At 39.8% G+C, this 143,650-nt stretch overlaps 7 protein-coding genes and 2 long non-coding RNA genes across 17 annotated transcripts; 8 read left to right on the top strand and 1 right to left on the bottom strand.

The window, feature by feature from the left end:
* Window positions 1–6,259: 6,259 nt before the first annotated feature.
* ndrg2 (NDRG family member 2) lies at window positions 6,260–22,814 on the top strand. The gene is made up of 16 exons (XM_027022861.2): window positions 6,260–6,500; window positions 15,203–15,297; window positions 16,143–16,184; window positions 16,281–16,386; window positions 16,533–16,653; window positions 16,896–16,958; window positions 17,136–17,196; window positions 17,612–17,698; window positions 17,956–18,012; window positions 18,174–18,277; window positions 18,395–18,433; window positions 18,581–18,632; window positions 18,738–18,785; window positions 19,786–19,821; window positions 19,968–20,019; window positions 20,200–22,814. Exons 2-16 carry the CDS (start codon window positions 15,223–15,225, stop codon window positions 20,358–20,360), a joined length of 1,104 nt encoding a protein of 367 aa, XP_026878662.2. The 5' UTR covers window positions 6,260–6,500; window positions 15,203–15,222; the 3' UTR covers window positions 20,361–22,814.
* A 9,195-nt stretch (window positions 22,815–32,009) lies between these two features.
* On the top strand, window positions 32,010–41,230 carry LOC113585403. Its single transcript, XM_035530054.1, has 20 exons — window positions 32,010–32,045; window positions 32,741–32,791; window positions 32,904–32,963; window positions 33,057–33,107; window positions 33,889–33,984; window positions 34,503–34,562; window positions 35,077–35,175; window positions 36,384–36,434; window positions 36,527–36,586; window positions 36,704–36,778; window positions 36,867–36,917; window positions 37,001–37,099; window positions 37,194–37,247; window positions 37,379–37,474; window positions 37,710–37,787; window positions 38,127–38,219; window positions 38,622–38,661; window positions 38,759–38,813; window positions 39,188–39,521; window positions 40,046–41,230. Exons 1-20 carry the CDS (start codon window positions 32,010–32,012, stop codon window positions 40,457–40,459), a joined length of 1,953 nt encoding a protein of 650 aa, XP_035385947.1. The 3' UTR covers window positions 40,460–41,230.
* A 276-nt stretch (window positions 41,231–41,506) lies between these two features.
* On the top strand, window positions 41,507–52,448 carry si:cabz01007802.1. 4 transcript variants are annotated; one of them, XM_027022849.2, is made up of 15 exons: window positions 41,507–41,566; window positions 42,694–42,750; window positions 43,872–43,913; window positions 44,033–44,104; window positions 44,575–44,613; window positions 44,740–44,811; window positions 46,772–46,831; window positions 47,018–47,062; window positions 47,456–47,503; window positions 47,765–47,812; window positions 48,738–48,809; window positions 48,952–48,991; window positions 49,074–49,125; window positions 49,244–49,658; window positions 50,099–52,448. In XM_027022849.2, the coding sequence occupies exons 1-15, from the start codon at window positions 41,546–41,548 to the stop codon at window positions 50,618–50,620; spliced, it is 1,605 nt and encodes a 534-aa protein (XP_026878650.2). In that variant the 5' UTR covers window positions 41,507–41,545; the 3' UTR covers window positions 50,621–52,448. The 4 variants fall into 4 exon arrangements, with proteins under 4 accessions (XP_026878650.2, XP_026878649.2, XP_026878648.2 ...); XM_027022848.2 differs by having other exon boundaries at window positions 47,765–47,842; window positions 48,741–48,809; XM_027022847.2 differs by having other exon boundaries at window positions 47,765–47,842.
* Window positions 52,449–54,630: 2,182 nt separating this feature from the next.
* On the top strand, window positions 54,631–55,540 carry LOC113585409. Its single transcript, XR_003411504.2, has 2 exons — window positions 54,631–54,724; window positions 55,094–55,540. It is a non-coding gene; the product is annotated as an uncharacterized LOC113585409 (long non-coding RNA).
* A 4,821-nt stretch (window positions 55,541–60,361) lies between these two features.
* On the top strand, window positions 60,362–86,844 carry arhgef40 (Rho guanine nucleotide exchange factor (GEF) 40). Of its 6 annotated transcripts, none has more exons than XM_027022872.2 (27): window positions 60,362–60,566; window positions 65,541–65,630; window positions 65,721–65,828; window positions 67,680–67,965; window positions 68,157–69,483; window positions 69,955–70,214; window positions 70,336–70,533; window positions 70,618–70,732; window positions 71,145–71,238; window positions 71,399–71,485; window positions 71,623–71,739; window positions 72,590–72,688; window positions 75,690–75,841; window positions 76,060–76,198; window positions 76,354–76,473; window positions 76,593–76,784; window positions 78,424–78,897; window positions 79,479–79,852; window positions 80,120–80,369; window positions 80,927–81,016; window positions 82,744–82,950; window positions 83,167–83,352; window positions 83,752–83,932; window positions 85,403–85,513; window positions 85,845–85,954; window positions 86,314–86,362; window positions 86,504–86,844. In XM_027022872.2, the coding sequence occupies exons 1-26, from the start codon at window positions 60,564–60,566 to the stop codon at window positions 86,338–86,340; spliced, it is 5,397 nt and encodes a 1,798-aa protein (XP_026878673.2). In that variant the 5' UTR covers window positions 60,362–60,563; the 3' UTR covers window positions 86,341–86,362; window positions 86,504–86,844. The 6 variants fall into 6 exon arrangements, with proteins under 6 accessions (XP_026878673.2, XP_026878670.2, XP_026878674.2 ...); XM_027022869.2 differs by having other exon boundaries at window positions 80,096–80,369; XM_027022873.2 differs by having other exon boundaries at window positions 71,617–71,739; window positions 78,523–78,897; window positions 80,096–80,369.
* Window positions 86,845–92,450: 5,606 nt separating this feature from the next.
* On the top strand, window positions 92,451–108,800 carry znf219 (zinc finger protein 219). Its single transcript, XM_027022876.2, has 5 exons — window positions 92,451–92,592; window positions 101,066–101,156; window positions 101,261–103,322; window positions 103,569–103,721; window positions 104,150–108,800. Exons 3-5 carry the CDS (start codon window positions 101,264–101,266, stop codon window positions 105,286–105,288), a joined length of 3,351 nt encoding a protein of 1,116 aa, XP_026878677.2. The 5' UTR covers window positions 92,451–92,592; window positions 101,066–101,156; window positions 101,261–101,263; the 3' UTR covers window positions 105,289–108,800.
* Window positions 108,801–109,996: 1,196 nt separating this feature from the next.
* Window positions 109,997–114,070, bottom strand: LOC113585395. The gene is made up of 3 exons (XR_003411503.2): window positions 113,915–114,070; window positions 110,237–110,319; window positions 109,997–110,094 (listed from the first exon to the last, which is right to left on the bottom strand). It is a non-coding gene; the product is annotated as an uncharacterized LOC113585395 (long non-coding RNA).
* On the top strand, window positions 112,559–124,172 carry LOC113585393 (Purkinje cell protein 4-like protein 1). Its single transcript, XM_027022846.1, has 4 exons — window positions 112,559–112,875; window positions 119,647–119,701; window positions 120,606–120,735; window positions 124,025–124,172. Exons 1-4 carry the CDS (start codon window positions 112,867–112,869, stop codon window positions 124,128–124,130), a joined length of 300 nt encoding a protein of 99 aa, XP_026878647.1. The 5' UTR covers window positions 112,559–112,866; the 3' UTR covers window positions 124,131–124,172.
* A 7,352-nt stretch (window positions 124,173–131,524) lies between these two features.
* LOC113585404 lies at window positions 131,525–143,523 on the top strand. Its single transcript, XM_027022860.2, has 15 exons — window positions 131,525–131,576; window positions 134,731–135,377; window positions 135,639–135,734; window positions 137,798–138,031; window positions 138,143–138,290; window positions 138,488–138,514; window positions 138,678–139,217; window positions 139,887–139,912; window positions 140,034–140,040; window positions 140,564–141,222; window positions 141,336–141,431; window positions 141,671–141,904; window positions 142,164–142,311; window positions 142,425–142,451; window positions 142,579–143,523. Exons 1-15 carry the CDS (start codon window positions 131,570–131,572, stop codon window positions 143,130–143,132), a joined length of 3,450 nt encoding a protein of 1,149 aa, XP_026878661.2. The 5' UTR covers window positions 131,525–131,569; the 3' UTR covers window positions 143,133–143,523.
* Window positions 143,524–143,650: the final 127 nt, after the last annotated feature.

The following is a 143,650-nucleotide window of genomic DNA, read 5'->3' as shown; positions in this document are numbered from 1 at the left end:
TAACCTAAGTAGTCTGTAAGGCAATTCCAATGCAAACCTAGTGTAAATTCCTGAGGAACTTGGCACTGTTGGGAGACCCACAATTCTGTACTGGTAGCTCTAGTCTCAGTAGGGAGGTGTTCTACTAGAGCTGGAATATTGCTGGGCCATTGTCTTATCTGAAAGCTTCCTAAGGCTAGCAGTTCACAAAGTCGGTCATTGTGGTTCATGGCTGACTCTATAGAGGTGAGACTTTGGAGGCAGTTGTCTACAAAAATGCTCATTCTATTGACTGCACAATGTCCTCATTGCCTTCCCTATGCTGTCTTACATGATACTGAAGTGCATAAGTAGCACAACAGGGATGACATTTGAACACAGTGGGATCCTCCTCCTTCTTCTCACTTCAGATGAAGTGCAGTAATGGCTTGTCTTGAGGAAGGAGGCAGATTTGGTGAAACATTGCTCTGATGTCCCCACTTATAGCAACAATATGTTCCCAAAACCTAAGAAGGGCACCTAATAACAAGGATCCCAATGCAGGATCAGTCAGGAGGTGAGTGGTGAGTCTTTGAGTCACAGTAGAGGTGTCGCGTACCTTTTAGCTCCATCTGTCTATACTTGTGTGTTTTGGTGCTCCAAAAGTGCTAGAGCTTTCTGGTCTAACTTTGAACGTATGACCTCTTTCCACATGACATCGGAGGCAGGAGGAGTGACTGTGGTAAAAAAGCACTGTTGATCTCCTATAGGCAGGTGAGTCAAGTTTACACCCGAGGGGTGTATAGATTGATAAAGGGCCTCCTGGTGGACCAGCTCTTATAGGCTTAGTAGTAAGGAACAAATGGGGGAAATCAGAGCCTATAAGTATTAAAGGGTGTACTCTATCTACAGATGAAAGAGGTAGGCCCTGTAGATGTTGATACTTTGCAGTCAGTGCCATAACTGTATAGCTATGCTCTGATTGGCTGGGTTCATTTGTAGTGAATACATGATGGATTCTGGACTTCTTGGCTGGATTGTGTGTGGAGGCTATGTTGAAGTAGACTGGTTTGCCTTGAAGCTCTATAACATCATGTCAGACTGTTCTTAATGCAAGGGTTTCCAGGTCTTTCTCCAGACCCAGACACTGAACAGCAGGTGAAAGGATCTGGGTTCATTCTGAACCATCATCCAGCACAGCATAAGCCTCCAGTGACCGATCACCACTATGCGGGTTAACATTGACCACCTTCAACATGACTCTCTGAGGGTGGTTGGTATGAACAAGGTAGATTGTCTCCAGAGAAGTATTCACCATAGGTAACATGAAATACAATCTCTATAAGGTCTGTTACTGTACCACAATCACTGATGAACTTACTTTTAATCAGATTGACGTATACAAAACAAGGATGGTTATGGAAATCCACAAAGCATGGCAACATATTCCCCCACCAGATAACATAGACGACCCGTGCTGGACACACTATTGTGTCACATTAGGAACAACTCAAAATGAAATACAATAGAGTAAACATTACTGTATAACTATATAGCGGAAGTGCTATATACCTTCTTACAATAATGTATTTACATGTGTCTGCAAAGAAATATGTTTGCAGAAAAAGGTATTTAAAAAAGGAATTTGCATTTGTCTGCAGAGGAAGATATTTAAAGTATGGTTTAAAAATCTTATTTTATTGTCTTTAAAATAATGTAACTGGCATATCCTATAGACTATAAGTCTACAACATTATTATGTGCCTGAAGGTAGGCATTTGCGTTTATGCATAGACATAATGAGCACATCATTAGAAATATTAACAAATCATTAAAAAATGTATGCATATTGGATTTATTTATTATGCACTTTAAAAAATGCATACATGGTTTGCCGTTAATTCAGTACCTCCCACTCCACATGTGGCCTGTACCCCATTTAAACTTCTGCTCAGTAGACATAGCATGAGCAGTTTATCAGTCTGATTACTGTCAAAATTAATCTAGAATTTGCGAAAATTTTAAGAGCTCAATGGAATATCACATACCCCGAGATAATTATTTTAATTTTTAATTTTTAGGCAGAGTATGAACACATTGGGCACAGAACCCAACAGACCAACTGATTCAGCATTTCAAGCATTCAAACAAATTGTATGATTGTATTATACACACACACACACACATGCATGCATGTCATATCTCAGCAAAACACAGACCGAACATTCATCCAGAATGTCTGAGATTGGTAAGATTATTTCCATTCCTGTGACACTGTTCAGCAGAAATGTTTGTGATTTTTTATAGAGATCAATTACATATTGCAGGCTTGTCACACCAGGGCAACAAGCTACTTCTGTGATGTTATCAATCAACATGACCCTTACCCTTATCTGGTATTGGGGCATAAATGAAATCCAGACAAGATACCATGGTTTTAGTTTTGTGTTCCTGGACCTTACAGAAGACTACAATTGCACTGTGAGTGTGACTCGCGAGCAGCCTGTGTTCCTCTTCTGAGATTTTCACAGGTGTGATATTGCCACACTGCTTCCTACTCAGTGTGTTACATCAGCAGTATGTTATATCTCCTACCAGATGAACAGAACACGGTACTTGTATTTTGGCAGTTTACCCATAGCCACATTCTAACCATAATGTTATACTCTGGTGCCCATGGTACATGCAGAAACATAAAACTGATGAAGTGTAGACCAGAACCATGCTATGGAATAACAAGGCCACTAGCATGCTCAGAAGTTGGTTCGGGGCTAAAGACGGGGATGTGTTTTTACCAGCACTGAAAAATAGACCTGGATATTTCCACCTGTACAGTTTTCTCCTATATTATCTTCTTCATGAACTTTGTCATTCCATCAAACTTTAGTTACAAGCCATGGGTCATCTAGACCAGGAAGCTGGTAAGGCACTTAACAGGTGAGAGTAGGCAAGCTCAACTAGAAAAACAAAATGGCAGAAGAAGTGGTTGACAAGAGATAATTTCATGCCAGCTTTGAGAGGTGGGACCCACATGACAATCATTCTGTTTTACTGGGTGCTAACAATTAATCTCCATCTCGTCTCACAAATGACATTCAGAACGTTTCTGGGCTTCATAAGCTTAAACATGACATTCTCAGAGAGTCTTCTGCTCATATGGAGTACATGCTGGTACGTATATTTCATCGGCTGTTGGATTATGTTTTTGTTCCTCAGGCATATTAAGAAATAACTATCATTTTAGTGCTGGAGTAAACGAAAATACCAAGCTTTCTAACAACTTCAGACATGTCTGCTGTTCAGATGCATCAAGACATATTTGTCTGCAGTGAGCTCAACTTCCAATTTGTTTTAAAAAGAAAGCAAGGTGCAAGGGCAGACCCTACTGGTCCACCCATATCAAATATTTCTGGCAGAATAGGCTACATTTTGAATGGCTTTAAATCTGACAACTGACTTTAAACATGCCATGTCTTTTTCCCCAATCTTTTTAATTTTTCAGTGTAATCAAACAAAAAATACATTTTTGACTGTTTTAAAAGTGGCCAAATTCAGGAATAAGCTTTCCCTGAGGTACCATGAAAACCCACAGCCTGATGTGAGGAAACCTCTCAAAAGCCAAAAATTACAAAGACAAAGGAGCTTTGTTTTGGAAGGAAGAAAACATCAGGTCTCCTCCCTTCTGGGGTTCTTCAGCCTGGTGGTGGCAGGTGGTAGAACAGGCCCAGCCCTTCAGAACCTTACACAATGAGACCACCAACTGCCTTTTAGCATTCTTCCTGTATGTGCACGTGCCTATATGAAAACCCACTAGCAACTACATTAGCAATGGAAGCCATTTTTAGTTTTAATGTCAGAAATTCTTAACAGTTGTTCACAAGAATCTTTATTTTCCTCTAATGCCACAAATAAAACAAAACAATACTCTCCAGAATAATTTAAGAATGCAAGCTAAACACCATTTCTGAAGCGTTGCTTTCTGGCATTCAGAAGGAAGACCAAGCTTACTGAACAAACCCTCACACACCCTGTTTATCCCTGCCTGCAACTACTTCTGTCTGAATGTCATGATGCTGTCTCATTGTCCACCAAGAGCATCCTGAGGAAATTATTCATTCAAACAACAATAGGCTCCAGTATACAGGATATTATATTCCACCTTGCTGTTTTTGTTATTTATATAGTTGCAATCTCATGTTCTTATGCTGATGTTTCTATTTCTATTGTATTATTTCTATTGTTCTTATGTTTTTAACAGTGTAAGGCAATGTCAATGAAAACTATCCATGTTCCATAAACAGTGTTTTTTTATGATACACTGGTACACCAATATTCAAAGTATATAGTGCTTTTGTAATGGTAGTGCTGTTAGTGTATTTGTTCTCACAAAACATGTAGTCCCATGGTGAAGGTTCTCGAGATAACTTTTGGACAACTGGACCTTGCTCTTTATTTACTTTTCTTTAATACCACTGCAACTATTTGTGTATGACCTTTTGGAATCAATAACCCTGGATCCTATACTTTTGCCTGTTAACAATCCTCTTATCAACATTAAACTAGTGGTTTGTTTTGTTTTGTTTTGTTTTTTAATTCTGAAGTCTAAAGATGGCTTGGGGTATACAGAATCCTGCAAGTTATTGAAGGTTGCAGCAAGATTCCTCAATCAGCAGGTCAGAATCGGAATCAGAATCTTTTATTCGCCAAGTGCTTAGAATTTCTCTTTGTGTAGGTATCAACATAGAAGTACAGTAAAATATATAGAAAAGATTAATCTTATATATAAAATTTATATATAATCTACTAGTAGATTGTATATAAACTATATATACACTACATGTTATCCATATATACATAACTATATATATGATATATATATACTATACATAAACTATATAAACATAAAAAGACAAGTATACAAACAACAGCAAGTAAAGTATGTGCTGTGTGGGAGAAGTACAGATGAGGCCAATTACTGGGGTGCTGAGGTACATATATACAGTATGTACAGATAAGAGAATTGAGCAGCAATATAAACATGAATGTAAACACAAACTAGATCTGGCACTAGTTTCACATGGTGTCCGTTACAGTTAAAAATGATTTGTCATTTTAACTTAAAAAGTAAGCACACATTGAACAATGAAGTTAACAGAGCAATAATGTGTTTTACATTCTGCTTACTTTCTTACTTAAACATTTAATAGTGTATTGGTGTTAATGTTTCCATTTGGGTAATTGTTCCAGAGTAGCACTTCAGAGAGTTTTTCCCCAGTTGTGTTTTCTTTATCAGTCCTGACAGAAAAAGATAAGAACATCCAAAATTGGGGGAGGGGGGGGGGGGGTCTGGGTAGAGGCCTCCATATGGTGATTTGAGATGAGACTTTCAATAATGATTAATGAAATGTCAGATGCTGTCAGAGGTTAGATTCTAGGAAACGCTAGGTGGTCCACCGTAGCTTAAAAATATTAATTAAAAGTTTGATGGGTCACCATGTAAAGTGAGATGAAATGTAAATATCAATTAATAACGATAATAAGAGACTTAAACCTTTACCTTTCTGAAGTAAAAAAGTAACTAAAAAAATATATTAATATGATAATATTGAGTTCATGTAGCTGTATTCCGAGTCAATTTCCGTATCTTAATAAAAATATTTTTATTAGTCGATGATGGGTTAAACCCCCAACAGGCAGTTTTCGACTTTGTGCTCTGCATTTGTTCTGTACGTGTTTGTCTTCCATTTATTTATTTACTTTTTTTGTTTCTTAATTTGTCTTCATGTTGTTTGATAAATGTGAGTATCATATTTCTAAAATCCTAACCAGCAAAATGGGTAAACTTATTCTGTGATTGAAAGCTCACTCTGATTGAAATCGAAACTCCTTAATCTCGAAAAGTTTTAATGATAAATGTTTTCAGAAGAGCCGAACCCTATACCTCAAACTATGTTAGCGGCTTTTGCCAAGAACCTCTCAAGCCTCCTTGTATCTGCCTCACAGCTGTAACCAGAACCTAGGAATGCGAACGCGTTTTGTTCCACTAGCTACGCTAACAACGGGCGCATACCATTAGCGAAAGAAAGGGGTGAACGTCTGTAAAACAAAAGTAATTTGTCACCGTGGTAAACCGTACAACGGATTATGTATATATATATCAGCTCTTAAACCTAAAAGTATGCTATTCGCAAATTTCGTAGTTCGAAATTATATGCTTACTTTATGTTGAATTATTATATCTCTTCAAATGCCCCCACTTCTGCGAAAAGTAACTTAATCCACCGCAATTGATTGACGGCTCCATATTTTTCTGTAGGATTTTTTTTTCTGTAGCTCTAGAAAGAACGAAACAAGGGGGAAATTTTGTGAGGATAAAACGGGAAGCGAAAACGTAGAAGGTTGGAGTACGTGAGATACTTTACGGTGCACAAAGAAAGGTGGAGATTGGAAAAATAACAATTAAGGCGAAGAAGTCAATAATTGTGTGATTTACGTATTTAAGCAACTTGTGTTCCCAAATAACACTTTCATTTTACGACAGGGTAAGTATTATATTTTACTCTCTGACACATATCGCCAGTGCTAAAAGCATGATCGCTTTTTATTCACAAGCCTGACTTGAGTGTCTTGAAAATCTGTGTCACGTCGGTTCATACAAATCGGTCAGGTTTAAATGGAAATATCCCATATCGTGCCCTCGTGAGAATTGCTGTTCTGTAGCTGGGATTTTGATTACTCTTAAGTGCTGTACTCTTGGTCGTTCACGTTAAATCTTTTATTACAACATGGAGTGCGATTCAAATCTCTAAACATTGTATAAACATAACAGCTAACCCTAGCTAACTTGAAGCTCCAGATAAGACTGGCTCACGTGGCCTTGCTAAAATGAAAGATAACTGAGATCAACATAAAAAACAAAGAATCAAACGATACCGAGAGCTGGCAATGGAGAGCTTTTGAATTAGTGCTGGCTTTAGCTATGTGCCATAGGCTGTGTGCTGTGCTATCTCCATATGCAGACTCACATGGGTAGACTGCTGTTAAGCTTCACTTATACGTTCTCTAGGCTACTATGCGTGATAGTCAACTGGTCTTTGTCTCAAGCCAAACCTTCAGAAACAAAAAGCCGTATTTATCCTAAGTATGTGGAAATGTGTGTCGTTTACAACAACAGCAACAAAAACAAAGCTGATGGAGGGCTGCTTTGACAGTTCTCTCGAAGCTCACTCGTTTCACGCACGAGGGTGAATTTTAAAATAGCGGTCGCTGTTGCTAAGTGGCGATGTGACCCATCAACAAATTATTAAGCCCGGTTGCGTCGAGGCACTTTTTTTTTTCCGTGCATCTGATACAGCCAGCCTGTACTTAATTGAGTACTCGTGTACGAGTAGGGTGAGTATACGTTCTAGGGGTGTGTATGTGTGTTGGGGACGGGGTTAGTCGTGCAAAGCTGAGGAGAATGTGTGTCAATGTCAAACAGAGGTGTGTCGCACTCGCGGTCTGCACGTTGTGTTCACGCAAAGCGGCTCAAAGCATACCCACGTTGAAAAGACTTGTCCGTTAAACGACAGAGGACAAGCCATAACAAGAACACATTTTCTAATATGCTCACCGTTAAAATGTGCTAAGGCGTGTTTTTTGTTTTTGTTTTTGTTTTTTTATTTTGTTTGTTTTGTTTTTGTTTTGTTTCGTGTCTCTTACACACTGGGTGAGGGAGAGACCGTAGCGCCTCTGGCTGTAACTGCAACATAGTGAGTCATTCAGCATTTCCAAATCCACTGCAGGACTATATGGTCCTCTTAAGGCTGTTTTAACTAAACAGACAGAAATGTGCTATTGACAACACTGCGCTGATATTCATGTTTGAGAATATCTTTAGCTTTCAGTTTAGCTCCAGCTGTGTGGATGGAGAACCTATATATTTTCAGTCTGTCGTTAGGATGCCTAGGTTAGCTGTTGCACAACAATTAGAAGTTGTTTAGGTGCTAAATTAAGACACACCATCGAAAAAACAGCCCTTGAACTCTATGCTACACCAGAATACAGTTCATATGATAGTATATCATGCGTTTGGGGACTCTAAAAGGTCTTCCCATAATCATTCCAATATACCACTTCACTAACCATTTACTGACTATGGACCCCACCTACAAAAATGATGCAGTATTTGCAGGGATAGAGCAGGGATGGTTTTAAAGAAAACAAAAACAAATTGGAGTAATACATTAATATTGCAATGCAGCGGAAGATTCAACACAAGCATCTGTTATAATAAACTTTATTTATCTATTATCTAAATGTATTCAACCAAACTGTTTCAAAATAAATATTGCAGATGCCCACTTCTTGACCTTTGGCTACTATTCAGCTCCTCTGCATTATGATTAGTAGGGGAAATAAAATGTACTGCAGGCTTAAAGTACATGTGCTGGAAGATCTGGGCAGTCACAGAGATTTTAGCGGTGGAACTTTTGTGGCCATTATAAAGCTATAAATACAGTTGCACTACAGAGCAGCTGTCTTCTTTGTTTGATTTCAGTGTAATTGAGCTGACTGTTATAATAGGGAGCAGTGTTAGAAATGTGTCATGAGAGAAAAAGTAACACCATTGATACTGTGGAATACATGAAAGCACAATAACCACAAAATAGCACATTAGTAATAGGTGAATGGTGAATGTAAAATGCATCTGCATCCAAGTGGAACAGTGTGTCTTATAAATCAGTATTATTTTTGTTTGATTAATGAACATATAAAGCTTTGTATTTGAATAGAATTAGAACAGTGCATTAGGAATTGGCCCAAAATGTGGATCATGTCACAGGGTTGCGTGTGACAGATATTGACAGTGCAGTTAAAATGAACAGTGACTTGGAATTTGGATACACATACTAGGCTGTACCAGGGGTCATGTTACAGCAGAGTAACAAGGTTGATGAATTGAATGTGAGTTTAACACAGTAACCTCAAGCAGCAAAATCTGGCTACAGCAAAGTCAGCGTGACAGAGGTGACTGTGCAGACTCCTCAGCTCAAGGTGTGATTGCTACGGCCCAGGCAGCACAGTACCCCCTCTGTTCCCATGCATCCTCCCAGCTGCTCCGCACTGTTATTTTTTACTTGCTCATGGGCTGCTTATTCCTTCAATTCACTCCTTCTCCCCTATGCGCCATCCCTCAGCTTGTGTATAGAGGCTGCACTGGGTCTTCTGCTGGTGCATGCAAGGGCCAAATGACCGGAGCGTGAGAACCAAGAAGATTTCTCATTTTATCCCACTGGCCCAGAGGTCAGGAAATGGGTTGCAGAGATCTGGGGAAGCTTCGGAAAACGAACATCAGCAGAGCAGACGATTGGTCATCCCTTAGCTGCCATCCATTGTTGATTGGCAGTGGTGGCATTTGCATATATGCAGTTATCACTGTCAGCTTCCTGTCAGTGATGTATCTCAGCTTCAAGGTTATGACCACTTGATGGGTGGGTGTGTGTGTGTGTGTGTGTGTGTGTGTGTGTGTGTGTGTGTGTGTGTGTGTGTGTCTGGAACCATGAATGTGTCTGGAGCTGAGCCACAGAGCAGAGGAGACAAAGAGTTACCTCTATTGTGCTGTCACTGTGCAAGCCAACCCAGATGTTTCATGTTGTGTTATACTCTTGTTCTCTCATTAAACAGCATATAGCGTGTGTAAAAGAGAATAAATGAGAGAGAGATTTTCCTCTTTTTTTCAGTTTAACACATTCTGCATTTGCATGGCCATCCAATGAGACACGCAGACATTTTATCACACGGATTGCACATCAGTAAGCGCTAGTGAAACAAACCGCTATTATTTATGGATGAACAGGAGAAGGATCTAAAAGGGGAATAAAGGGTTCTACTGCTGCTATCACTTGAGTCGTCTGAACTACTCTTTTAAAGTTGGTGTACACTGCTCCATTGCCTTGGGAAACATAGAAAAGATGGAATGAGGGAGGGAGGGAGTGGAGGATAAAAAACAGCAAAGAGTGTTTTGGCAACTCTCTTGGTCTCCATGGTGGCCAATGCTATGCTTTTCCTCACCTTTTTTTTTTGCCCATGACCAGCCTTTCTCTCAAAATATCAAAGGACAAGTAGGCAAACAAAGCAAAGAAGTCATGTTTTTACAACCATACACACACACACACACACACACACACACACACACACACACACACACACACACACACACACCTGTACACAAAGAGTACACAAAAAGTAGAATATGCAAAATCATATTTACAATTCCTCATGGTCAGTACTGTCAGTAAGCATAATTACATAGTTAATATATTTCCTTTACATAGCTGAATGACCATGTATTCTGTGTACACTGAGTGTGTGTGTGTGTGTGTGTGTGTGTGTGTGCACGTGCATGCGCGCAAGAGAGAGAGATTGTGAGGAGTCAGTTAGTACAGTCTTACCTTTGGGCAGGTGTCTGCTAACACCTGCCTATCCGACATGTGTATGCACATGCCTTTGCACATTTCTTAACCTAACTCTATGAACATGCGGATTTAAGCTATCAGTGTTCTGACCTTCATCATAGAGTGCTTGGCTTGCATTTCCTCCCTGAGCCTCTTTCTGTCTCGTTTTCTCTTTCTATCTCAAATATGCTATATCTCTCAGGACTGCACATACACATTCAGGTTGAACCTCCACGCACTAACAGTCCTCTGTTACATTCTACATGACATTTACTTTGCACTAAATCTATTGTCTCTCTCTTTCTTTCACAAACACACCCATCAGTATAGATAACTACATTACCTCAGCTCTACACCTCAGTATGTCTAAACTGCCAAAATATAGTTCTCTCTATATATGTATGTGTTTTATTTTATTTATTTTTTGCACCTATGGCCTATTAAACAGCTGTACCACATACTACGAAAGTGTTGTAGTGTGACACAACCAAGTGTCCCATAACACAAGGCCTAAAAATACTTTCATAACTACCCCTAAATATGGCTTGCCCTGTGTCCCATATTGCAAATGACACCACATACACCTTGTGCACATTCAATACCAGACATCAATACCACGAATCAGGTCCTCAAGTTGTAGCATAGCAAAAAAGGGGGCTTTCGAAATAGATGGAGGGAGAAACATTCCTTCCTGTGTTTGAAGGTCATCCCTATCATGGTGCAAGGGGTGGAGGGGATGACTGTGCTAGAGAAGCTCATAATTTTGTAATGATCTTTCAGAGCACAGCACACACAGTTCCTATACACATGGCTTGATCCTATATATCCTTTTTTACCCATGATTATATGCACTAATATCTCTGTCTTGCAACACTCTCTCTCTCTCATCTTTCTCCTCCAGTGCAAGACCACCTTCTCTGACAAATCACTGCTTGAGTTCACTTTGATTTCTTCATGGCTTTCCCTCCCTATCATGGTTTAAAACCATTAATATCCTTTCTTGCTACAGTCTCTCTGGGACCGAGGTTCCTACTTTTTCAGCTTAGTGAGGATGTCCACTAAACATAAGCCTTCAGCTTTGATCTCAGATCATTGACAATCAGTGCCAAGCGCTGAATGCAGCTTATGTCTGTTCTAGACTAAATGACGTTTTTAGCCATTTTCTGCAATCAGTAAATGGATAATCAGGTTAACTAAAATTTAATGAAGCCCCTGGGTTTCAGTTAGAGTTGGCATTGAATGGTCACATGGTTGAGCTGGTTGAGTCATTTTCTGCTCCAAAGGTGCGTGTGATGATCCAGGGGTTTGAGAAGATCACATGACTCATTGGAGACGGGAATACCCTGCAGTGGGGTGTGGAAGACTGACACCACTGGCAATGGCTCCTGTGAAAGTTATAACACTCCTCATAGTTGTTTGATAAAACTTTCTGAAATGTCAGCCTGTGACTGCTTAGTGAGTTAAGTGTGTAAATGCTTCATGATGTTCTTGAGTAGGGCCCTTAAACAAGATTGAATAATAATTACAAAAATATTGGTAGGAATTTAGTTAAAACAGCTTGGATCATAAAAAGATGGTAGGACCATGTTCCAAATATCCCATTTAGATCTCTCAAGGCCAGCTACCTACCATCAGTGTGTGTTCCTTCTGTTCTATTTGGTGAATATACCTAAAAGGTGCACTTTTATTTGCTGGCATAGCACTGGCCCTTTCTCTTCCTGGTTGTGGCTAAAAGACTCTGGCTTTCCTCTGTTGACAGTCCTGCCTAATTGTATGACCACCTCAAACCCAAGGGGGTGTACAGAGAAGAGAAGGGTGTCGGATTACTTTAGGGCTGGAGTGAAAAGGAGTGAGCGGTAAGGGGGTGTGAGGCGTTGGCAGGCCCACGAGGGGGAGTTGGGAGGAAGGAAGCATGCCAGCTGGATTGTTAATGGCAGACTGACTACTGCACAACCTTTTTTGTTGTTGTTTTTTTTTTTTTCTTACATGTTGTGTGAATATGTGTGCATGTGAGAGAGATGGCGATCAAGAGTGTCCGCGTGCTCTCCCTTCAGGGGGGGGTGTTACCACACAGCCCTCACCGCCGCATCTGCCCCAGAGGACGTCTGTCGATCCCCGTTATCCATTTCCTGTTATGACAAAGGGCACCGGCTACCGCCCAGCGTTGGGACATCCCTTGGCTATGTATCAGGCCCTCCGCCTCCCGGTCCCAGCATGTGTGCGTGCCTTCTGTGTGAACACCTACCACATGAGACCAGGGTCACATGATTCTTTATTTGTTTGCCTAGCTAGCTAGGTCATGCCATGATGCAAGTTGTCAGAGGATTAATAAGTACTTTTGTCCAGATGACAGAAGTCTGCCAATATGGTTACTTTTGTATTTATATATTTAGTAAAATTTTTACTTAGATATTTTGTGTTTTGAGTTGTTATCGAGTGGTGCTTTGATGTTGATTTTGACTTGTGTGCTGTGTTGACCATTTGTGTACCACTTGTGTAAGGCTCAAATAAGCCTTATTGTAAATATAAATATGTTTCTTTTGCAGTTGTGCATGTTGTAATTTAATTTTCCTTTTTACCAGCTTGGGACAAAATGCTGTATTCTTGAAAAATTCCATTTCAAAGGAATTGACGTAGGGTATGTGCTTTTTTGTGCAAGTGCATTTGCAGTTGGAATCTTCTGGATATTTTATTCCATGCATTCATCCGGTTGCATATGAATTCTTTCCCTCTTCTCCTCTCTCCTCCGGCCCTGTTCTGTCTCCCTCTCTCCCCCCCGCCCCCATGTGGAAGTTAGACTGAACACACTGAACATGGGCAGACTGAGGAAGAGAGGAAGAGACAGATCTGTGGCATTTTAGAGCTTAAGAGTAACAGTGCTGGCTTATGATTATCAATGAATGTTGATAATCATCACATGATCTGTGTTTTTTTGTGTGAAGTCGTCTGTGTTTCATGAGCCATCACTTAACTGCCCAGTCACACATCTGTATCTCTGATTGCCACATGAGCATGAGTAGCAGGAGTGTTCGCTCCTGTCAATAGCCCAGTCTGAACAATAGTTGTTTCCACTCCTGTGCACTATACAGCCATTCATGCAGCACCAGATGGTGTTTCATAATCAGCCTGTGCTCGTGCTAATGTGAGATGCTATTTTGCAGAGCCGCCTACTCTTTAATCACAGAATCCTACTGCAAAAATTCTCATCTTATAAGGATCTTGTAAAATAGAGTTAAGACCATGCTTGCCTGTGATTGTGAATATGATGATGATGATGATGATGACGTTTTCAGTTCAGTTTTATGAATATAGTGCTTTTAACAGTATTCGCCAATACATAGGTGACAGTAGCAAGGAAACGCTCCTTTGAGTGAAGAAAGAAAGTTTAGGAGGTCCAGGGAAAAGAAGTAGAATACCAAATGGAAACAAGTTACAACAGTGACTGAGCGTGAGGTCAGGCTGGTTTGATTAGTCCAGTATCATGTCTGAACAATTATAACTATTATTATAATTATCATTATTGTTTAGTGTTATTTTCGATGATTCAGGGGGTTAGGTGAACTTTAAACCTCTTCAGGCTAAACAAGTTTTCAACGCACTCCTGGGGTGTGTATTCAGGAAGAGTGAGTGATGCTGTAATTCTGATTCCTCAGGGTGAATCTGATACTACCTCATGCTTAATGTGTGTGAGCCTGTTGACTTCTTCATTGTTTAGCAGCAGCCTGGTTTTCTTGGGCCAAGATTTCACTGTAATGAGACAGGCCCTGTGTACATGACTTGTGTGTATGTGTCTTCAGTGCAATGTGTTGGCCACAGTGTACCTGGGCGCACACCTAATCATGACTCTTAGGAAATTTGGGCAGAATTATGGACACTGCATGTGGCTGACAGTAACTGCCCCTGCTACCAAAGAGACTCTGAATGCAACAGGATCTCATTACCATTCCTTTTTAAACTATGTGAAAATGTTGTTGGAGGAATCATTGTTCTACTGCTTCAGTAATGTTTTCACAGCTAAATTAGGAAGATCATATTGTCAGTGATTTTTGGAATATGTTCAAATGTACTGGCTGTTTCTATGAAGCTTCAGATCTAACTGCCAGGGTCTGTATTAATCAGTGTAATGTTGATAGATACACCAGCATTGTTTTCATTATTTAAATTTCTTTCCATAGAGTAATGAAAGGTACAGAGTGCAGAAGCAGGAAAAAGCAATGGAAAAGGGAAAAAAGAGACAGATATAGAGAGGAAGATGGAGAGATGCTGTGATGTCTAATTGCTCACATTTGCAAAGAGATGTAGAAAGACAGGCTCCCTGAGGCAACCCCCTGCCCTCCTGGGACGTTATACACACACAAATGCATGCGGGCACACACATGCAGGTACACACGTACATGTGCACATGCGTGCATGCACACACAGTTTACTAATGTCACACCAAGACTATTATGGTAAAGCATGCACCAGCATTAGAGATACTCTCACTGGGGTGCAGTTTAGGATGCACACACAGACATGTGCTCATGTTTAAAGTGTCATCTCTTAACTCTGCTTGCAAAGGTCAATAAAACTCCTTCCATTAGCTAATTATGCAGGGTTGTTATTTAAGTTAAATAATACCGCTGTTGCTGGGTTCTCATTTTTCTGTGTTCCTTTCTCTTTTCATGAAGCTAATTGTTTCTTTCTTAAATTTCTAATTAAAAATAATATTTAAAAAATGTGCAGGACTCTGAACAGGTTGAATGAGTGTGTGTGTGTGAGTGTGAAGTGAGAAAGGTTGTAATTTACCAATTTTTCCATTTCCTTAGGGCACCCGGAAAGATTAATCATGACGACAGAAATGCATGAGGTCTCTGTGACAGAAGACAAGCCTTTACTTACAAGTCAGCAGGACACCGCAAAGGTTACACACATACACACACACACACACACACACACACACACACACACACACACAGAGCAAGCAAAGTGCAGTAAGTTTGAACATGACATTGAAATATTGTGCTGACAGGAACATATTGCATTGATACAGACTCAAATATACACTGACTATGGGAGTGGCGGCCCAAAACAGTAAATTATTTCATTATTGAACAAAGTTTGAATGTGCCTAGGACGCTCTTCGCTGTACTTGTGCCACTCTGTCGACATATGCTACGGTAGAGAAATGTTCTCCCAAAGCAACCTAGAGTCTGTTCAAAACTAGCAGTGAATTAGCCATGCAGGTTAATGGGGTGCATGGTAAAGGTAACTGACTATAAGAGACAACATGGAAGCATTGCATTAGAATTATTGACTGTCGGTTTTGATATTTGTAAGGCATTTCAATTCCTCCTTCCTCCAAAGTAGGCCATATCATTATACATTTGTAAAACCTGTTTTTGGGGGTAATGAAACTAAGCTCAGGTTTTGTTATCCTAGGGACTTTTACATCACAGAAATAATTATTACATCACATTAAATAATCCTGTCAGTGCTTTTCTTCTCATTTTGTCTGCTACAGATTGGTATGATTAAGAGATTTCCACTTGCATGTATAGATTTATTTTCCATCCTCTGCTTCTAAGTCCTCATGGGGCCACCTGCTGGTGATGTTCAGAAATGCCAACTCTACTGCAACAATTGAGAACAAGTCGTGAAGGCATGTTAGAGAAGAGCAGTTTGGATGGTTTGGTTATAAATGGCTATAGATGTGTTACAGATGCCTGCTATGTATGACACATGTAATAAACATTGATCTGTGTTCAGGAGGCTGAGATTGCCGCCAGAATACTGCTGGACCAGGGGAAGGTAAGAGGCTGTTAGGATGGTGTAATTATGACAGGATCATATGCTTCCAGTGAACTCCATCCACATGGACTTCCCCCATGTGCCTCTGTTTTGTAGGAGCATGAAATCGAGACTCCACATGGCTTGCTCCATGTGACGCTACATGGCACAGGAATCACTCGTAGACCAGCCATACTGACCTTCCACGATGTAGGGACGGACAGTGAGTTACACGCATACACACACACATACACACACAAACAAACTGCTGAACCATGTTTTATGATTTTAAATGTATGTTCCCATCTCTCTGTCTCTCTGTCTCTCTCTCTCTTTCTCTCTCTCTGCATTTCTGTTTTTCTCTGTAAGGTAAGAGTTGCTTCACCACTTTTTTCAAGTTCCACGAGATGGAGGAAATTGTAAAGAACTTTACTGTGGTTCACATTGATGCACCAGGACAGGAGGAGGGTGCTGCCCCCTATCCTGCAGGGTACACTGTGTGTGTGTGTGTGTGTGTGTGTGTGTGTGTGTGTGTGTGTGTGTGTGTGTGTCTGTGTGTGTGTGTGTGTTCTGTAACCTGAATGTCTGTTTCCAGGTCAGTGTCCGCAGTTCAAACCAACCCTTTCAGTGTTAGTGGATATTCTAGCTCTAACCCTAGCATCAGAGGGTTGAGCGTAACAGACCTGAGGCCAGTGGACACTGGTGTCAACCCTCACATCCTTTTCTTCTTAGGTACCAGTATGCCTCTATGGATCAGCTTGCAGAGATGATCAAATCTGTTGTGCAGTACTTCAAGTGAGTCGATCACTTCAGTCACAACTGAAGAAATGTTTGAAAATGTTTAGTGTGCAGCTGATTGATTTTCTTATGAAGATTACAAGGAAAATGGTGTCATGCACTTGTCATGCAGTAGCTGGCTCAAATACCACACACGGTATATTGAACTACTGTTCTGTATTTCCTCTGGTGCAGTTTCCGCTCTGTGATTGGAGTTGGAGTTGGAGCAGGAGCCTATGTCATGGCGAAGTTCACGGTCAGCTTCCCTCTGTCTCTCTTTGTTGATCATTCCTTGTTATGAGAGTCTTCTGTACCCCTAATAAGGTCTAGCCGCTGATAACCAGCTGTTACACCAGTAAAAATCAGTCATGAATGGTGCTTGTACAGATGTAATTAGTAGTCATAGTGCTATAATTAGTGGTAGTTGATTACAAAACTTAAACTACTGTAGAATACAGCATATGTTATAAGCCTTATAGTGGGCATATCCATTTCTAGGAGACCACTATCGCACCATCTGCAAAGCTATTTGTTCATAGAACTGTTTTATCCAACTTTCTCACAGATGTGTCCTCAGTCCTAGGACAATCACTGCTTATTGCAGAGTTACAGTCTTCCGTTGTCGGAGATCATGCAAACCCTTTCTCTCTCTCTCTCTCTCTCTCCCTCAGATGGATAATCCACACACTGTTGAAGGGCTCGTCCTGATCAATATCGACCCGAATGCCCGAGGATGGATGGAGTGGGCTGCCCAAAAAGTAGAGTCTCACACTTTAAGCTGAAGAACCTGGGAGAATGTGTTTGTGACATAAAGCCATTATTGTGTAGTTATTGTACTTATAGCTTGACATTTTTTTTTTAAATTTGTGTGGTTGATTTTGGATGGTGGGGTAGACAGTGATTGTTTCAGCACACAGGTTCCCACATTTCTTGCATGGCCTCTCTTTAATTATTTTGGTCTCTCTTTAATTATTTTGGTCTCTCTTTAATTCTCTTGGTCTCTCTTTAATTCCAGATCAGCTTATTGGCATCTTGCCTTGCAGAGCAGCTTATTTGTCACCTCTTCAGTCAGGTGTGTGTGTGTTTGTGTCGTTACATTTAACAGTCTGTTAATCGAAAATGTTTGACATCATTATGGGGTGTGTGTGTGTGTGTGTGTGTGTGTGTGTGTGTGTGTGTGTGTGTGTGTGTGTGTGTGTGTGTATGTGTGTGTGCATGCGTGTGCACAAGCAGAAAGAAATCACAGGAAACACAGACCTTGTTCAGTCCCACAGAGAGAGAATCTCTAATGCCCCAAACCTTGTGAACATGGAACTATTCTGGAAGAGCTTCAACAGGTACACTCTCTCTCTCTCTTGCTCTCTCTCTCTCTCTCTCTCTCTCTCACACACACACACACACACAAACCATTAAAGTCAATCCAGGGCTTTAAACTTTTTGTTTTCCACTTTCAGTCGCAGAGATCTGAACATTGACCGCAACAACACACTCAAGTTAGTGTCCCAAAATGACTATAGCTTTTACTAACTCCTTTAATATCCAGTGTAAAGCACTAAAGTCTTTCTCATTCTCCTATTCTCTCATTCTCTTATTCTCTCATTCTTTCTCCCTCTCTCACGCCCACTTTCCCTCTGTGCCAGATGTCCTGTCATGCTGGTGGTCGGGGACCACGCTCCATATGAGGAAGCAGTGGTAAGTCCTCACACACCCCACAGTGCTGTTCCTCTGCGTGCTGTTCCTCTGCACGCTGTCCTTGGATTAAGAAAGTCAGAGGGTTTTTCTCTTTCTGTCCACCAGGTGGAGTGTAATTGCAAACTGGACCCCACTTCAACTTCATTCTTGAAGGTATTGCACTAGTAGTCAAACCTTTAATAATGTTCGGTATGGTTGCTCACAGAGTGAAAATGCAACACCAGCTATGAAGCAAGCAAAATGAGCAATGTGACATCAGAAGAAATTCAGTTTGTCTAACCTTATGGATGTCATGTATTTTGTAAAAATAAATAAATAAAATAAATAAATATATAATAAAGAAATTGTACTTTAAAACTGTAAACAATTCTGTTAGCAGAAATTAATTGAATATCTCTTAAATTCATTAATAAAACAAAAACAATTCTTGTTACAAGACCAATATTTGCATCTCTTAAGCAGTTTAACCATTTCCCTTCTTTTCTTTCTTTTTAAAATTCATTAATTTTTACAATTTGTTTCTTAATTTTTTATCATGACTATGTGTTTATTTTGTACAACATCTGTGCAGGTGCACTGAAATGTTTATTTAAATAGGCAAAAATGTTGATCCACAGCAGCATTAAATTAAATTTATTATATATAATTCAGAAGTCCAAAACCTGGCATATTGGCTAATAATAATATTATAGATCACATGGCTATCTTATGCAGCCCTATTGCAAACATAAAGGAAGCAAAGTTCATAGTTTGCAAGCCAGGAAATCAATACCATTTCAAAATATTTCCTTTATCATAATTCTTCATGAAAATACAAAGGCTTTGGAAATTTTGTGGCTTTATGTTAATGTTAAACGTCACTTAATGTTTCACTTAATGTTTGTTTTCTTATAACTATGTGTAACATTATGTCCAAAGTATGAGCTGTATATGCCAGTATGTTTGAGTATGTGTATACAGACAGGTGGGGAGTGTGTATGGAGTTCACTTTTCCGTCATTTTCAGAATATTCATACTTAGACTGGTTTGGTTTATTTGATAACCTTTTGACAGGATCACTATAGAGATGGATAGATAACCATAATTTACTATTATTCTTTGCATTCTTAGGAAAATATTCTCAAGTTTTTGTTTCTTGTGTCATTCTCTACAGATGGCCGACGCTGGTGGGATGCCACAACTTAACCAGGTAATTTTTTGTTTATTTACTCTTTAAAAAGTTATTTTCCAATTGGAGCTTCTTTCCCAAATGAATTGCTGATAAGCTGAATGCTAAGGTGTATGAAGGTCATGATTTTCTTACATTCTTCTGTATTCAAATCTGTCTCTCTACAGCCCAGCAAGCTAACTGAGGCGTTCAAATACTTCATCCAGGGAATGGGCTATAGTAAGGAACCCAAAGCTGCATCCCTCTTTTGATTCTCATTTATCCAACAGATCTGTCAGCCTACAGAAAGCACCGTCCATTAAAAAGATATAAGCCATAACTGTGTTAGTCTTCAGGCTCGTCGTTCTGTCCTGTACTTATCCGCGCTCTCTTCCTCTTTCTGTTTCCCGTCCTTCTCAGTGGCTTCATCCTGCATGACGCGTCTGTCACGCTCACGCACCACCTCCCTCTCCTCCTCATACTCCATCGATGGGTCCCGCTCCCGTTCCCGCACTCTCTCGCAGGGCTCGCAGGATAACCTTCCCCCGAGTCCCTCCAACACCATGGAGGTCTCCTGCTGAACAGAGGGAGCAAGGGAGAGAGAGAGAGAAAGAGAGAGCGAGAGAAAGAGAGCGAGAGAGAGAGAGAGAGAGAGAGAGAGAGAGCAGGAGAGAAGTGGATGGTTGAATGGATGAATGGATAGTTGGATGAAGGAAGAGGTGCTACGTTGGGAAAGTCATAACAATCAGTCATATCCATTCATCAAAGTACCATGTAAAGCAAAAGAGAGATAGAGACATAATGAGAAGAGAGAGAGACAGAAGAAAGGTAAAGCTGTAAAACTCCTCTTATCAACTTAATCTCATTCTCCTCTGTGATTTGTTTATCCCATATTTGGAGGGACGTGAGAAGAGCAGGGAAGTCCATGAGAAACGTGAGAACTGATTGCTGAAAAAATGTGGAAAGAGAAGGGGAGAACATCAATCTGCCAGACGTTGGAGCCCTTTAACCTCTGCAGCATGGGCGGGGCCTGTAAAGAGATCCAAATGTAGTGCTGACCAATAGTAACACTTCTAATATGAATATTAATTATAAATATATATTGATAACAATGACCATAATGAAATAAAAAATAGCAGCTCTCTTAATTATATGTTGAAAAATAGTGGAAAATAGATAATAGAATAGAAAAAAAAGGAAAACAATAGAGTAGAAATACTCTGTTTGTACATATAATGTGTGTCAACTTTTTAACACTACATTGTGTGCTTTTAATTTCTATTCTTCATATTTGTCATTTTATATTCAGTAGTTTTCTAATTCTGCTGCTGAAGTGAAGGCAAAGTATTATATTCTGAATTTATTGGTCACGACCATTACAACAGGTCTTGGCTAAATACTGGTGTCCTTCAATGGCAGCCAGCTCATGTCTTCCATTTGCCCGGTGAAGATAAAAAGTTTAGGGAGTTTAGGGTAAACACTGTAACTCTTAATAACCTTGGGTTTGCTTAGGTGTAGTATGGGATATTGGTTTGTTTGCCTGCTCCAAACTGCATGCGTGAATTATTTTGTCCTTGTCATGTTAAGCGTGCATTTTCTTTCTTTTTGATGTGTGAGCAAATGGATTATGGATGTTGAATAGTAGAAAGGCAAAAGATCAGAATGGCTAAAGTTTTAGGGTTTGCTTCTTGGGAAATCAGAGAGAAACTCCCCTGAAGCAGGCAGAGGTACTTTGTAGGGATGTTGCAATTCAATTGTCAGCCATTAGGGGTCACTGTTAGTAATTGGTTAAGAAGTGACTGGGTTTATTGTCTAGCAACCAGGCCCAACTGTTCCGTTCCAGTTTATCAGATAAAGTGCTTGAGGGCATAGTATTTGTAGGAAATTTTTAACCATGTTATGTGTAACCTGAGCAATTTATTATTTTTCTTCTCTCCATTGTTTGAGAATGCAGTCAGTTGTCGACACTGACCTTCTATTGCTAAGCTATTAGCCACATGTAGCAATAGTAGCCCCATGTAACAAAAATAAATGTTGTCGATTCTTAAACATCTGCCAGTAATTCCACTACTACCAGATATTTTAGCATTAATTCATAAATTTTGAATATTTTAATCTAGTTGAATTCATTAGGATATGCGCAAATATAACCTAATAATTGTTCAAGTCTTACATGGAGTGAAAGGATTTGGCATGTGTATATGTGTGTTATCTGTGTCTGTGCATGAGTTTAGACACAAGATTTACCCACAAAAGCAAGTTTAAGGTAGTTTTCAGGAGTCATACAAAAATCACTTCCATCAATCCTTTGCTGTCAAATCCTGATTTGGTGTTTAGCCAAGCCCTTCACTGCCAAACGTTTTATAGCTGCTTAAGGTTTTAATATGAAAGCCTCCGATTTACCCCACAATGTTAAGCAGCTACTAATATTAAATGCAATTTTATTACATATGGCCTTGAGCTGCAAAGGTACTGCCTAGTAAACTGATCAATTATAACCCATCATAATAATATAGCCTTGTCCTTAATGAGATAGCCAGAACACTAGCCAATAATAAAATTAGACCATCACTGTTTTTGACTTACAATATGTAAAACATGAATGTGTTTAAGAAGCCATTATAGTCAGCATAACACTGCCCTAAAATATAAGCTCATTATGTAAGTCATTGCTGAAATGACTTGATAGGGAATCCTTCCAAGAGTTTTGTATATGATGTATGCAGGCAGATTACAGCGTGTTTTGGGGGAGTGTGCCATAGTGCCCTTGTTCACATTAGTATTTAAGCTCAGAGCAGAGGAACAGTAGCTGTTGACATGCATGTGCAGGCACACAAGGCTTTTCACTCAGTCATTATTACAACGTCAGTGCCGACACTGGTAATAACTGAGTGCGCTTACAGTGGTTACAGACATGGAAATGACAGGATTACAGACATGGTAATAACAATGACTCCTCCCTGTTTTTCATTTCAAAACACAACAAAAAGGGAAAAGAGGTGGGAGTCTGATGTCTTTTAATTACCCCCCCCCCCCCCCCCCCCCCCCCAAAGGAACAAGGAAACAGATACATCAGAGCTGGGGGTGGAGCAGTGTAAATGTGAATGCTTCTCCATGTGAATTTTTTTTTACTCTTTAGTCATGCCCTTTTTTAATCTTACTTTTTTCTGCTGTGCTAGATTACTGTCTTGGTGTTCACATATCTATGTGATAGTTGTGTAACCTTTTTTAGTGGTATTTAAAAAGGGGGAATTAATATTATTAACAAAAAAATTTTTAAAAAGTATAACAATACAATCAAAATTACTTTTGTGGCTAATTCTGTGTAATACCATGAACAACTTAAAAAATATTAATAAAAGGGATGCAAGTCATATTTGTTTATTTGATTAATTGTTGCAAATATTAAACAAGCCAGATTTGATTTTGGGTATAGTTGGTACAAAACCTGTTTAGGGAAGTGGATGAACATCAAACCTGGTGCTCCAGTGTCCTTCCCTTCTATATTCTTATTTGTAGTCTTGGCCTGCTAGAGAATGAATGCTCATTGAAAAGTATCTTTTTACAGCCACCCCAGGAGCTCGCAAATGTGTAATGTTGAGCATATCACATGCTCTTTGTGGGCAGCAATGATGTTACTAAAGAGGTGGGCAATTTCACATCTGTCACTATGTGTATCCTGTACCATTATTTCTAAAGGCTTCCTGTACTCACAGATTTCACTGAGCTCGAGTCTGATACAGTCATTATTGAGAACAATCTATGACTAGACACTAGGGAACTTAGTAGGGATCAGTTAAATGATAGTACAGATTATAGCATTTATAATATCTGACTGACTAAGCAGCAGACTGTCTCAAACAGCAGATTTTGGTGATGGAACTCTTAACTACCCATATATGTGTAGATGGCTAAAACGGTTATTAGGCCTTGGTAATGTAATCGTCTGGAACAAATACCGATATACATTTATGGGTTAACAGAATTATCACGAGAGTGCTGTGTTCATCTAAAGGCAAGACAGAAATAACCAAATAAGTAAAGAAAACTTGACTTCTTGTTTTCCAGTGAGGTAAAAAAGCAATAATAGATATTCAAAAGCAGATTTATGTTATTTTCTTATAATTCTTTCTTCTTCTTTTCTTATTCTATGCATATGATGTAAGATGGTAACAGTAATAAAAAATATATTTGTTAACCATACGGAAGCTTAAAGGAAGGGTCAATTCATTAGATGTATCATAAGTTATAGTATTAATGAGAATTATACACTGAAAATATTCAGTCCTTTGACCTGAGAAGGCCAGCCCCTCTTATTTGTTATGAACTGGTCAGCTGTTGGGTTCAGCTACTACCAGTCTTTCCCTGACCTCAGGCAGGACCTCAAGCACCGGGACACCTCTGGTGCTTCTCCATCTACAAGAGCCAAAGCTGCACCTGCAACCACAGCCTCACCTGTTACTGGCTCAAGTACAGCATCAAGCAACCAGATGGTGGGAAGTGACATAAGCAAACCAGCAACTTCATGTGGCACCAGTCTGACCCCACTGAATGCTCAAACTACTATGGTATCAATAACCTCCAACTAAGTGATCTCAAGCAGTTTAGCATTGTCCGCAAGCAATAGGGCCATGGATATAGCAATTATTGCTAACACCAATGGTGCAGGAGACTGTAGTTCCAGATTTTCTGGCAGTGTGGCTACAGCTGAACTACACCAGTTATCTCTGAATGCATTTTAAAGTGTAAACAACTGCTCTATAAAAGGTATAAATGGTTTAGTGAGTGTGAATTCACTCCCAGTTAATTAGAGAGACCTTTTGAAACATAAACATATTTTGTAAATTTAATTTTAAATAGTAGAATTTGGCTTGTAACTCCATAAAAGTATATTGTAAGTATGATGTGTGTTTTTGATAATAAACATTAAATCATCTAAATGATATAAGCTAGTTTTGCAGAAGTAATTATTCTAGCTATCCTTGCTTGTTATGTGCGGACATGGTTCCTCTCTACACCAGAAGTCACAGGCAAGCTACATTTTAGTAATAAATATCAAACTTTGTACATGTATCAGTGAATTATGGTCAATCGCTTTGCATTATTTCCTCAAATTAGTGTGTGCACATGTCTATATGTTTATGCATTAATTAAGTTTTACAAGATTAGAATAGTTAATATGGGAAATACTAAGTTTAGAGCAAAACCTTAATATTTGCAAATGTCCAAAACATGGGAGAACATCAACCACAGATTGGCTCAAAAGAGAGAAGTGTAGGCATGTTTATGGGTCTAACACCTCCATATGTGAGGATGATCACACTGCAGGTGGATGTGGAACTACCTCAAGTGTGAGTTGTACTACTAAAATTCAGCATTCATGAACTTGATGGTTCCTGGCTGAATAACCCATCTCTTAGAACCTGAAGAGAGAATTAGTAAAGACTTCAATCCAATGAACAAGAAAGTTCCCTCCATGAGAGAACTGAGGCAGCCAGTGTAGTGTGTGAAGAGATCCACCCATCCTATAAATACTACAGCAGTACTGTCACGGTTGGCCCCTCCTAGCATCCCTGTCTCCCTTGTTTCCCTGTCTCATGTCATTGGTTCATTTTTTCCATTATTGTTCTAGTACTTGTTTTGATTGTATCACCTGTTCATTGTTAGTCCTCATTACCCTGTGTATTTAAACCCCATGTTTTTCCTCTTTAGTTGGTTTGTCTCTGTTAATTCATGCCTTGTTGGTGTAGACGCACTGCATAGTTGGTTGTGCTAGACTCTGTTTTCACATGTGACTGTCATTTTGGACATAGCCTTTTCCTTTCTCTGTTATTGTGTGCTTTTTGTCTCATTTGCTACGTATTCCTGGTCTCTCCATGTTGGCTCACTGATCCTGGACGTTCTGATGACTCTGATTATGGATTTGCCCTTAATAAAGCTCTCTCTTTTAAGCATATGCGTCTGCCATGTGATTGCTCCACATTACAAGTACAATAAAGAGGAACTGAGTGGCTCAGCTGAAATGGCTTCCAGAAGACTACTGACATCTTAGCAGTGTGTGATGAAACCAAGACTTCACCTGTATAGTGAACAAACCAAACAAGCTCCACCTAGTGCACTATCAGGCAGACATAGGCAGTGAAGTGCCTATCTGTTTAAGGCCCTCCTGGGCAAAAAGGCAGGCAGCAGAGGATGAGAGATGGCAGTGTGTGTAGTCAATTAGCCTCATGCAGGAACATTTTCTCTTAAATCACTCATATTTTTTTGCAAAGGTAGCACCATGTCAGATTCATCAAGCGTACTCTTGTAAGTGACCTCTGGGTAAACAGCTCGATTCAAAGAATAGGCATGTCCACAAGAACTATGAATTAAGATATCTAACATCACAATTATTCACATTTTATCTTACCCACAAAAATAATGACAATGAAAAAATGGTAGATTTAGCCCCATTATATGATTTGAAGTAGAACTGTATTTCCTGTTGCAAAGAAGTGTACTGTACAAGTGGTCCTTCTACACTCACTAATAAAATAAAGATCATTATTAGGTCATTGGGTAATTATGTATCTAGTCATTTTAAAAGCAATTACAACCTTGCACATGCAGTATTTTACCTCTTAAATAAAACACTCTTGTATTTTCACTTTTGTTTAGGTCTATGCCACAATATGTCAAAAATACCTGGCAGGTTTTGTTTTTTTAGGGTTTTTTTTTTTACCTTTATTGATGTAAACACTTCATTTGTGTCTGAAAACACCAGAAATTCATGCCAGCAAGTTTCCACTTTTATTAAATAAATAAACTTATTCTTTAACTTGGTAGTAAGCATCATTCTCTGGTAAATAATAGAAAACTATACTGTAAACTTTGAAAAACTCCCAGATATTTGTTCCTCAGCCTAAGAAATATCAAATGAATCATAACATATCCATGGTCAGACTACTCTATATAAAATGTTTTAACTTTTCCCATCATTATGAACTAAAGTCAAGGATTAATGCTTGAAATAGAAAGCTGGATCGAACCTAAAAAACAGTTAGCTTTAAAGCCTCTAATTTCAAGTGTTAAATAATAATAATTATTATTATAATTATATATATATATATATATCAAAACAATCTCTCACTGAATAGGTCTTGACCATGGACCAACTAATAAAGCACTGCAAAACCTGCCTGATCAGAACTGTGTGGGTATGTCAGCTTAGCAGTGGAATCTCCATGGTAACATAAGCATAATGACAAGTCACCAAATCCAGGTCTTGCTGACATTGTATTCCCCCCACCCTTCTTCATATTTGGGATTAAAGGTGATTGTTATTGCTTTGTAGTGTTCCCTTTTCCCTAAACATATATTTGTTAAAATGGTAGCAATGTTTCAGCAGAGCTGTGAAATGTTTAGGTGGTCTTTAGCAAACCTGGGTTAAAGAACAAGCTTGTGTTGATTACTAACATTTATAATTATAATTAATCTTTACTTGGTTACATGTATACGCAACCACATGATGCATGTCTCACACTTATATTCTGTAAGTATACGTGATGGAAAAAAAAAATCACAAATTGAATGAAAAATTGTGGTTAATTATATTTCTGGATTTTACATTTATATTTTATGTTAGTTTGTCCGAAGGGGTATGCTTCTAGTTCTTCTTCTTTAATCTGCTAGAAATTATTTTCAGGTGAATCTAATTTATAATTTGATTTAACAGATGGGTTTAGTGTAATTATACTCAATATGGTGTGGTGTAAAGCTAATAAAAACATATTTAATAACAGACAAGAAACAAAATACAGAAACTGTTTCTCTGAGAATTATACCATGGATTCGGCTTCAGAGTAATTCAGTTGTCTTTTTTTTTTTATCTCTGGGCCTTTAGGAAGTCCTTGGACTCATTACTTGATTGGGTGGTAGGCGTGCCCTCTCCATCTTCAGGGTTAAGCCCTGGACTGAATTGATCAGTTCAGTTCCAAATGTTGTGCAGCTTGTTTGGTTTGTTCATCTTGTTCTGGCTGATATAGATCTGACTATGATTCCAGTGGGTGTGTGTATGTATGTATGTACAAATAAAAACAACTTTACAAATGGGATGTAGATTTAAAGATGACAATTTACAACAAAATACTTGGAATAAGGAACTGAACTGTCCAAAAAGGAGGAGTTGCTCTCGTGCTGCAGGTGATTAATGTCTTCTTCACCATCTTCAAGAAGGATAGGTGTGTGCCATCAGGCGAAGAGCAAGAACTACAAGTCTGCTCTGCAAGCCCATAAGAGAGTGCTAAGCCTGGAATTTGTGGTGATGGACGCAAGCCTCTGCCAAACACTTTCAGTGGTTTTTTTAAAACTACATATCAACAGAAATAAAAGGTTTTCCATTCCCAAAGTACACTGCGTAAGTGGGGGGGTTCAGATAAAGTAAAATATTATATTTATATTGGTTTTGGAACATATGACAGGGATACAGATATTAAATGCATCTTTTTTCCTGCACTATTCACTGCGACCATCTGTACATAGTAAAGCTCTGGCAACTCAGAATAGTGATCTTTTGTATCGCTTTGCTAGTTACCCAACTCTAATCTATTCTAACCAATCCCTTTTGCTGGCTGAATGACGTCCTCAAGATACCTTCCCCTAGACAAATTCACTTGGGCAAACGTGAATCATAATTTTAAGAACATATCTAACTCACCTTCAGAGCATGGCTTTTAATTTACAACTACTTGTTTATTTTTAATCTACTTTTTGACATATTTGAACTCTCTGAAATCTTAAATATGTATAAATTTTAATTGCAGGCTCTTGTCAATTTTATTCATTTATTTGAATGTTTCAACTTGTGTAAAAGTAGGTTATTATAACTAGATCGCTAACGCATTCAAATCAGTAAAAGTAAGTAAACTCCAATACTGAAGTAAACATCTTTCATATAAACACAGCAAATGAAACATTTTAATATTTATGGTATGTAAAGCCAAATGACTCCTTGAATAATTATGTTGGTTAATAAAACTATGACTCAGCAAAATAGGCTGATTACTCGCAGATGACAAACCATTTATAAAAGCGTGAACTATATACACGCTAATAGCAACATACTCTTCATGAAACGTTAATTACATTGAGCCTTACACCTCAGTCAGGTTATACATTAAGCTAAATAATTGCTATTAAACCTGACTCAATTAGTGCACACGGTCTGGGCAGCGGCGTGAGAGAATTTCTTTGTGTCATGCTGACGCTTTATCGAAGCTGTGCAGGTAAGCTCAACTGGACAAACAAGTTCACATATTTTCATTCAAATAAGGTATACTAACGAGTTTGGTAAGTGGACTGTGTACGACTTGCACCTGATGTCGGATTATTTTCAAGACAGTGTACGCAGGGAAAACATGGTAAGCAAAATTCTAAAATTCGATTAAATTCTGCTCCACTTAAAACGCAACAGCACTAAACTACACAAACAGCGCATTGACCGTAGCTTCTTTGAAAAAGTTAACCGTGTGTGATACTGAAACAATATATAAGGTGTAGTGTAATAAAAATATTTTAGGAGGCGCATAAGGTGAATGTTGCCGGTCAAAATGAAGTTGCATGGGAGCGAATAAAGGTGAGTAAATGATGTCCCAAAACCAACAGAGCATCTTACAGTAATACCATTTTAGCATCACGTTGTGTCTAACTAAAAGATAGCTCTTGCTTATTTCACCCATCTTCCTCACATCGTCAGTGAATTAATTTTTTTATTATTATTGTTTATTTATTTATTTTTTTTAATCTTTAATGGGCGATTGTGAAATTTCATAACTTTTTGTTTTGCTCGTTTTCTAGGCCTACCTTAAATTTTAAGACCGTGTCCTTCTAAAGCTAACTTACAAATCCGGTCTTTATCTATAGCCCTTAGGGACATATTCAACAGGCACATGCCATTACCTATTTACTTGTGTAGTCATTGATTTTCTTGCGGACCTCAAAATCCAGCAACTCCTCAATGGCTGGCTCGTAATCTAAACAGATTAATAAATTCATTGTAACAGTTTCTAGAAAACACTGTTTTCCCTGCATTAGAGGAATGTTGATGTGAACTAGGAAGCAGATTTAATCTTGCGCATGGAAGTGTATCAGATCATAACTCTTGTGTTTTTTGTTCCTGGTTTTATTAGGAAGATAACTTTTCTGATTTTGTCTGGGGCCCAGAAACGTCTGGTAGCAAGTTTGCACAGGTATGCTTGTACTATTGGCATTCTACATGTAGGCATTGGCTTTTAATCTATAATCATAATTGGCTAAATACTACATCATTTTGCTTCTGTAAGCAGAATGGTGATCAGGACCCAGTTAACCCATTTCTGCTATCACCTCAGGTAAGGCTGCTTCACCTGTCATTTTTGCAGACTAGATTGGACAGCAGTGTTAATGGAATAATATGACTCCTTTTAGACATGTGTATGTGCCAACCTAAATGTTTTTTTTTTTCTGTGTATGATAATTTACAGAAAGAATTTTATATTTTGCAAAATTAACATTACTTAAATTTCTATTTGGTAGAATGGAGCTACAAGCAAACAATGGAATCCTTTCTACTCTTCCCCAGAGGTAACCATATTGTGCTTGTTTATTTTAGACAGTCAGTTTAAAATCACAGGTATTAAATAACACCCATAGTTGCTGATTGTCATAAATGAGGAATGAAGTCTGACTGTTACCATCAGGACAAAGTAAATGGACTCATTCACAGCGCAACAACTGTAAACCCTTTTTCCACTCAAAGCAAAATAAGCTATGAGGTTCTGATGATCTTTTGTATATTTAAGTGCAGAATTTGTTGGACAATTTCTATTTTTACTTGTAGGATTCCAAAACAAGCACTGTTGATGAAGAAAACAAGCTGCCGAGTGCAAAGTATTTAAGCGGTCAACAAAGTAATGGCTGCTTATGGGCTTCATCCGTTACTACACATGAGCCACTGAAAGCTGATTTTTCTCCTATTCTTGCAAAGAATGTTTGGGCTGTCTTTCCATCTTCTGTAAACCAGGAAGTAAAATCCCAGCAAATGACATCTCCCAATCACATGTCTGACATATTGCAAGTCACACCTACTTCTTCAGAACGCCTTCATACTACATCAACCAAACAGAACGCAGATGTTTTTCAACCTTACAATGCCAAAGAGGAAAGCAGCATCTCGCAGAGCATGGCAGCCATTGAGAACACGGAAAATACCGAATTATCCAATGAAAAGGATTATCTCTTGGAATATACACTGTCCAATCAAAAAAACAATTTCCAATCCACAGCACCTCATACCACAGTGTCTAGTTGGCAGCCTGATGTTTCTCAGGACACTTGTTTTGTCCCCCCTATCGTAACCACTGACTTATTTCAAACTCCAGATAGTTTCACAGACACTGCATCTGTGTCTAGTGACCTCTTTCAAAGCCCTTTGAGCAGTGTAGAAAATGGGATACTCCAAAGTACTCCATTATTTCAGACCCCAGCGACTATGCCAAGAGAGATTAAATCATTTGATCCATTGTCTGATGACTCTGCTGTGAAGACCCAAGAAAGCCACTTCAATGTCCATGCAACACCGGGAACTGGAACACTCCAAGAATCTCCTGCAGTTACACCACGTCCAAATACCTTAGCAGATGGAGGGCTGGTAAGAACACCTTTTATTGGATTCTCTACTGGTTTGGTAGACATTCACTTTCTATTGTACAGCTGAAGATTTTAAAATAATATTAACAAAGGATTACATATAAAGGATTACATATAAGACTCAATTTTTCAGATGTTCAGCAGACATGCACTGAAACCAGTTCCAAGGATTAAAGTTTATAAGAGTCCTAATCAGGTGAGTATAGGGTTTGGAGAAGCCTGGCTGTTTTTGTTTTTTGTTTTAAATTGTTTAATTGCAGTATGTTTATGCATTGTCAACTGCTTTTCCTTTTCTTTTTTAAGGCCATGTACCCTCACACACTATCCACAACTCCTATAGTCTCTCCTATAGTTGTACAGCTCCCTGAAACAGCCACACCAGCTCCTGTAGCATCCACACTGACTCCACCCACTCCTGTCCCACGTAGCAAAACCAATATTCAGATGGTTTGAAAATATTTATTTACATTTCTTTCTCTTTAAATAAAAAATAAATTTCTATTACTTATGGGCATATTTTTGTAAAATGTTTTGGTTCAAAGGGCCCCACACAAGCTGTGGAAAATATGCAAGTCTATGAGGACATTCTATTCATCGGTCAGGTATGTGAGTGTGTGTAAATTTGATTCTGGAGGCATATAGCTTTGTTGGCTGTCTCTTAACTGTGTGTGCTATACAGGAAATGTGTGTGGAGGACTGGCCAGAGGACAGCCCTGAGCTTTCTCCCGAATGGAAGCCTGTATGTAATGGGCTATATTTTTCCACTTTAGTACATGCACCTTCTTGTTAATCTGAGAAACCATTTCCAGTACTTTGTTCACTTCATTATTGGCTTGGGCTGGTCAAGAACCAAAATGGGTTCCTACCAGTACAACTGAGCACATATTAAAAGCCATTGTATTAAAAATCGTTATTTTTGTTTTCTTCTGTATACCATATTTTGTTTTTTTTTAATCAGGCTGGAAAACTTAAGCTGAGGAGAGAATCCTTGAGGGTAAATCACTAACATGACGACTTGTTTTTTTTTTTTTTTGACAAATTAGGGTGAACTGATGTTTACAGGTACTTTTGGCTTTGTTCATTTTTCATCATTTCTTGTGTCTTCATTATAGAAAGCAAAACACTGTTCACTTCATGTTTTCCTTAGATATCCACAGCAGAATCTGAGGGAGCCCTAACAAACTCTCTTGGAAGGAAAAGCAGTAAATTAGTATGCCTCTCAACTGTTTATCTGTATATCTTTTGTAGTAATATAGGTGGATTAATATATAATGCTGTGCCTTTCCTTCTCTTTTAGAAACTAGGCAAGAAATTGCGGTCATCTGTCCTGTCTAGAAGAGGATCAAAGGTAAAGGTATCAGTCAAATGTACTCATGTTCACCTAGATTTCATTTAAATGGAAAGTCGCACCATTTTATGATAGGGCATAAAAGCCATTATATGATGTTCCTGGATTTCAGAATAAACCTGGAGGTGACCTGAAACTTTCACAGACTGATGGGCTCAGCGAAGAACCTAGGGTACATGCACTGTTCCTGCTTATTTTTGTTGCATGTATTTCACCTTCTGTCTCTGACTCTTTTTGTGATTTTTCTGACCGTTTTATGGGATAGGGAGGAACTACCGACAGTATCTATGGAAGTCCTTTGTCTTGGGAAACAAAGGTAGAAATATTGACTTGCAGAATCAATAACTGACTAACACTTTAGATGGATTTTGGTTGTCTGATCATTCATTTTTGCTCATAGTTGCATGATAGCACAGTGGATGATGTTTTTTCATCTGATCAAGATGAACAGAGTACAGCAATGGACAAATCGAAGAAGGTTTTACTCACTAAAACCAATGCATTCTTTTTTTTCTTTTTTAAACAATTTGCATATGAATGTGTGGAATAATAATGTTCTTATTCTCAACAGAAGAAAAAAAACAAACTTTTAGTTCCTCATTTACATTACAGAATGTCGAAGGTAATTTTGTTAAATTGCCCATAAATACATCAAAAACACACTTTAACATTGGGAAAAGAGCCTTTGCATAATTCTGTCTCTTATTCAACCAGACAAAGATGCATGAAGGCTTTGAAAATGGAACGGGCCATCAAACTCCTGTGCAAATCTCCAAGGTTTGCACTGTTATCAATATGTAGTTCAGAAAGAAGCTGGACAATGGGTGTAAAATCCTTTACATTAAACTGTTTGGTAGCTGGGTTGGACTGCTTGATGACTACTACTACCAAGCATCATTAAGTGAAAGACTATAGCCAAGTGTCTGAATACAGGATGTTTGCATAATCAGTATTTGCAGTTTAAAAATGTGGCCTAAAAATGTACATTGGCTCAATATTGCTTAAGTTCTGACCTAGTTCACAGTTCTTTTGGTAAGAACATTTTTGGTCAGGGAAAAATGAATCTCTTGCATCATTGGTGGCTCTGTGTTCTGTAGGAAGATCTACTGGAGGAAAGAGGATCTGTGCTACAGAGTGGAGGCAATATGTGGAAGGGCAAGGAGAACTTGCAGGAGAGGAAAGATTGCAGACCAGTATGCTGCTTTTTTTTGTTTGTTTTGTTTTTGTTTTATTGCCATATATAATTGTTGTATCCTTTTGAATACTATGCAAGATTCTTGTTTAACAGAAGGAGCCACTGAAAATGAAACCCTCTGTGCCTCCCCAACTACCAAAGGTAGGTTAAGTTGTGTGCTAAATGTGGAAAAATATTATAAATGGAACTCCTTTCCATTGTTGTGGAAACAAAAAATCAGTTGTTCAAAATTGAGACAATGCCTAGAATTCATTTTTCATAGCTAATGTGTTTGCCACCTTTTACCACCCACTATCTTTCTCTCTGGTGAGCTTTCTAAACCCAGCCACCTCCTTGTCTATCATGTTCTCCATCACTCCTTCACTCTTAATCCAGGGATTAGTTCTTGGAGTTCTTTCTTCATATACTTTTTGCAATTAATGCTTTGCCCTGTCAAAAATCAGTATTGTTTTATTTAGTATTAGATGAATAAGCTACACCTTGGATGATTTCATGTAATGCTCATTGTTTCTGTAGGATACTTTTGAAGATGACCTGACGAAGACTAAAAAACTCCAGTTTTTAGATAAATCAAAGGTATGTTCCCATTAGACCCTTCAGTATTTAGGTTTTTGCATGTATATAGCGGTAATGGGCTTTTGTTAGTTTAATATTGCTTAACATGTTATCCATAGCATATCTCTGAATATATTTACAATATGGTTACTGGTTACTTTGCTTATTTACCACAATACCACTTTGCATGTCTATAGTTTGCTTTCAAAGAACTTACCAGAGTGCATTTTGTATTATTTTTCCTTCCCCCAGTGTTCTTTTCCTAATGAGGAAGAGGGTGTGACAGGGTTCACCCCCTCATGGGGGACTTGGCCCTTTTAACTCCCACTCTCCCAACCCCTGTTTGCACTTGTGTGGCATGTTGTCTGTTGCACTGTTGTTTTTATGTTGCACCATGGTCCTGGAGGAACATTTTGTCTCATTTTTGTTGTGTACTTGTATATAGCTGAAATGACAACCTCTTGAACTTGAACCATTCTTAAGTGTTAATTGGAAAACCAGTGTACTTGATTTTTGGTATGCTTTTACTGTGCAGGCAGTTTACCCGGATGAGATGTTCACTCAGAAAAGTGCTAAAAACTCCATGCTCTTGTACAATGGTGACAAACCAAAAGAAATGCAGGACTGTCGACCAGTAAGTCTGTCATTTAACCTGTCAATATGCTGTTTTCCTTTTTGTAACCTGTGATTTTTAAGAAGGAATTTTTGTGGTTTTACAGAAGAGACCAGTTAAACTGAAAGTTGCTCGTTTATCTTGGAAAGGATCAAAGGTAATGCCTCACTAGCTTTTGTTTCTGGTTGTGTGAACACTTGACCTCTTCTTTAGCTTCTTACCATATTTAAAAGCAATTACATTTTTCTATACTACCACCAAGGTCCCTTATTTGAAAATGGGGAGGCTTCCTGAACAATTTAGATATTCTACCAATCAGTCAATTAACTGATTTAAAACATTTCAAACTATGCCTTCTGTCAGATTTTCTGTGTTACACCAGGACAAAAATAAAAGTATGCTTAAGGCCTGCTGAATGGGGCTGCCATAAATCATTTAAATCTGATTGGGGGGGTAAAACATTTGACATTCAAAATGAAAAAGTGAATACTTTTTATATATATATATATAATATATATAATTTTTTTTAATCAATTTCGATCACAACTGTAGACGGTTTCAAACTCCCAGGAAGGAAGGTTGAACAGGGAGTTGGACATCTCTTATTGACTAGCTACACAACATATAATAGGATTTGGTGGGTTCAGTAACCAGAAGGGATGAAGCAGCGGCAGCTACTAAGACTTATGCATGACTATATAGGTCCTTGCTTATCTCCACATAATCTGTATAATCATATTGCTGAAAGTGGGTACCTTTCTCCCCCCCCTTATGAGTTATTTATATAATCTTTCACAAATGTGAATCATGTTGGACAGCTAATGCTATTTTTATTTTAAAAAAGATTTTTATTAATGTGTTAAACAGCTGATAGTGATGCTCTGAGGGTTGGGCTCATTGTGATGACTGACAGCATGGAAGTTAAATAATTTGACATATCACCAACACTGATTGATTAAATGACTTTTTAGGCTTGTATGTCTAATAAAACAAATTAAAAACCAATCTGACAGAATTATAGTTGTGAAATGGCTAGTATTTGTACAGAAGTCTGTATTTAGACTAGATTCCCACATGTGGATTGTGCATCTGCCTTGTTAAAATGGCATTTTCGTATCTAAACCAGAATGATCTTCAGGAAAGTATATTTAGGTACATCAGAATTACTGAAAAGTGTCTAGTGAAGTAGTGGATTTTTACAGCAACTGAATTTGTGTATGTCTTCGTAGGGCACAATGGTGAAAACCGATTCTGAAAAGAATTGGTCCTTGGACACCCTGGTACTTAATGAATTCTCAAATGTCATGTTTCCGGTTTTCTTTACAATATAGTGTATTTATTCTGGCATTTAGTAAGTTTCCGTTCCTCGTAGGGTTCTTCTCTTAATGAGGAAGAGGGAGCAGCAGAATACACCCCCTCATGGAAGTTAAAGGTGTGATTTTTGTTGTGCATGGTTCTCTTCCCCCCCCCCTCCCCCCCTTGCAAATTTTGTTTGGTAACTGATCTGAATGCCAATGCCCTAATTGCATGTTTTTGTTTTAATGCTCAGCACGAGGCGTTCTGTAATGACAACCTCACTTCTCTAGACAAAGGTGAACAAACAAAAGAAATGGACAGTCAATCTGTAAGTGTTATGGTATTAACTTCTCAATGTGATGTTTCCATCTTTTGAATCCACTCTTTAAGAAGGTAATTCTGCCTTAATTTTGCAGAAGAAACCTATTAAGATGAGAGTTCCTCGTTTGCCTCGTAAAGGATCAAAGGTAATATCTTGTGTATGTATACATGTTTGTGTGGGAAATCTGTCCAAGTGAGAATTGTTTCCTATAAAACCACTTGTCTTCAGAGCACACTGGATGAAGAATTCCAACAGAAAGGTGCAGATCTCTTTAAAGCCAGAGACCTGAAGACCTCTGAATTTAATATGTACAAGGACTATAGTGAGGTATTTAACCTAACTGTTTCTCCTCTGCTTTGATCAGATGTCCATATTATGTTCATGTACATGATTCCAAATCATGTATTCCATTTTCTTGCAGCTGAAGAAGCCACCTATCTTGAGAGTTCCTTTGCAAACATACAGTGATTCAAAGGTTGTATCTATATTTTATCGTTTTCATGCTTTCATGTGTATCTTATTTTGTTTATCTTTTTATGAAAGTTATTTTTGGACTGGAGATCTGACACACAATTCCATATGCTTGCTTTCTTTTGTGACATTTAGGGGCTTGAAGATGCAGGAACTCCAGCGAAAGGAGCGGAACTGTTTAAAGCAGGAAACTGTGATGACACTTGGACTTTGACAGAAGAGTACACTCTGGTGTTTGCATAACTCCATCTTCGATTTCCATCTTGATGCGTTGTCCATCTGTGTTTATCTGGACAAGTTAACAAAAATGTTTTGCACTTTGTGTTTAGGACACACAGCCACAGAAGTTAAAATCACAAAGGCCGAGTAGAGAGTCAAAGGTAATGGTGCTGTCTCCAGACTTTGTTTCAGTGCCAATAAGGCCAGTGTTCACTTTTTAATTCAATATATACAATTGTCCCTCAAGGCTAAAGACCAATACTTTCCTGAAGACCTTGATCCTACAGGTGCTACGTCCAGTGACTACCTTTCAGAGGCAGCTAAGGTATCCATGCACAATTTTAAAAGTGTAGATTAGTTTGAGAGCAGATGTAATTTGCAAGTGGTATTACAGCACAGTAATTGTTTACCAAGGAGGGGGGTTTCTTGAGTCATATGAGTTAGCCAAGTCAACAATGCGTTTTGGCTTACTGCTGTGCTTAAACCAGTTCCGCAAGCTCGGTACTGAGCCTATACCCACCTTGTGAGAAAAGCAGACACACTTTCCCTACTGATTTCTAACTGGGATCAAGAGGCAGTTTTGTGCTGCCCAATTTCACTGTGAATATGACGGAACAAAAACATTGCATTTTTTTTTTTCTTTCTTTGCCCCCCTCCCCCTCAGGCTGAGTGGAGGTCCTCCCAGATGGATGTGAGGCGATCAAGAGACCCAGAGGATGAGCAGCAGTTGGAGGCAGTGGAAGAAGAGGAGGAAGGAGTCAGTCTTTTCCCACCATTTGAAAACCATAATGGTTACATACTGATTATACAACACACAGGCAGCCTGCATAAACCCTAAAGGCAGAACAATTCTATCTTATTGAAACAATTAAACTTCAGTGAAGATACAGAATTAGTCAGGTGCAAGAGATGTTTGGAATTTAGAAGTCAACTTTTCTTTAATGATTTAACTCAAAACACCAAAATACTTATTGACCTGGTCAGAAGTATGGTCCCTAGAATTGTAAAAGCCTTTTTTTTTAAGGACAAATTATTTTTAATAGCCTGGCAATGTCATGTGATGCCATGCCAAGCTATTGCTGGTCTTTTATAAAGTTCTGATGTATGCAGTATATCCATGTCCAGTATGTGGTGTTATTTACTGGGCTCATATTTGCAGGACACTGACAGTCTGATGGAGTGGTGGAACACAGTAGAATGTGAGTACTCAGATCTTTCATCCATAGACCCTTCCAATAATGCATACAGGCAGGGGGAAAAAAAATTTCACAATTTATTTATTTTTTTTACTCCCAGTGTGGGATGAGGTACCATCAGATGAGGAGATCAGCCTTAAAGAGGATGAAACTAAGTAGGTGGTGGTTTGATTTTTGAAATTCAGGTTGTTGGTGTGTTTGTTTTTTTAAATCAGGCACGAGCAAAAACGGTGGCAATCTGCAGGCAAGATTACCCTATTGTCACAGTGGTAGATTACATTTTTAATCTGGATTTGCCACACGTACATTGAGCTGGGTGGTGTCGATTTCTCTAGTATGGTGCTTGTAGTCATTTTGGATGCCAAAACACCGTATGCCTTTACTAAAATGGTGCATTGTTCATATTTTTTTTTCCAAAACTTATTCTATAAATGTAGTACCATATTTTTTTAAAGGCTGCATGGTTGTACAGTGTTATTACCAATCGTGTGTGTGTGTGTGTGTGTGTGTGTGTGTGTGTGTGTGCCAGATCCTTCACTGAGATTGCTGGGAAGGTCCACCGTGGGCTCCGTGTGTTCTACAAGAGTTTCACCGAGCAAGCCGAAGTACTCTACCAGCACGTGCTTTTCCTGTATGCCATTGCTGACGACCTTAGCAGCTTCCACCGGCGGGCTAGGATTGCGAACATCACTGGTGGCACCACGACAGCGGTGGGCGGTGTGGCGGCCATTGCCGGGCTCGCGTTGGCACCCGTCACTTTCGGGGCATCTCTCATTGTGTCGGCCGTCGGGCTTGGAGTAGCTACAGCGGGCGGGATCGCAGCAGCTTCAGCAGCCATTTCAGACAATGTTCACGACATGAGCGTAAGCTACTGCCCTTCGGTTCCTTTATGAGAGAACCTACTAAGCTTTTAGGCAGAGATGTAGTGAGTAATAAATTGAAAGGAACGGTTCACCAGAGTTTGAGGACTTTTTTTTTTCTTTACTAAATAAAGGAGGTTCACCCAAAATCACTCTTCGATGTTTTCTAGATGTATCTAACAGACTTTTGTATTGATATATGCAGTTTCAAGATATGGTTTGTCTTTTTCACCACCAAAGAGTTGGGCGAACCTAACTTATAGGTAAAGGCATAAAAAACTATTAAACTCGGCATTACAGAATGATTTTTGATGTAAAAATTGTCCTGATCATGATTTTCTAACTTGCTATCATTTATTTTAGCTAAGGATGTTTAATGTACTTCTTACTTTTCCATCACAGGAGTGTCATGGGAGGAAACCAATTTGTTTTACTCGAAAGATAACGATCTTTCTTTAACGGAATAATCAAATGGGGGTGAAACTAAGCATTGAGTTTTTGACCTCATCTTTCACCCTTTGCACCAGGACCGCAAAAAGATCGAACTCCTCGTGCAGGACTACGAGACTCGTCTGACGGACCTGCAGCGCTGCCTGCATTTCGTGGCCGAGGGAATCCGCCGCCTATGCTGCCACCCGCTGCTTCGCCGCAACAACTACTACACCGGAGATTGGGAGGTGCGGCGAGCACTGCAGACCGTCAGCCTGGTCACCGAGCCGGTGGAGCGGGCTGAGGAGATAGTCAATAGCGCGATAGTGGCCCTGAATAACGAGTGCAAAGGCATGGATAAGTACTTCACGAAGGACTCGCGCGAGCTAAAGAAGGGCTGCAAGAAGGAGTTGACTGCGCGAGTGCAAATGCTAGCCAAGCAGCTGCACGACGGCTTGGTGGCGCTCAATTCCATAAGGGAGCAGCTGCTGGATGCTACGGGAAACATTTAGAACTGCCTTGTGGACTTGGCTTGTGCTTGGATTTTGAAGGCATGCCAGAAGAGTATACAGCCGAACCAGCAATGGGTCAAATTTAAAGGTTATGGAGTGTTTTGCGTGAGAACTGTTTAAGACTGGCCACTACAAAGCTTGCAGAAAGGTATGACTGGTAACCATGATGTCTCCTCTGAAGATTTAATCAGTATGGAAAACAGAAAATTTTGTATACAAATAATTTTGACTTTTCTCAACTGCACAGTCGCACACCAGATGATTGGCATAACTTTCATATGCACAGTAATGTTTAACCCTTCACTTTTGTTGCTGTTTAACATGCCACATTTATCTTGTATGGATTCTCTTGCAGGTCACTCATTTTGAATAATTACTTCCACGGGAAAATTGTACAGTCGATAATTGATTTTAATATTGTATTATCTTGCTTCTTATCTGTGAATTGAATAGCAGCTGGCATCAAACCACGGACTGGAACACAAAGTAGTTTGAGTAGGAATCTTAAGTTATTTGTAGGTTTATGGCCAATGTGCTGTTCAATTAGCATATATTGTAACTAGAATGCACAAAGCAATGCTGCCAACTCTCAGATGCTATTTTAATCTTCTTACACAATTCTAATATATTGTCAGAAAGCTTTTGAAGTTGCCTTGCATCCATTGGTTATCTACTTGCTTTGTGAAGTTTTCATTTTTTGCATGTGTAAACTGTGTATCCGGTATAATTTTATTTCAGAAATGTTCTGTGCAATACCTGTATTTGTAAGTGTAAGTATTATATAGGAAATAAAGTTATACAATAGAAATATCAAGCATTTAAAGAGATTTTCTGATGCATTTATCTTCTTGGCCTTTGACTAATACTGAACTGTTACTCCCATCTGGATCACTGTACATAATCCGGTCAAACGTTCTTTATGGGCTACAGTTGCGCTATATCCTATAGTCCAGAGTTTAGAAGCAGAAGTGACGTAAACGGGTCCGATTTCTTTTTTTCACTCCCCCGGCGGCTGATTCGTTGCTTTTCCTTAACAGACTGAGGAGAAGCCTTAAACACAAACTTCCTCGGTTCCAACAAGACCGCATGTTTCTGTCATATTACTGGGTAGGTTTCGATGGTTTTGTTTTGGTCTACTTCAACTTGTAAAATGGCGTAATATATTACGATTGTAGGAAGATTTGGTATAACAGGATAAGACAAGAACTAACAGGTTCTAAAGCCGTCCTGTTAAATTCGTCCAAACAAAAATAACACAGAACCTAAGATATTTGCATAGTTTACACCATGGGAAAACAAATGGTTAAATATGTATAGTGAAGGAGTTAGGCTGTGTTCGTAACTCCGAAATGTCAGCTCACGAGTTAAGTAAAGGCTACTTTTGCGGAACTTTGCTTTCGAGCTCATTGATCTCCAAGAAGCAATAAACGTGAAATTTATTTTGTTTGTTTTTACAAGTCCACCTATGCGCAAGCAGGCTACGGTGGTGATTCACCTTGGTCACGGACATGTTTAGACCTCTAAACCCATCGTTAATTTATGTATGTTTGTGTTTCTAGTGTGTTACGTAATGACTGTTAGAGATAGCGAAACAATTATTTTGGCACATATGTAACACATCATCTTTTAACGTTTCAGCATTCAAATTATTTGTTTGGCTTCCTAGTGTTTGTATGCCATGGGCTACTACTGCAACTATTCTTGAGCATTAAAGAGTTGCTATTTTTCTATATGATTTATGAAGGGAAAGGAAAGAAGTTGAAACCAAGCACACCTTACTGAGAAGCAGAGGAGTATGCTATCATTCTTAGAGATTTACTCATTAGACCCCAGGAGTGTGAAAATTTATTGTAAACCTCCAGAGAAAATTGATTCCATTTGATGCATATTACTTGATTAGAGTGTACTTATAAACATTATTTAGGGATTGTGTGTGTGTGTCCATGATGGCTAGCCTGCTGTAGCTTGGGTAACACGTTTTAAAACAAAAAGGCACCACTGGTCGCGGCCAGGCCAATTGAACAGGTGTGGGTGTGGGTATGTGTGTGTGCAGGTGTGTGTGTGTGTATGTGTATGTGGGTGGGTGTGGGTATGTGTGTGTGTGTGTGTGTGTGAATGTGTGGGTGGGTGTGGGTATGTGTGTGTGTACGTGTGCATTAGGGATGCCTTATGCCCTCTCTCAAAGCATCACTGCATTGTTAATTTTTTATACTACTGTTTTGAATTATCCACAGATATCAGGGACAATGAGTATAATGCAAATGCTGAATCCATTCAAATTTTCCTCACAGGTAATTACATACACACATACATTGCCAATTTCTTATGTTCTAGACATAAGCTTTTTAATTATCATACTGCATCAGGGCTGGATACTATTGTTGTAAATTTGTGTGCATGCAGTGTGCATGTGCATGGAGTGTGTGTGTTCTGACTGAGCAGAACTGTGATTGCAACAGTAAACATAACATTGGTAGTTGACTGTTAATGGCAAGTGCAAAAACTCCAAACATGCAATATTACTTTCTGAATTTCAATTTTATTGAAATCTGTACCCTAGAAATGTATATTCATTTATATGTTACAGAGCCAGGCAGAGGTCTGCTCTATGGCTGAGCCTCAAGTTCTAGTCTCAGCTGTACTATGTGCTGTCCATAGCCAGAGGTTGCAAAGGAGGCAGTTTCCTACGTGACAACTAGGTTTGTCTTATGACTTACTCAAAGGCAGCCATTGAATCTGTGTGGCTGTATGACAATGGCGAGCAATTAGCATTTTCCGTTTGTATCACCCTCTGTGATGGGGTCAGCGTCAAAAGCGCAGTGTGACCACACGCTCTGAGTCAGAGAGTAGGTTCAGGCTCCAGAGGGGTATTTCTTTTACAGTACCCGGCAAGGGAAGATGGTAGGGAGTGTAAGGTGATGCTTAGTGTCCTGGGGCTTCGTAGCCTGGCTCATGGCTGCACCCTCATCCTGGGAAATGACAAGACTGGGAAACGGTGTGCATCAGAGGTTTGGGAAGGGTGTCCTTGCTGTCAGCATCTTCATCTTCCCGCTGTTGATAAGCTGTGTGCAGTGATCTGCTTTTTTATGTTCTGGGCATGTGCATGGCAACACTTGTTTGAGAGGCCTAGCACCCCCCCTTTACAAACCAGGAATGGGTGTTGCCAATGCTGGAGGGCTGTAACATGGTATGGGTTTTTTTTTTTGTTTTTCCTGTTCTGACTTGCATGATCTATCTCTGGTAATTTTAATGGCCTTGACGAGCTGAATTCATCATAGACCAAAAGCAGTTAAGCTGGTCAGTGCTGATCCCTGCCGTCTCATTTGCCATGAGTTGTAACTGCTTTTTTGGTAGTTCTCGGTAAAACGTTGTTTACAGTGAAATAGCATGTTTGTTTATGTTTTACTTGCAGGGAAAGAAAGAAGTGACTTCTGTCCAGCACACCTCATCAGATGTATGTGTGGGCAAATCTGTTTGCATATTTTCATTGTGAGAATTTATTAGAGGCAAGATTAGCCTACTGAATGTGTAGTATGCTGTAGACAATAGATGTGAAAACTCTCTCCCATTCAGACCTCTTTATCAATGAGTAAATCCTCTGGCACTGAGGAAAACGGAGAGGGTAGCACCAATGAGACTAGACAGGTGAGATTGCTCGCTTCACTTCCACTTTACTGACGTGAAGGTTATGTACAGTTTGATGTTCTTCGCACTTGAGACGTGAGATTATTTTAGCTTGTTACATTAGCTCCTCCAAGGAAGTGCGAAATGTGAATGTTAGTGAGAAGCATCTTATGGTCAGATCAGCTTCCATAAAGAACGAGGAGACATTGAACAAATACAGACATAGTAGCATGTCATATCAGTCCATATTACCTTTTTGGGGTGGCCTTTCTTTTGTAAAATGTGTTATTTCAGAGCCCTGGTGTGATAAGTGAATTTATTCAGATCATGAACCCATTTAAGTCATTCTCACAGGTAAACACCCCAAAATAATAAAAAAAACCCAAAACAAGCAGGTTTGTAAAATATTTAGTTATGTTAGTGTGTATGCATGGCACAAGTATGTTGTTAAGGAGCTGGTCAGCAAAGTTGAGAACCTGTTTTTTACCTAGGTTGTAAGAGAAGAACCACCTTTACACTGCATGGAGAAGGTTTGTATGTATAACACTGAACATATATGCTTGTTTGTATGTAACATCTACCATTCACTGGACAATATATAATGAATGTTATTGCATAGAATTTGCTTTTAATCCCTCTAATTTCTTTATCTCCAGAGCTCTGAATCAAGCAGTAAGTCTTCTCTCACTGGCAAAAGTGGAGAGGATGAACCTACTGAAAGTACACAGGTATGCAGTTTCAAGATTATATATCATAGTATGCAGGTACTATGAAATATAATCCAGGTTCCAACACACACATAAGACAACTTGGTGAGCTAGCAAGATATGGATTGATTCAGATCCATTTTTAGATCATTCAGATTTTTTTGCACAAAAGTGCTATATAAATAAATTTAGATATATACAGTTGTGCTCATAAGTTTGCTTTTGTGAATTTGTGATTTTTTAAATATTTTTTCAGAGAATAATGATAATACAACTTTTCTTTTATTCATGTTTAGTGGTTGGGTCAAGCCATTTATTATCAAACAATTGTTTCTGCCATTTTTTAAATCAAAATGACAACAGAAACTACCCAAATGACCTGGATCAAAAGTTTACATACCCTAGTCCTTAATACCATGTATTGCCTCCTTTAACATTGATGATAGCTTGATGTCTTTTGTGGTAGTTGCGGATGAGGCACTTTATTTTCCCTGATCAGATGGTAAAGCTGCCCATTCTTCTTGGCAAAATGCCTCCAGTTCCTCTAAATTCTTGGGCTGTCATGCATGAACTGCATGTTTGAAATCTCCCCAAAGTGGCTCAATGATATTGTGGTCAGGAGACTGAGATGGCCATTCCAGAACCTTCACTTTTTTTCTGCTGGAGCCAATGACAGGCCGACTTGGCCTTGTGTTTTGGATCATTGTCATGTTGGAACATCCAAATATGTCCGATGCGCAGCTTCGGGGCTGATGAGTGCAAATTTTCCTCCAGTATTTTCTGATAAAATGCTGCATTTATCTTGCCATCAATTTTAACAAAATTCCTGTGTAGCTCACACATCCCCAAAATATCAGCGATCCACCTCCATGTTTTACAGTAGGGATGCTGTACTTTTCATCATAGGCCTTGTTGACTCCTCTCCAAATGTAGCATTTATGGTTGTGGCGAAAAAGTTCAATTTTGGTCTCATCACTCCAAATAACTTCGTTCCAGAAATTTTGAGGCTTGTCTCTGTGCTGTTTGGCATATTGTAAGCTGGCTGCTTTGTGGCATTGTTATAGTAAGGTCTTTCTTCTGGTGACGACCATGCAGCCCATTTTTCTTCAAGTGCCTCCTTATTGTGCATCTTGAAACAGCCAGACCACTTTTTTTCAGAGAGTCCTGTATGTCAGATGATGTTATTTGTGGGTTTTTCTTTGCATCCCGAACAATTTTCCTGGCAGTTGTAGATTAAATTTTTGCTGGTCTACTTGACCTTGTCTTGGTTTCAACAGTATCCCTCATTTTCCACTTCTTAATTAGAGTTTGAACACTGCTGATTGGCATTCTCAATTCCTTGGATACCTTTTTATATCCTTTTCCTGTTTTATAAAGTTCAACTATCTTCTCCCGCAGATCCTTTGATAATTCTTTTGCTTTCCCCATGTCTCATGCAGGTGTCTGTCAGGAGCCCGGTAACTTACTGACTCTTTATACACACACACTGATTGACAAGCAACAGATCAAAGGCGAGGATGGTTACCTTTAGTAGCCATTTAAACCTTTGTGTGTCAATTTGTATGTATGTTATCATGCCAAAATGTCCAGGGTATGTAAACGTTTGATCAGGGTCATGTGGGTAGTTTCTGTTGTCATTATGATTTAAAAACCACTAAACATGAATAAAAGAAAAGTTGTTGTATTATCATTATTATTCTCTGAAAAAATCTAAAAAAAATCACAAATTCTTCCAGGGTTTGTATATATAAATACTATCTCCATGGTAAATGACAGAGTTTAGAGTAAACATAAATATAATGCCTTATTTGAATGCTGAATGTTGTTGATGCTCTAGTACCACTTAAATTGCATTGATGTCTGAGGGGAGTTTCAATGAGCATATAATGAAACAAATGTTTCTTTTATTTAATTCAATTTAATTTCTAATACATAAACATCATTTTATATTATAAATTCTGATTAATTTTAAATTTTGTAGAACCCTGGACTAGTTATGGGACTGATTCAGAAAGTAAACCCATTTAAGTCTTCTTCACAGGTACAGCACACACACACACACACACACACACACACACACACACACACACACACACGCACAGAGCTTAGTGACATCAGCACACTCTTCCTGTCAATCTGTTCTCAGTGCTCAGCAGTAAAATGGTTTATCTGTTTCAGCACCTGAGCCTCTTTTTCAGACTCGTTTCTTTCTCTGTTGTGTTTTTAGAGCCAGAGTGATGTTTCCACCAAAAACACAGATGAGAGCAAGCAGGTAATACGAGTTTAAGAAGTAGCCGAGTGTCACTTCGTTTTGATATATCCGTAGGTATGCTTGAACTTGCTATGCAGGGGCTTAACGCTTTGCTTAATTTTTGGCAAAACACTATTGTAAGTCGCTCTTTACAAGAGCAACTACTAAATGCTGCATGTGAATGCTCAGTTTGTGTGTGGGGGCAGTGGTAGTTCAGTGGTTAAGGTACTTGACTTGTAATCGGAAGGTTGTTGATTCAAGCGCCACCACTGCCAAGTTGCCACTTTTGGGCCTCTGAGCAATACCCTTAACTCTCAGTTGCTCAAGTTGTACTCAGACATAATTGTAAGTTGCTTTGAATAAAAGCGTCAGCTAAGTGCCGTAAATGTAAATGTGTATGTGTCTGTTTTTCAGAATCTTGCTGTGACACAGGAAGTTAATACACTTATTTCCAAAAATCAGGTAGGTATCAGTAAAATGTTATAGATTTTGTTAGGATAATCAGTCCTTATATTATAGTCATGCCATGATCACCATCCTTTAAATTGGTGCTCCCCTCTTCTATAGAGATATTTCTTGTTGGCTCTCAGTAGGGGGAGGTTAAAAAAATTCTAAAGATTAATAATCTTTGTCATTGTAGGGGTGTGATTCAGTGTTTACCATGTATGCTTCAACTCAGAAAACCATTTTGTCTCCTATTTTGTGTAATATTTTATTTTCTAGGAAGTTATGCTAGCATCCACTACCCTCACTGAACCTGGCTCTCCCAAGGTGCTTGGCTTTGAATGGGACCATTTCAAGGTTGCTTGATCTTAACCTATATGTTAGACTTATTCCATGGCAAACTACATGAGAGATTTTCACACTGCCTCTAGCAGAATGCAAGAAAATCCTAATGTATATCAAATGTTATATCACATCTATATTAAAGATGTTATTTGGGCTTGTATTTTAAAAATATACAAAAGTACTATGCAAAAGACTTCAGCAACGCAAAAAAATTATTATTTAAAAAATTTAAAACTGTTTATCTGGGCAGTGTTTCATGCAAAAGTAAAGTAGTAAAAGTAGTTCCATGTAATTATTGTTTTGAAATTGAAATGCTTCTTTTGACTTGGGCTGCTGTGAACTTTTCTCTGCTTTTCTGCTTTTTTCTGTTCAGGTGACACCACACAGTGGTGTCATTTACAAAATGTAAATGAAGCATAATATATATATATATATATATATATATATATATATATATATATATATATATATATATATATATATATATTATGCTTCATTTACATTTTCCTAAATGTCTCAAAATTCAGTTCTGATTTAAATATCCTTCCTCGAATGACAGATGATGCTTCTTGAAAGCTAAATGTATTTTTTGATATTTATAACTTGCAAACACTGCCCTCTGGTGGCTGGCTGTGAGGAATGTAAACTGTTTCAGTAGCTTGGAAACTATCATTTACTCTTCAGATGAATGTTAAATTAAATATTATGTGCTTCGGGTAGTTCACTGTGAAACTTGCCGTTGTCTTGGAATCCAATAATTCCAGTAATTAGTATGGCTAAAATCTGAAACATTTGTTGACATTTTCTGGGCTCCAATAGCATCACTGATATCAGTTACCACCTCGTTATGCCTCAGAGATCTGTAACAGGTCTTATGAGTCTTTACAAATGTATTGTTTCTTGGCAGAAGGACTCTGTTGAGATTCCTACTGTAGCAGAAGTGCCAATACCTGGTGATGGTAGCCCACTGCAGAGTGATGTATGTAACACTGATGTTATAATCATCCAATTATATTATAAAGTTACATAGGGGTTGTGTGAGGGAGATGGAGAATATGTTTTAATACATTTATGTGCAAGTGTTTGAAGTTATAGGGCTTTTTTATGTTTGCTCTTCACAGGATGAAGATAGTTTGTTGGAGTGGTGGGAAGCTGTGGAAGGTATGGTGGTGATTATTGCCTGTTTCATGGATGTGTGTTTAGTCACATCTGAATTTTCCTGCTTTTCCTACCCTTCCTACAGGATGGAGTGAATGGAATGAGTCAACAAACTTTGATGAAGAAGATGCAGAGCAGTAAAGAATTATAATTTTACTTTGAATTTGTCATTTTCATCTGTGTAACATTGCTGACATGTTGGAACATTGCTGCGATTCTTCACTGTCTCACTCTCTGTCTCTCTCTCACTCACAGAGCAATAGAAGCAGCTGCTGACCGTGTCTTCATGGCTGCCCGTTTGTTTCTTTATTTGTTTAATCAGCGGGAGGTGTTGTTGCATCAGCGTGTTCATGAACTACTAGCATTGGCTGATGCAGCGGACAGCTTCCATAAGAAAACGGTGACGGCCAGCATTGGGGGAGGGGTGGCCAGTGTAGCTGGCAGCATCACCACCATCACCGGCCTCGTGCTGGCCCCATTTACTCTCGGAACATCATTAATTGTAACTGCAGTGGGAGTGGGCATAGCCACGGCGGGGGGCTTAACGTCAGCCTCTGCGAACATTACGGACACGATGCACTCGAGGACTGACAGGGCAAAAGTGGAGCAGATTATCCTTAGCTACCAAGAGGAGATCAAAGACATTAAGGAATGTCTTCACTTTCTGCAGGTGAGAGAGAGACCTATGTTTAATATGGTGTGTTTTGGTTAAAAGCCCAATCAGGGACTGCTAAGATTAGGTGGAATTGCATACCAGCCTAAAGAAGTCCACGTTGCCTTTACACATGGACTGTAGAAGGGACACATATTAACATATTTGCCAGTTTCTCTTATTTTTAGAGTTTCAGTGTGTTCTCTTCATTACATGAAGGAATTTTAAATTTTACATTACTTTTAGAACTTTTAGAAGTTTCGTGCTTCTTTTTTGCTATTTCATGTCAACAATAATTTGTAAAATTTGTAAAAATTAGATTCTCTCAGAACAACTCAAGACTTCACACATGAATGTTTTTCTATAAACCATCTCTCATGATACCTTATTAGTATCTATCAGTACCTTCTCATTGCATTTCTTTGTGCTTTCTCTTTCTCTCTGTCTTACTACCTCAGGCAGGTATGGAGACTCTGGAGGAGTGGAACTTTGAGCAGTATGTGGATAGCATCTCCAAACGTGCCATGAACCGGAGCGTAAAGCACGTGATGAAGGAGGGTGGCCGGGCAGGAAAGGCACTCCTTGTGAATGCAGAGAGCCTCATCAGCACTGTGCAGGTGCTTGGTGCGGCCGGTGGAGCAGCCAAGGCTGCGCAGGCCATCACTGTCGCCAGCGGGGTGATGTCCGGCCTCTTCTTGGCTCTAGATGTCTTCTTCCTGGCCAAGGACTCGATGGAACTACGCAAGGGGGCCAAGACAGAGTTTGCTGTCAAAATCAGGGAGGTGTGCAGAGAGCTGAAGGATGGGCTTCATGAACTAAATAAGATCAAAGAGCAGCTGCAGAGGATCATGGACGATACTGAGGACGTTGAGGAGAAGGAGGAGGAGGATGAGGAGGAGGAAGAAGCAGAAGAAGAAGAGGAAGAGTCTGAGGAGACACAAAGAGAGATTCCTTTCACACAAAGCAGTATGCAAAGCTAAGATCTATATACAGGATTCATACATATGAATATCTTCCATGGTCATGCTGTGGTATACTTTGAGTTGGAAAAGACTTGATTCAGAGGCAAAGGCTTTATATAATTTTAGCTTTATTTTTACTAAATGTAATGTCCTATAATGTGTGTTTGAAAGAGTATAGGGGAGTCTATGTGGGGCTATGTTCCTGATAGCCATGCAGCACTCCAGTTTATATCTGTATTATGAACATGTTAAACTGTTGTACTGGAAATGCCATTAGTCTGCTGTATTTCAACCCAAAGCACTTTAAATGATTTTAAATGTTACTTTCCTTTCACTTTTATGATTAAGGGTGTTCATATGTGAAATGTTAAAATGCTGTACCAAGATTTTATAAAACGTGGTAATGGAAGAGAGATTGACAAGGCATACATGTTTATGGCTTTGAGCTGCTTATTCTCTTTCAATTGACTCTGGAGTCCTTACCCTATGGAGATACTTGAATTCTAAACTAGTCATTATAAGCTTATTGCCAAAAAAATCTAGCAGACCTTTCTTTGTTAATCGGGTCTTTGTCATAATTCATTATTTTTAAACTTGGGGTAGAGGAAGGCTCCTGTCCACTCCATCAACTTCTTCCTCTTCACTATAGTCACTAGCTTGGGGGAAAAAAAACAAAACATGAAAGCCATAAACATGCACACCCTGCTAGTCTCTGGAAGGACTGAAGTACTGCACAGAGGCACTAATTATGGAAGCACAAGGTCAAACACTAAGCACTAGATAGACTGAAGAAGTGGTGTATCACACCAGAGAAGACCCAAGATGCAGACTGTACAAAGGAGCCTCTGAGACAATCCAGCATCTACTAGCATGACAAGTTGCTTACATTGAAAGTATACTCTGAGAGACATAACCAAGAGGCAGGGATCATATAAAGGAATATATACAAGGCATATTAACTGGATAACCCCAAGTACAAATGGGACAAACCACAGAAAGTGGTGGAGAACAAGAAGACCAATATCCTGTGGGACCTCCAGATTCAGACACATAAACAAGTAGTGGCAAACCAACCGTATGTAATGATAGTAGATGCAGAAAACAGCAGTAGTAATAGATGTGGCAGTCTCAACTGATGGAAATATCAAAAGGAAGGAATATGAGAAATTGGAAAAATACCAGGGACTGAAAGAAGAAATTGTGGGAATTTGAAAGGTTAACACCAAGGTTGTCCCAGTAGTGAAAGGGACACTTGGGACTGTGGCATTTAAAATGGAGGAGTGCCTCCATCCACTCGGTTAATTATTCTTTATTTTGGCCACCCTATACTATAATTACACAGTATACCTTGTGCTTGTGCGTGTGTGTGTTATTAGTTGCTACCTTTACTTGAGGTCATTCACTCTGTCAATCGATCTTCTGTAGTAGACAAGGACTGGTAAATATTCCTATTCAACTGGTTCAATTTAACTACCAATGGGAATGTAAGACTGTATTAATAATATCACAAGTCACAATCTGTAACCCATTCTGATTGGTTGATGATTTTTAATGGTACTGTTGCACCAAAATTCCAGGAGCAAGGAGAAGGAAATCCAAACATATGAAATGTTTGGTACAGTTGCAAGATAAATTGTATGTGCTCACTTTTGTATGAGCTCACTGCTCACAGTCTTGGGTAATTAACAGTAAGTGGACTCAACCACTCAGTAAGCCAAGGCATGGGAAAAGTGACTCCGATTTTTAAAAATATGAGTAGTAAGCTCAGGTGATAATTGATCATTTTCATTTGTGGAATTCTATATTTAAATAATTATCACTATTAAAAATCAGTTTTGGGACTCCACATCTGAGTATCATGGATGCTTAATTTATGTCCTATGTGTGACCTGATGACAGTGTAACTACAATCTTCTAATGACTAGATGTAATTATACTAGAAATTCATCTTTGAATTTGCCTAGTTATGCAAATGTATATTATAGCATCATATTTTTGGACCTCTGCAAAAACACAGTACTAACACCACCAGTTTAATCATTGTAAACATTTAAAATGTCATTTACATTAGAGCAATATGTGATGACAACCCTAATCACACTGTCATCAACTGCACTTCGCATGGAGGACTGAGATTTTGCATCAGATCTTCCAAGTTCAATTCAGTGTCTGCTTTTGACTCTTACCCCATGCCTAATGGCATTCAGAGTTCAATCTGGCATGTATTAATTCAATGTAATGCTTTTGGAGCCTCAGAAACATTTCACCGTCTCACGGGTCAAGTTCTGAGAGGAGCAGAGGGATACACCACTGTCTACAATGTCAATGTGTTGTTGTACAGAAGTTCATGGGAGGTGCACCTTCAACACCTTCACATGGCAGGACTGGTGGTCAATGCCAAGAAATGCCACCTAGCATGGACTAAAGTATCCTGTCTAGGTTACGTTCTCAGAGGAGGTAGCATTCAGCCACAGATAGGCAAGGTCAAGGCCAACACAAACTGTAACCAAAAGAAAAGTTCAAGGCCACCACCTATGACCAAAAGAAAAGTTCAATAATTTCTTGGCCTGGTAGGAGGTTTATTCCGAACTTCTCCAGCCAAGCCGCAGTTTTGACAGACTTTACCCACAACGACAGCCTCAAAAGGTCTTATGGGTGTAACGCGGGAGGGGTAATGTGCAAACACACTTTCGAAGTGTCGACGTGCTGGATGGTATGTGAAGCGGAAGTAATGAGTGATGCCATAATAAACGTGACTAAGAATATAATTAATAATACATTTAATAACAAACGTGCAAAGCAAAACAAAGGACAGACAGAACAAACAGGCTAACAAGGTGAGCAAGGGAACCGGGAAAAATGGGCGTACACTTAGAACACTTAGACTAACGGAGAACAACAATAATAAATATAACGATAAGCATAAAGACTTAGACAAACGGGAATAACACAGAACCGGGCTACGTAAGATGAACAAACAATATTGACGAAGATACAGGTAACAGAACTAAACAAGGAAAGCAACATGCAGCAAGGGTAACTAAACACAGAACAAACGAGCTCTAACTATAAACACAATAATCGATAACTGACCAGAAACCATGAAAGACACTCTATGACAAAGACAATGAGCGACAAACAGGCTATGTAGGGACGGGGTTTTTATTACAGTACAATCAGGCACAAACTCGCAACAGCTGGAGTGAAAGTGGAATAGACAGTGAACCATGGAGACGGAATAAAACCCGGAAGTGAATTTGGTTGTCATGACAACGGGGAATGCTCAGCTCTGCGGACGTGACAGTGGGTGCAAGAATGTGAGGCAGTATTCAAGGAACTCAAAACCCGTTTGTGTGGAAGTACATACGCTTTAACATCTTCCCCTGAGAAATTAAGTATTCAGTAATAGAAAAGGATGTGCTTGCAATAAAGTGGGCTCTGGACACATTGATATACTACCTTATAGGTAACACGTACACTTTGGAGACCCTGCAATGGCTTCAGGGGATGAAAAACAGCAATACTAGGATTCTGAGCTTAAGGAGAGGGGTTTGTGATGACACCCCTGATTACAACATTAAAACATTGTGATTAAAAAAAATGTAATAGAAAAGAATATATGTTTATATTCCGTGTACATTACATGGTAGCATTGGTCCAGCCCATAGATAGTCGTCAGGAGATGTCAGGATATAAGCAGTCATGAGTCATGAGACAGCTTAGTTCAACTCGGTTGCGCAGCCGGCTCTGTACAGGCAGTTTCGTTCCTTGCTTTATTTTTTGCGTGTATTAAATGCAGGAGCGCACCAGAGAGGAAGAGCAGTGGTGCCTGCTTGGGTTCTACCTGTGCCTCAAAGGCTTTTAATGGACAGACTGAGAATGATTTACAGCCATTTGTGTAAAGACGTACAAAGTCTGGTTCAGGACCTGGGCTGAACTGAGCCTCATTTGTTTTGTGTCTATAGATTTAGTGTAATGGTACGTTCCCCTTCCCTCTTACCACATGGTATAGCCAGCCATGCGCAGTAGGAAATATCTGTTGAATGTTCTCTTTGTGACTGCTCCCTTGTTTGTTACCACACTCCCTTGTTATCACACACCTGCACCTTGTTGTTCATATCGGTATGTTGTCAATCATTGTTTATGTTCATGTAGATGTTACTTAGTGAATTTGTGCATGCACCGAGAGGAAGTATGCTGCTCAGACGCTAGAGGATATTCCTCTAGCTACGGCTAATCCCAAGATACTGCCTGGATCCCTGAATGTTGGGGAGAGGACTTCGACCAGAGCTCGCAGCCACACCGGAAGCGGAGGAGGAGGACAGAGCCTGCTCCAGCCAAGGAGGGGAACCCCCTGGAATTTCTTGTGGGGGCCTAGTGCTACCCATGGGGAGCAGACTGGCTCCTCTGGGACCACTATGTGGGTGGTCTAGCAGGCCCGGCTGGGTCTCCGTCTCTTCTCACTCTCCGTCTCTTCTCACTCTCTTCCAGGTGTGGGTTTTGAGTATGTGGCCAGTCCACCCAAAGTCCAGGAAGAGGACTGCCTCAAGGGCTTCACCTCCATGATGGGCGCTACCTGGGCAGCGTGTGGGCTGAAGTCTGTCCTGGCATGTCTGGACCCAGGGCAGACGTGCCCCTCTGTGTGTCCTGCAGGGCTAGGGACACGCGTCCAGTGCCTGCCCTTCCAGAAGGCACGTTTGTTTCTGGGCCTACTGTGATTGTCCATGGCCCCACTTCATCATTGTTTGTACCCACTGTCTATGTGGGTGTGTCACATTGTCTGTCTAGACTGGGTTCTGCCAGGAACCGCGCCCTTGTGGGGCGGGGTGGGGGTGGGGGTTCCTGTAACGGTACACTTCCTTTCCCACTTATCATGCCATGTGCAGTGGATGATGTGTTGAATGTTCTCTTTGTTTAATAAACGTCTCTCTGCGTCGAGAGATGTCTGTGTCCTGCTCCTTGCCCCGAGGCACTCAGGCTACCACATTTAGTTTGAATTTCTTTTTTGTTCTTTTGCCACATTTAATGCTTTTCTGTCATGGGAGTACATTAGGACTCTGCCGATTTGAATTTAAAATAAAAACAGACATATTGGGACACATATAGGAGCTTTTATGATGTACGATTTTAAATCCATTGGCATTAACATGGAGTTGGTCCTCCAAGTGCAGCTACAATCAGTTCCACTCTTCTGGGATGGCTTTTTACAAGATTTTGTAGTGTATCTGTGGAAATATTTGCCCATTCCTCCAGAAGAGCATTGTTTTAATCACTCCACACAACACATTTCCACTGCTGCAAAAACCGGTGGCGGCATGCTTTACACCACTTGGCATTGTGCCTGGAGATATACAATCGTGACCAAAAGTTTTGAGACTGACAAATTTTGGTTTTCACAAAGGTTACTGTCTCACTTTTTTTTTTAGATCCATTTGTCAGATGTCTATATGGTATAGTGAAGTACAATTATAAGCCCTGCATAAGTTTTTAAACTTTTATATTGACAAATGCATCCAGTTTGAACAAAGATTTAATATTTACAGTGTTGACCCTTCTTTTATCATGGATATCAGCTTCTGGGCAAAATCTTGACTAATGACAACCCATTCTTGCCTACTCAGTGCTTGGTGTTGATTACACTTTCTGTGTTTTTGTTTGTCCATCCTCTTTTTGAGGATTGACTACAAGTTCTCAGTGGGAATGAGATCTGGGGTTGCCTGGCCATGGAGCCAAAATTTCACCGTTTTGTTCATCGAGCCACTTGATTATCAATTCTGCCTTGTGACATGGTGCTCTGTCATGCTGGGAAAAAAAAGCATTGTTCATCACCAAATTGTTCCTGGATCATTAGGAGAATTTGCTCCTGGAGGATTCCTTATTCGTGGTGATTTTAGGCAAAATTCTGAGCAAACCAACTCCATTGAATGAGAAGAAACCCCACACGTGAATGGTCTCAGGATGCCTCACTGTTGGCATGACACAGGACACAGGAGCGCTACTGTTGGCATGGTAGCGCTCACCTTTTCTTCTCCAGACAATCATTTGTCAAGATGTCCCAAATAATCTGAAGGGGGCTTTATCAGGGAAAATAACTTTACCACAGTCCTCTGCAGTCCAATCCCTATACTTCCTGAAGAATGTCAGTCTGTCCTTGCTGTTTTTCTTGGAGAGAAGTGGCTTCTTTGCTGCCCTTCTTGACACCAAGCCATCCTCCAAAAGCCTTCGCCTAATTGTGCATGCAGATGCACTGACTTGTTTTCTGCCATTCCTGAGCAAGCTCTGCACTGGTGGTGACCTGATTCCATTGCTGTATCCTCTTTAGGAGATGGTCCTGGCATTTTCTGGAATTTCAACGCAATTAAACCTCTCTCCTTGAAGTTCTTGATGATTTGATAAATGTTTGATTTAGGTGCTCTCTTACAAGCAGCAATGGCCTTGCCTATAAAGCCCTTTTGATGCAGTGCAATGATGACTGCATGTAGGTAACCATGCTTAACAAAAGGATATTTTACCCACCACCACCCTTTTAAAGCAACCACTCTGCTCTTCTAATCAGCATGACAGAGTGATATCAGCTGCCTTGTCCTTGTTAACACTTTCTCCTGAGCTAACAAGAAGATCACTCAAATGATGTTAGCAGGCCATTTTGTGGCAGAACTGAAATGTAGTCATTTTTGTGGTTAAGTTACTTTTCATGGCAAGGAATGACTTTGCAATGAATTGCAGTTCATCTGATCACTCTTCACAATCTAGAGTTAATGCAAATTGTCACCATAAAAACTGAAGCTGCAACCTTTTTGAAAACCAAAATTTGTGCTAGTCTCAAAACTTTTGGCCATGACTCTAAGGCTTGCATGTAGCAGCTTGACTATGGAAAAACATGCAATGAAGCTCCTACCGCACAGTTTTTGTGCAGATGTTAATGCGAGAGAAAGTTTGGAATTAAACATAATCACTTTTCAATAACATCACTCAGAACTGATTGTGGAATATCTAGGAGGGAAAAATTTCACAAGCTCACTTGTTACAATGGTGACAACCTATTACAGTACCATGCTTGAATTCAGTGAGCTTTTTAGAATTACCCATTCTTTTGCAAATGTTTGCAAATGCAGACTGCATGACTAGATACTTAATTTTATGCACCTGTAGCAATGGGACCCGATTTCAGTGATTAAGACTTGTGTCCCAATCCTTTTGTCCATATAATGTACCCATTCAAAATTTCCCAGACTGGGCTCAGCACTTGGCTTTGGAAGACATGACAATCATTCAGCTGTGTGGTTTTTGCATTCCTGGTTTGTACTGGATGTCATAAATGAATGGCTTAGACCTGACTCATCATCTAGCTATGCTGTCACGTTCTTTTGAAAGCACTGGTGTAGTCAGGGGGCCGTGATCTGTACCCTGTGTAAAGTGTGTAACCCATAGGTAATTGCTCCATCTCTCTGTTGCCCACACATGCCAGTACCTCTTTTTCCTATGCTGAATATTTCCTCTGCTTGGGCTAGTGTGAATTCCACTGTGTTAAGGACAGCTTATATTCTCAGAGGTGTTTATAGTAGGCATTTCTCTTGAGCTTTTGATGTCTAGACAAGTGAAGTAGAGCCATGAATCTGGCTACACAACAGCTCCATAGCTACATAATTTGGTATGAATTTTATATATCAGAATGTGAGGCCCCAAAATGAATGAAGGCTCACCATGTCAGAGGTGATGGAGCATCTAACACAGCAGCCAAATGGGAGGCATTAGGTTGAAGCCTTGTTATTAACACAATATGTTCAAGAAAGAACAATACCATTCAGGCAACACTAGGTGGTATAGCGTGGATAACAGACATCACCTGCTGGAAGTAAATAGATGCTGACACCAGTCCATACAGTGTCCATTTAAAATAAAAAGTCTGTTATGTTTGATGAATACTGTGAGATTGCAGTTGTGCTCAGGCAACAGAACTTGGTAAGAATGGTATGCCTCCTGAAGGGCTAATGTGGAGAAAACTGTTACTTTCATAAATCTGAAAGCATTTCCTCACTATGTGACAGAGGAAAACTGTCCACTACCACTAGCAGCACTGCCTTTCCTAGGCGGACTGTGGTTTAATTCCCTTTCTGGGCAAGTGCTCTATGCTAAGCCTTAAGGGTTTTTTTGTGGAAGGACTTCTAACACTATGCTTCTGTATCTCTGTAATGTAATTGTAAGTTGCTTAGGAAAAGAGTGTCTTCCAAATGTAAATGTTCTATGTCTGTCCACTGTTATCACTTACCTGTGCCTCATGCTCAATACAGTCACTTCAGGTACAATATCCTATTCATGCCGTTTAACTCAATGATACACACTGGGAAAATTACTTCCTACATGTTTGACAGAGCATTCAGGAAATGTACCAGCATGCTGGCCAGAGTTCTATCTAGATAAGGTAAGTCAAGAGTCACATCTAGGTATGGTAAGTCCTTGTAGCCACAATGTACACCTCCTGCTCCTCACCTGTGCCAGTTTCCCATCCTATTCAGCTGCATAACATGGTCTGCATTATCTGCTGCTCTTGCTATCACGTTAGCTTCCACCACAGTGGTTTCAATTTCAGGTATCATCACAGTCTTCTTGAGGTTGAACTAAATTCTTATAATATACACTATATGTGTACCTAGGGAATTGAAACCATGACCTTTATGTCACTAGTAGTATATTCTCTACCAGCTGAACAACATTACTGAAGCATCTCATCCTCAGCAGCACCAAATTCACATGTAGTGCATAGATATCTTAGCTCTGCAATATAATGGTCAGTAGTGTCACCTAAGTGCCAATTAAGTAATACTCTTTGACATAATGACTTTGATCATGCTTAAGGCAAATTCATGTATTAATTTCAAATCTGTACTCTTATGTTGACTATATTATGCCATATAATATTGAGATGCAACAACTGAATATGTTCTCAATAATTTAAAACGGTATGCACATAAATATATATGTTTACCTAAATCTAAACAGTCGATCAAATTTGCTTCTTCAAACTTTGCTATTTCGCAGGCACTTTTTTAGTTCAGAGATTTAGATACTTTAATTATATTGCGAACACCAGATGTCGCTATTACACATTTTTTGTTTCATATTTTTATAACGATCAGAACAGGTAGATATTTTTACATTATTTAAATTATTAATTAATCTTAATTAATGTCATTAATTAATCAGGTTTAGTAGGGGTGATTGACCCGAGAAATCACCAAACTGTGTTGGACTACAGCCTTCCTGTTGTGGACAAACATATTGTAAGTGAGGGTTTGTTAAAGTATAGACATTATCTGGGGGTTATGTTCGCGCGCGCACGTGTGGGTTTTATCCTTCTTTGCTATAATAAAACCATGACACAAAGGCATAATTATTTGTATTTTATGGACAAAATACAGATTTGGGGGGAAAACCTAAACTACCCCCACGTAGCTGCTGGAGATAATGTTAGGGTTCAATTTAATAATTTTAGCTGCGGTAATAAAAAGTTGAAACCCCACGTTTAGATAAAATATAAGTGTATTTGTCTCTGTGTGTGTTTCTGTGTGTACGTGTGAAGGAAATATGTTACGCAGATGAGCAGTCCATTTTTCAGTGTTTATACATTTATCCTGTCCAGGGAGAAATACTGGAAAGGTTGAGTGGAGTGGCGGTTGCGAGAGGGACTGTAGCGTTCCTTTTAGGGAGGGGCTGAGATCAGCGACAAGGAAAAAATGCTTCACCCGTGGCGCTCTTAAGAAGTAGCGGTCAGTGAAGCGCGGCAAAGAAGAGCACTGTCGATATAATGCCTCCTAACAATCTCAGGCTGTCTCTTTTCATTAAAATATTGGGCAGACTGACGTTGACAAGATCGGTTGACATGCATGACTAGACTGTGGATATTCGAGTGAACTGACGAGAGAAACAGTAATGTAGGCAGAAGCGACGGACGAACTAAATCATGGTAAGTTCCCCCCGGTTATGCCGTATTCAGCAGTTTCCTGTCCACGATGAACACATTCGAGCGACTATGGGGTTTTGTATTTTAAAATATAACAATTTCTATAACAGTCTTGTTTCAGCATTTTACTGTATGCTACTTTTCCCCCAAACATGTGCTTCCATTAAACCGTATTAAGGGGCATCTGATAAACTGACTCTGCTTCCTGTTCTTATCCTCTGAAATTTATTTTTCGACTTCTTATACGGTTTTAGGTGAGGGTTGGGTTCGGGAATTCCCCCTGTCACTAGCGCAGATTCCGACCGAGAGATTCTACAATGCATTGATGCAATAAACTGACAGAGAAAGAAGTGGGTTTTGTTTGTTTGTTTGTTTGTTTTTAATTAAGGGGCGATAACTTGACGAGGTATTCAGTACTTTTATTTTTTTGTTTATTTATTTTTCTGATTGCTTTTTCATAGGTTAGCCATACTAAATGTGCAAACATTTGAACATTTTTGGTGTAGCGATGGTCTGTTTTCGCAGTTAAGCTATATTTGAGTTACGCGTGTAGTTACATTTTAGCAAACTTAACGATTCCCAAACCAACTCGTTCTAGCAAAATGTAAATGTGATCCCCCCCCCATTCCGTATTAGTAAAATAAATTAAAAAATAAAATAAATACGTGTCTGAAAGCTAAGCTTTTGAAACAACATCTCAGCACAAAGAAAAAATAAATAGTAATAAACAGTAGAAAGTTCAGGCAAGAAACAGAACACTAAGCATGTCAACGTTTCTGCCAGGATCTGATGAGAAGGGAGGAAAAACAGGATGGTTTTATGGTCTAAGGATATTAGGCAGGCTATAGTATGCTGGATTGTTGTGCAGGCACTTACATCGGTGAACACACTAAACCAAACCATTCACACAAACACACAGGTGCAGTTTTAATCATAAGAACTAATAAACATAGGAAGAACAATTGGGATAAAAATTGAGAGAAAAACTGCAGGCTTTTGCATTAAGAGAGAAACTAAGCCCTTTATAATGATGAAGCCAGTGTTTGGTGTGTGGGACAGGGTGGAGTAATTTGGCAGAGTGAGGGCAAGTGGGTGGGAGGGAGGGAGGGAGGGAGAGGCCTGCTTTATTTAGGGAGACTTGGAGACTTGGTGGTTGGGGTGATGTTGCATTTTCCACATTGGAAAGGAAGAAAGAGAGGGGAGGGATGGGAAAGAGACTGTGTGTGTGTGTGTGTGTGTGTGTGTGTGTGTGTGTGTGTGTGTGAGAGAGAGAGACAGAATGGGAAAGTGAGGGAATGAAAAGAGAGAGAGAGAGAGAGAGAGAGATGAAAAACCCCTACACAGACAGTAGGTGTCAGTTTATGTGCATGTATATCTGCAAGCACACACCACATATGCACAACATAAATGGTGTTTCTTAAATCTGCAGTTGCACAAAGGACTATGTAACACATGCCTTCTCATGCTGCAGGACTGCAAAAAGCAAATGGCTTTATTGGTTACTGCTACATCTATTTGTACTTGTATTTTTTTATGAGAAAAAGAGATGTAAAGAAAAAGGCTCATGGAAAGGCTCAAGGTTCTGTAGGGACCTGTTGGGTGTGGGAAAAACAGGATGAATCAAAATGGGGGAGCATCTTGTCAATGCTTCAGCATTCTCCCATTCTTTTGGCATGGTTTCTTTATTGCTTTCCCTCTCCTGCATCTGTTTTCTATCATACTGTTCCTTAATATCTTCCCCTCTCTCTAATTGTTGGGTCTATCTCTCTCTCTCTCTCTCTTTCTCTCTCTCTCTCTCTCTCTCTTTTTCTATACTCTCTACTTTGAGGAGGTTCAGATCCTCATGTTGGAAATGGCCAGTTTTCAGGCTGGAAAGAGAGGAAGTTAAACAGAAGAGACATGTACCCATCGCCCTCATAAAACCTCCTGTACATAGACATCTTACTGGACACAGTCTGCAACAAACACACACAGCTGTGCAGGGTGTATTTTTTGTCAGCAATTGAATTCCCTGGCACATGTCAGGCCATAAAGCAAATAAAAATGTCAATATTTCCTATAATATTGGGAGCCACAGGTCCTTTCAAAGTCAGCCAATCCTTTATCAAGATATTATTTGATGCAAGACTTAAGTAATGATCTTGTAGTATTTCAGTATGCTCTCGAATAATCAAGTCAAGTAAAAAGTGCTATATAAATAAATTTGACAACAGATGTTGTCATAAAGCAGCTTTACAAATGTCCGTGTCCAAGCCCCCAGTGAGCAAGTCAAGGGTGACAATGGCAAGGAAAAACTCCCTAGAGCATGAGGAAGAAACCTTGAGAGGACCTAAGACTCAAAGAGGGACCCATTCTCCTCTGCTTGGATGATGAATTATGATGACATTGAGAGAGTCCTGCATAAGGCGACCAGGCAAGATGTCAAAAGAGAATGAATCTTCCAACCTGTCACCTGAATTGAAACTACCCAGTTAATGGTTTGCAAAGAAGTAATTCTCTTACACAAACTTCAGATTTAGAAATGTCTGTGTGTAATAAAACAAATGTGAAAACTAGCATGGAAGCTAGCATGTGGATAAGAGCATCTGCTAAATGCTGTAAATGTAAATATGGATTTCACATTTTGCAACTACAGGACATATTGACATTATTTGAAAATGTGTTAATATACACAGTGAAATATGGGACCTTCCTGGGTTGATATAGAACATCTGGCCACTCTCTTCCACCAGCTACCACTGCTCGCTAGTCCACTCTAGTCCACACTACCACTTGCCCTATTAAAACAGTTGTTTTGACCCATGAGCAGGCATGTCAAAAGTCATAAGTGATGACATGTCAAGCTCAGCTCAGGGCAAACCTTTAGTTCTGTTCACACTTAGCACCAAAAAGTGCAGTATTAGTAGCATACCTGAAACAGAAGACTCCTATTTACCTCAAAGGTCATATCCAGGCTGGTGGCCTGAATTCATCTCAGAAGGCAGACAGCAATCAGTGCATATGCTTTTACTTTTTAGCTGTGTGTCTACAAAGAGCAGATCAGAACAATATAATAGTCAAGCTAACAAAACGTAAAGAAGCACCGTGACTATGCAAAAGCAACCACATTATTCTCTTTTGGACATGTCAAAAGAGTTAAATTTTATTGTAATGAACCAGTATTTCAGTAATGACAGTTATTTAACATTGTGCGTAGAGATTTGGACCACATAATAACTACAGGCTTTCCTCTTTAGCACATTTGCAGATCAGGTACTTTTTAATGGAAGACATCAAACTGTTTCAGAAAATATTACCTGATTTCCGATCAGATTTCTGATATGAATCACTGTTAGACTCTGGTCAAACAGACGGTGATTCAAAGAAACCCTGAGCTGTCTGGTTCAGTGTGTATCTTGATTTTGTTGTTTGGGCTGCCATGTGCTTGTAGTAACACATGTACCCAGAAGACCTTTATGAAGTGATTAATTAACTGGGATCTTTAAAACAGCAAAGGTGTTTAACCAAAGGAGCAAGTGAGTAAGTTTCAGACTGCAGTTTCCTCTCTGCAGTGTACTGATCTTTGATTTACCAAGTTGAGACACATATCCACAATGGCAAAAAGTGTCATTTCATAACATGATATTATTTTTGATGCTCTTCTTTAAAAAAATAGCCTCAGTGTAAAAATTATGTATAGCAACTATTAAGATTAATTTCCTGCATTCACATGTTATTGCAGGTGTACTAAATTATGAGTAAGAGTAAGAGTTTTCGCAGACCTGGCCTCAGACCTATAAAAATCAAGAATTAAATCACATGCTGTTGTGCATTACTAAGTCAAACTAGTTTCAGTTTAAGTTGTCATAAATTGCACAGGGTCAAAAGACTCTCCTTTTGACAAAATCCAGTTGGGCATTGAAACTTTGCAAAGCCAATAGTGTGCCTTTCCAAGCAGCTCAGGACTGGCTTTTATTCTTACATACACCTTTTAGATTGGTCTTGGGGGGAAAAATACATCCTGGTAGAAACATTAGGAAATGACAAAGGAAAAAGGCAAAAATGCGAAAGGACAAACATGGTAAAAACAAAACAAAGCAAAAGCTGAGCCTCCTTTTCTCTTTCAGCCTGCTTTCCACACTCCACAGTCCTCCCCATTATCCTTACATCTTCTTCTATCTTCCATCTCCCTTAACTTTCTTTCCTGCCAATTTCCCCTAAAGTTTGTTTTTCTTTTCTCTCATTCCTGTCTTCCCACTCGTTTTTGGCCTTTCATAAAAACCCTGTCCTGGCGCATTTTCCCCGAGTCATCCCTCACTTTTTTCCACCCCCACCCTTTTTGGTACCTATCCACTATAACTTCTTGAGAACTCTACAGTTTATAAGGAAATGTTGCAGTTACTTTCAGATGATATTGAGGGTGATGCAAGACATGAGAGAGAAGGGACATTGAGATGGGAGGAATGACGAGATGAGAGGAGGAGTGTGAGAAGTGATGGAAGTAGCAAGAAGTTAAAATTTTGAAAGAGGGAAAAATCAGGAAAAAGGGTAAAAGTCATGGTCAGTGGCTATGGCAACAGTACTGCTAAATTAAAGAGTGTGATTTGCATGCAAAATGCTGTGCAGCCTTTTTTCTGTGTTATCTACATGCTTCATGAGGGAGAGGGTTCACAGGTTTGTGTACATGATCTAGTCTGACTGTTTATTCTGAGGAGGAAGTTTACAGGTCAGTATAACTTCTGAAAAGGTCTTAACCGCCGTTTGACCTGCAGAAAGTGTTTGACAGTCCTTGGAATGCTCAACAGGAAGTTGTGTCTCAGAATTTAAGTGGAACAAACTCTCAACATTTCTGCAAATGTCTCTCCTCTCCCTTTTTTCTCTCGTCTTCATTTCAATGGTTTCTGTGGGTATGTTTATGTAATGTTGCTGTTCTGATTGTTTAGATAAACTTCAGTCAGTATATGATGTTTTTACCTTGTTTTTCTCTGTCTGTTGGAGGGTTCGGAGGCGGTGGAGGACTGTGTGCAGGGGGCACTCTCCTCCCTTTATCCGCCGTTTGAGAGTACTGCTCCTCCTCTCCTCTCCCAGGTCAGTGCCTTTCTTTCTCTCACCTCACCTGTTAGCTTTGCTTGTAGAATGTAAATAGTTGTGAGTGTGTGTGTGTGTGTGTGTTTTCAGGTCTTCTCTGTCATAGAGTCTACCTATCAGCATGACAGTTTGAGGTACCTGCTGGATTTCTTTATCCCAGCCAAACACCTACTACACAGACTTCAGCAACATGCCTGTGTAAGTGTTCATTCTCATGTGCTCACTCAGTCTCTCACTTGATCACATTCACCCACTTGGTGATCCTTCCCTTTTTCACCCTGGACTCTCTCCCTTCTCTGTTTTTATGTTCATGACGATATGGTGACTTACTCCTTCCTTCACTTGCGAACTTGCTCTACTTTCCCCATAGTAACATTTAAGCAGAAAGCCTTTCTCGAACAGGCACTTAATGAAGCATATGCATTCATGTTTACTCACAGATATTTACACATGCACATATTCCTTCACATGCCCTACCACACACACCGCTGTACTTACAATGTCTGTCTGTATTCCTCATTCATTCCTACACCACAACTCTCTCACACACTTTCTTATATAAACACATCCATATACACAGGCGCGCACACACACACAGATTCTCAGCCGGCTCTGTTTTCTTTGTTGCTGTGAGGAACTGGCTGGGACGAAATCTGTGCTGTGAGTCATGACTATAATTCTTACCATATGTGCATGTGACAGAGAAAGAAAGCAAGGGAGAGAGGAGGGGGGTGAAGAAATGGGGGCCCTGGCTACTACTCGTGGGAGAAAGAAAAGAAGAAAGAGAAAGGGAGCAAGAAAAGGAGAGAGAGTGAAGTCTGTGGTTATAGAGGATTGATTGAGAAATGGGGGAGGGACACAGGCACATTGAGAAAGAGGGACAGAGTGTAGAGCGGACAGAACAAGGGGCCGTTTTAATGACGAAACAAAGGGGTGTGTACAAGAGATGGACGAAATTGGTTTGAGGGGGTCGTATAAAGTAATTAAAGATGTGAAACATTTTTATTTATACTGAATATATTTTTGTATCTCACAAAATGACTATAAATGACAAAGAGAAGTGTAGAGACAGAAAAAAGGAAAGGCAGAGAGAGAGAGAGAGAGAGAGAGAGAGAGAGAGAGAGTAAAGCTGTATGGTATAATTCGGGCTAATTTGAGCTGTTTCAATTAAAAGAAAGAAGAGAGGAGAGAGGGGAAATGTAATTGGACAATAGAACTTGACTGATTAAAAACAGTACACAGAGAATCCAGCTTAGGAGCTCAGGACAAGACTCTTGAGGTAAGAAACAGCTCTCTCACAGAAGCTAAACAGGCAGGGAAAATGTGGAACCTATGGACCTATGACCCAAAAGCTCATAGGTTTGATCCCAGTGGAAGCTTCAGTTGTTTTGTGTTTGAGTAAGTTTCCTTAAGGGCACTGTGTCTGTAGGTGGTCATAGCAAGCTTTACTACAGTTGATGGAGCCAATTGGATAGAAACAGTTAAAGATGTGCAAAATGGCTTCAGAGCGTTTGATGTAATTCACTGATGCTGATAATTGCTTTGTTATGCAGTTTAGGGAGAAGTTTAATGAATACCTTTCCACAGCTTCAAAGACTTCCAAGAGTGAATACTACCTGACCTTTGTAACTAACTAGGTTAGACATGTTCATTTGATGTACTAGCTATAATAGTACATTAGCTAGTTTTGGGTTAGTTAACTTGACTCTTAGCCCCTGAAAATAAAGTGGTGAAGTAAAGAAACAGATTTCCAAAACTGGAGGATGTATGTTTGAAGCAAGATAAGAACAAGCTTCTTTGGGCTCAGCCAGAATGACTATTCTTTGAAGTATGTCCCTTAGAGTGTTATATTCCTTGGCTCACAGAATTTATTCACTTTTTTCACTACTTTTTTGCTGTTATGGCAGATTTAGAGCAATACAAAAAGCAGTGTGGTGCATGTAAATTATGGCTGGTACATTTAATGTTACAGTGTAATTTTTCTTTTATTACAGTGCAGTCATTCAGTTTTTCTTTTTTTCTGTTTTTCTGTGTCTCTCTCTCTCTAAGTCTCAGTATTTGGGCTGTCTTTTCTTGCACTCTGGTTGGCCACTGTGCTTGGGAGAGAAGGTTGTGGTTCAGCTCGCTACTCTTGACTGGAGGCTCTTGGGCAGCACGGACTTCTATCTACAGGTGGTGCCATTCTCCACACGTTGTCCCCGTCTGGCTCTAAAGTGCCTTGCTCCAGGTGGACGAAACATTCAGGAGGTCTTGGTGCCAGAGTCTCAGCACTCTCTAGTGTTCACAGCTGAGTGGCTGCACTGCATAAACAAAGAACGTGGCTGCAAAAGAGAAGGTGAGAACAAAGAGTAAAGGCAAATATTATCTTCATGTTAATGTAGATTATCTTCATGTTAAGGTAGAATTAGGAGCAAAATCTACCTTAAAAATCTACTTTACATATATGGTGTAACAAGCTTAAAATTTGCAAAGGTCAGCTACTCTTAAGTTGTTTTATATACTGTTCTGTTAATCTGTTTTCTCTAGGAGGTTGTGGTTTAGACACCTGTCTGGTGAGTACATCTGATGGTGTGGTCCGTCTGCCATGGGATGAGGTGGTGTACCCAAAACTTCTCCATAACCCCTCTGACCCTCTGTCAAGCCTGGAGTGTCCCTCTTCAGAACCCCCTGGCCCTGACTACCTCTCCCCAAATACAAGAGGACTTGGGCTGGGCAGGGTGTCTTCTTCAGGAGAGCTCGACTCCTTGTCCTGGGACGAAGAGGATGACCTTCCTCCGGATGGGGATGAGGCTGAATCTGGGTCTATGTCTGGGCACCTGAGGCGGGCCAGTGAGAACCAGCCAGGAGCTGATAGTTCTGGAGACTATGTGGAGCTCTTGGAGCCTCGGGGGGGTCCGGACGGTGGCACAGACCCCAGGCAGCGGTATCTTGAAATGCACGGGATCTGCAAGACTAAAACGCTGCCATTGTGCCGCCGCACCAAGGCCATCCGGCTGCGGAGGGGGAAGGCCTGGGGTTGTGGCAGGATTGAGCCAAGGGGGCGAACCGGGAGTCTGGGCAGGAAGGAAAGCTGCAGCAGTGGGAAGGACGGAGCTGGTTCTTGCAGGGGCTCGGTTAACTTAAAACCCCTGCCTCAGGTCATCAACCTGGCCCGAGAGAGGCAGCTATGCCACGGCTTGGATGAAGGTGGTGGAGGTCTAGCAAGCCAGGAAAGCAGAGGACTTTATTTGAAGGGTGCTGCTAATGAGAGGCGGCCTGGTGTGGGAAAGGAGAGGGAGGGTCCTGGAAGCACACTGCCCTGGAGTGAGAGTCATAAAGGGAGGCTCTCTAATTATATGTGTTCTTCTATATCTAAGAATATCAATGAAATAGACACATACACAGCTGGCAAACCTGCAATGGATCAATCAAATCAAGATCAAGGTCTCCACTTGGACTATGGTTTTCAAGATGGTAGTTCATTGATTGGCACTTTAGATAGGGAGGATAAAGCTAGAAGAAAATTTAGTAGTGCATTCAGTGCTGCAGATAATACAGGGACCAGAGTGACGGATAAAGCAAATTCAGACTCTGGCCAATATTTGCCTAACAGATCTGAAACAAAGTTAAATCCCCCTCAGGACTTATCTCAGAAGAGGGAGTTAGACACCCTCTGTAATGTTCACAGCACAACCAAAGAGTCAGGAAACTCCAAAGACCAAAAGCGAATCCATAATGCACACCAGAATCCAGAAAAGACCCTTTCTCAATCGGGTACTGGCAGCGTCACTGGTGAAAGGCATGCTGGGAAGTTGGAGCAATGTCTGTGTCCCAGGGGAAAGGAAGTCAAAGCAGGAGGATTTCGAGCACCCAGGTATAACATCTCCAGAGGTGGGTAGAGTAGGCAAAAAAGTATTTTCCCTTAGAAAATAAACGTTAAGTAATCAGTTGTGTCACACTAAATGCCACAGAGTAAATTAGCAAACAGTAGAAAATAAAAATGAGTAAACAAAACAAAATATCAAATGCCAAAGTAAAATGGCCAACTACATGCATGTTACTCATTATTACCCACTTCTGAACATAACAAACTAGATCACCCAAAACACACACAACCACAGTCCTCACAACAGTCAAGTTTTAGGCATCCCTTTGCTAACTTCTAAGTTGTACTGTAGCTAAGTAATACCAAATGTATCTTTCCTAATTCATTACACTAATGATGTTTGTTGTGTTTGATAAAGTTTCCTTTTGATCGTATTGGCAAATTAGCAAGCAATTAGGTTGCGTACATATTAAATTTCACATAAATATTTAATGCTTTATTTTTTAAATTTGCTAATAGAAGGAAGAGGAAAGTTAAAGGGGCCAAAGGGAGGGGCAAATCTGGTGCCCATGGCAACCATAAAGGCAAGGGAGCCTTCAGTTCATCAAAGGGCCAGAACAAAGCAAGCGAGTTGGCCATCACTTCTGTTTCATCAGCTAAATCGTCTCTCTCTAAGCACAGCCATTCTCAAGAGCTTAATAGACCATCAAAGGTGGAAACAGATTGTGTGTTAATCAGTGGGAATGAACCAGAACGTCTGTCTGCTGACAGAAGTGGAGGTTTGTTTAAACTATAGTGTAATACTTTGAAATGTGTCATATCTTCACACAGTATTCTATATGTGTTATATATGGCTTCCTCTCCATGGTTGTAAAGTGTCTTGTTTTGTTGATTTGTCAGCTGAGAAACCAGAAGGTCAATCAGAAAACTTCCCTGATTCAAAGACTCAGTCAGGCTCATCTTTACCTGACCATGCTTCAAAAGAGATGATATCATCAGCACCTTCTGACCAATCAAATGGACAATCTCCTAAAGCTCCTCCTCTGCTTGGGGATTTAGATGTTGATCTCCTCCAATCTGGAAAATTCATATTGACAGGTAAGTCTGGTTGGGTAAAGAATGTGGTCTAGTTTGAGCTTGCAAAGATTTAAATCTTATGTCTCCATCTTCATCTTTCTAAAGGTACTGTGGACAGACTTGGGCGATCATTGGTTATTACAGAAGCACACACCTCTGAAGAAGGTTACCATGTCAATGACTTAGTGCAACTACTGTCATGTTATTACAGCCTCACCAGGTAACATACTCTACCAATGGTGTTTAAAAGAAATAAAAAGATTACCAATGCAAACATTGATAATGATGAATGAAAGCTAGTATCAGCATTATGCTAATTACATATATATAAAACTGATAACTGATCCCCACTAGCTGTTCCACAAATGCTACATTGGCAGGTTTGGCTAAAGAATTTCTTTAAGACAGCAACAACAAACATTATCTTTTGTTATATTTTTTAGCAACCTTGTACAGTCTTCAGAGCAGAATGTGTTCTCACACAACATGTCACATCCATGAGTTAAAATGATTTTATATATAATAGGGCAGTTCCTGTGGGATGAATTAAATCTGTCCAGAAATGGGCATTGGGCCATGACCCTAGCCTACCAATCGGTGCAGTCATTTTTTATATTATTTCTGAACAACAGACCTGTAACTCGGGAGAAAGGCTTGACTGTGCTGGTGGACAGTAGGCAGGCTCCTCTTTCGGATCTCTGCAGTTCTGCCCTACGGTTATTCAAGGTGACACTGTCTGTGTGTGTGTGTGTGTGTGTGTGTGTGTGTGTGTGTGTGTGTGTGTGTGTGTACATATGACAATATTAGCTAAGGAAAGTGTTATTATGTATATGAAATTTTCCACTCAGTTCCTCTGTATTTGGGTTTGTGCATGTATGTTTTTTAGCTTCAGGTACCAGCTGGTCTTCACTCTGTTTTGATTCTTACAAAGGAAGAGCAAGAGTCGACACCTCCAAGTCTGGATGGGATAGAGGTGCATACCCTCACATAATAATAGAGCATAATTATATTACATATTACACACAAGCAAACAAATTAATTAACCAATGAAATGTATAATAGAACCATGAAATAATACAGTAAACCCTTTCCCATTCACTGAAGTCTCAGGTACATTTAGTGAAAGGTACTGGTGTCCTTCAGCAGTATGTGGACAGGCATCAGTTGACCAAAGAACTGGATGGAGACTTCGAGCACTCGCATACTGATTGGCTTGGTTTCAGGCTGGTAAGAGATCCTGTATTTTTTTTTACAATAACTGTATATTGTATAGTTATAATGCACTTTCATTTAATTTTAAAATAAATCAGTGAATATAAAGGTGCTCAAACAAGTCTTAACAAGCCAGCAACATTTCTTTAGAAATGAACAACCGGTCATGTAATTTTTCACTGTGAAAGATAGTCCCTTATTCTAACGACCCTGGAAAGTCATAACTCTCTATGTCTATTTGTTGCCCAATGGCTGTACTAAAAAGAGCATACTTTTTGCTCTTCTATTACTTTTACTGAAGAACTGAAACTATTGTGTAAATTTAGCATCCAAAAGAGACATTGTACTTAGTAACTGAATTTAGCTGCATCAGTAAAAACAAAAAACATCAAACAAAAAAACCCTGCCAGTAAACGTAAATGCTCCTATTCCTACATTAAGTTTAACCCGATAGCAGTAAACCACATTGGGTCTGTTCGAAATAGCTGACTACGTACTACTTGCATACGGATTGGACCCCAAATCAGTATGTCATATGCAATATGCAAAGAAAAAACATTTTTCCAAGATGCCTGGATGATGTACTACTTCTGCCAAATATTCCAGTACCTGACCAGAGCTATCATCAAAGTGTACTGCATCCTATTATGCAATAGTTGCGGAAAATATTTCCCAAGTGCACAGAATATTCATACGTTCACATGACCTTGTAGTATTATTTTCATAAGCTGCATACTGGATACTGCATACTACTACAGTGGCCAGTATCCAGTATGCAGTATATACAGAGTGCAGTATGCAGTATACAGTATGTAGTAGGCTATTTCAAACAGAGCTATATTCTTGATCTCCTCTTCTGTTATAGAGCCTGGAGCAGCTGCGAGAAAGATGTGAGAGTGCCCTCCATCTGCTGGGAGAAGCACTGCAGTCTATGGACACAGAGCCACTTCCTGACTGCATTAAGGTAATGTAGTAATAAACCACTGTATTGTAGTAATAAACCACTGTTACCTATAGAGCTGCAAGCACTGGTTCCCAGGGTTCAAGTTTGCTGCTAGTAGCGCAAGATTTGCAATTACTAAAATAGCAATAAATTACTGTTATAGCACTAAATAGTTACATTGAATCCTATTGACTCATGATCCATGATGTGAACAATTATGTGAAATCTGGTTATGACTAGACTAAACATTTTTTTCAGTATAGGTCAAAATAGCAATGAATCAATATGCCTGATTACTTTCAGAATTTAGAAACATATGTAGTTGCAAGGAATTCTGTCCTGAAGAGTTTTTTTATTGTGTTACTGTTGTGTTTTTTTTAATCTCAAACAAAACAAGAGATTTTTTACTTTTAACTTTAAACTTTTTTCTGTTTACATTTTACATTGTAAATCCCATAACCAGCAGGTAATTCATGCTAGATTTGGTTTGCCTTTTTTTTGCATTCCAAAAGTTTGCATTTTTTAAAAATAATTATTTAGTTTGTGATTCAAAAGTTTACTATGAGCAATTTTGAGGCAACCAGGAGAAAAGCCTAGGACTAATTTTAATATGTTGTTTCCAAATAGTGAAGCAGTCTGAAAAACCTGTAAGGTTTATAAAAGCACTTCTTTTGGAAAAGGTGTCTGTCTCACAGAGATAATTTTATCTCGGTGTCATGTGAAGTTAGATGCAGATGTACATGTGTTTGAAAATGGAGTAGTGCCACTCAGTTTCATGTGAAATTACAGTATGTCACAGGAAATTCACAGAGGAAGTGCACCAAATTTAAAATGTATCTCATTATTTCGATGTATTGGTGGGTTTCCTGCATGTTATATTTCTCCCATGTCTATAAAGGTTCATGACAACCTGTTAAAATGTTCATGTCGGAGCTGGATATGCAAGATATAGGCAGTGTAAGATACACCCCTGGTTTTGATTGGCATCTGGTAGCTATATAGTGTTGAAATAGCCTTTTCTTGATCATTAAAGTTCAGTCAATTGTAAAACTCTGTAGGACTGATTTGTGCAGGTTGGGTAAAAGCTCTGAGCCTAGTGTGCACTCACAAATGTACATGATTTTACATAAAGTGCAAATTCTTAAGATTTCAAAACCTAAATTAGCCATGTGGTTCTTGAGGCCTTTTTGAAGATGAAGACTTGAAAACATGTAACCAAGAGAAAAACATAATTTTGTCTGTATAACATTATTGTGGGCCTGGGCAGTGGGAGGATTACTACCTATTGACTTTGTTTCATGGAGGTAGGACTTTTGAATTGGTCTTTTTAGGGAAAATGAGTATTAAATATACTTACAAAGCACAATGTAAAGTTTTCAAGTAAGTTGGGAAGTAGATGGAGAGCTAGGCTTATGGTATTTCGACACTGTGCTTGCCTGAGTAAGGCTGGACTAGAAGTGAATGCTAGTATTAGACAAACTAACACAGCGACAAGGGAAAAAATGGCTTATAATGTGTAAATACGTGACTGTTTAAGGCCTAATAAGAGATGATAGAATGAAGCATCCAATATTTGAGATTTTGATTTACCCAATTTTAGGTATTTAGGATTAGGAAATAATCTGCCCTATAGCAACTCCAAGGACCGATCAGCACATTTACATTTACACTTACATTTATGGCATTCAGCAGATGCTCTTATCCAGAGTGACTTACAAAAGTGCTTTGTCATTCACTCATAGAATACATCCTAGCCAGGAGAGTAGGTTAGAGTCCAGTATACTAATGAAGTAGAATACTGTAGAAATACAGTAGGTATCAGTGCTGTTGCCTAGAAGTACAAAATACATAAACTCCATCTTAGATAATGATAAGTGCTATAAACAATAATTACTAGAGTTTGTTAGTCAACATCAATGTAATAAACAATACCCTACAATAAGTACAGTTAGTCAACATAGAAGCAGGGTCAGTGGCCATTTAAATTTTCCACAAATAGTCTTCAGTCTGTGTTTCAAGACTGCAAGGGACTCTGCTGTCTGGACAGCAAGCAGAAGTTCATTCCACCATCTAGGAGCCAGGACAGAAAATAGTCTTGATGCTTGTCTTCTATGAGACTTGAAGCATGGTATTTCAAGACAAGCTGTACTTGAGGTTCGAAGTGCTCAAGATACAGATTGGGCTTTGACCATTGACATCATGTATGGAGGGGCTGGTCCATTTTTGGCTTTGTAGGCAAGCATCAAGTTTTTAAATCTGATGCGTGCAGCTACTGGGAGCCAATAAAGGGAGTGCAGCAGTAACATGTGTGAACTTTGGAAGATTGAAGATCAGTCGTGCTACTGCATTCTGGACAAGTTGTAGACGTCTGATGGCTCTTAGAGGAAGACCAGCAAGTAGCGAGTTGCAGTAGTCTAGCTTTGAGATCACAAGAGACTGCACAAGTACCTGGGTAGATTCCTTTGAGAGAAAGGGCCAAATACTTTGCATGTTAAAAAGGAGAAATCTGCAAAACCAAGTTAGATTAGATGAGTTGAGAACAACAACTGGTTTTCCATAGTTATGCCCAGGCTATGGGCAGCTTCAGAGGGTGATACCAGGGAGTTTCCGAAGGAATCTCTGAGGTCATGGTAAGGGTTGGGGGTACCTGGGATGTATAGAAGCTCGGTTTTACTAGGGTTGAGCTTAAAGGACACTTTTCTGAGTAGTGGTAACCATTTGTCAAGTATAGTATAAGTATAAGTATAAGTACAAGTATAAAGGGAAGTGGCATTTGGACAGTAGAAATTAGAAATATAACAATAAAAAGCTGAGCAACCAGGTTTGTTGTAAAATAACAATATTAACAAAAACAGGAGGGTTTACAAGCATTTAGACCCCATAAAATGTGCTAGGCAGACATACCTTTGCCTATAAATCAGTTTCCGCAATTGTGTAACTGTTAGAATATACTTAATAGGGGAGTTTTTAAACTGCAGTTTCTCTGTTTAGCAAAAAATAGCATTTCTCTCTTTACTCCCAGGCTATACCACTCAGTGTTGACAAACACAAGCAGCTGATGACAAATGTTCTGGCTGACCAACGTCTCACAGAGCTACAAAGGAGGGGTGGGGCTTGGCTGGCTGGACTGGCTAGTGGGACATCCGGACTGGCTCAAAGGTCACCAGACTGCAGGTAGCCATAGAAACTAACTAAATAACTGTAAACTGTAAACACAGTTGGATTAATTAGGCGGTTTGATTTTTCCATCCTAATCCATGGTGAATCATTTGTGCGAGCGCAAATAAGCATTCTGTATTTCGAACAAACACTTTGGATATCAGAGTTTTTTCATTTCATTATTTGTAACCTTTCGGTGTCATTTTATATATTTGGGTACTTCATATTTTTAGGGCTGCCTTGGCTGCAACCTCTGACCTTTATGACAGTGTTGATGATGCCCTCCATCGATTGGTGCGTGTTTCTAACCAGAAAGGTCATGACCTTGAATCACTTGGTAGACTGGCAGCACTAGTGGCTAAACTGGATAAGGTAATCAAAATGAGGGAAATAAATATTTGTACTGTTTTTTCATCTTATATCTTATATCATTAATTTTATATGTGTGGGTCGGTGTGCACTTATGTACGCCATTGCAAAACCATTAAACAGACTGCAAATCTCTCCTCCTCTCTCTCCTCCCTCAGTGTGAGCAAGACATAGAGAGTGTGCAGGAGCAGCTGGAGGAATATAAGGATCCTCCTCTCTCCCTCAGCCGCCTTTCACTCAAACAGCAAAAGTTCAAGAGCTTTAGGGAGTCTGCCATGGTGAGTGTGCATCTGTGATTTAGTCTAATATTATGTGTAATTATGTCTAATGAGATTATAGACATTTTGCTGCTGTTAATTTTGTATTCATGTGCACTTACTTGTTTGTGTGGTTGAAGGAACTTCATAGTGAGACTCTAGTGGTGCTGGGAGAAGTTGAGAGCTGGTCCGAGCTTGAATGGGAGGGGCTGGGGGTGGTCCTTAACCGACTCCCTCCAATTAGAGAGAAAGTGAGAGACATGTCACACTGTCTGTCTGACTGCTGGACACAACTGGACAACACTCAGAGACTTCTGTCCACTCTTACGGAGGTATTACATGCTCATACAGTGCCTCCAAGTAGTATTCAACCCCCTGCAGATTTTGCAGGTTTACACATTTAGAGTTAACTTAGCATTGTACTGTGTACTGTAGATGGGCCTGGACATGTGAAATGCACTGCAGCAAAAAAGAATGTTATTTCTTTGTTATTTCTCTGTTTATTTTTTTATTTTTATTTTTTTTTACAATTTTGCAAAGTTCACCAGATGGTCAATTATTATTCAACCCCTCAAACCACCAGAATTCTGTTTGGTTCCCTCAAGTATTAAGAAGTAATTGAAGTATTAAGAACAATGAGCTTCATATGCTTGGATTAATTTTCTGTTTTTTCCCACCTTTTCTGACTATAAAAGCCCCTCCCCAAACAAGTGAACAGCACTCATACATGGTCAAAATGGGAAAGACAAAGGAGCATTCAGAGACAAAATTGTGGAGGGTCACAAGGCTGGCAAGGGGTACAAAACTCTTTCCAAGGAATTGGGCCTACCTGTCTCTACCGTTGAGAGCATAATTTGGAAGTGGAAGGCTTATGGAACAACTGTTAATCTTCCATGGCCTGGACAGCCTTTCAAAGTTTCCTCCCGTGCTGAGGCCAGGCTTGTCCGAACAGTCAAGGCTGACCCAAGGATAACAAGGAGGGCACTCCGGGAAGATCTCATGGTGGTGGGGCCATTGGTTTCAATAATTAAAATAAGTAACATACTCCACCGCGATGGTCTCCATTCCAGGCGAGCCCGTAAGGTTCCTTTACTTTGAAAGCGTCATGTCAAGGCCCATCTAAAGTTTGATCATGATCACTTGGAGGACTCTGAGGCAGACTGGTTCAAGGTTCTCTGGTCTGATGAGGCCAAGATCAAGGTCTTTGGTGCCAACCACATCCGGGGCGTTTGGCGAGAGGATGGCACTACATACGACCCCAAGAATACCATCCCTACAGTCAAGCATGGTGGTGGCAACATCATGCTGTGAGGCTGCTTCTCAGCCAAGGGGCCCGGCCATCTGGTCCACATCCACAGGAAGATGCAGCCTACCTGGAGATTTTGGCCAAAAACCTCCGCTCCTCCATCATGGATCTTAAGACAGGTCGTCATTTCATCTTCCAACAGGAAAACAACCCCAAGCACATGGCCAAGAAAACCAAAGCCTGGTTTAAGAGGGAAAAGATGTTGCTGTGGCCTAGTCAGTCTCCTGACCTTAACCCAATTGAAAACTTGTGGAAGGAGATCAAGATCAAAGTCAACAAAAGATGCTCTAAGAACCTAGACAACTTAGAGAAGATCTGCATGCAGGAGTGAGCCAAGAGACCTGTGCCGGCCTGATCAGGTCTTATAAAAAACGATTAATAGCTGTAATTGCAAACAAGGGTTATTCCACAAAATATTAAACCTAGGGTTTGAATAATAATTGACCCTAATTTTTATGTTTAAAGTGTATTCTAATTTACTTTTTGTTTGTAATTTTTAGGCAATCAATTTTACTCTTATTCACAGTTTGAAGACTCTAAATTATTTGCAACTTTTTGAATTTGGAAAATCTGCAGGGGGTTGAATACTACTTGGAGGTACTGTATATGACAAGCACCCACTCCTGTGCAAACACGTGCCTTTCTAATGTTTCCTCTTCTTACAGGCCTCCCAGTGGTGTGATGTGGTCTCCTCTTCATCTCCGCTCTCCTCCCCTTCTTCTCCTCTCTCCTCCCTCCCACCCATCCCACCATCCCGTTTCCAGGATGCACGGGCCCTGGCTCTTGAGCTGGGTGGTGGGGCCCTGCTAGACCTCTGGGCTCAGACCCTGGAGCGCTACCAGCGGACGCTTTCCCAATTTAAGAGCCGTGTGCTACAGGGCCAAGAGCCTGGCACAGGGGCACCCAGGACCCCCAGGACCCCCAGCTCGTGGGAGCTGGAGGGAGAGGGGGATGGAGATTGGGGTGGTGGAGGTTCAGGGGACGGAGGGCTACAGTCCTGGGGCTCGCTGGCATCACTCTTTCGGCCACAGAACTGTTCCACGCTAAAGATCGGAGACGACAAGAAAAAGGAGGGCGCAGGCGGGAGTGCTGGTGGAGGAAAATTCCTGCACAACCTGCTCAACCCAAGCAAGAAGAGTGTGAGTTCTACGTGTGTGTGTGTGTTGTTTTCACCTGTAGTTAAGAATGCATCTTACACTAAAATAAGATGCTTTAGGTTGATATATGCATATATCATTTCATTTAATACATTTCTGGGTGATGGGTATGATGGTGTATAAAAGAATACATAAAGCTTTTTGAAGCTTTTTAATAAGTCGACACAAAGTGTTTTTATGTTGATTTGGTGATTTAAAATTAATTTAGTCAGATCAAATAGTAAACACAGGGTACAACACAGACAAGATTATCTAAACAGCACTGGTGATTCCAATTTGATTTAACATCATGATAAAAGTTATGATAAGTAAACTAGAACCTACAGCACAAACTCCAGTCCTAGAAAGCCATAATCCAGTAGTTAAACTACTAAATCTGACAATAAACTTTGATTAAGTAGTAAAGTTTGATTAGTTGAATCAGATGTGTATAAGACAGGAGCACACCAAACTTCTGGATTCTCATCCTTGAAACCAGAAATGACACCCCTGACCCACTGTGTAAGTACCGGTTTCTTACGAATATTGTTGAAATAACATCTTCCCTTTCCCCCCTGTTGTAGCCCACTGATCTCCCTCCTAAACCCCCTCGCAAGCGACATCCCAGCTTCGACCTCCAGGCCCTACTGGCACCACGGCGCACCGCCGTGGCAGCACCCAAACCAGCGGAGCCTTTGCCAGTCCCTGTGAGCAACTCTTCCCCGCTGCCCTGGCTGGGAAGGAAGGCTCTGACTGAGTCAGCACTTGCTGCAGGGACAGCAGCGGCCGTGCCGGGATGGAGGGACAGCGCAGGAGGCAAATGTGGCGTTTTAATCCGGGGGGTGGAGGTCAGCAGCAAAGAGGTGGCAGATCACACTGGGCTCTCCAGGCAGCACGTGCTGCTTGGCCGGACCGACCGGGATGCACCGGGGGAGAGGCCCGGAACTACTGCACAGAGGTAAGTGGTGTGAAAGTGGGTACGGTCAGAGTATGGAGACTTATGGAGACTTAAAATCTCTTAAACTCTAGCATTTATTGTTTTAGTTATTAGGGCTTATTATTCAATTGCTATTATGAAGTGAAGTGTTAGGCTTAAAACTAAAATGAAATGTATGTAAATACAAGATTGAAGAATGAGTACTTATAGTATAAAGGGCTATAGGTGAACCTAGGAGGGAAACTGGAACTAACAGATCTACAGTTTATCTCCCTCTGTCTCTTTCAGCAAGTTGTACCTGCAGTGGTGCAGGCTGGTGAGCTCTGAGAGAGAGTATGTAGCATTACTGAAGGGTGTAGAAGAAACCTATATCCCTCTACTGGACAGCCCAGAAGCACCAACCTCTTTACGAGGAAAAGCCGACTCCCTCTTCTCAAACTGGAGCAGTCTCACTGCCTTCCACTCACAGTTACTCCTACCCACCATAGAGGGTGCTCTCTCTCAGACGCTGCATCAGACCAACTGCTTCAGTAAATACGTAAGTTTTTTTTGTTTGTTTTTGTACTTGGGCATTCTGGGTATGAATTGTTGAGAACATGAGTATCAACATGCAGCCAGTTGTTAGAGCAAGCACAGAGGATGTACCAGCCTGACAGATAAGAATGTCCTAATACTTCATATTATTACAGTTTATTATTACAGTCATAATATAGTTAAGGATATCTGAATTAAGACATTGTAACATTCATAAAGTTAAGTCATATAATTAGTGAACTTGCTAGTAAAAGTAAGGATCATTACATGAGTTGATTAATGAGGATGTGTACTATTTGACGTTATGAGGTAAGAGTTGAGAACTATGAATGGTACATTGTTACATATTACATATCGTTACAGTCTATCAGTCTTTTAAAATTGAAATAAATATATTTTATTCCCTCTCTTTCTCTGTCCGTCTCACACACACACACACACACACACACACACACACACACAATAAATCAATCAATCAATCAATCAATCAATCAATCAATCAATCAATCAATCAATCACTCACTCACTCACTCACTCACTTGGACACGCACTAAATCTCAGAGAGAGCAGTTCATGCAATATTCCCACTACATCCGGATGAAGCCAGAGCTGGACTCCCCGCTGGTCAGTCAAGCTGCCGACATCTTCAAGGTGAGCTCCATAACTCTCCAAATATTGAAAGAAGCCAAATTCAACTCTCATGTCATGGAAAACGCAGCTGCAAGGAGTTAAACTGCCACCACATGTCCTGTAATATGACTAATGAAGTGGATGGCCACTGTGGATTCTTGGCTGCCTATGGATTCTACTGCTGTGGCAATACCTGTTGTGTCCACAAGGTGGCAAAAGAAAAATGTTGAGCGCATAGAGATACAAGGTAGAAGAGGTATTTTTATCCATCATCAATTGTGTTTTTGCAAATTAGTGAGATGATGTCCACCATTTACCATCAATTTATTCAAATTTATATAATGTGAGGTGCAAATGAAAATGCTCAAAAAGCCTCTTGCATTGAATTAGTGCTTAGGCAATGCATCACATCAGTAACAGTCCAGTGGCCTCTATTAGAAAGCACTGAATATCACAAATAAATGTGACTGCATAAATGCAGTCATGTAAATGCACTAAGACATAATTCATTTTAAATGACAGATATACAAACAATACCATCTAATAAAACCATTTAGATTCACAGTTAGAGACTATGTTGCATGTCCTGTCATGTACATTTTGGGTTAGCCAACTACTCCAGCTCTTTATCAGTGCTTAGTTTCCAAACAAAGGATTGTTGTCGGCTGCATATTTTTGAGTGGCAGTCAACTGTCATCAGTTACACTGATGCTTATTAAAACTCCAAAGCTCTAACTCCGCTGTGCTAAATACACTACTAGTGCCACACTCACTGCTATGTTGACATATATATACCATGACAGTGTCACTGTATAATATTAAGAATAATAATATAATATCTGGTCAACTGTATATTATAAGCGAATATTGACCTTAGTGAATACTGAGATAAATTAGATAGTTGACAGATGACAGATTATTAAAATTTATAACATTTAGATATTTATAAAATTCAAATAAAATGAAAATAAAATGCACCTAATAAAATATTTCCTAAGATTACTTAATAGCACATCCAATCAATGTAGGTAGGTATTTATAATAAAGGGTGGAATAATAAGAAACATTTCATCTGCACTATTCAGTTGTTCATTATTAATGCAATATTGGCCTTTGCAATACTGACACAAGGCTGCAATATGCAAATAAGGCTTCTAACCAATCGCAGAATTTACCTACAGTTTTTTTTTTCCTGACCTGTCTCATAGGTTCCAGAGTGTTTTCAGTTGCTGTTTTAAATCATGGCACATGTTCCAGTGAATGTAATATAATGTTGATCAAAATAATGCAGACCTTAGCTATTACACTTTAAGGGTTTTGCAGGCTATTGCAATTACAATGTATTGCAATATAATTGCATTATAATATTTTTGTCCATACCCCACAGCCATATTAGTGATCAACCACACCAGTGTATGCTTTTGAACCATTTACACCTGATGAAAAAGAACCCTGCATTCTTATTGCTTGCCCAGTATTCCATTAAAACATGCAGGCTCACATTAGGATGAAGATGCATCCACTAGTTTACAATTCTGCCAGGACTTCAATGTCATTTTATATATACACAAGTGTGAATTTGGATATACTGTTGAGATCTTTTTAACTTTTAGCAGCACTTTCAAATTTCTGCTTTGATTTCCTCCTTGTGGAATTCTTCACAATTGTTAGTCCTTCTTTCTCTCTCTCTCTCTCTCTCTCTCTCTCTCTCTCTCTCTCTCTCTCTCTCTCTCTCTGCCCCTCTCTAGGCAAAGCAGTCCTGCTCTCCTGCTCTGTCTGCTGTGACCTTTCCTCAGTGTCTGGTAGCTCCTACTCAGAGGCTGCAGCACTATTGCGAGATCCTTGAGGAACTGGGAGGGCTATACCCCACCCCTGACTCCGCCCTCTCTATTCTCAGATACGCCCAGCGCTATGGAGAGGCCCTGCGGGCCAGCGACCTCATCATGGGCTGTCCGGTGAGAAAACAAATACACATGGTGGATAAGTGATTATAGGCGTGTATGATTTAGAGTGGGTGTTGGAACACTGATAGGCTAACAAATAAACTGCCCCCCGGTGGTCAGTAAAACGAATGTCATATTTAGTTCTCTGCCATATTACAGTTTTATGAGTAAGTATGTTTGCGAAGGCTAAAAACACTGAAGTCCAGTGTGTGAATTTGTGTATCTCAGGTACCTGTGGCAGAACGGGGGGAGTTGGTACGACAGGGTGAGCTGTGTGTCTGTGTGTGCGCCGGCGGCCGCAGAAAAAAGACGGGCATGAGAAGTGTGTTCCTCTACCAGCATTACGTCATTTTCACCAAACACAAAACTCCTAGTCCTGGACGCAGTGCATACAGTTTCAAACACTGCATAAAGGTGCATCTCACTCATTCACACAGTATGCATGTACACATTTGCAATATATATGGATGTATTACACAAAAAGAAACACATTCATAATGTTACAAATACTCTTTGCAGGTGTTTTCTATTGAGCTATTATTAAAGTACCTAAATATTGCTCTTTTGCACCTGAATCAAACTTGATTTAATTATCAATTATTTTGTCAATTATTTAGTTTTTCAAATAAAATTTACTTTCTGAAAATGTTTTTGCTCTTTGGGCCAACCAAAATGCTCTCACAATTCTCATACTGAATTCATGTTTTCATGTTCTCTTTATTGCCCTCATAAAGAAAGTAAAACAAAGTACATACAAAACCCACATGAACACAAATTGCCACATTCAAACTCATCCTCTCTGGCATACTTCAGACAGGAGAGATGGGTCTGACCCAAAATGTGGGCAAGGAGGGCCTCAGGTTTGAGGTGTGGGTGAGACAGGCATCTCGCACCAAAGACTGTCTCACTCTCCAGACCTCCACTTCGGAGGAGAGAGAAGCTTGGACCCATGACATTGCCCAGCTCCTGTGGACACACGCCATTCATAACACAGGTAAGGTTCAGCGCTCTAACATTTTACACCTCATCTTAACTACTGAAGGAATTAATGTGTGTAAAGACCTTTCATTCTTGACCATCTTTAACAACCAAAATATCTTTGTAACACTGAGTGTAAATTTGCGTGTGTGAGCATGTGTGTGTGTGCGCGACTGTGTGCGTGTGTTGTGTGTTAGTCACTTAGTAAAGTGCAACGTTTTCTGTTTTACTGTTACAGAAAACATTAATAGAGTTAATAATTATATTAATAATTTGAAAAACCAACAACTCTACAAATTTGATCACTTTGCTGCCCTTGCAACGAAAAACCATTTATCAGCCTTTTCCCCTTTTTGTTTAACTGGGCATTTTAGTTTTTGATTTTGTACATCCTTTACATTAAAATTGTATTCAATTGCTAAATATGCTTTATTTACACTTACTTTACTTCATTCATGTGGGCATTTAAAAATAAAACTTACAGTAATGCTTTATTTATTGTAGAATGCAGAAGAACGGTATATGGACATGTATAGTTTCTCTTTGCAAGGGCTCAGTTAATTGAGTGCATATTCCTTTAATTAAGATGTGCTTAAATAATGATAGCTTTCCATTATTGACCTAGTTAAATATGTGTAATTAAGAGAGAAATAAAAAGAGTTTAATTACAGTAACATTAGTAGGTATGTTGCTGTTGTGTTGAGACTGATGGGGGTGGATGGATGGATGTTTTGCCTATACTGGTAAAAAAGTGAAGTACCTGTATAGCATCCCTTTAGTCAGAATTATAAAGCCTTGCATTAACTAACTGCTGGAGAAGTGCTTCTTGTGATGGGTTTTGTACCTCGCAAGCACATTCTCAAGTGAAACGTAAAAGTCTTAATTCTTCAAGATCCCTGTGTAAAAGTGGCTACCTAGCAATGTCTTCATATTTTTTACTGTAATTTAAAGAGGTGTAGTGAAAATATCCACAGGTTAGATTTCGCACGATTAAGTCATAAGGATCTTTCTTTCTTTTTTTCTCAAGCCAGTCCATAGCCAAATGCCCGTCATGTCGTTTCTCCTTACCACATGATCTGCTGCCCACGCAACATCATTCACCAGTAGAATGAGCAGCAAGCGCTGTCAATGTGACAGGCACTCTTGCTTGGCCGGGAAATCACTGTGTAGTTTACAGAAGAACTCTACTTTCCTGTCCCAGTTCTAGTCTTGTTGGCTTCTGGCCAAAAATGGCACTGGCAATGCTAGGAAACAATCTCAAGTTCAGAAACAGAAAACCGCTCTGCGCTGTAGCTGCAGTGCCTTGTGGATACAAGCTACAACGTGACTATAAGCTTTAAGTACACTGACGTAAGAAGTAGTGCTGGTTACGGGTAACAGTTAGGAGAGCTGTTGTCCATGTAGAATGGGTGAGTCCAGAGGTACGTACATGATGAACTGCTGCTGTTTATTTTGAGTATCTTTGTGCCTGTGTTTGTGTCTGAAGAGTTGTGTCTGAAGGAGTCTCTGTGTATGGGAGTGTCCAGCAAGCTTCTACTGGATGTGACAGGAGCTCACATATCTGACCTGGACTCAAGCTTCAGTCTTAATGACAGAGGTAAATTACACACACTCACTTGTGTGTCTGTGCACATACTACGCACACACACACACACACACACACACACACAAAAAACAACAACAACAAACAAACAAGTGCACTTTCCAAAAAATGCATGCACACATTTATATTAGTGTACTCACAAGGACATGACTACACATTTAATATTATACTTTATTGTTAGTTCTAGTGCTGTGTGATGTACACATTGTCCACTTTTACTGTCTATTGATATTGCCACATGCTTTTTTAGGAATTTAGAAAAGCATTATCCATACATATATGACAAGATTTTTCTCACTAAAATGAAAACAATTCTCTCTCTCAGTTCAGAGTAGCTGTTCAGATTCCTCCTCACTGGGCAGCCAGAAAGAAGGAGGTTCTCCTGCCACTGCACGAGACCCAAAGAAAAACTCAGTTCAAACCAGTTCCACAACGGTAACAGTTACAAAACATACTCAATGGTCCCTGCAACCAACAAATACACTCACCTAACATCACACATGAACTTTTACATATTGATTAAAAGAAAAAATAAGAACTTTGTAACCTGTAACAGACACAAATGCCCTTAAATTATAGTATTTAACAAGTATAGGAACATTAATGCTAAGTGTATAAGGACTACAGAGCTTCGCAGTTTTATGGATAAACAAGGCTGCATGAGTTTTAAAGCAAATGAAGCAATACTTGTCTAGCCCTTTGACAACTCTCTGTCTATGTGGCTCTCTCATAGACACAAAATTTGTTTACATGACTTCTTTTGTTTATTTATTATTTGTTTTGTATTTGCTCAGAACTCATTGCTATCCACCTCCATCTGAACTTCTCATCTCAACCTTAAACGTTAGTCCTTTCCCTCATAAACCTTATCAGTCATTTGTTTTACCTTCAAGCGCTACCTTAACTATTTATAGCATTTAAAAACACAACTAGGCCTTTTGTAAAATTATTGAACCCTTTTCTCTTTTTCCTCCCTTTGAATAGAAATGAAAGCATTCAATGGATATTCACTTGACTGAGAAAACTGGACAAACTCTGCACCAAAAGAGACTGGAAGATGACTCTATACAGCACGATAAATTATATCAAGGTTTGGAATCTGTGGCACATTCCACAGAGTATGCCATTTCGGCTTTGCCTGTTCCAGTTGCTCTCTGAGGGTAACTGATTTCTAGACTGTGTAGCATGATTCTCATTTTTGCACACTGCTGGCTTCAGTGCATTGGCTACTTAAAGTTGTGTCTGCTCCAGGAATTACTCTCATAGGTCTGAAGTGGTCCAAAGCAAAACTTTAAACAAGGCTTTCAATTGTTTTTGCTCTACTACCCCCCCCCCCCCCCCCCCCCCCCTCCACCGAAATAACCCAAATAACCCAAATAACTGCATTTTTGCTTTGCCATTTTTAATCAAAGCATTATAGAAATTATGATACCTATTGTTATCTACTTGTCCTCTGGTTATTTTGCTGTTATCTGTTTTCAGTCTATTTTCAGACCAGCTGTTGAGTCTGTTCTTTGAATATTTTTTTCACACACAATGAGCCAACTCAAAAATGATGGCAATCCCAGATCAAAGTCTCCTGTTATGAAAAGAAAACATAAAGCTCTTAATGCTGATGCATTGCAACTTACCATTCTAATGTAATGTTCTGCACAAAACTGGTAGCTATTCACCATCACATCAAAAATCATCTTTAAGAAAGACATTTTTAACCTGCAGTTAAGCTATTTGAGTTATGACCTTTTTCAGTTACAGATATCCACTTCTTCATAAAAGAAAAGAAATGGTGCTTTTGAGTAATGTAATGCAGTGATATTTCAGGGAAATAATGACCAAGCTGTGGCTGTGTAAACATATCAGGAGATACGTGATGAAGGCTTGTGGTGCTAGCTTCCTAGGAAGGAATTCCTGAATTCCTATGGCTTAAGCTTATGACATTTTTTCCATTACCTAAAATAGCCCATGTTAAACACAAATAAAGAGTGTTTCGTCTGAGTTTGAGATGGGCTACCTAAAGATACAAGCAGCATAATTAGCATGTGTGGACAGGACTAATTGGTAAGTGAGTAAACTATATAAAACAAATGAGTGCAAAAAAACAGTAAATGCTTCTTAGGCATAAGAATGTTTTGGAAATGTGTATGTGTGATATGTGTGGGGGGTTTTTTTGTTTGTTTTTGTGTGTGTGTGTGTGTGTGTGTGTGTTTACGTTGTTTATGTGTGTGTGTGTGTGTGAGTTAAATTTACAACTCTGCTGACTTTGACCTTAGCCTATATTATTCTCATCAAGCAAAATATATGAAAGCCAATTTCATATGAATATTTTTATTAAATATTTTCATCTTTCATAATCTATTACTGGTATTTAAGTAGAAGCAGTAATAATATTTATATGGCTATGTCCAAAGGCTTTTGTCAAATGAAGAAATTTGCCTACATTAACCTAAATAAATTCATAAAGTTTCAAAGTTGTGCAGTTGAGGATTTGTCCAGTAGGTAAAAAGTCTCCCTTTTTCCAAAAAAGCCATTAAGGCTAAGAAATTATTACTTACTAATAGTGAAGCTGTATATATTTTCAGGGACACATTTTGGCTTAACATAAATTTTCTTTTCAAAAGACAAAAAAATGTTGGACAACATTTATATGTTGCACTAAACATGAGCTGTTTGAATGCTGACACTTAAAACTGTCATGTTAGACTTTTCATCCAACATTTTGCCTGGAGTTTCTTGGAGTTGAAACTGAGTAAACTCAAGAGTTGAGCAAATTTCTCCTCATGGCTCTGATAGTGTCAACATGTGTCTCTCTATCTGCCTTTTTCTCACTGTATGAAAAGAAGATTTTGCCTTCTCTCTGTCTGTGAGTTGCATTAGAATCCAGCTGGCTTTGATCGCTATGGTAGCTCCACCAGCCAAATCCAAAGATGGTTTGCATAAGACGAAATGCTCAGACATTATGCTTTGTACTTTGTGTTATGTAATTGGTGAGCCCTGCCATCCTATATTCTATTATATTCCATTAGACCATATGCAGCCTTGATCTAGCCTAGCCCAAGATTCCAGTACTCTCGTAAAGAGTTCAAATTCAGCTTTGTTATAGCATTAACTATGACTCTGCTAATCCAGTTTGGAACAATCAACCCATCTCCTCCTTTGACAGATATAATTTTTTACAGTCTTGACAGACATTAAGCCAAAAGCCATATTAATATCTTGCAATGTACAGGACAAATGGCAAAAATATAAGTAATTATATAATATGATTTGTATTGTTCTATGTAAAGTGTGTGTGTGAGAGAGAGAGAATAATGTGCATACTAGCAACATTAGGAATGTTGCTAAGTCTCTAAACCCACAACAAACTCAGTCCAAACATACTTTCCACAGTGATAAATATGTTCAGTTCAGTGTTTTTACAGCAGCTCTCTTCCTAACTATAAATACCTTGGCATGATCCATACTTTTCATTGTAAATAGAAGCACTTACCAAAGAAACAATGTGCCTTTCTAAGCTTTCATAAGCATTCATGCTTTTTTTCATACATATTTATGTTTACATATTTTTTCTTAATATAAAAACCTTATTAGTATTAATGATTGAATAGATGCATGCTATGTTGTACTGCATTAACTTTGTACTGATCATTGTGTTTGTATTTTTTTTCTTGTAAGAATTAAAACTGGACAGCAATGACAGGACTGTTTGTTGCAGCCATTTTAGTGAGGGGGCTAATGACATCTAGCACATATTGCTGCACTAAAGCACCAGGCATTATGGGATACACACTTGACAACATTACTGACACACTGAAAATGGCAGCGGCTCAGTGACCAATGGAGGGGGATCAGATATTTGAAGGAGGGAGAGGGTGGGAGGGAGGCAGAGAATGGGAAAAGAGGATACATGGAGCACAGTGAGAAGCAGCAAGGGGTAGCGAGGGAGACAGTGTTGGCGGAGAGAGAGATAGAGACAGGGCACAGGGAGCAGAAGACAGCAGATAGGATGATGGGTAATGACAGAGTGAGAGGGCTCAGACAGAGGGGCACAGAGAGGGTAGAAGGAGAACAAGAGTGAAAGAATGAGAGACAACTGAGGAGGGGGTGTGCAGGGTGAAAAAGGGGGATGCAGCAAAGTGGGAAAGGGAGAGAGAAAGAAAGATAAAAGGGGGCATGTTCGAGAGCAGGAGCTTTTTTTTTTTTTTTTTTTTTTTTTTTTTTTTTTTTTTTTGTCTGCCTGTAAAGCCAAAGAGCACGTGAGCAAGCAAAAGTGGGAGAGAAGGGAACCAAAAGGGGAAAAAAGGGGGTGTAGAGCAAAGGTTATAGAGAAAGAGAGGTGAGAGCTATAAGAGAGATGTACAGAGATGAAGAAAGCAAGAAAAAGTGTGAGAGACAAAGCGCGAGAGACAGTACGAAAGACAGACGGGATGGACAGAGAGGGTTGAAGACAGAGAACACAGAAGAGGAATAGAGCGAGTGAGGGGCGTAGAGGGGGTATGTTGACAAAGCAGAGAGACTCGGGAGAACAAAGGGAAACGTGGAGAGAATGAGCCGGGTGAAACATCAAAGGGATTTTTCGGCCCCGTTACCGGGACAACAGACATTTGCATGCGATTAGCTTTTTACATCATATTAAGGAGGGAAGGGGTACGGAGAGGGGAGGCGAGCCCAAGTATAGATCATAGTGGGGGGAAAGGGGGCTGGTCACTTTGACTGACTTCTGGGCTGACAAGCAGCCGTTTGTCTCCTCAGGAACCTGCCTGCCACATGCACAGCACTGAGGGGAAAAACAAGGGAAATGAATAAGTGCCGCTACGTCAGAATACACCATTAGTACATCTTGTAGGTTTTAAAGTACACTAAAAATAGGCTTGAGTGTTTCAATGAAATTTGTCACTCCTTTTGCATCTTGGAACCAAAATTGCTGAGGGATGTGAAACATGAGGGAAAGACTTCATGGTAGGAATGTGTGATTTGTTAAAGTGTTGTGATAGCACAACTGTGGCTGACATTTTTTATGTATCCTACTCTGAAATCCCATACATGCACCTGCTATCCCCCTCCCCTCTCTCTTTATCTCTCTTTCTATATCTGTCTCTTGCTCTGTCTTACTCTCTCTCTCTCTCTCTCTCTCTCTCTTGCTCTTTCTATCTCTATATCTCTCTCTATCTCTCTCTGGATCTCTCTCTCAATCTCTCTCTGCTATATGTGATGCCTCAGTGCCCTCGGTATTGTGGCTGCATTGTGCTCCCCAGCGTCGTCATGGCCATCGCCACGGTGCTATTGTCATGGCGATGTTACAGTATCAATACCCTGACACTGCGACAAAGAGACAGCAGCCCCTGCCACATCACTCCACCCCTCTGCTCATCCCTCTTTCTCTCCTTCCTCTCCCAACACACCTCCATCCTCCACCCCTCCCAATCGATCCTCCATCTCTCTATCTCCCACTAAATATGTACATATTGATCCCCTCCTGTTACACCCTCCCTCTTTTCTCTATCTCTTTCCTTCAATCCCTTTCTTTCTTTTCTCTCACATTTATCAGACGCCATTTTTCTATAGGCCCTGCACTTCCATCTCACTCACTCTTTCTCTTGTTCTTCATCATCTCTCATTTCATCATATCTCATCTTCCCCTTCCTTCCCTCCCTCTTTCCCTCCATGTCATCTCTCCCCCCTGCCTGCATGGTTTTGGTTTTTTTTTGTTGTTGTTTTTTTTTGTCTCTGTCTCACTCACTCTCTGCATATTAATTGGTGCATTTCTGCTGCGGCGTAAAAAACAATCAAAGCGTCAGGGGCGGGTGGTGAAGCTACTGTATCAGACACAACCCATACACACATAAAAAATGCACAAGCTTTAAGACTGAAACAAGATAAACTAACCCTGCAAGAATGCATTCTCTCACATAGGCAACAGCATTGTGTGCATGAATGTAATAACATCATAAAATACCTCTGAAATAATAGAAAAATTGCTAAATGTTTGTCAGCTGATGATCCCTATATAAGGTGCATATTTCCCATTTATTTATTGCCAGACTGAGACGGAATAACGGCTTATTAATCAGGTGGCCATTTTAGAGCGTCATGTCAAGAGTCGAGAGGTACGCTAAGTAAAATGGCACGGGGGAAACTGAATGAAATCTAATGTCACAGACAGTGCTGCAGACAAGCTCATCACTTCTGACTACATACTTAAACTGAGCCCAGTCACCACCTCTAGCACCACCACCGCCACCACACACACTTACTACCGAAAAGAAAATATAGTCATATGTAATTATGGTTTATAGCCGGTGTTTGCAGTTTCATATACACGTGGACAAGTGGGCGCTAGTTCCTTCGGCCGGCTCGAAGTACTGCACCTGCGCGAGTCGCTCTAACCGTATACTCGCTCGTTCTGTTCAATAGTGTACTGGGGGAGTCCTACCAAAAACTTTCCCCCCAAAGTTCCAAGTGAAGACAACTTCACGTATGCTACTCTTTTTAGCTAAAAGCTCGGTTCATCGAAAACCCACGGACCACTAACAGACTTTGGTCTGTTCTTACATTAGTACGGCAATTAAAAATTTCCCTGTACTACGAAACTGAGGTTGGTCAACCTTACACATCAATGCAATTAATAAAACAATCATTTGGTGCAAAAAAAAAAAAACCCTTAAAATCTTGAAAACATATCAGGAGCAGGAGGTGTCAGTGCCTTTCCCCGAACTCTACAAATTAGTCACTGCTGTGTACACGGGAACACAGCCGCCCTGCATGAAATAATGTTTTAAAATGGAGCCCGTCCGATTAGAATTACATTTGCAACCTACAGCCACCCCCTCCCCTTCATCAGTGTTCCCTCTCTCTCATTCACTCACTCACGACTGCACAATAAATGGATCTTTGAAAAAATGCGAGAGAGACGTGCGAGAGAAGAGGGGAGGAGGAGAAAGGAGCGGGAGGGGGAGACGGCGTATGCTTGTATACAACTACCCCGATTTCCATTTTTTTCCAACTCGTAATGTATTTAATTCAAGTGAAACGTAATCATGACGTGTCTTGTCATTAATCTCCTCGCCGCCTCTCCCGTAAGTACATTGAGTCTTACTTTCATCACAAAAATCTTATTAATTTAAAATGATCTATTATTTTTACACTCTTTGTATGTTTATAAACGATTATGTAGTTATACATTTGTCAATACTCCGGTGGTAGATTTCCCCGTTTTGGACATGTAACGATTGTTGTGGGCTCCATAAACAACAAATATCCGACGACGACTTTTTTGGGTGCTAATCCGGGTAATGAAAGCTGCCCGTATGGCTTTGGAATGCAAAGCTTTCAATTCCCAACGCTTTTAAATTTCCGTTTTGATATGAGGCTACCAGTCTTGTGCGCGGAGGAAAAGATTGATTGGCAGCTCATGCATCACTATAGGATACATCATACATGTAATTGCACGCACTCTTTGGCACTTTGGTGTGTGTCATGTATGTTGCCGGTGGATGTGCGCTTTGCGGAGTAACCAGTCGGGGTGTTGTGGTAGCCTGGGTTATATATATGAAGATGGAGTTAAAATGACTGGAAAACCGGTTATAAAAACCCATCAACTTTAATTTCGGAGCCCCAGCGAGTGTTACATAGGCTAAAGAAAAAGGTACGCTTTGCTCATCCGAGATAGGTTATAAGTAGGATAAAAGTGTCCAGAAGTAATGATGACTATATATCTGAATGAGAAAATAAACGGAACTTATTCAAAGTTATACAAAATATTGTTTAACATCGTTGCTTAAACAAGAACACAAATTCTATTTTTCCCAATGCCTCGTTTAGCTAATGTCGTTTTATCCATGCCTTAGCTTAAGGAAAACGTATCACAAGTGATAGATTGATAGACTAGTTTTATCTTTGTAACACTAGTTTTGGGACTCTTTTTTTCCTCGAAACTGACATTTTGAAGTGCCAGCGAGGTCGCGTTTCATTCAACAGCAAAATCATTCAGCGAACACAGGCTGCCTCATTGTACATAATGTGTAGATGAGGACTCCTCAAATCGCTAACCTACACGACTCCATATTAAGCAAAACTATCGCTGGGGGGAAAAAATGTTCCGATATGTGCGGATTTTATGCGAAACAAGGCGCAATCAGCGCGACTTTGCACTTCAGTGGAACGGTTATTATCATATTACTAGAGCTACTATTGCCTACAATTACAAGCAGTTACAGTCGGTCCACTTGTCCTAATGTCACCTCTTTATAGTAGCTTACAAGGCTACAAGCTCCGGTCGTCAACCTAAGCTACTTCATGCCCCCGCTGATCTTTCGTAGTTTAAGTACCCTCAACTGCTGTTATAACCGCGTTTCACATGGATTACTGTTGGCTACAGAATTAAACGAATAGATGAGAAAGTTCTTTAGGTAAAACCCAAATCGGAAAAAAAAAGTTATAAAGGGTGCTACTGGCCCATATGAGAGACAGACCGGTCTGCATTTTTTTGGGGAGGGGGGGTTTATATTGTCAGTGAAATTCAAGATGAAACCCACGATGGCACTTTTCAGCTGCTCCCTCTTCGCACACGCGTGTCCTTTCCCCTCCCTTTATCTTTTGTTGAAAGAAAATCAGGAAGAAAATGGAGCGGGATACGAGAGAAACAACATCCCGTCAGCCGCCTGCTACGACAGTGATCAGAGATGAAAACTGCATAATTATGACTATATTTGATCAAAACGGCCAATTGCTGAGTCGATACTTAAGAACGTGCCCTTTGGTTTGAACGTGCGCTTTAACACAAATCTGTTTTGGCCGGTAGCCGCACGCTCGCGCGTTTGTTTGTGAGCCATTATTTATTTCATTAATGTGGCTTTTTAATTGAGATGGCCGCGAGAGGGAAGGGGAGAAAACGACTGAAAATGGTTGCACGTTATTGACGCACATCACACGGGGCGCAGAGGAAATTCCTCTCCAGATAAGAGGCGGACGTGTCATTTATGTCGTCCGGATGCACTTCTTTTAAACCACAGTCCCGAAAAGAAACTTCGCAGATGTCCGTTTTCCAGATGTCCGTTATAAACGCATATCTTATATCAAAGTGTTTACGGCGATTTGGGTATGTCTTTCGGGGCTAACAAACATTTTGGGCATGGACATAAAGGACTATTATTTTCCACTGGTATTTTCGTCACTGCCCACGCATGAGAGGTGGCGGAATGAGACGTTTCTTCCGACTAACCTAAAATTGACGTGACTGGGAGTGAAACGGGAAGCTAGAAAAGGCAGCATTTAGACCATTACTAGTAAGCGGCAGATACTACTTACTGCATATAGAAACAAGCAACTGTTACAAGCAATGGGCTAATAGATGAAGTTACATCAGTTATATCTTTTATTTTTAAAACAGTGCCAGATGCCACCGACTTTTGCAGCTGCCGGGACTATAAAGTGAAGACTTTACTAATGAAAGTTCTGATTGGTTTAATTGGGCAATTAACACTCAGCTGGAGGTAGATCTGCTAGTACTCTCCCACAGAGAGAGCACCTCTCTTAGATCCCTTGTGCATCTGCAGGGAGAGCTGTGTATCTGCAGAATACCCAAGTAGTTTATTAAACATGGAAGCTGCTTTTTTAGTAGCAGTAAACAATATAATACAACTTTTCATGTTAAAGACTTTGAAATAAACATCACTTAACAACAGAATTATGCTTTCATACAGTAAACACCAACAGGTGGTAAATGAAAACTTGCCATTAATGTAATGCTGCATAATGATTGACAGCTGTACTTAATGGCTGTTCATTGTTAGAACAGGTGTATATCTCTTGAGTAGCAGGTTTTAGATAGTGACTATAGGTCAGCTGAAAGCAAATATATAATTTTGCAGATCCCCTCATATCCCTGCACTAATGTACTGCCTCTCTATTTAAATTTAAAGTTCACAGCATGGATTTAGTTGAACAGGACAATTCAGTGCTTGGTAGTAAACACCAGTCGCACTGCACTGTGCTGTACCTAATCTCTACTATAATTTAGTGGTTCCCAGTTCCCAGGATCCACTGCTAAACATTTTTACTATCATAGACCACAGGTCTATCTCATAAAAATCTCATATCAAAGTTTCTGTGAACATAAGATGAGCTTGATCATGTGGGTCAGTATAGGAAAAACACCACAGAGTGCCTAGAGCAAGACCCTTGCACCAGTGAAATCAGACCCAGTTATATACTAAACAGTAATTTCAACTGATTTTGATTACACATTACATAAGTGTAAACAAATGTGAAAGTTTAATACACTTAAAAGTAAGTTATCCCACACTGAAGTAAATATCAGAAAGGGAGGATGCTGTCCAAGACTAGAAAGAAACAGGAGCGGGGGTTGGGGAGAGCAATAACGGTGCCCAATTCAAGTCAATGCTGTTTTAGTAAGAATTAAGTGTGAAATCAGATAAATATTTGTCATTTCAGTCCAATATACACTTGTAACCCTATATGGATGACAAAATCCTACTTGATTTGCTATTATTTCGACCTCTAAAGTATGCATGGCAGACATATATCAGATAACAAGCTAGCTAGCTAGCTAACTATGGCATGGTGTGAAAAACATGTTGAATGTGTATAGCTTTGTGATGTCTGTTGGCTCACGCATTATGACTGCTGGTCACTAACGATGTATTTTAGGTTATTTATTTGCATCAACTTCTTGCTCGCTAACTGTTCGCATTACTCAATTAATTCAACTAATACATAGTACTTTAGTGTATAGTAGGCAGTACACAGTAAACTAAAAAGTACAATAAAGGTACCATAACATTCCAACTAGTGTTTTGCAATAATGAAGCTGCTGTAAGACTGAAATTTGTATCTAGTGCTGGTTGTGATCTACTCCATTGGAAAACTCATCTTTCATTAAACTGTTTCTTGTCTCCACATTTGTAGTTTTAATCTGACAAACATCTAAAGAGATACTATGCAAAATACAGTACAATTTCAAGCATTTGTAACTGTTTAGCTTCTATTTGAATTATGGACCAACATAACCACTACAGTGACAGTAATACAGATGTTATTAATATTGTGTGACATTATGTGATTAAAGGTTCAGGAAAATGCAATATTAAACATTTGCATGATACCTGAACAGGAGTGTGTGAGCCAGCATGAAGCAACAAGGAAAATATTGTACATACTATTATATTAATATTATCATTTCACACTTTCCTAAATGTATATTTGACATACCAAGAAGAATAATACTAAACACATAATGCATTCTGATATATTGTATAATGTGTAAATCTCTATAGGCACGAGGTTTGCACCTCAGAAACTGTATCAGCTGTTCAAAAATTCTAACAGTGCATCCATAGTGATATTCCTGAATGTAATCATCAGAGGAACTTTTTCAACCATGTGCAAGCTTCTTCATACATACTATTATGCAGCTACTGCTATGTGGCTTCTTTTCAAATCTTAAGGTTTAAAAATATAGATAGACTTTTAGAATAGACTTTTTTTTTCTTCTGTACAATAAGTAGATTTTGAAAGGGATTACAGAAGCATTAGAATAAAACATTATTCCTACCATCTAAGTTTAACACTTCTGAAAAATTTACTTTTGCTTAAGTATGTATGTGTAATCACGTAAACTTTTATTAATCTTACGTTTGACATAGAACTTGAGTGCAAAATTGCTTCTATAAATGAGACAGCAAAAGTGTTCTTTTTAGCGTTTGGGGTTAAATGAAGTTAAAGTTCCTTACATGACAAGAAGAGGCATGGGAGACTAAAAATGAGCTCAGATAGGCTTTCCAGGACAATTTTCAGGAGCGGGAAAATCTCAGACTGATAAAAGTGAGTGGAAAAGAGAAAGAAAACTGTTGTGTGTGTGTGTGTGGGGGGGGGGGGGGGACTTATGTGTGACAGAGAAGGGTGAGCAGACTGAGTAGGTTCAGTCCAATGTTAAGAACAGGAAGTGAATTGCGTGTGGAGGTGTGGAGAAAGTCACTGCGACCACAGGCAAAAAAATCACATGTACAGATCACATGCATACACGCACACACAGACACACACACACACACACACACACACACACACACGCACGTGCACACACATGCAAAGGAAGGAAAATGTCCATAGCAGAATCATTTTTTACACAGATGCATACACTGAATGCACGGTACATGCACATTAGATATACTACAGCACTCAGTTCATATCAGTTTTCAAGTGTGATATAAAGAAAAAGTATTGGTTAACTATAAATGCTTAGATGACTAAGATTATTCAGCAAGCTTGGTAATTTTGAGACTGGATAAGAAAGGAATGTATGTTTTATTAGCACTCCTGTATTTATTTGTCAGTTGATTTGTATGCACCTTCTGCATACAGAAAAGTCTTCAAAGCTTAAACTTTTCTCTCACATGCAAGAGATCATTTAATAACAACATACAATAATTGTATGCATTCTTAATAAAAAAAAGTCCTACTCTGAATGTTAAATTCTTTAAAGTTGACGTTGTCGTAGACACTTTATAACATTAAAGCAGGCTGGGTTTAGGAGTAATGTCCTTTGAAAAGGTTTCAGAATGGACGGTTTTTGCACTTTTTTGCAATGTATGCCTTTTTTGAGATACAAAGATTGAGGTTGTCAATGGACACGTTACATGCAGTTTAACTGACTGGGTGCTTAAAGATTGTAGTCTAGCTACTGTGTAATTACACTGTTGTTATGCAGTTAAAAGATCTGTCTTATTCATTCAAAAGATCAGCATCATCTATCAAGCTTTGATATTAGTTAAATTGTGCAAATGGAAATGTCCACTAACACATTTTTAACATAAGTTAAGCTCTTGAGCATGTGCTATATACCTATGCTACAACTAGGAACAGAGCAATTGTCACTGTAATACCCCATTTCAGACTTCTCATCGCACTGAAAGCTGCACAAACATAAACTGTGATCTAAAATTATAGAGTAAGTGGACCTAAATAACTGCTGTTTAGCAGTTTATTCCTATTGTACTTTCACCTCATAATGATGATACATTCTTTCTGAATAGCACAAAGCCTGTGATTATTATTATTATTATTATTATTATTATTATTATTATTATTATTAGTAGTAGTAGTAGTAGTAGTAGTAGTAGTAGTAGTAGTAGTAGTGTTGTTTATGGGATAAAAATAATAGGGATACAAATTGTGTGCACATGTGTGTGTAAATGTGTTCTTCCAGGGGAGTGTACCATGTGGCCATTCAGACAAAGGTGTTTAGCATGCATGAATCATCTGGTGACTTGCTGCCATATTGCAAGTGTGTGCGTGTCTGTGTGTCTGTATGTGTGTATATTTATGTACGCGTGCACATTTGTGCACGTGTGTGTGTGTGTGTGTGTGTGTGTGCTTCTGTGTGTGTGTATACGTGTATGTGCGTGTGTTATTTGTGCATGCTGCTTTATCACTCTCCTGCCTCCATCTTTCCCCTCCCCCCTCTGTCTAGCACCTTATCACTCCTTCCATCTATCCAAATTTTTTTGGGGAAAAAAACAACAACAACAAAAAAAAAAAAACGCTTCATTGGTGTGACAGGCCTGGTCGGACACGAACGTGTCTGTCACAGCAGAACAATGCATCGCCACGAATGATATTCATATGATAATAATGCCATCAGACCAAGACAGTCACAGCATCCTCCACTCTAGAGCCAGGGAACGCTCTGTGCCCCCTTTTTCATAAGAAAATTACCAATCAAATATGGCTCATTCAGATTTGTCTCTCCCATATAACCCCCCCTCCCACCTCTCTTTCTTTCTGTCCTCCTCCGTCTGTCTCAGTCCCCTCTTTCTCCTCTCCCTTCGCCATGTTGGCAGGCCCCAATCTACCAGCTGATAGCAGCATTCCCTGGCATGGTGCCAACTGGCACCACTGCAGGAGAGGGAGAGAGCGCGAGAGAATGAAAGAAAATGAGTGAATAATAGAAGCGGGGGGGGGGGGGGGAGTGAGAGAGAGAGGGAAAAAGAAAGGGGGATGGGAAGAGAAGGAGTCTGTGGAGGTGAAAAGATAGAAAGAGAAAGAGGTAACAATAATGGTAGATTAAAAATGAGGGAGATGGAGGGAGGGAGGAGAGGGAGGGTATGATTGATATTGTGGCGACAGTCTTGTGAGTCATGGTTGAGCTAAAATGTCAACCGGCCATGCTGCTCTCTGTGATATCCAAGACCAGTGTCATTGACTTGCCCGCAAAATCTTGTGTGTACATACAAATATATACTTAATATATATGCATATATTAAGACCCATACAAACATACACATAAATATGTACATACATACCGCATGCAAGCTGGTTGCATTTGCAACCCTGGTTGTATGGATATGTAATCTTCCACACAAGTATACACACAAATTAACCTTGCACCTCCTGTCACTAGCCAATTTATTAGCTACACCTGTCTTATAGGTGCATTTTACAAGTATACAATTACCTATTGTACTCCATTGGTTTCTAATAATTGAAGGTTTCTATTAAAATGGGTGCTGGGTGTTATGTCCAAAAATAGAAACATACTGTCACCCACACAGAAAAACACAAACTGTCACAAATAGTGACTCACACATGCCAACACACAGACACACTCACAGATGTTCCTGTATTCAGCAGATTTTCACCACTATCATCAATGTGCGCAATTTTCTTTCACCATTTTTTTCATACTATGCTTGGGCATGTCCTTACAAGGCATGTATATGACTGTGCTTGCGAATGTGTGTGTGTGTGCGTGTGTGTGTGTGTCTTTGAGTGTGAATGGAGAGAGTGTGTTGGCACATGTGAGAGGTGATGCATTTACCTCTGGTTGGACTGTGAGGAATATGATTTCATTCTGATATGAGCAGCTACTGTTTTAGTGTGTGTGCAGGAAGGGTGCGTGGGGAAGTGGAAACATCTCGCGCCCATCCTGTTTGGGACAGTTTGTGTCCCGCTGTGCCCTTAGCTTTGTCTCACACACGCACGCGCGCGCGCGCGCACACACACACACACACACACACACACACACACACACACACACACACACACACACATACATACATACATACACACATAAAGATACATACACAAACTCATGTTGCACCATTACGCTATAGACTATCAAAATCACTTGTTAGTATTCTACATTCCTTCAAACAACAAAAGATGAAGACAACAAACCAAGGACAACTTACATTGGGAGGAGAAAAAAAAAATTGAATTATATTATAAACATTGTTATGATACTAGAGTTATCCACCCAACACCATCACAAATATATATCATGAGATGCAATGCTAGCTAGTTTATGTGGCCCTACATAGATTTATCCACTACCAGTCTGGCAAGAATCTTGAGGATTTTGTCCGATTCCATTGGTTACAATATCTATAGGCTTTCTAACAAAAATGTATACTGTAAATGTATACAAATATTAATACTGTTGTCAGATTCATGTGGTGGTAAAGTGCACACACACACACACACACACACACACACACACACATACACTCTGTTTATTTGTGCTATGTTTTGCAGGGACCTTTAAGAGGTGGTCTCACAGATCACCATTTTGGAAGTGCATCCTCTCTCACACAAGGAAACGAATCATGGAATACAAATACTACTAGTAAGCACAATCTCACATAAATACGAGAAACACTATTATAGGCATCATATGCATCCATTTGCAAAACAAATAAAATTACCTCTCTCATTCTTTGTTTGGCACAGAGTATGGATTCGCCCCCAGAGTGTGTGCTTGCTGTCTCCTCTGAGGCACCCCTATCCCCTCCCTCAATGCCATCACTAGATCACAGCCCTCGATCTTTACCACAAAGCCCTCAGTCTGCCCCCTCTAGCCCCCCAACTACCCCCTATGCACCCCTCTCACCCTTTGCCCTCGCTGATGCCAACCAGCAAGAGGAAGAGGAAGATGAGGAGTTGTCAGCTCCATCATCTCCCACCCTGGCTGTGGCACTGTTTCCAGGGGAAGAGCAGCTGTGTAGCCCCACCTCTGAGAGCAGCCCTCCCGCCACTCCGCCTGCACCGCTTGCAGGGTTTGGAGCCCTGGAACAAGCCCTTTCTTCGGGGGCTAGTGCCACCTGCAGCAACGAACTTGATCTGCAGCTCTTCAACAGTGAAGGCGTGGCCATCCAAGGGGGTCCCACTGCTGGCCCGGCACTCAAGTTCCCATGCCATGTTTGTGGAAAGAGATTCCGCTTCCAGAGCATCCTGTCCCTTCATGCACGAGCTCATAGTTTGGACAGGGACCGCCGGGCCTCAGCCCTCTACAGGATATCACATGGTAAGCCCCAGCAGGACCATATGAGTGATAGCATTATCCAGCCCCAAGGTAACAGAGAGCTCTGCCCGAGTCCGTTATCCAGGTCATTGCATCAGAATCTGCAAGAAGAGACTGTTCCAGAAGAGCCTTTTCAAACTGCAAGCAGCCCTCAGTTCTTAGTGGATGGAGCCACACCCCTGACGCCGCCTCTGACCGAAGAAGCACCGGTTTCTTCTACCTTTCCTCCAGCTCTCACTGAAGACCCTGCTCCTAACATGGCAGCACCTGCTTTCCGCTGCCATGCATGTAAGGGTAAGTTCCGCACAGCCTCTGAGCTAGCTCGTCATGTGCGGATCCTCCACAACCCATACAAGTGCACACTGTGCCCCTTCTCAGCCAATCAGGAGGAGCGTCTGGCTGCTCATCTGCAGGAGAGTCACCCACCTGAAGAGCCCACACCTCTTCCGGTCTTCCCGTGTCGCCCCGTGACAGCAGCACCGCAAGCGCCTTTGCCGCAAGCACCCACTCCCCCAGCCTTCCGCTGCGATACATGTGGCCAGCGCTTTACCCAGTCCTGGTTCCTGAAGGGACATATGCGCAAGCACAAGGACTCTCTCGATCATAAGTGCCAGGTGTGCGGTCGTGGATTCAAGGAGCCCTGGTTCCTCAAGAACCACATGAAAGTGCACCTCAACAAGCTCGGCCTAAAGGCTGGCTTGGGAAATCTGGGACCCTCAGGGCCTGAGCAGTCCAAAGGCCCTGCAGGAAGCCAGGCCTTAGGGGCTCTATACTCCAACCTGCTCCTGGCACAAAGCATAGCAACCAGAGGAGGAGCAGGAAGTAGAATGGGGAATCGGGGGGACAGGTCTGAAGTCGGCATGAGCTCAAACAAGTCCTCGGTTTGGGGCTACCTGGGATTGCCGAATGAGAGTGGTGGAGCCAGCTGTGTGGAACGCCTCCAAGCCGTGGCTCAGGTGGCTGAAATGGGTAACGGAGGAGAGAGGGGAGGAGAAGCGCTGGATGGTGGCGAGCAAGCAGCCGTGTGGCAGCTGGTTGCTCGCAGCCTGGTGGCAGATCAGCCCAGCCAGCAGAAGCAGCAGCAGCAGAGATCCCTGGTGCAGCAACGGCGACCTGCCTTGCGTGGTACCGTCGCCGGGGAGGCCGAGCAGGTTCGCGCCTATCTTGGTGGCCTCGGCCTCAAAGAGGACCCAGAGGCTTCCGGGGCACCCTGGGAATGCCCTGACTGCGGAAAGCTTTTCCAGAACCTGCAGCAGGCAGTGGCCCATGCTCGTGTTCATGCTCAGAGACCACAAAAGTATGTTAGTGCACGAGGAAGTGCAGGGAAAGAAGAGGAAGGGGTACAGAAGGCTGCAGGAACACGAGGAGGAGAAGGAGGAGGAAGAGGAGGAGGAGGAAGAAATGTAAATGACTGCAGGCAAGAGGCCAAACAGCACCCATCAGGAGGAGGGACAGCTGCAAATTTGCATTCTGTCATAACACATCTTTCTGGTAAGGATCATATAATATAAGACAAGTGAGTTTGTTGTTAAGACTCTGCACAGATAGAAGTTTTCACTGATATCTGATAAACCGAGGTCAATTCCGAGCACATAAGGGTTAATGAAGCCAGTAATGAATACCTTTCTATTAATGCTATTTATGATTTGGAGTCATTTGTCTTTTTTCAGCAAGAGTAAGGATGTAGACCATAACAACCTTTTTGACTTTTTCTTGACGTTGACTCTTTCTCTTCAGGCCCAGGGGAAAATGGTGTGAGGGGAACATCATCTGGTCCTTCCCCAGCTCCAAGGGAGCGTGTGCGGGGTACAGGAATGAAGGACTGCCCTTATTGCGGTAAAGCCTTCCGCTCCTCCCATCACCTTAAAGTGCACCTGCGTGTTCACACAGGTGAGGCTACCATATGAAATGTACAGCATACACAAAATACACAAGTTTGTACAAGCATTATTTGACTTTACACATTTGACAGCGATACAGAAATTGCATTACTTTCATTTTAATGTCTACAAAGAAATTCAGACTGCAAATGTGATCTGAAAAAAATGCAAGTCTTAGGTCAAACAATGTTAAACAGTGCCATCTGCTGCTGTAGCATAATATTGCTTCTTGGCATTTTTTTTATGTGCCATATGTTACCTATCTTGCCTTAATGTTCCTCATCTTTAAATGCCTATTTCTTAAAATGTTGTTTATTTTTAATGCTAGTGAACTATGTATTAGCAAATTTAATTGTATTTATATGGTGGTTAGCTGTCATTTATTGGGAAAATCTACCCTGTAAAAGTTTTTTAATGATTATTTTGATTTGTGATTAGGTGAGAGACCGTACAAATGTCCCCATTGTGACTATGCTGGCACCCAGTCCGGTTCTCTTAAATACCATCTGCAACGTCATCATCGTGAGAGGAATGCCATGGCAACCACTCCTAGCTCCTCCTCTCCAAGCCTCACTACCTCACATGCTGGCTCACCACGAGAGGGGACCCCAAAACAGCGTCGACTCCCATCCACAAACCAGGGATCATTAGGGAGAGGTCCAGTGGAAGCCCCCACATCCAGACATGTCCGGACTTTGGTCCTTGGGCCCACAGAACAGAAGGAGAGTCCTCAGAAGCCCAGAGCAACTCAGAAAGAAAGGGATTTGGAGAGTCAGTACCGATTCCTGAGTGGAATGATGGGTGAGATCTACCCAAGTGATCTAGATGGACGCTGGACAAGAGAGACACCGCCTCCAAAAATACCCAAATTATCTAGACGGAAGCCCCTTGTTACCAGTCGCATGGTGTCAGCTAATGGATATCAGAGTGTCATGACACCAAGTGCTTCCCAGCAAAGTGGATTTGAACCTCTGGACCTCTCACGCCGTCCCATGCCTGGCGTGGGTTCAACTGAGCAAGAAGGAGGAGCAGTAAGTGCTTTTGGTACTCCACCATTAGGGAGAACAAAAGGAGGTGACAACATTCTGAATCAGTGTGTGTTCTGTCCCTTCCGAACCTCTTCTGTGGAACTGATGGCCATGCATCTACAGGTCAACCACACCAGCAAATCCCGCCGTAAAAGGGGAGCCACTGGGACCACTGACGACCACTCCTCCAGAGTGATACTGCCTGGTTTGAGCCGTGATCCCTTGGCACTTTGGAAGTTCTTCAGTGAAGGAGATGGTGTCATGGCTGTGGAGGACTGGATCAGATACAGAGCAAGGGCTGAAAATGGGGTCACCATGGAAGACGGAGATCTGGAGAGGTCCTCCGTCATTGGTGGGACACCACCACTTCTGGGACATGTTCATTCATCAAAACAAGGGCTTAAACTGGGAGATGGAGAACAGGGGAATTTAGACAAGGAAGATGCAGAAGAGGAGGAGGATGACCTGGAAGCAGACAGCAGCCCTGGGAATTACTCCCATCAACAGGGCATGAGAAAGAATCTGTCTGTGTCTTCAGAAGGGATGTAGGATGATTTGGCCCAAGGGGAAAAGCGGCTGGTGGGGAACTAAGAGATTTTGAGTACCCCAGAGGAATGCAGAGCTCAAGGGAAGGATATATAGGCAAAATTAGAGAGAGAATATTAAATTGAGGCCAATTAGGTTCTCCAACACAAGGCTGTAATGTCCTAGTTTCAACATGAGCCACAATCAAGTACATATGCTTTCAAAACCTTCCATGCGCTTGAAATTCCCCTTATCAGTTGCCCGTCAGTGTATGGACATGTTTTTCCCACACATGCAGATGTGCACACAGACATATATCCAGTATTGTATGCTAGTCTTAGCCTGCTTGTCCAGGAGTTCTGAGGCCTTCTTGACTGCTGTCTGTTTTGTCAGTAAAGGTAATTGCCAAGTTGTATTTCTACTCAAGTTCTGCGCTATTCTGGGTCTTGCCCTTGTCATAAAATACCCGAAAATGTCAATCTATAAAGCAAGAAAAGCAAAAACACACTAAACTGTACAACACAGATTTTTAGGTATTAATACAAATCTTTTTTTTTTTAATGGAAAAATAGCTGGTTTACCATGAAGGCCAAAAATATTGCGCTCCTTCTGTTTGACTGAATTCAGCATTTTGACTATACTTTAACCATTAACCAAAAGGGTGGCAACATTTCTTACCACACATTTACTAGACTGTGAGACAGATGCTGTGATGACTGAATGGTACTGATGCTGACCACTTTAAACAATACATGACAGAGCAATGCTTATTTTCCCCACATATTCACAGTGTCAGCTAGGTCTGACAAGTCCTCTACAGATATTATATGAAACAAAAATTCTTCTACTTCTATACTCTTTGTCTCAGTGCCTAGTGCTGTATATGGATTTTAGAGGCGTCATACATCACAGGAAAATATTTACACAAAGAAATGACAATATATGTTTAATAGCTCTAGGCGGTAAAGAGTTCTGGAAGAGTTGTGTGTCTGTGGATGGAAGAATAGAGCATTCTAGAGCAACCTGAAATTGACACATGAGAACAGCTGGCCAGCTGACAAAGGCAACATGGCAGTGTTTACATCAGAAATACCACTATGATTTTCTGTTCGTTTATTTTATTTCTTTCCTTGAAACTGGATCGCCATCACAATTAGAGGCTCCGAAGAAATATAAAGAAGGACTGAGGTCTAGTTTCCGAGTCCCAGAGTGAAACATCAACATCACTGAGTTCAACTCTAGAGACTGAGGCTTGGTGAATAATTTGGTCCTATTTTTTCTCCTCTCTCAACTGCAAATTGCCTGAGAGAGAGGAGAAATGAGTCCCAAAAGCTGTGGTTGAATCTTAGAAGGAAAAGCTGAGTATGTCGCCTTTTAGATCAGTAGTTTTTTTCTTAGCAACAGCAAAAATACTATTAATAAAAAAAAACACTAACAACTTAGATATCCCAGTAGAACATGTGTAGCTTTTATAGAGAGGAAAAAGAAGAAAAAATGTTGTTTTTTTATTTCAAGAAGTGTCTTAAAGGGTAAAATGTGATATGATTATCAGTAATAATAATTATTATAATGGTAGTGATAGAAGACTGGTTTGGAATGTCTTAAAAACACTGTGCCCAGTTTGTTGTTTTCCCAAAGTAGTTTTTTGTTCGCCTTTAAATATAGACCAAACATTTTCTTTAAAAATTATTGTTAATATTGTCATTTTTATTTGAAGTAATGCGACAGATGCAAATCTGCTATCTGCTCATAATCATACTGATCAATCAGTAATTTGTTGATGAAATCAACTAATCAATCAATGACCCAATCAGACACAATCAAAATGACATTTATATTGCAGCACTCAAGTGCTGGAAACATAATGTATTTGATGACTTATTTATTAATAATTGATGAAACCATGTCAAAGACATAGCCCTTCATCACTGTCAGTTTGACTGACCTGCATTGTAAAGATTTGATTATCTGTCATTTTCTTGAGTCACATTTTTATTTCTGCTTTACCCAGCATGTGTCACAAACCATTGAGACCTTGATTCCTATGTGCCACTCATTTTACCCATCCAAACACTGAAATATTTTTATTTACAATCTGGTCATTACCAGCTCAAAATCAGATCATGTGATGAGACGAGCTGTACCTTAGCCCCACCTCTCGTGCCCCTGATTGATGGAAATAGGTACCAGTGATTGTGACTGCTGGTCTTACTTTATAAATGTGCATTTGTGTTGTTTTGTGTGTAGAGCACCTTATAAGTTTGGTAGGTCCTGTTGTGGTGGTCCTTAACGATTACACTCCAAGCCACTGTGCCTTCTGTCCTGCGCACTTCCTCAAGTATTTTGTAATCTCACCAAAAGCACCTACTGTCATCCATACTCTCCTTTTACCACCTATTCTTGTTTTGGTTGATTCTTGTTGCTCCTTGTTATTTCTGATATCTGCAAGTCCATCTCTCTGTCTCTCTCTCTCTCTCTCTCTCTCTTTCTCTGTCTCTCTCTTTGTCTCTCTCACCCTCTTCCTCTCGCTCCCTTTCTTTTACTCTCTCTCTCAATTTCCTTCTATTTATCTCTCTCTCTCTCTCACACTATACATTCAGCATTGTCAGACATCAAGTTTAGATTCATTTTAACAGTTTTACTTCATTATTTATTCTTTGCATTAACTTAAATTAGACTCCTGTTATATCTGACTTTCTCTCTTCCACAAAATACCACTGGAAGGTGATGTATTATCTAGCATTGATGCCTTTTTTAGATGGTATTTTAATTTCTGCCATGTTCATTTGCCAATGAGATGGGATCAAGCTCTTATTATTGTTTTTGGTTTGTTTATTTGTTTGTTTTTGGTATTACAAAAAAAAAAAAAAAAGATAATGAGAAAATGTCTGTTTGCTGTACAGAGCTAGAAATGTGTTTCTAATGAGAATTCCAACCACAATACCAACTCTCCATCTCTCCTAACAAGGAGCATATCCATATAGATTACAGGGATGTTTATTCATAAGAATCAGGACATGTGACACATGTGACATCTTGACACTAATAAAGTATAAAAAGGAAACTGAACACTGGATAATTCAGTCGTTAAATATACAGATGTTAAAATGGAACCAGACAAATAAGCTCGCGTGTAACACTGTAGCAGCCAGCACTAACTCAAGATATGCATACTAACTCAAGATATGTCTTATTTTTAAAAGTGCAGTGGTGTGTCACCAACATAAAGAAACATCTAAATACATGACAGTAGTTTAAATAGGTTATAGTGCAGTAAATACATGGGCTGGATAGTATCTAAGAAAATGACCTACAAGACATTTTCTAAACAGACTTGTGCCATTAATTTAAAATTATTTAAAGACAGAAATGTAATTTTCTGCAGAATATCCAGTAAAGGAGAGTTGGAGAGTGAGTGTGGGTTTGAACTCTCAAGTAGTTGACTGCTATTGCAGTGAAGGGGAAAGTAATCTAACATAGTAGTGACTAATATGAAAATGTTGACTCAAAAATAGTAGAAAAGATTCAATAAAATATAGGAAAAATAATGGTGTCATATATGTGTGGAATGACTTTTAGTGGAACATATTTTTGTTTTAAATGGTCTGGATTTCAATAGGTTTGATGTACTGTCTCTAACTGGATGCTAAAAATAATTCAGATAAAATATCCTTAAGTCATCAACTTTAGGTGCATATTAGACTTAATTATTGCAGGCATTTCCTGAGCTAATAGGTGCTATTAGCAGATATTTGTAGGTACATGTGAGAAACAGCTTCAGCTGCCTATACAGGAGGGTTCACAGTAGAGCAATGTAGAGTGGCTGTTGCCATGGATATCACTGGACACCTTGTTTTCAAATGCATTTGAACAGGTGAGACACTTAAAGATAGGAAAACCAAAGCAAAGGTAAAAAAACTGATGCTGACTGTACCAGGGTTAGGAATTGCTCAGATTAAGAGATGTAAACTTCCAAAGGAAGAAAATTAATTTCCTTGTCTTTATACATAATGGAAAGATCAGAAATGTAAACATAAGTGCATATTCATACATAACATACATAACTCTTTAGATGTGATTTTTGAATTTTTTCAGACTATGACTGTTGTTACGCAAATCATAACATGTCCAACATATAGGCTACAACCATACTCTGCTGTCAACTACTGCAGTGGTATTTAAATACCACTAATCCAAATCTGGTACTGGATTTTGTTATCATTTATAGTTCATTAAATGATTAATGTAACTGGTTGGCCACATTGTTGTCACACTTGACTCCTTTGTAAAGGGAGGGTAGAAAATCTGTAGAACCAGGACCTTGAGGACTCTGGTTTGAATACCTCTGCAAAAGTGGATTAAGATTGTTTCTGTTTCAAGTCCAGTGCCCTCTACTGGACATGTTTCCAAACTACTGCCCTGCAAAATACTCAAGAGCACTCCTTCAGAAGGAGTCTTTCACCTTAATATGTAAATGTATAAAAACAGCTACAAACACCACTTACTCTCCCATATATATATATATATATATATATAGACTTAAATGTGTTTAGTATAAAATTTATTTTAGCAAGTGAAAATAATATGAATTTATAATTTTTTTTATACTGAATAATCTTTTTTTATACTGAATAAAAAGTCATTCTATAATAATCTCATCATGAGAATAATTAGAGATGTTTTCACTTGCCAAGATATAATTTTTATTTATTTATTTATTTATTTTGCAATGTAGTCAGAAATAAATGGCATCCCAGGATCCAGATGGCACCCACCGGCTTCTCATTCCTATGATCATCACAGCAGTTTTCTGCAGCAGCTCCACTTCAACTGAGAATAAAAGATAGTTAAATATGAACGGGACGGGGTACTGAGCGAATACAGGTTGCGAATACACATCCAGGTAAACTCAAGTGCTCTTCTTTTATTAGATATTCACACATCCAAATTAAAGAAAGTACTTAGTTCTCACAGAGTGAATAGCCAGTCTCCCGCAGTCATTCTCATCAGCAGACTGCTCCTCAGTATGAATCACTCATTTTGTAAGACACACGGCTGCACAGAAAAACAACACAACTGAATTGACTCCCATTTCACCTCCCCTGCTTGCTTTTATACCCTTAGACTCACTCTGAGCCAGGAGTGAAAAAAAAGGTGTAAAATGGTTTATGTTGTTCAGCTATCTATATATAATCCATAATAAATACAGTATAGTTAACATTTCCTCATGTTTACTGGTAAGTATACATTCAGCTACAGCTTTATTTAACTTTTTTCCCACAGGTTAAATTTTAGCTGCTCTTTCCCCCCTCCCAGGATTACTGTGTCAATCAACCACCACCTAGAAAAAGACACAGACAGCTGTACCGCTATTCCTATGGGGCCAGGGTAATTATACACTTAAGTCATTTTTAATGTCACTCACATATTTTGGGTGTGATGTCAGGATTCACTGGCATCATCACAGAACATCAACGAACAATATTTTCACTCAGTAAAAATGGAGTAACAAATGAAATCATTTGTAATTGTTCCAAAGTGAAAAAATTATGTTAACAATTATATTAACTAATTAATAATATTCTTTATAACATGTATAAAACATCTTTATAGTATCTTAAGACAACTCTAACACAAATTAACTCTTCATGACTAGTGCAAGCTTTGCAGCCTGGCATGAAACTGTAGGAAAATATATTATGACTGTTTCTAGTTTCAGCTTCCAATACAGAGCACCATGCAGTAGCCTTTACATTAGAAAGAACCAGTCATTAAGAAAACAGGCCGAACATGAATCAGAGGACTTAAAGCTATCAAGTCATTGCAGTAAACAAGAGCATACAATATTACACTGCACAGTGTTGCTGAAACAGCATAAATGTACAGGCATTCTTAAAGCAATCAAACATTTCATAAGAACAAATGTCTATAATTCAAGTGAGTAAATCCAATGACTTTTGCTTAAGGCATAAAAGCAACCTTGTCAAAACTTGTTCTGTACCTGACTGTTGTAGAACAATCATTTTATTAATGAAAAACCTCAATGCGATACTCTTGCACTGGATCTTTCATTGTTCTATAATGGTTTTGAATTTTTAAATATGGGCCATTATTACAAAGTTCAGACTGGCAAGCACACTCTATGCCTTCTATGTGGCACATGTACATTACACAACTTTTGACCTGCACGCTGCATTGCAACACTTTCCCATGAATGGAATGTCAGCTTAACATCATTGTACCCACACAGAAGGAACCTTTCAGATTGCAAGTTCATTCACCTTCGGAATCAGTCACATTTTGTTCAAACTCATTGAAAATTAAATATTTTAAATGCGGTACTACCGGAATGCAAACCACATCCACATCTACGTTTCATAATCTCAAAGCAACATATTCAAATCAATCCAAAGAAGTACATCTTGTAACTGGAACATTAGAATTAGTGTTCCTATTCTAAAGTAGCATTATGCAGCACTTTTTATGTTTTACATTCAGCTATGTATGACTGGCCCATTGCAGGTCACAACCTTTGAACAGAAACATACTTGTAAATCTGACCACACAAGCTGCTTCCCCCACCGATTGCTGTTGGCCTTCACTTCCCATTGCCATATAAGCTACCTCACATACAAATATTTTTTTTCTGAATATTTCCCTGAGTTTTAGAATTGTTTTTGCTTGTTTGATGCTCATTGTCCAGTAGATGGCGCTCATTCTCATAGGTCCGATAGGCTGTTACAAGCACAGAATTGCTGTTTTGTTCCCCTTGTTGCCCTTCTTGTTTGCTTCTGCTAATTATTATTATTTATTTATTTTCCTGTGATGAACTTCAAATAGAAAAGTGGGCCATTAAGGATTTGAAAGTTCAGTCTTACTTCACTAGTTATTGGTCTGTTAGTAGACATGGGATAAATGAACTGCAGTCTGCTGTATAGAGATCATCCAGCTGTTAGACATTGAATGGGCGGAAATGTGGCACTGTGTTTTTAATCATTTCTAATACGTTTAATTAGAGACGTGCCTTTGAAGTTCATGTGAGATGTACATCTGTATTACTTTTTCATTCATATTTTAATTATATGATTATGAAACATTAGTCCCCTTAGATCATAATAAACCTTAGATAGCTTACAAGCTAGATCGTGAATTTAAACGATATGCCGGTGTGCAGTGACTATATAGCCTAACCTGCTGTGCTGGATGTCTATTATAGAACACTGTATGTTCACATTGCACTTCCTTGGGTAAAATAGATGTTCATCGACGGCGTCATAATTCAGTGAACACGAGGTCCAATACGCTCCTTAGTAAGTTAGTGCGCTTATGAGTGGGCGAGGGAAGAAGGACCAGAAGGGGGATTCTGACGCTCTGTTGCATACAGCCGCATTGCTTCCACCGCATCGCCGAACCTCCATTGATTAGTTCAGGGAGGTTGGCGCCTAACCTTTCTGTCCAAACATCCTCTTTCGGCATTCAGCTATTGCAATTTTGTATCCAGTCTCCGACGCTTCAAGAAAAGCCTAACGGCTGTTAGCGAGTGGAAGAGTGAGAAAGAGAAGAAAGTCGCTTCGCTGCAGAACTCAAAAGCACGTTTCCAGCATGAGCGACGTAAGTGCAATTAATTAAATAACAATGTCTTGCTGACAGTTAAGCAAATTAGTATTTCGAGAAACTTAATCCCGAGATCCGTGTGCATAAACGCAGTTAACTCGATTGTATCGTGTTGTTGTAACACAAGTGATGGCAACATTCTAGCGAGATAGGAGAATTTCAGTAAGTAAAGCAATTTTAGTTTTAGTTTTGAAGAGATTAAAGCTTATGCCGCTGATGTACTGGTATATGCTACTTGCTCTATTACTTTATTTATTCGTACGTCTCCATCCCCCACCTCCCCCGCCGCGTTATTCAAGGTGCAGTAACAAAGAGTAAAACATGTCTCTCTGACAGATCTCGCCCCTATCCATTTTCTTGCAGCTTGCGTTTGTTATTTGTTAATTACAAACGCAAATAAGAGTAGGCTTTCTGGTCGCACACTCCGTTAGCTTTTACAGTCCAAATGAGATGCAACGTCTGATACCGAACGTCTTCCGATAACACCTCCGAGATTACGGTAATGTAGCTGTCTGAACACCTACCATAATACAGATGTTTTATGCTATTGAACTGAGTCTAATTTTGAATGTGTGCAAGATATCTTACAGTATGGTAAATCATAAACCCTTAAACTAACTTTTCCGCAGCTTATTAAGACTTTATGGGGTAGTCGCTTAGATAGATGATTGATAATTTAACTTTAGATAAAGATAAACTGTAGACCGCTATTCGGGTTACGTGTAGTCGAATAAGGGCTGTTGATGTGCAAACCCATAGTCAAATAGCCTACACAGTTCGATCAGGCAACACAAATAACACAGGTCTACATACATATATGCACTGTCTACTTACATGCATATACAAATTCTACATATCTAAATAAATGACCGTTTTCCTCTGCAGATTGTTTTCACGTTCTGCGGGAGATTTCTGGCGGCGCTGCGAGGATTCATGTTATTTTATCTCTTGTATCCTAGGACATTAAACCTTTTCCCGCAGTCTCTGATTTCTCCTTAGCAACAGCGCGGGTGCATTCTGTAGTATTAATACTCACGCGCACATCCGCCACGAATGAGTTTCGCTTTGTGCTCACAACGTACATTCCATTTTTGCGAAGTAGAATGCCACAAAGCTGTCCCTGTCAAAGCTTCTTGAGGTCCTATTTAACTAAAGTTGCTTGCTGTGAGAACATTGATCCTATATGTGACAGATATCGCCAAGCACCAACGAACCATGCGCACACATTTTGTTCCTGCCCCTCTTTGTGTCAGTACCTGTCATTGATATTAAAATCATTAACAGATATTATAGGAAAACCTATTGCACCCAACTGCCGTGTGTGGTGTGACCCCTTCTGTCTCTCTTTCAACTGCAGAAGTCGATTTTGTATCTTTTGTCGTCTTCTTGCCAGGCGATTAATACAACTTCAGTGGGCATCTCCTTTACCTCCTCGTACCTTTTGCATTAGAGAAAAACTTTTATGATCTGAGTCTTTAATATTTCCCTTTTTATTGATGTTTTTTTCCTTTGACTTATATAGTTATATATATATTATAGTTATATATATTTATTTATTTATTTATTTTTTCTCTTTTTTGTCCTCAATGTGGACGGTTTTATTAGTTTATTCCTTTTTTTTTTCTTCTTGTTTTTACTATTTTGACTACCTTATTGAATCGTCAGATCTAGCACTTAAATACATTCAGTTATTAAAACCAATAAGGAAATTATGATGTACAAACTGGGCTTAGCTACTGTTACTATTTTTGAAGAATATATTTATCCATGCAGCAGAGCTTTTGTGCATGTGTCTGTCTCTCTGTACAAGTGTACTTTTGTGTCTCAAGTTACAAGTTGCAAAAGTGCCATATGCAAAGAGTGGACAAAATAATAGATGCAGCTGAAGGAAATGAAATGTAATTTACCATAGACCTTACTAAAGTGCAACTTTAAAGCCAGCTACCCAGCTACAGGGTCATTGGTCAAGTGCACAAGTGAAGAGCAAAATTATTTAATATGCCATGGAGGCAACTACCAACAAAATTCCAATATTCATGAAAAACGTACACTAAGTGCATTGGCAAAGATCAACAGTAGTAGCAAGTTAAAGCTCAACAACAGATATAGACGATTATTGTACATCACAAGCTTTACAAAGATGGAATTAATGGCTGTGCAGAGAACTGCTTGTATCCAAGGCCAGCAGACAAAGACTCATGTATACAAAAACCTAAACTTCTGAGCAATTAAAAAAACCACAGAAAGTCAAATAACTCATCTTTCACCCTTCACTACGTTTGTAAATGTTCAACTTTTGAGAAATCCAAAGAATGCCTTCAGATCACAAAGTCTGTTCTTCGGTGTTAGATTTGGTGGTGGATCCATAATGGTATCTCATAACAATCATTAGGTCCAGTGATTACTCTGCAAGGTCACATCATGGTCAAAGATTATGAGACAACTTTAGCACCATATGGTATAAAAGCTGCTCTCACAATATTCAACACTGATATACATTGCTAAAAAAATTGAGTGGTTTCATAAATACCGATATGAAGTCAAATGCCTATGGAAGGCCTATTGATCACATGGCAATGTTTGTATTACAGCATTCAAAGGACTAGAGATATACTGAAGTCAATACATAGCATATATTCATGGCCATATACCTTATTAGGTACTTGATATGTTAACTTTACACACACACACACACACACACACACACACACACACACACACACACAGAGGGAGATGTCTGGGAGGAGGGGCCGTATCGTGACAGAGCCCCTGCCCAACGGCGCAACTCCCGGTGCGCCAGCCTATCGGGCTATGGCCCAGAAACCAACGCCGAATGGCAAGGCCAGAGGACAGGGCAACCTGAAACGGGCCAGCGCAAGGAAGACAGAGGAGGGGAAGGACAGGGACCAAGACGAGAACAGACACAGGGACGGACACACTAACAGGCATGGACACAAAGGGTGACAAAGTGATCGGTATATTAAGTGTATTAGGGACAGGCACGGTGATGGGGACAGACACATGAATAAGACAATACAGCCCGGTAAAGGGAGCAGGGACCCCAGCCAGTTGTCGGTTGGGTTGGAGACCGACCAGCTGGGGAGGGATTGTCCTTCGCCCGCTTGGGTAGCAGCGGCTGTTCTGGTTTTGGGGTCCGCATTTTAGGAAGCGTAACAGCTCCTTCACCAGTCTCTGGGGCTGGCACTGGGCGGAGCCTTGGGTGGAGTCTTTGCTGCCAGAGGCTCTTCGCTCTTGTAGTCTGCAGCCTCAGTGTCGCTGCCAGAGGAAGGGTCCCTATGGAGGACCTCCTCTACCTCCATCAATGGGTCCTCCCCATGGTCGAACTCAGAGTCCGACCGCAGACTAATGTCGCTGTACTCCCCATTCCGTTCATAATCCACGTAGCCCTTGTGGTAGTCCTTGAAGGGGTAGTAGGACCCTGCGGAGTCCAACCCAGAGTACTGGACCTCGTTGTATCAGTCCCAGTAGTCCAACATGGGTCCGTTTGACTCCGCTGAGTCCGACCCTGGACCACACTCAGGGCATCTACGTCTTCTCTTCCCCTTCCTTGTTTTTTTTTTCCTTTCATCCCAGGCATCCTTCCACGATCAGTGTTTCTGTAACGAGGAGGCTGAGTTGAATGCAGGGATGAGTCTCAGAAAACTGGACCATACACTTATTTTAAACATACAATGTGGAATAATTAGCACGCAGGCTAACGAGGTTAAACACCGACAACAATGACATGACTTTTATGCATGTAAACTAATGACACAAAATGAGGAGCAGGTGTGGAACACAGGGAGGGCATGGCAATACTGATGAAACACACACACACACAAACACACACACAGGGAGACGTTTGGGAGGAAGGGCTGTATCATGACATGTATAAACTGGCTCCTCCTACTACTAATTCACATGCACTTTCCTTGCACAACTGATGAAGGGCCTCTGTCCGAAACTTGCTTATATGTGGTGATTGCCAGGAACATCCATTAAATCCAGAGACTTTAAATACTCAGTGAATGCAAAGATATTGATTCATGCTATGAAACTGAACTAGGCCACTGTAAGTGTTCCTGCAGGGACTATAAGATGTGTTGTGATCTTAAGCACCTTGTATACCGTAGCATTATTTTATATATTTGAAAATCTGGTTTGGATAGACCATCAAAACCAACCATTAATTTTACGTATTTAAATAATATGTATCTTTAGTGGCATAGTATGCAGTGCACACTGACTATTTCCTAAATCATCATATTATACTCATATGTATGACCAATGTTACATCAGCTAATGTTAGCCTAATAGCCATGGCTGTAGTACACAGGCAGAGATTCTGTACAAGGTTAAATGCAAATACTTTAGATTTTGTAGAAAGAGAATCTCTACAGGCAAGCCTGCAAGGCACAAACAACCTTGTAGCCCTTTGGCTTAAAGACGCTTGTGGTTGATGTGAGACTGGAGTATGACAGGAAGCAGAGATCCATCATAGGACATATGCAGGTTTCTAAAAGAAAGAAGTATAACAGAAGGCAGAAAGTGTAGAGGTGTGTTGAAATATGCTGATAAAAAACTCAGTCTGCAGCAGTGACCAGTTTAAATTGTGTAAGATGTCTATCTTCCTCTCTCTCACTCTCTCTCTCTCACTCTTTCTCTTGGTGCTCCTCCCATCACCTACAGCAGCTCCCCAGGGCAGGTTCTTAAATACTGCAATCTGTCTCTGTGTCTCTGTCTCTGAAGCTGACTCCCTACTCACCGCTGCCTTCTCTGCCTCCCTCTGATTGACTCTCTCTCTCTCTCTCTGTTCCTCTCTCTCCCTCTCTGCCTGTCTTTCTCACCATCTGCTATCCCTCACCTCTCTTCACCTGTTCATCTGCTGCAGTACTTAGAAAATGAAACAAGACAGATCTTTGCAATGAAAGCATCGGAGAGACAAAAACACCGAGGGGGAGAGGAAGGGATGAGCAGATGAAGAGTGAAAGAGTGTGAAAGTAGGATTGAATTGGGAGGATGTAAAAGCTTTGGAGAGAGAGATGGAGAGACTCGGAGCGAGAGCTGGCGAGAGAGCGATAGAATGGACCTGAGATTGGGAGTGAATGTGATAATTGCGTTGGATTTTTTTTTCTTTCTTCCATTCCTGTTCTTGTTTCTCACTGTGACCTTGCTTCCTTCCTTCCCCTAGTGTGCTCTCTTCATTCCTCCTCTCATTCATTCTTTTGGTCCCCTTGCTCTACAAGCACAGATGTCTGTTTTTCCTCTCTGTCTCTCTGTCTCTCTCTCTCACTCAGGGAGGAATGAGAGGGTAAAATTCAGATAGTTAGAGTGTGAAAGAGCAGCTTGAAACTCAGCAAGACAGAAATGGACAGAAAAAAGGAGGGGGAGGCAGAGTTTGCTGTTCCACCACAAGTCTGAGAATTTTATAGTCTGTACTGAGTACTGCAAGACATGACAGCCGCCATCACTCAGTAGGCTGCTGTGATAAAACAGCAGTGTTATAAGGATGCGGCTCTATGTCTCTCCTCATCTCTCTTTCTCCGTCCTTCCATCTATTCTCTCTACTGAACTATTCACTGAGTGGGTAAGAGAACAGGGGGATGCACATATAAGGAACTTCATGAATGATGCATGCTTTAATTTTCTGGAAAGGAAACTTAAATGTCAGGACTCATGGTTTCACACACATATACACGCACACACACACACACAAACGAGACCCTGATGGCTACCTGTAGACAGGAAGATGCACTTTGTAATGTTTCACTTTGCTGTATATTAGGGACAGACGAACCAGACCAGTAAAAATCAGAAAGCAAGTTTGTGAGACAGAAAGAGAGAGAGCAAAAAAAAAAAAAAAAATGCAGACAGGCACTAAATGAAAGAGATGATAAAATTAGGTCAGTTGTCAGACAGGAATTGGCCGGTCATTGCAGCTCTTGTGTCATGTGTGTGTGTTCTGGATGAATTTTAGACTGTGTGTATGGTTGTATGTGCACCTATTAGGTTTTGGTCTCTGGAGTCTAGTCTGGCTAATGGCTCTGCTTTATTGGGAGATAGAATAATTCTGACATAATATTGTAAGATCTCCATTACACATTTTCACCTCAAAACACACATACATAGAACTGGAAGGATCAGTTGCAACAGATATAGCATTGGACCAGCAGGGGATTTTATAATGCAACATTAATGGGAGATGATCTCCTACTGGAAAGCTAGATTCAGTTGCGACAAAGTTTGATGCAGACATTCAGCTAAATCACTGCAGAGGCACATCACACTGTGCTGAGATGTCCTGCATCATTGCTTCGTTCCCCTTCATATATAATGCACTAAAGCCCTGCCTCCTTTTTTCCTCCCAGTGTTCATGTTCATGCCTAGAGGAAGTGCAAATGGGTATAAATTTGCTTGCTTGGAACAGCACAAGCTTGCAGTGTAGCTGAATTGCATTTTTGTAATGCATGAATGCCATTGTGCATCATAAAATTAAGAAGAGGTTTACTGAGTTATAATAGTTTGGGAGCATACTGGGAGCTTACGAGGTTTTGTTTTCTTATTTCTTATGTTTTGCCTGTTAGCCCATTGTGCCTATTGTATGTTTTTCACATTGCTGAATTTACATACACAAGTAATATTGTACAATGATTTGCTTATCAGTGATTCACTGAATTGAATTACTTACACTAAATAAAATCACTTAAAGCTGTTGTCTTCTATTGCTAAATTATTTGGTCAGACTTCCTTTTGACCTCTCTCTTCCAGCACACACCTGCAGGGAACCCGAACAGCAGCCAAACGCCTGCCTCAGATAACAAAGGTCTGTGTGTATCTCAGCCTCCATACTGTCTACCCATCTCTCTCTGGTTGTCCCTTTGGATTATTCGTGGACTCAATAATAATAAAGTCCTTTGTTTTCTGACTGTCATATCTTGTTATAGATTTGTATGTTATTCATGTTATTACTGTTTATCTGTTTCATATTGTCCTTTTTCTGTGAAAGGGGCAATTGCTTCAGCACGAAAACATGCTTGTTCATCAGTCCTTAACCTTCTCCATCTTCATGTGTTTGCTCAGTGAAAAACTCATGAATTACATCTATACTATTGCCCAAGCTGTGCAGGTGTATAAGCATAGCATATGGTCAGATTTAGAATGACTGAAAAGTAGTCACGGGGTGACACTTCCATATGTTGTCATTCTATATGGCAAATATGTGAAAGCAATTGCCATCCTTGTGTTTGATGTACTGATGGATTAAAGTATCCTGCTGAGACACAAGGATGTAGTTCATATGTTTAACTTAGGATTTTTGTCTAAGTTAAAGTACGTTTATTTATAAAGTATTTTTATTTGCATTTTTTAAACAATATATTTTAAATCAGTTTAGTTTCTCAAATACTTCGTACTTGTAAATTCAGAAGGTTCTATGAGTAACTGTAGTATTGGAAAAAATGGTTTCATTCTGACAGACAACATTTCTGTTTGGGACTACTGAAAACTCAACTTCAACCAAAGCATGCCATATATTACTGCTGTACTTCACTGACACTGTAGTCTGTGATTCTATAAACAGTTTCACAGCCTATGGATTAGAAGAGAACTGAGGCCTGCTTATTAAATATTTAGGTTACTTATGTATGGTTAATCTTTGGGTTATGCATATGCTTGTTTAGTAATTTTTGTTATTATACACTCTTGCTGATTGATTTATTGTATTATAGGAAAGACATCTGGCATGGCGGGGAAGCCTGAACAGGAAGAGGAGATCGATATTGATCTGGAGGCTCCAGAGACGGAGAAAGCTGCTCTCGCCATCCAAAACCAGTTTAGGCGTTTTCAGAAGAAAAAGAAGTAAATATATACATAACGAACCAGGAGAAACCAAAAAAAGAAAAAAAATATATGCAAGAATAAGATACAGAAAGAAAGTGAGAGTTATACAAACCACACAAACAACAGTAAACCAACCAAAAATATTTCCACACATCAGGGTGAAATTGTGGGGCAAGAAGAGACAGACAGACAGGGAGGCAGTAAAAGGGAGGTAGAACGGAAAGAAACACCCTCCAAAATAACATGAATATCTCCCCCCTAAAATGGCCTTATACATGCCCCCCTAATATATACCTTTCAACCCAAATGACAAAAATATTTTTGTGTCTCAATATGACCTGAGATGCATAGCCATAGGACTGTCCTAAAATTCACATATAGGCCCTAAAATGCACCCAAGCTCTAAAACCGCTCTCCCAAAATGTGATTTCCATGCGACATCACAGAATGCATTACCTAGACTGGAATGGAAGCTTTATTACATATCCACCAAGTATGGTTCTTCACATGATACAAAGGAACACATGTTCCATTCAAAAGATCATATTAGCATTTTCTGACCCCACGTCTTTCCACTTCCTTTATATGTACCACCTAACTTTGCCATGCCTGACTAGCCAGTAATATCATAGTGATCCCTGTGGTTGCACCATTTGGTCGTAAGCACAGTGAAACAGGCCAGTTGGCGAGCTGGTGGCTAGTGATAGTCATGGTGGCCTCACCCTGACCGGGTGTGCTGTTTCCATGCCAACCTGAATTGCTGATCTATCTTTGGTTGCTCAACAGCATGCCTTACTGATTTAGCAGATTAACAACTAAGAAACAATGGGAAAAACTGCAATAAAAGTTACATTTAGAAAGATGCATGTGACATAGCTGAAAACACCATCGGAGATGTGATTGGGGTGGTAAATTATTTATTTGTAGTTGCAAACTAGAAGTAACAAAGTGCACTGGTGTAATGACCTTTGAAGGTTCTACATTATCACCAGTTAAAACATATAAAATATATCATTATATTTTAAAATGTATAAACAGTGTATGGTTTGTACATATATTTTAACATGTATGAAAGTACAAGCGTGATTTCCAAAGGGTACCAATCTGTCAACTCTGAGTGGTGCATTAGGTACAGTATAATGATAATAAACAGAAACCACTGAACCTAATTTGAAAACTCAGTATAGTGTTCTCATCTGTAAATGTTCCCAACTGTTTCCAGCTATATATTGCCTTGTACAATTCATTGACCACATTCATCCCTGTTTTGTTTCCATCCACAGGATCACTGCTGCCTGCATAATGTTTGGGTGGCAGATGATTTTGAACAAAGCATTAACTATGACATGATAGTGGCATAGTTTTGGGAGTTGGACTAGTACCAGGCACGCTGATGTTGCTGAGGTTTTAATATATGATGTACATGTGATAGGTCCGATGCCCAAAAATATCCAGGCAGCAGCAATCCTACGTTAAGAAACTGTTCATTAAGTCTAAAATATAGTTAAAACAAATTGTGCATGACAAGGGCATGGGCAACATGTACTCACAAGGTAGACAAGGTGAGTGTATAGCTAATAGCTTTTCTCTCTTAAACATATACAAATAAAATTCTAATGCACAGATTTCACTGTCAGCACCAGGCATCCCTCCCACCCCCACCCAGAAGCATTTAACACACTGACCTGATCTGGAAAGTCAGACCTCTAACTAATTAATACTCTATTATCGGAATATAACCTCTTTTTCTATTTAGAGGACAAAGTCACAATTAGCATATCCAGATCTGACTCATTACCTATCATTCACAGGCCTCAAGGTTAGTCAGGGCACCAAATTACTCTTAATGCACCAATAAAGCATGAGGAAGCAGGAGTGCAACCTATAGTCTTTACTGTCATAGGTAGTAAAAATGGCTTTGGAATGTTTCCCTTCACAACTTATAAAGTGATATGTGTCCTTGCCAAAAGAGCTTGAGTGTTAGTGGACTTCAGCTGGTTGTCATGGTTAAATGAAATAGATCATGTATGATAACCCCCCAGAGTCTGCACTGTGCTCCATTTTTGAATAGTACCATTTGCTGGCATTAAGTCACTTGTTCATCTTGAGCACATTTCACTATTGTCAGATCTTTAAATTCCTACTTTCCTGAATACCCAACAGACATTGTCCATTTCTCCTTATTTTTCACAGCCCATTTAAGCTATGACGTCCTTTCACTTTGCCTCAAGGCACCTCAATCCTCCATCTCTCATACTTAGCGTGCCAGCTACACTCAGATTTTGAAAGGCCGTTATAGAGGTCTAAAATGTACACTGTAGCTTTGGCTTGTGCTGATGTCATAGAAATTAATCTTAAATGACAATAAAGATAAAATATCTGAAATGGGAGCATGCCACTGTACACAATGTATACCATATATGCTATATCAATATCCTATATATTAAGATACTTGTAAATGATGGTTTTTGCTGATAATGTGAATGTAACTATAGCCCGCAAATAGGTACTTAAACTCACCTTGTCGTAATGCTTTCATAAGCTTTTTCTCCTTTACTTCCTTTCTTCATCACTAATCTAGATGTTTTTTGTTTTTTTTTTCCTTGAAGCACAGATGTAATGTTGCTTAGCCAAAATGGAACTGTCTACTTGTTTAATTCGTCAGGATTGCTGCCTTATTGCTTTTATATCTTCAAATAATTAAAATCAGAGAGAAGTGGAGAGAGCAGTGCTTAAGTATTTCTGCAAGGCGTGTTGAAACCTTTAGCAATAGCTGTGATGCTAAGAGGGAACAGAAAGAATGAGTAGAGCATTGCCAGCAAGGTGCCCTGTTCACAGCCTGACCTCAACAGCCTCTATAGGGATCTTGCTAATGTCAGGAAGAACCACAAAAATCCATCTGCATTCTAGCACAACACCCCCAAGCTTCAGGGGACCTTTTCAGAATTACTGAGTTACAAAATCTCCTTTCTGTTCTATATTGATAATTTTATTGTGAGCCCAATCTTAAAACGGAATCCATAGCGCTGTCCCATATGGACATTGCAGGACATGTGACTAGACTATGTAAATATCAATAACATTAGGAATGCTACAGCAGTCCTTTTGTGGCTATGTTTAGAATTTGTAAATTCAATCAAAGTGACCAAGCTCTAAGTAAAGCCATTGGGAAGGGGGATAAGGATGCTGTTTTGGATTAGAACATGTCCTCTGTAAGACATATGTAATTGCTAGCAATGTTTTCATATTGCCTACAGAGGTAATGTGGAAATAATTGTGACAGATCATACTTTGTTTTGCACTGCAGATGCTGTATTCTCTTGGACATTTCAGGAAATAGTAAACCTGTGTGGCAGAAAGAGTGCACTCAAACATTCCTCCTGTGCTGCTTTCAGTTAAATCCACACAATTAAAAGTTGCTGCCAACTGCTTAAATAAATTTCCATTGCTCATGATGTCTTTCTTTTAAGTGAATGTACCAAAACTAAATACTGCAGTTATAGACATGGTGCATTATATTTTTAGCACCCCAAAAAGCATTCCTCAGTCTATAGATTGCATTAAGCAGTACTATAGCAGCTTTATTCAAACAGTTTACATGATCTAACTTGTTTGACATCACTCAGTGGTGTCTTGAATCTTCTGCACCATTTGAGTAAGCACATAGGGTATTGGCAAAAACAATGTTTTCCTTGCTGATCTCAGAAAAGTTTAGCCATCTGTTTCAAAATAATAATGCTAATACTAAGTAAACATATGCTGATTGGAGATCAGCTGCTACATGGCAAGTGAATGTAAGCTCATTCCCAGAGGATGATAGTTTGTCTTTTTCTCCTCTCCTGGGTATCTCTCTATTCAGCTGTTGGACTGATGAGCTGTGACTTAAGCATCATTAGGATAGCTGCTCTCCAGGGGCCACCGCTCACACACAGCATCTACAGAAACACACAGCTTCTCCTGGCTCTCAGTTAGGGGAGGAATAAGGAGACTATAAATGGAAACTCCTAATATCACCCTGAGACGCAAGTCACCTGCGTGCAAGTGGGATCCATAAACAGGAAGCACATGAGTGCAGAAGCACAGGAACCGGGTGTTTCCATTAAGAGAGCAGTGAAAGGCCTAATAAACTATAAGTGACAGATGTTTTAATATACAGAAACATGCTGGAAATTTTTTTATTTGATTTGTGTAATACATGATTGATGCAAACTATGCATTCCGTATTTACATGAACCTTTTTTAAGTTTTAAAAACTTAAAAGAACAGTATATGTTACACTGATTTGGTAGTAGATGTTAAACAGCATTATAGAGAACTGCTGAAAATGCAGTCATCATACAAATAGACTCCAAAATTCCCATTAAGCACTGGAGAGTAACAACTTTATTTAATAATACAATGGACAAAGGAATAAGAAAGCAGTGTTAGTAATGTCTGGCTGTATGAAACAGCTGTTGTTGTGAGCTTTCATAGCAGCTTCAGTGATCCATTCCTGTCTGTTCATATGACTTTTGCTACTGATTAAGTTGATTTCAGGAGATTCTGCTTTTCATTGTCTGTGTTCTAAATTAAGGGTGTCAAACTGCACTCTGGGAGAGTTGAAACATCAAAATACTCCTTTTGTTAGCCCGATACACTGATCCCACAGCAAATTATAAAGCCTGAATTTGTTCAGGTGTTTGACACCCTTGCTATGAAGCCAAAGCCAAAGTATACAGAGTTTCCAGAAAAACAGGACATAAGTAATGCTATAACACCAAGGGAACATAAGGAGAGGGGGATTGAGAAACCCAACTGAACACATAAACAATTAATGATACAAATATATGCGCAAATTAATGCATCTTCAGTAAAGTATGCCGAAACCTATGTGAACTATCTGTCCAGGATGAAGCTCTTGGCCAAAGAGCAGCTGGTATAACTACCCTGGAGAGACACAGAGGGAGCCAGACTCTTGAGTCACCTTACAGCACCCAGAATCTCTGGGTGCTTCAAATGTTAAGGGTAAGCATAGCATCAGAATGCTGTCAGGGTAGGTGGCCAGCAACAGTTTATGTATTGTGAATTATAATAATTTCCATCTAAGACTCACTTCTGGATTCATTACATTTGACTGGCACCAGCTCAAGAAGGGAACCATCATTGCAAGGGAACCATCAAGGGAAGTTCACTGGCTGGGCTTGGATACACTACAAGCTAGCCAAATTCAGGTCCCCAGTGCTCAGGAGAAGCAGGGTGGATGACAAGTTCCAGTTTGCATTGAAAGGAACTTCCATTCCAACCCAAGAACTTCAGAGGTTCATACTCCTATGCAGCTTATAGCCCAATATGATCCCATTATCAACAGGAGGAGTCTGAGCAGTATCACACTGTATGGGAAAAACAAGCTGAGACCCCTGTTCATCAGCTTGATTGAAGAGTTCATAGTTGCCCATGTAAGAGAAGTGCTGCAGTACAAAGTTTCCAAGGTAGTGTGATGCCGGCGGCTCAGAGAAAGCGAGAGACAGGGTTGCGGGGAAGTGCATTTTATTATCCATAGATAATTAGGTAACTAATGCACGAAATACACATATCACACAAGGTAGTCTTCATCTCGAAGGCAGCACAGTGACGATCACCAGCTAAGCTGCGGGATAGTCCGCTAATGTGCAGCACTGTTTTCGTGTACCTGTGGGTTCTAAATAGACACATCATTAGTGAGGACAGGTGCATCCAATTAATACTCTGCAGATTGGGAGCGAGGCTAGGAAGTGGAGTAATCTCTATTACGAGTGGACCGGCTTCCCGTGACAGGTAGCACATGCTCTCGCTGAGGTATGGACAGGAAGAGACTCTGCATGGCTTCCATTCAGAAGAAATGAACCAGTCTACAAAGTGTAAAATTCATTGTCCAGGATGAAACACTAATCATCCATGAATATATCCAAGCCTTGGCTTGGATGAACTGAGGAAAGTGTGCTTCAAAAAAATGGAGGATATGGATAATCTGAAAACACAGGAGGTGCTGAAGCCATGACTAAATGACAGTAGGGATAGAATAAAAAGCAGTGAGTTTAATATCAAATGGAAAACCCAAAACAGAAGAGAATAAAGGTTCTCAGGATAACAATAACTAAACAAGGAAAACAAACAAGAAAACACTACCAAGGTTTTATATACGTAACTATAAACAGAAGTAAAACAAAGAACGCAGGCGACTAATAGTTAACATTAGTAACAATGGGAGCTTTTGCTTCAACACAGATGAAATATAAATAATCGTAACCTAAATAAATGAGGAAACTAGGGTAAGACAAATGAGGGGAATCCATAAAGTGCATATGCAAACCGAGAAAAACAAAACACAATAAGCACAACCAAAAGAGAGATATAGCGAGAGACTGAGAGAATACTAAGGAACTAGGTATATATATATACCTAGACGGAAAGAAACCATAAGACACTAAGGGAGAACCTAAGAGATTGACCATCAAAGACAGGTGATACACAAAGGATTTAAATAGGAAGACTAATTGGACAAAAGTAAAAAGGGCTGGAAATAATTAAGGGTGGCGAACAAACCAAACGAGAATGAGAAAACCAGTTAAGTAAACCAGTTATCATGGAGACAAGGAAAGCTCAGAGATGGAAGTGTGACAATAACAGAGGTGGTGGACCAAGGCAATCCTACCAATGGCTAGAAAAGCTAGTGTGACAGTGGCGGCACAAAGGGAGCGAGAGGCGAGGAAAGATTTAGTCTTTATTATCCATTGTCGCGCGACTCGAGCATAAACAAAAGCAAAAAGCTAACAGTGCTGCTGTAAAAACACAAAATATTAAGAAACACAACAGAGAAGAGTGCACAGAATCAGGCACTAATGACAGCTCCATAGTAGACTCGCAATGTGCAGTACTGACTGTAGGTACCTGTGCACTTATAAAGGGGGAAAAAAAAAGGGTTTAACAAGGAACAGGTGTGTATAATGCTAACAGGAAGGAGATTGGGACCAGGGCAGGTGTGGTGATTGTGTGTGTGAATGAGAGGGTGTGTTCAGCGTGTGTGCGTGTGTGTGAGTGGACGTGTTCTTCCTGCTGGGAGGCTGGCCTACCGTAACAGGTAGGACTGAAGGACAACACAGAGGCTCTAATCAGGATCACAAGAATAAGCACTAAGCATTAAATTTCAAACTAAGTAGGGGTATATCACAGCAGAGAAGACTCAAGATGCAGACAAGCTCCTGACAGAACTTAGTAGCAGGATGCAAGATGGTGGCAAGGAATGCACACACTGAGAGACATAACAAAACATATGTGATATATATGACCTGGATGCCCCAAAGTTCAAATGGGAGAAACCATAAACGACATTGAAAAGCAACAAAACTAAGATCTGTGGAAACTCCAAATATAGGCTGACAAGCAAGTAATGGCAAACCATCAAAACATCATGAAAGTAAATCAGATGGATAAAGCTGCTGTTTTAATAGCAATCCTAAGTGATAGAAACATCCAAAGGAAGGAATATGAGAAATTGGAAAAGGGACTAAAAGAAGAAAGAGACACTGTCCCAATGGTGATAGGGGCACTTGGAGCTGTGATCCCTAAACTGGAGGAGTGGCTGTGAAAGGTCCCTGGAATGATCATCTTGAACTCAGTCCAGAAGAATGCCATCCTAGGAACAGCAAATTGCTGTGCCACAACTTCAAATGCCTCTGGTAGAAGGCCAGAATATATATTGTATATATACCTTTGTTTCCACACATTTTGATCTTGAGCAAGAATAGTGTGCCACATCATGAAACTAACAGGCCTCTGGCAGACTGTATTATAAATGATTATATATCTTTTTTTCCAATAACTGGTTTTGGATGTTCTGAAATACAATGTACAAACAACTCCAACATTTTAAATATGGCACTCATTGAGTCATTTAAAATTCCTTCATTATACAATTTTTTAAGAGTTAAATTTAACTATCTTGTCTACGCCATCAGACTAATTATAGTAAAGCATATATGCTTTATATGATGTGAGCTAATTATCTGTGTACAGGTTAAGTATGATGTTGGTCCTATATTGGTCCATTTAGCATGGATTTGTAAATAATGAACTGCAACAGATGTGCTGGACACTGATGACATTTTAACCTGATGATCCATGACAATAGCTTCTAAAATGTTAAAGACAAGGATTTGTGTTGAAAAGTCTTGGCTGCGTGTTAGAGGCAGAGGTGTGTCCAGCAGGCAGATGAAGTTTGAGGGTGAAAGGAGGACATGAGTGGAGGGTGAGCTCTTATGTCATCAGTAAAAGATTTGTCCTGTTGTATTGTAAGAAAGTAGAATGACGTCATGACTGCAATTTTTTTTTTTTTTTTTTTTACAAATTTCATTCAGTCTATTCTGGTCACACAGTTCACTTTAACACAGTGTTCACTTTAACAGAGCAGAAGAATGCCTATTTTGGAGAGACCTATATCAGGAGAGACCAACAAGGGGAAAGGTCTACAGACCTTATATGTTGAATATCTGGCACTGTATCTGAAGATGACATTGCTCCAGCGGATTTTCACAGTATAGTATATTTGCAATAAGCTAGACCTGGTAAAAGTCCTCACTTATTTTGGTCATAGGTAGGGGAATGAAACTGAGCAGAAATGTTAAATTTTACATGGCTAATTCGTTCTGTCATTGTATTTGGATCAAGCTCAGAGTAAAAAACCTGAGAAATGTCATATGTTATCAGGAGATCTCAATATGTATCTCTTAAATAGGCCACTATAGGTTTAGTGGAGCTATTACCTGCAGGCAGATTTTTAAAAAGGAGATCCCAGAGATTCAGTCTTACTTAGAACTCACCATTTGATCAGGCAACTCAGGCATCTAAAACTGAAGTTCACTTCAAAGGAATACATTGTGAATAGCAAACTGAAGTCAGTTAACTTCTGTGACCTGCTCAGTGGGTTGAAGGAAAAACAAAAGTAGCATCAGGACTAAATACTTTAGCCAGAACCAAAGTAAACAAGCTACTGGAATGTGAGATATGTCATAAATGTCTAAGATTTGTAGGGTGTAATAATTTGAATAATTCAGGATATCTGCATCTGTACTGTGTATGATGCAATGGTATGACGTTCAGGCTTCCCTGGATCATCCAATCACAGTCAGCCCAAGGACATGACTGAAAAGGAATTTGATGAATCAGGGAGACTCTATACTGATGATGTAAGCACTCTGCTTGAAACCAACCGACTGAAAGAGAACACTTTGTGTGTGTGTGTGTGTGTGTGTGTGTGTGTGTGTGTGTGTGTGTGTGTGTGTGTGTGTGTGTGTGTGTGTGTTTGTACTTGTTGCAGCAGTGCAAAGTGTTGTTATGCGGGGGTGGAGAGAGAGAGAGAAAGTGAGAGAGAGAGAGGGAGAGAGAAAGAGAGAGAGACAGAGAGAAGAAAGTGAGAGAATGAAAGGGAGAAGAGGCGGAAGGCTGTGCTGCTAATAATAAACCAGAGAGAAAACACAGTGATTGAAGTACAGACCATTCAGATAGGCAAGGTAACCAAAAGTGAGTAGGAAGACGAGAGGGATCAGAGGATAAAAAGATGGAGTGGAATGGGTCATTCTGTTACCTCAAAGAAATGACAGTATCTAATATTAAAACAAAAACCTAAAGTACATGTTGCTACAAACAATACCCAATTTTGATATCCAGTGCATTGTATGAATCAATCTAATTAGTCTTTTGAGGTCTTAGAAGGGACTGTCTTTTAGGGCACATGTAAATATAAGGTCCTTTATCTAATGGTCTAGTTGGCCAATATCACAGCACAGAATTATATGTAAACAATCTCTGCAGTGTCATCTTGAAATGACTTTCTCCTTGTTAAGCAGCTCTTTGACACTGTAATGCTTGTGGCAGGACTTTTATGACACCTTCCAATTATTTCTATGTGTTAATCATAGATTTCAGTGAGGCTGTAGCACATATATAGCATGCAATTCACCCCTGCTTATTATGTAATCAGGTTTGCGGCATTACAATGCCAATTAGAAATGAATACAGAAGAAAAATGACTCCAACTGACTGGTGAACATGTATTTACTCTTTCAAGTAACGTGTTCTTTTTCCCCTCTTCGTTCCTGGTTAGGAAAAGCTTGTGTGTTGTGGCAAACACTGGCTCATGTCTGCCCCTTAGTGTCATGATATGGATAAGTGCCACATTTTGTCCTTGCTGCAGTTTCCCTTGAAGGACTACATGTTCAAAGTTCAGCATATTGTGAGTCCTTCTAAAATATTCTAGATACATGTTTAAATGATTTGTTATTCACCATTGAAACATATTTTTAAATTTTAGCTGATACATGTCAAGATAATACAGTTTTACCAATTGTTGCAAACGTTTTTTTTTGGTTAAAATCTGGATGTTTTCCTGGTTGGAAAAGTAAAAATAAATCAATCTGTCTCTTGTTAGTATTTTATCTGTACCAGTTATTATCATTTACTACAAGGCTACTTCCTCTACATTGTTTGAACATGTAATGCTAATACAGACTCACTAGTCTTTTTTTCAACATTAAATTACTGAATGTATAACTGAATTATAGACATTCTCGTTTTAAACCACAAACCAAATAATTATTAAATGTTTATTAACTTACTTGGTGGGTTTTACATTTAGCCATGCATATGCAGCTTCTCCACTCTACTTCATATATATAACCTCACCACACCCAGGGGGTTGGTCTGCCTTAGAAAAATTTCCATTTGGCTGTTTTGCCGATCAGAGTACAGAGAAAGAGGAGGAACAGGTTTGGAATCTGGATCTGCATGTGAACAACAAACACTGCCAACTAAAAGCACTGAAGGAATAAGACACGTTACCATGCAAAGTAAGACAAGTTGACTTTATCTAAATTTTCTGTGGTAGGAAAAATAATTTTAGTTGTGTTTTAATTTAACCCTTTGAACTACAGTCCTAAGAATATTGAAACTAATGTGAAAGATCTAGTGAAAAGTCTAGATCCACTGGTGAGTGTTAGGGTCAAAGTGTAAAATGTATAATTATTTTTACTGATAGGTTGTGTGGGTTTAAAGCAAAAACATTATGCGATAGCCTACCCTCTTTGTCTTAACGAAAGTGAATTTTATTACATATGTTTTAGTGAATGATGTTTGCTTATTATGCCATTTCATTGTTTTCATTGCATTTTATTTCAAGCAATTTCATTGCTTTTATTCATGAAGTTATGTAAAGACCTTTTTCGGTTTCTGACATAGTTTTGTGTTTTACATTTTACTTGTGGTGAGTTTTGTTTGCAAGTTGATTTTTTTTCCCAAAACAAAAATAGCTAATACAAAGAGTTCTGTTTTGATGTAAAACATCCTGTATTGCTGCATTCCTGAGATGACATGACTATGAATGTTTTACCTTTATTCTAGATTTTCCTTGTGTAACATGTTTGTGCTGCCTCTAACAGGCAGCTTCATTTAAACACCCCATGTTATGCCATACTATGCCACCTTGGTAGTTTAACAGCATCTCAAGTACATTTAAATCAGTAAGCTCCCCACAATTTAGCCACAGTAAAAATAGCATACAAATCTACAGTAGAAATCCGAAGGGCTATCATATTGGTATGCCCTTAGCATATGGGATCGACTGATGAACATATGAGAAAGGAGAGCAATACCTGTTTTTCTTGTTTCTCTACCTTAGCTTAGATTTGGCTAAGTTCTGGAAAGTGTTAACCCTTTGCCTTTTAAGGTCTTGGTATTTTTGTCCTTTCTTCCTTAATCCATACAAGATTCACAGGTCAACGAATAAGTGCTTCCTGTATCCACCGGAATGGCTGTTGTCTAGATAAGAGTGGCAAAAGGTATTGGTTGACTGAATGCACATTGGCGAGTTTAATTTGGGCAGGAAAAAATTGGTGTGCTCTTAAAAGGCAGGGAAGTTGCCCTTAACCCTTGACACTGGTTTATATGTTATATGACTTTGTTCTTTCAAGTCTCTTTTTATTACTATCCCAACCCTAACAAGTTCTTCTACACTTGAGAGCTGTTTCTCAACACTCTTGCAAGATAAGCTGCATAAAATGGTTTGGAATACATCTTTCTCAATCATACTTTTCCATCATAGCAAATAAAGAGCTCTGTATTGAAATGCAGAATCATGAATACTTTTTGTTTCATCTTCTTTGCATTCCTTGAGGTTTATGGTTCTCCTTTAAGAAAGCTAAGAGAAAATCAGATTTAAAAATCGTCCAAGCCTTTACATAACTCTTTTTACATCTACACTTTAAAGACCATGGCGAAATTCTGGTGAAATAAATTTATCATTTACTGGACTTTGGAATAGTATTCATGGGACACATTTTTTATATGTATGTTGTGTGCCCACAAGAGCAAGAACAGCAATAAGGCTAATTTGCTACAAAAAAAACCAAAAAAACCCTCTTTCATTAAACATTACCCAAAAATAGTTCAAGGAACATGTATAAGGCATCTAACTTCTACTTACATTAAACGGAGAATGCCTAAGCAATGTACTATACAAATGCATATTATGTTACCCCTTTTTAACTTTCATGTCATTTCTATGTTTGCATTCCTAATGCTTTCCCCTACTGGTGGAAAATATAATTACTCATGAATATGCAAAAGTATAAAGCTTACAACTACATATGACTATACAACATGTAAATTTACATCAGTGATAAGTTTACAATACTGCATTTGTGAAAAGTTCTGGGCTATTTAAAAGACCAATACCAAGTGGTTCCATGTGAAAAGCCAAAGTGGTGGGCAGAATGCTGTCTTCTCTTTTCAGTTATCATTATGTGATTACAACTATGGCTCAGGTCCATCCTTTCTAAGCACATCTAGAGATTTTACGATATGGGTCTAAGAGAAGGCATCCATTCCAGGCTTCTTGTTGAGCTGCTCTTAATTCATAAACATATGAAGACATATACTGTTTAAGATCAGTGAAAAAAAAGCATAGGGGACATTACTATCCTTAATAATTTATATTTCTAATAATTGGTAAATATGAACTTTCACAGACTCATACCTTGAAGAGTGGATTATCCTATGCCTCTGCCAAAAGGCATTCTTCAAGCAAGATACATATTTATGTAGCAAAGACCTCGCTTGCTTCTGCTAAGATAAAGCAGACAAATGTAAATTAAACTTTGGCTCATTAGAACAGAGAGCACCATGGGAGCCAGAGATGAGTAAGAAAATGCTTTTAGTTGCAAGGTTGCGGTTAAAAAGGCTGGGGGTGCTTGCAATGTGTGAGCTATTTAGTTGTTTTTTTTATTATTGTTAATGTAGCTTTTTGTATTGTAACTTTTAGCATGTCAAGTCACAAACAATAAACAAGTACCAATGGAGATGCACCTTTATATCCTTTTGTGAATGTGTTTTTCACACTTTATATGGAGGGCTGCATCACTTAGCTGCAAGTGTTCCATTCATTGGATAAATAGGCTTCTCTCTGCTATACCAAAAGAAGAAAAACTTCAGAAAACAATCAGGAGTCCTGTGCCTCCACAGGACAGGATGGAATCTAAACTGGTGTAGACTGTTATGACCCCATCTAGGCAGTGAGGTCACAAGAAGAGTGAATGAGACAGATTGTGAATGCCATGGTAAAAGCGAATGATAAAACCAGTGGAGACCACAGAAGTAGAATAACTGGAGGAGCATTATTCAATATCTGCATATATATATATATATATATATATATATATATATATATATATATATATATATATATATATATATATATATACACAAAACTGGCATGCCTTCAGGAGTGGCCTCAGCCAACACAAAAAGACCACAAGAAATGTCCCTGTGATTTGAAATTACTGTAGCAGTGTATGCATGCTGATACATGTGGGATCTTCACAAACATTTGCAGAATATTGCACCAACAGCGCATCTTTTTCTAGTTTCAGCACTCACTGGGTACTTTTCGTCCTTCTGCTTCCCACTCTCTCACTCTCCACTTTCTCCCACTCTATCTCATCTTTTCAGGCCCAGCATCTCGGGGTCGCCCTGTCTCTGAAGAGCAGTTCTCATGCTCCATCTGCTTAGAGGTGTTTGTGGAGCCAGTCTCCACCCCATGTGGCCACAGCTTCTGCAAGGCCTGCCTGCAGGGCTACTGGAACCACAGCAAGAAAATTCTCTGCCCCATGTGCAAAAAGAGCTTCTCCAAAAAGCCAGAGCTCTGCGTGAACCGTGTGTTGGCTGAGATAGCTGAGCAGTTCCAGGGCCTGTCTGTGGCTTCACCCGGGGGTACTGATGCCACCACTATGACTGGCATTGGGAGTTCGCCAGCAGCTGTGGCAAGGGATGAAGACGGAGGTGACTTCGCCAAATCTGGAGATGTCCCATGCGATGCGTGTATTGGGAGGAAAATGAAGGCCATGAAGTCCTGCCTGAACTGTCCTGGCTCTTTCTGTGAGACTCACCTCCGGCACCACAAGAAGGGCAAGACCCTTGCAAAACATAAGTTGATGGACCCCATCCACCACCTGGAGGACAAGCTGTGCAGGAAGCATGATCGCCTCTTAGAGACATATTGTCGCTACGACCAGGTGTGCGTGTGCCGGGAATGTGCAGAGCTCACTCATAAATCACATGAAATCGTCCCAGCTGAACGAGAATACAAGAAGAAAACAGTGAGTACAGGGGTGGTGTAATCACAGAAAGAGATGCTTGGTGTTTAACACTTCCTAACACATTCCAAATTGTATTTCTGAAGGCCATATTAAATATTCAGATGATCCTCTAACTTATGCTGATAAGTGTTATCCAACAGGACTCATGGATCTTGAATTCTTTCCTAATTCCCTTTTTTTCTATTTTGTAAAATCTCAGTGGCCACACTGTAAGTGTTCCTACTATCGCTTCCAAAATGACACAAAGTGCATGTTTTACAGAGTCAGCTTGGGAAAACAAGATCAGAGCTGAAACACCTAATCAAAGAGAGAGCCAAGAAATTAGAAGAGATCAAACAGTCCATCAAAGAGATCAAAGTAAGTCCTCTTTATGTTATTAGAATGAGGCCAAGCTTGTGTGGTCATCCCCAAAATATTCAGCAATATTCATAACTTAAAATTCAGAGAACAATGAAAGCGCATATTTTAAAAGAGCAATATAATCAGATTGAATTGATCCTTATTTACAAACTGAAATAGTTAAATTGATGTGAATATAAATAATGAGGGTACATTTGTGGAGAGCAAAGAGTAAAATGTACAAAAGTGTGTAGAATACATTTACTCTCAATTAGAAACAACAGACCCAACTCAAGATCCTTAGTTGCTTAATCGCTTCTTCAAGCTTAAATTAGATACTTCTGTATGTGCAAATTCCTGTTTTTTCTAAACATACTTTCCTAACCAGTAGCTCCACTGCTAATATTTACCTCCTTCTCCACATCCAGTAGTAGTAAAACAACGTTTTGGGAAGATAGATATTCTACAGAGCTTTTTTTCATAATACAGCAGGATTAAAAGGAAAATAGAAAAATCGAAAGCATGTTTTTATAAAACCCCATACAGAATTGTGTTTCATTAATGCCAGGAAGGAGTGGTCTCCAGTTAAAAGGAAAACAGTGACAAATAGGATATAGAGTATGCAGCATACAATATTGATGGGTTGGACTTTCTGACAAGACCTAATTTAAACTTCTTATTCCCTTAGAGAAAACGTTTAGTATGCTTTGGTGTCAATAACATGCTGACTGAGCATAAGGTTAGTGTTGCAGCTTTAGGCTAGTTGATGGATTAAATCATAGGTTGTAAACGGAGCTCAGCTAGAGCTGTGTTTAAAAATACAATGAGGATGAATTGACACAAGTGCCAGATCTTTGTCTTTCGTTTTTTCAGGGGTGAGGGGATATCAAAGGTCTGATTTTGATCAGTGTTGTAAAAGAAATGCATTCTAACCTTTTACTATAGAACTAAATATTGTATCACACATCTCTTATCTAACATTTTTTTGCAAATCCTCCACTGAATAAAATAAAGTCCATTGGTACCTTTAAGTATGTCACAGAAAGGAAGTTTAATTCCACTGAAGTGAAAACAATTGTCTACGTTTAGTCCCAATATTCTGTTGATGCTTCCATGATGCTAAAATGATGTTAGCATAGTTTAATGCTCTGAGATGAAGTTATATAGGCGAAAAATCATAAAATAATAAAAAATGGGTGATTATGTAAAGGAAAAATAACATTGTGGAGGTTATGTGCACTGCTGTAATAGTGTGCAGGGAGCACACTATGTGGGAATGTTTATTCAGGACATTATGCAGTTAAACCAGTCAGTCCAGGTGCTCCCAAACACTAAAACCAAACGTCCCAGCATGGATGAGCTATGCTATTGCCATCTGAGCTACTGTACAAACCTGAATGTTTGCAAGGATGTGTGCATATGTGTGGGGGAAGTTTAGAGTCAAATGTGTGTTGGATGTATCCTTTTAGAGATGTACTACCACCACATGATCATATTTGCAATTATTATCTGAATTGTAACACAGACCACAGACCTTGATCAAGAAAGCAATGTTATTTGTTGTTGTTTTTTCAATAATTGATAAGATGAAATGAATCGCCCTATTTTATTTTATCTGTACTGGTAAATACTGATGTCTTCAGTATTTACATAGGTCTTGACTTGATAACTGGATGTTTTAGTATGTTACTATATGTTGGTATAGATGCCTGTTCTTGTTTTTTAAGCACTTGGTTACTTGAAGTCAAGAGGGATGGAGTAAGCTGTTTGTGTGTGTGTGTGTCCATGTATGTCTTTCACCTGTCTAGTTGAAATTCCCTCCTGAACTCTAATTGGTGAGAAGGAACCTGAGCAGGCACAGCAGTTAATGTGGATTTGTTTATATGTAGCTGTATAGATGAAGGAGAGCTGCATTTTATATGAATTTGGGCAACATGTACAACACTGGAGGCAGTGGTCTTTATATAAACTATAAAATATTGGTAAAAAACATTTTATCATGTTATCACATTCTCCTGACACACACTAAGCAGTAGGTAGCACAAGGTCAGTAAAGCTAATTGTATGTATGCCTCCTGCAGTCAAACAGTCAGCGGGAGATTGAGGACAGCTGGGCAGTGTATGCGGAGCTGCAGAGATTGCTAGAGCAGAGCCAGGCCCAGGTAGTGGAGCGGATCACGATGCAGCAGAGGCAGGCTGAGGAGCAAGCACGGGACCTGGCCACCCGACTGGAGCATGAGCTCAATGTCCTCAGGAACAGGGCCACTCAGCTGGATGGCCTCATGCACACCCAGGACAAAGTGCTTTTCCTCCAGGTGTGTATGTGCGTGCCTGCGTGTGTACATGCGTGCGTGGGTGTGTGCGTAGGTGTGTGTGCATGTGTGTGTGTGTGTGTGCATGTGCTTCACCTATATTCTCTCTTACAGCTCATGCCCACTTTGCCCTCTCTTCCTGAGCCTGCTGATTGGTCCAGTGTGTCGGTGAACACAGATCTGCATCTAGGCACAATCAGAAAATCTGTCAGCAGTCTAATTGAGAAGTTTCATGAAAATGTGAAGCACCTATATGGGAAAGGTCAGCTTAATCAAACAAAAACATTCTAATCATGTTGGTAGTTTGTTGCAGAGCAGTTATTGAATAGCTGCAGAGGACCATGCCAGGTGACAGGAATAAATGTCTAATCGTCTCTCTAAAATCGTCTCGTACCTGTGGTTTACCTTTTTATTGTTATCGACATCAGTGCTATTAATAACTTTGACTATTTTTTACAGAGCTAAGAATGTTACAGAACTACTCAAGTAAGTGGTATTTTAAGTTATTTTAAGTTTTGGATATCTTAAGTTTTGAACACACAGGCAGGATCTGTTGAATTTCACTAGGACAGGAATTTAATATTTCTGGTTTGTTTTCTACACCTGGATGACTGACTGCCAAAAAGATTTTTTTTTCTTTCTGCTGCAGGTGAGGTGTTTATGGACCCAGCGACTGCTCAGCGTAATCTAGTGGTTTCTGATGATGGGCGGCAGGTACGTTATGAAGAAGGCCGCAAGTCTATGTCACATTCGGACAGCCCACGCCGCTTCAGTCCTGCCCTATTTGTGCTCGCCCGGGAAGGCCTCTCCTCTGGCCGGCACTACTGGGAGGTGGAGGTGGGCCGCAAGAAGGCATGGACCCTCGGCGTGGCCCGATCATCTGCCCGTCGCAAGGGTGACATCCGACTTAGCCCAGAAGGTGGCTTCTGGTGCCTGTGGCTCAAGGATGGCGAGGTGAAAGCACTTGCCTCCAGCAGGATCCCTCTGCACCTTCCTGCACTGCCCCACAAGGTGGGCATCTTCCTGGACCACGAGGTTGGACAGGTGTCCTTTTATGACATAAAGGCACAGGCTCATCTCTACACGTTCCTGGACACATTTGACGAGAGCGTGTACCCCATCTTTAGTCCCTGTGTCTGCCAAGAGGGAAAGAACCTGGGGGCCCTGGTGATCACAGCAGTGAAGCATGGTTAAAGCTAAGGAACAGTTTGCATCAACTTTAAAAAACCTGACTGTTTCTCTGACTTATATGAGGTATTCACTAGCAGATAGGTTTAGGTTTTTATTTATTATTATTTTTTTTTAAATCGCTGATGGTTAGTGAAAGGATCAATTCTCCAATCAACTGGTATTCAATTTTGGTGGATATTTAATTGTTGACTGCTCAGAGAGCTTATAGGTGATTTTTAGAAGACTAAGGCTACATTTTTCACATGGACATATAAAGTAAACTTCATTTTTGAAGTGTTCTAACAAACATTTAGCAAAAAATAATAATGATCATTAATTACAGACTATATACAGTGCACTAAATTTAATTTCAAGTATGTTTTGTATGGTTTCTAAACTGAAATAAAAAATATCTTTATATCACTTTCTTGCTTATGGGTAGATTTAATTCCCTCTGTATAATTACATATAATTACAGTTTACATAAAAGTGGAAAGTGGACTAGGAGAAAGAAGTAAAAAAAAAATGGAGTGGCATGCAAGGGGTTAACACTGGGGCTAGAGAGGCCCATGGTCTGGAAGAGTAAATTTGAAACTCGGCTAAGAGAAGAGAGGGTGGTGTTTCCAAGGGGGGAGTCAGCTGTGTCGCATATCACTGCTGCCTAGTGCAGGGCTGTCACTATTTTCAGGGGATCTTAGCAGCTACAGCTCCCTGGTGAGTCTCCATCTAAAATTCTATATGTAGTAGTTTTACAACAGAACAGCAATGTTCACTAACACATACAACAACTTCTTTCTGATCCTAAACAGAAGACACATTTTATAAGAGAAAGTAGCATTTGGGTAAGCATTAATGCCAAGCATGAAGGAAGTCAACTGCTTGCTTGTCAAAGTCTCACATGTTCTTAAACTACACTGCACACTTCACTAAACTATTTTCAAACCTCAAATTGTTTAATGATAATTTATGGATATGAATGTCCTTGTTTGAGAGTAGTGAGGTGAAGCAGTGCAGTGGTATATTTGGAAATCTTGGAGCTCTATGAATAGCCAGGCCTTCAGTGCTCTTGCAGACCCCTGTTACATTCTCCTGAAACCATATGCTAACAATCCAAACAGAAGGATTACTAATCAAAATTTTGAATATGCTTGATCATGGTGCCATAATGCCACCTATATGGTTAAAATGTGTAGATATTGAGATATTTTTGTGTGTGAGAAGTCAAATTAATTAAAAATGCAAAGAGTTAGTAATAGTAACATTGTTGCACTGGACAATCATGAGTTGAGGGATCAGTTCTATATCCACAAGTTCATTCTCTGAAATATCTTTCAGTTCAAATCACAAAATTTCCCCTCTACCCAGCAATGGCTTCACCTACAAATATATTAGCAGAAGAACAGGTACACTGTTCCATCTGCCTGGATGTCTTCACTAATCCGGTCTCTATCCCCTGTGGACACAACTTCTGCATGGCCTGTATTGGCAGCTACTGGAAAACTAGTTCCCTCTTCATGTGCCCCATGTGCAAGAAGGTGTTCCTTAAGCAGCCAGACATCAGCATCAACACTGTACTGCGTGAGATTGCAGAGCAGTTTAAAGAAATGAGGGCCAAGCCCATTGTGAAACCACAACAAAAACAGCAGCTAGAGGTCTATGAACAAGAGCATCTTACAGAAGAGCTCCCCACAGAATTGCCTGAACTGATCCCATCAAGTGGACCCTGGACAGGGGAAGTGTTTTGTGACGTTTGCACTGCTACCCAGCAACAGGCTGTCAAGTCTTGCCTGGTGTGCCTCACATCGTACTGTGAAGAGCACCTAAAGACACATACAGCCAGATTTACCAAGCACAAGTTGATTGAGCCTGTGCAGAATCTCGAGGACCGCATGTGTAAAAAGCATGAGAGGCTACTGGAGCTGTTTTGCAAGAAAGACCAGGTCATGGTGTGCGTGCTCTGCACAGAAATGGACCATAGGGCACACTACACTGTGCCTGTTGAAAGAGAATGGAATGAAAGGAAAGTGAGTAAGAAAAGGTTGAAGAAACATTAAAAATTAATTACATACTGGAAAAACTTGGCAAAATACTTGAAGGTACACATTTTTTAACTATAATAAATCCCGGTGATTATTAGGCTCAGATGAGGAAAACAGAGGCAGAGGTTCAGCAGATGATTCAAGAACGGCTCAAGAAGGTGAAGGAAATCAAACACTGTGTAGAACTGAATAAAGTAAGTTTTTATTTTCACTTCTTCACTGGCCAGCATGCTAATCATGTTCGAATATTTGAGAAGGCTTAGTATGGTCATTCTAACATTCTATCTATATTGGAATATATCTTCATATTACAAAATATGAGGTAGTTTAAGAAATTATCCCAACTCATAATATGTGTTTGATCACTGCATAGTAACCAAGAACTACACCACCTGTTATTGATGTTTTGTTGTGATTGTCTTGCTACCTTTAGAGCAGTTCCAAGAGTGAGATTGAGCACAGTATGCAGGTGTTTTCGAACTTGGTGCATGCAACTCAGAAGGCCCAGGCTGAGCTTGTTGTAGCTATTGAAGAGAAGCAGAGGAAAACAGTGCTCTGGGCTCAGGGACTCATTGAGGAGCTAGAACAGGAGATCACCATGCTAAAGATGAGGAACACTGAACTAAGTCATCTTGCCCACACGGAGGACCACATTCATTTTCTCCAGGTGGGTATATGAAAGTTAAACAGTACAAATGTAACAACAGCTGCTATATGTACTATCATGGCTGCTTGGCTGCAGTCATTTGGTATTCTTGGGCTATTTTTCCACAAAGGGTATGAAGAAGATTTGAACGTAAATGCTCTTGTACACTTTTGCTATCTTGTGGCCTGTGTCAAAGAGTGCTAGCAATACATTTATCTTTTGCAGTGCATATCAAGAAAATCATCTTATGACATTTAATGATATAAATCTCCATTTATAGAAGTTCCCATCTCTAATCACTCATCCACAAACTAAGGACTGGTCTGAGACACATGTGCACACTGACCAGTGTGTAGGGACCATTAGAAGAGTTGTGTCCAAACTGGAGGAGACCTTGACACAGGAGATTGAGAAACTTGCAGAAACTGGTGATTCATTATTGCCCATTACTGTTCTATATTTTTATATCATATATTTAATGATATGTAATATATACAAGAAGATATACAAGAACTGCTTTCCATTTTGTTCTTTCTCCCAGAGCTTAAGATAATTCAGAAATACTCAGGTACAGTTTGGATGTAGCCTTATAAAAAATAGATAATAAATTACTATCTATTTTTTGCATAAAATGCAGTGTCCTAACATCACTGTTAATTTTTGGTTGTATTGTTGTTTTCCTCTTGTTTGTGAAGCTGATGTAATACTTGACCCTGACACAGCCAATCCATGGCTGCAGCTGTCAGAGGACAGACGACAAGTGCGTCATCTGGGGGCATGGCAGGACATACCAGACACACCAGAGCGATTTGACACAGTGGTCATTGCCCTGGGCCAGCAGGGCTTCAGCTCTGGCCGGCATTACTGGGAGGTTCAAGTGGGTGAAAAGGATGACTGGTACCTGGGCGTGGCCCGTGCATCTGTCAGGAGAAAGGGGCGGATTACAGTAAGCACAGCACATGGCTATTGGGCACTAGCAATGAAGAAGGGGAATGAGTACCGTGTCTCCTCCTCCCCACCACTTCTGCTTACTATTGAGCCCAAGCTGAAGAGGGTGGGTGTCTATGTCGACTTTGAGGAAGGACAAGTGTCGTTTTATGATGTGGTCATAAAGAGCCACATCTACACCTTCATGGATTCATTCAGGGAGAAACTGTACCCATTCTTCTACCTGTACTGCTGTGATAAGGCCTCAGACATACTAAGCATCTGCCCGGTGACAGAAAGCACCCACAGCAAACTGTGCTGAAAGAGAAGGAAACACTAGAGCAAAGATAATAGAAATTGTTGCAACTGATTAGCATCTAGTTTGCACCTGGACTTCGGAAAGCAATATGATATTTGTACCATCCTACAGTGATAAAATGCTTTGTAAAAACAGACTTATATATAATCAGTGTACATTATACAATTGTCTTCAGCGGCATATTTTACTTTGTATAATGTTAATTATTTTCATGAACACATCATCTTTCTACAGGTCAGCTATTAATAACAAGTTTTCTTGTAGCCCACATTAGAGGAATAAATAGTATAAAAATATGCATTCATCTCAATCTCAAATGGACATCAAATGTGTCCGGTTTTTTTTGTTTTTTTGTTTTGTTTTTGTTTTTGTTTTTTTGCACAGTGCGGTATGAAAAAACTACACTATATATAAAAATATATATATTAACTTCAGTTGTCATGTTTCATTACCTGCATTACATCTTCTTAAATGAACCTTGTCAGTGAGGTTTTTTTTATTCTAAAAAAACTGTAACATTC

The sequence above is a fragment of the Electrophorus electricus genome, chromosome 9 (assembly GCF_013358815.1).
Source record: "Electrophorus electricus isolate fEleEle1 chromosome 9, fEleEle1.pri, whole genome shotgun sequence".
Classification (NCBI taxonomy): Eukaryota; Metazoa; Chordata; class Actinopteri; order Gymnotiformes; family Gymnotidae; genus Electrophorus; species Electrophorus electricus.
The sequence above is the reverse complement of the archived record's forward strand: the minus strand, read 5'-3'. Positions and strand labels throughout refer to the sequence as shown.

What these genes read in the sequence shown, in the direction of transcription:
- ndrg2 (XM_027022861.2), top strand. Translation starts at nt 15,223, where the DNA reads ATGACGACAGAAATGCATGAGGTCTCTGTGACAGAAGACAAGCCTTTA. An exon ending in GTCAGCAGGACACCGCAAAG is followed by an intron (nt 15,298 to 16,142) that starts GTTACACACATA and finishes ATCTGTGTTCAG; the next exon opens with GAGGCTGAGATTGCCGCCAG. An exon ending in CTTCAACTTCATTCTTGAAG is followed by an intron (nt 18,786 to 19,785) that starts GTATTGCACTAG and finishes CATTCTCTACAG; the next exon opens with ATGGCCGACGCTGGTGGGAT.
- LOC113585403 (XM_035530054.1), top strand. Translation starts at nt 32,010, where the DNA reads ATGCAAGTCTATGAGGACATTCTATTCATCGGTCAG. An exon ending in TGTACAAGGACTATAGTGAG is followed by an intron (nt 37,100 to 37,193) that starts GTATTTAACCTA and finishes ATTTTCTTGCAG; the next exon opens with CTGAAGAAGCCACCTATCTT. An exon ending in TGACAGAAGAGTACACTCTG is followed by an intron (nt 37,475 to 37,709) that starts GTGTTTGCATAA and finishes TTGTCCCTCAAG; the next exon opens with GCTAAAGACCAATACTTTCC.
- si:cabz01007802.1 (XM_027022847.2), top strand. Translation starts at nt 41,546, where the DNA reads ATGTTTCTGTCATATTACTGG. An exon ending in GTGGTGGGAAGCTGTGGAAG is followed by an intron (nt 48,992 to 49,073) that starts GTATGGTGGTGA and finishes CCCTTCCTACAG; the next exon opens with GATGGAGTGAATGGAATGAG. An exon ending in GATGAAGAAGATGCAGAGCA is followed by an intron (nt 49,126 to 49,243) that starts GTAAAGAATTAT and finishes TCTCACTCACAG; the next exon opens with AGCAATAGAAGCAGCTGCTG.
- arhgef40 (XM_027022868.2), top strand. An exon ending in CTCCTCCTCTCCTCTCCCAG is followed by an intron (nt 65,631 to 65,720) that starts GTCAGTGCCTTT and finishes GTGTGTTTTCAG; the next exon opens with GTCTTCTCTGTCATAGAGTC. An exon ending in ATTGGCTTGGTTTCAGGCTG is followed by an intron (nt 71,740 to 72,589) that starts GTAAGAGATCCT and finishes CTTCTGTTATAG; the next exon opens with AGCCTGGAGCAGCTGCGAGA.
- znf219 (XM_027022876.2), top strand. Translation starts at nt 101,264, where the DNA reads ATGGATTCGCCCCCAGAGTGTGTGCTTGCTGTCTCCTCTGAGGCACCC. An exon ending in TGTCATAACACATCTTTCTG is followed by an intron (nt 103,323 to 103,568) that starts GTAAGGATCATA and finishes CTTTCTCTTCAG; the next exon opens with GCCCAGGGGAAAATGGTGTG. An exon ending in GCACCTGCGTGTTCACACAG is followed by an intron (nt 103,722 to 104,149) that starts GTGAGGCTACCA and finishes ATTTGTGATTAG; the next exon opens with GTGAGAGACCGTACAAATGT.
- LOC113585393 (XM_027022846.1), top strand. An exon ending in GCCTGCCTCAGATAACAAAG is followed by an intron (nt 119,702 to 120,605) that starts GTCTGTGTGTAT and finishes ATTGTATTATAG; the next exon opens with GAAAGACATCTGGCATGGCG. An exon ending in CGTTTTCAGAAGAAAAAGAA is followed by an intron (nt 120,736 to 124,024) that starts GTAAATATATAC and finishes TTTGCACTGCAG; the next exon opens with ATGCTGTATTCTCTTGGACA.
- LOC113585404 (XM_027022860.2), top strand. An exon ending in GAGAATACAAGAAGAAAACA is followed by an intron (nt 135,378 to 135,638) that starts GTGAGTACAGGG and finishes CATGTTTTACAG; the next exon opens with AGTCAGCTTGGGAAAACAAG. An exon ending in ACCACATTCATTTTCTCCAG is followed by an intron (nt 141,905 to 142,163) that starts GTGGGTATATGA and finishes CTCCATTTATAG; the next exon opens with AAGTTCCCATCTCTAATCAC.